The sequence below is a fragment of the Haemaphysalis longicornis genome, unplaced genomic scaffold, assembly GCF_048455015.1.
Source record: "Haemaphysalis longicornis isolate Haplotype H1 unplaced genomic scaffold, Haemaphysalis longicornis Haplotype H1 scaffold_6, whole genome shotgun sequence".
Classification (NCBI taxonomy): domain Eukaryota; kingdom Metazoa; phylum Arthropoda; class Arachnida; order Ixodida; family Ixodidae; genus Haemaphysalis; species Haemaphysalis longicornis.
In genome coordinates this window covers 82,197,545-82,341,723 of record NW_027526407.1, presented here as the reverse complement: position 1 = coordinate 82,341,723, position 144,179 = coordinate 82,197,545, and positions in this window count along the sequence as shown.

Genomic DNA, 144,179 nt, shown 5'->3' with positions numbered 1-144,179 from the left:
ATGTCTCTGTCTCTCTCAATCTTTAGAAACATGAGTTAGACCTCACGCACCAATACGTTGCATCACATTAATATTGTTACGTGGCGGTAGGACAAGGATGAGACGAACGATGCGATAGGGTGAAGTGATCTATTTTCATTATGTGCATAGCGGCCGTGGTGATGGTGGTGGCCGAAAATGGCGCATACCCCCTTAGGGGATTGTCCAACAAGAGTTTTTTGCATTGTAATAAATCATACGATGCAAAATAATGGAGCAGAAGAAAGAATTCAGCCTAATTTCAAGAGAAAGAAAAAAAATAGGAAGAAACAACACAGAGAAGAGTAGGAAAACTAGGGAAAAGTTAGCCTAATAGGAATATTTTTAACACTGCTGACGACCTGTCTCCGTAATAAAGAAGTGGGTGATATTGCACACGTCCCTGTGGCATTGGCCCGGCCTAGTGCCACGAAACGACAAAAGCACCAGTACAGTCAAATGCAGTCCAAGACGTTGCAGGGGAGTCTCGAGAAGCCTTCTCCAAATAGTTAGAAAATCGGCGGCAAAAAACAAAGAAATGTTCTTCGGATCCAATACCTTGGCAAAAGTGGCACAAGGGGGAGGTTGTCAGATTTGCCCGATAGAGGTACTGATTAAGCGGAGGCACGCCACAGTGAAGACAGAGCTCGCGCAAGGTGCGCGCCAGGTAGGCACTTCATCGTCATGTCTATAGTTCTTCAATATAGGCACTGTGAGACATTGCCACCTCCCCTACCAACCCTTGAGTTCTATAACAATATGTATTTTGAGTTGGTTAGCTATCAATAGGCACCAATTTCAAAAGCAGCAGATTAAAAATAATTGCCCTTTCACTCTGTGAAGAAGGATGACCTGCAAAGCTGGACGCAGTCCACGGAGTGAACGAAACAAAATACGTTTATTGTAATTTGTGGTACAGCATACTTCCTAGATAATTATCTGAATGAACCTATGAACGATCCAAGCTTTGTTTTTGGAGATAAACATAGAACTGCCTGTGTCCCTTTCTCCTAGTAAGCATCCTACTGTTTGTGTAAGGCCGGGTTCTGACTGTTGACGCAACTGTCGTAATTAAAGAATGACGTCATTTCACGCCTCAGCCAACCGAACTGCGTGACATGCCATTTTTTATGTCCATAGATGACGATACGGCTTTTTCGTCTGCAGTCGGAACATAGAATGAGACACAAACCCAATCTAGTCTAGCACTAGGGACTTCGGATAGGTCCCATTGGGCCGCTTAACGTCCGCGTTTGAACCACGCACCAGCACAATGGACATGCCATCCATCAGTACGGGCATGAAACCTGTAGCTGCGCCTGCACGTGCCCCTCCTCCCTCCCACTATTCTCCTCTACGAACCTGCGCACGCATGAACCGGCAACCGGTCATGTCCGCATGCTTAGAAGTGACAGACGCCATCGAAAATACCCAGTGAAAGCCCTCTGAAGAAGTGATATTGGCTCACGCTGGCGTTTCAAGCGGAAAAGTTTTAAATGCAGAGCATTTCTTAGCCTCGCCTCTTCCTGCGTCGGACGGCGTCCACAGCTCCGCGTCCGCAGCAGGTGCGCCTCTCCTTCTTCCCTCCTCTCTCTCAACAGCAGCTGGCGCGCGCATGCGTCGTAGTCAGCCCGTTCGCTCCGTCGCGGTCTCGGCGTAACAGGTGCGTGATAGCAGTGCGGTGGGGCGTGGAAGGGCGCGCGCTGCTTGCGCATGCGCGCTCTCCCCCCGTACTGCTCTCCCTCTACTGCGCGCGCTGCAAATATAAAGCGGCTAGCGGTCGCTCGTGCTTCAGTCATGCGTTGCTCCTTCCTTCCTTGGTTGACGCTCGCTCCACCCTAACGCGACTTTACTCTCCTCTCTCTACCCCAAACCAACACCAACGCAACTACGACCCAACTACCCACCCTAACGCGACTTTACGCGGCGTTAACGACCCCCAATGATCTGCATTTACTCGTGTGTCCCTCGCGGGAAGGCGCGGGAATTTTTTTATTCATTCGGGAGGGATTTGCCGCTTCTCGACGAGCTGAACTTGAGGCCGCAATGGCGGCGCCAGCAGCTTTGCGTTGCTTTTGCGCACATTCGCACTACTGGACGTGCCAACGCTTCAATTATTGCTCTTCTTCCTCCAAATGAACGGCATGCATTAGTCCTATAACGATTTACAATTTGGAAGCTCTTGAGCTTTATTCTCGCGTACAAACATGTGACTGCCCGTGTTCCTTCCCCCTTTTCTGCATCTTACTCTGGGTGCAAGATGTCTGTGTAACACATCAACTCATACCCAAAGCACTCGATTAAGGAGGACAGCCGACTTTCATCGGCCATTGAGCCATGTAATTCGCCATATAAATCTCCCACCAGCACGACCGGAATTTCATCGGTAGCGTCCTGGCGCCTAGCTGTGCGCGCGCCCCCCTTTTACTACCCGCAAAGCGTGCACGCATAAACCAGCAAGCGGTGATGGCGCATACTTACGCGTGAAAGACACCGGCGATAATGTCGCTGGGAAGGCCTTCCAAGGTGAAAAAGAAATATGGGCTCAAGCAGGCGTTACAACTGGGGAAGTTTCTCTTCTACCTAGAGGGACTCGCAGCTACTTGGCGACATGAGTTTGAGCATAAACGGCGTCAGGGGGTTTCGATTGTTTTAGGCGGCAGCCCTTTGGCAGCCGTTACCAAGGCTTCGCGGCAGCGGCATTTGCTTATGTCCACGTAACTGAGCGAGCGAAAGCAGCATCAGCAACGAAAGAAATAAAACGAAAAGGTGTGTCTAGCGAAGGGTGAAGTGGAGTACCACACGTGCGGCTACGGCGTGATTACTCGACTGCCTTTCCCTCACATGTCTCATGCGTCGCCACCTAGAAGCGCCCGCCCCCTGACACTCTCCAAACGCTGTTCCACTCTCCGCTGATCCAAACCAAGAGACGTTGGCACGGGAGGCTAAAACACAATTTGCAACATGCTGGCCGGTGGCAGCGGCGCACTGCGAGGTAGCAGCAGAGTAACCCAGGCCGCCGTACGTTCGCTGATCACGCGAACACTCCCTGAGACGCAGCAGAAATGCGCCGTGACCGAAAAGGCTGGCGCTCGTGCTCCGCACAAATTTCATATTAGGGAGTGTAGCAATCGTCGGTGAATTGTGTGCTCCCATCCGTGCTTCTGTTTATTTCTCGCGAACATCTGATAATCGCACTGACGCCGTTAGCTGCCGACTGCGCAACTTGCCAAAGGGGCACGGAGGAGGCGAGGGGAAATAGTTGTGAAAAGAGTGTGAAAGGTGGTGAGGAACCGCCCAGGAGCGGCGCCGGGTAAATCGATGACACCGGGATGAAAACTGGGGGTGGTTAGACATATACTGCTTTGCAGTAAAATAAAATATGTCCTTGTATGTATGTGTCAGAGATGACCGCCGGTCGGCCACACTCAAGTGAAGTAATATTTGCTGATAGCCTTCAACTAATTTTTGTGGCACCTGTATGTCGTTGGCTGAAAACCTTCGCTGGTCATGCACATACACAGAGTAGGATGACTCATTATTTTTGCTCTAATATGCATTCACTTGAAGTAGTTATGAACGCCAATGCCACGAGAATGGCATTGACGATTCCAACGTACAAATAAATGCTAAACAAGTAAATTCAGCAGCATCATCAGGCGAATGCGCTTGTTTGTAACATTTCTTGATGTTGCAGGGCAGAAGAAACCTCAACGGTGAGGCAGATGTTGAAGCCTTGAATGTCAGAAGAAAGAACGCCGGCTCCGGACAGGTTCTTGACGGTATCTTTTGTGCATGTAGCTGTTTTAATGGGCACCATCATCGTGCTCTTTTCATTTCGGCATGTAGCATGACTGGACAAGAAGATGTGACGATATACATGCTACAGCGGTCGGGTTGTAGCATTTTTATTCTTATTTGTTGTGGATTGTACAACCTTAATCGGTAAACAACTGACTAAGCAAGAAAAAGATGTTCCACCTGCTAACATATTGAAAAATTTGAAAAAGTTACCAGTTCACCGTAAATGCTAAATTGTCTTCCAAAAAATGATCCAGGCTGTCACCGGCACTACTGTGAGCACAACAGTGACTGGGATTCATGTTTACAAAAGCCGAATAAAAGTCTCTGTCTTCTGCATAATTTGCTTAGTGCTTTTGTTGCGCTAGTATGTTAAACCAACAACATCTGCAACAATGGTTGCATGCAGCGACGGTTCTTTTTGTAATTTTTATATAATCAAATATTATGAAACATCTACAACTTCTTGCACGTCCTCAGTTTTGTGGCGCAAACCCACATGAAAATGTATTGACCAGACTCATCTTCCATAGAAGCGCCTCATGCGGGCGTTCGATTCCTTATTCAGGATAAAATAGGGTGCTTCAATTGATTCGGTTTGAAGCACCACTTGAAAACGCTTCCTGCAGCAAAAAGGGATGCAGAAAACTTGTTTTAGTAAATATTTCCTTAAATAAAACGTCTCGTCTTGGGATAAAATATAGGTTAACCTCTTCGCATTCATAAACAAGACGAGATAGAAACTATGCAGAGGTATGTTTTGTGTGGTGCCTTTGCTTCCCCAATAGAATGATAAAGAAAATGAAATGTGTTTTATATGGTGGAGTTTCGCATCCATCGAAGATTACTTAGGTAGCTCCAATTATATTTATTACCTTTGCCAAGCTGTTTATTGTTTCGACAACACCAAGAAGGATGCATGCATACACCACTGGCATTCGCGTTTTTATTGTCACACACAGCACTAGAAAGGCTTACCCATTCCAATATTACTAACAGCGTGCAATAGCCAGCAAACACGAATGTTTTGAGGTTTAATTACTTGAAGTTGGTTGTGTGATGACTTGTTAGGACGGAATTTGAAATCATTCTGAGTTTCATTTTGAAATAACTTGTCGAAATGTTTTACAGACCGGTGAGAAATAATTGCTCGCCTTCCCGCCCTGCGAAAGTGCATGCCAAGCAAAGCTACTCTAAACTACTACAAATTGTAATGGACGACGGTATGAAATGTTTCTCGTCATCTGAATGGGCTTGTCGCTTGCGCTCAGCTAGCGTCACTAGATAACGGCACAGAGTATTGGCACTCGGTATTTGTATTGTTCCGTGCCGCCTCCATGATCATTGGTCAGTTTGCATTATGTGGTATTTGTTTCCACTGTGGCGGTTCATGTGTTCCACCATTTTGTGATTTATGCGTTTAATCGGCCAACTCTGGTAGGCTTATCTTGTCCTCCTTGCTCAGCGGCTGCGCGCTATTGACGTCGTTCTGAATGTGGTTCAAACATAGTGCATGAAACAGTCTTTTAGCAGCAGAAGTGTGTGCAAAGATGCCGTTTTGCTGCACCTTCGGTAGTGTTGTTAACAAACAACCCGGTTGAGGTTAACGGTGAGGCAGTAGATGCGGCAACCTCGCAACACTGATTAACCAAAAATATCCGCCATTGCTGACTTGCATGCCTCAGTGGCGGCATTCTTATCTTATCCACCTTATCTACTGACACTATGCCCGGCTTTTCTGGCGGCACATGGCGGGTCCTGCCCAGCCTGACGCATGAGATCTGCGTCTTCTACAAGAACGGCTCTATTTAGTGACACTAGTCTTGCGTACTGTCACTAGATAATATATATATAAATACGGCCACTTAGTCACGCAAATCAGCAACGGTGGCCATATTGGTGTTTATCAGTATTGCGAGACTGCCGCATGTACTCCCTCGACGCTAACTTCGACCAGGTCAAAGCAGCATCTTGAGACACACATCTGCTGCTGAAATGCTGCTACAAGCGTTATCTTTGATTAGAGTTAGGAACAACGTCAGTCTCTCGCGGGTGTATAGCAGGGAGGACAAGTAAGCCTACCAGAGTTGACCGATTCAAACGCATAAATAACAAAATGGCGGTTCCCATGAATTGTCGCAGTGTAAACAAGTGTTACGTGAAACCAACTGAACAAACATTTGGCGGCGGCACGGTATAATAGGAGAAAAGAGTGCCGCTATTTTGTAACCCTCTATAGTGACACTAGTGCTGGTTAGCCTTCAAAGATAATCTGCAAAGAATCTTTGCAAGGAACACGTGGGGGGGATCCCATTTTTCACAGGCGCCGTATCATCCATAATGCTGTTCGGATGCTTGTTTTGAGGTTTCCTTAAGCGAATACTGAGATTTATGCGGCATTCCGGATTAGCCTGATGCATGCGCTCGGCGTCTTGGGCCTTGATGCTTTTGTCCACGGCGATCCTTTCAGCCAATGTCGATGAAACCGTTTCGGGGGTATAGGTAACTTGTAATCGGGGGTAGCTTGTAACTTTCGGGGGTAACTTGTAACTCGGGGGTAGAGGTAACACGTAACTTGTAACCTTAATTCCAATATGTCACCACAAAAATTTTTTCATGTGTTTTTTATGCAAAACGGCAGCGACTATTGTAGAGGGGGACAAGTGAGGACATTCGCCGCAGACAGTCGGGAGACAAAGAACGGCCTTCTCCCCACTTAGGAGAGAGGTTTAGGCAAGTTCAGCGAGATGGCGTTAACAAACAAATGCGGGATATGCAGATGGCTGCTCCCTGAGATGGCCAAACCGCAGAACCGCATTCCAGCGTTATGCACGACGAGTGCCTGCACGTGCAGTAAGAAAGAGAAAGGGCGCGAATGTCTCACAAGCCTCCCCATAAACATCCTGCACCGCGGCCACAAGGGTGTTTCCAGAGGGTCGAGATGGAAGGTGAGAGTCCAAGTAATGTATTACACCACCCCGATCTGCTGCTATGAAAGCATTTTCGTCAGTTATGTTCCCAACCTGACTGACAAATGGGATAGCAACGAAAAAATTAGGCAGTTGACATTCATTGCTGTCAGACATGACGCCTGAAAAAGGAAGCAAACTTAACATTGAAAATATAAAAATCAAAGCCACGTAGTGGAAGAATAAAAAGTAGCCGTTGGAGAAAACCGGCGCTGTTTATTGTGCGACTGCAATTATCATCATTTTGAAAAGATTAGAAACTTTCAAATCAGCTTAGACGAGCCGCGTTTAATGCACCTAAATATTATAGTATGTCATCTTCCTGCTGTCACGCTATATGAACTTGTTTTTTGTAAAGTGCAGAGACGTCAGCATTCGACGTCGACGTCCTGGGAAGTACTCTTTGTACCTGGCGTATCCCGTGCCAGACGCGTACAAACATTTCTGCTCGACCGGGAGGAAATAAAGCTGGGCCACAGCGTTGTCCACAGGCAGGACGAACATCTCAATTCGTCAAGCTTTGAAGAACCAATCACCTAGTGATGGTACACAGCGCTGACAAAACATCGGCGGGCAATACTTACAGGAACGAAAGTTACTCGGCTTTACACAATCCTGAAGGAAGGTCGCTACGCTTTAATATGGCTTATGGTAAAAACTCACCCATTAAAAAAACACACATCGTGAGAGTGGTTGGAGAAACCAATAGTTTTTTTTTGTTTATAATACAAGAACAACGCTTCTTAGAAGTACTCTATAAACACAAACCATACTACATAGTGCAGCCGGAACAATTATCCTGAAATTACCTATATTGTCAGTTGAATAGTGGCTTGCCACCAAGACTGATCATAGTACGAGAGGCTGCGTTTCGAACACGAGGAAATAAAAGCCCGTATTTTAAGAGAGAGATGATTAAAACGCGACGCTATCTGTCATGCAACCTTAGTCCAAGCTTAAAACCCAAATCATTCGACCGCGTGAGAATGGCGCAGTCGAAGAGTCTTTGGATTCATAACGCGAGGTGCCCAGTTTCTATTCCTACCACGGGAGGCATTTTGTTTCTTTTGAGGCTCTTGATATGCCTCACTGCAAACCCATAGTAATTACGTGTCTCCTTCCATTTCTGGGACGTTGGCTTTCCTGCAGTGTGTGTTCGTGGCATCGCACACCATCAGCGAGGCACAGAAACATTTGGTTTATTATTTTCGATATGAATTCCTTCTAACTGTTGTGTCGGCAAATTCCGCCTTTGGTTTAGACTCACCGCCTTCAAAGTCGTCCTTCTTGTATTACAGCGCCAAGCTGGTGAGTGCGGCCGTGTCTCCATTGGATTCTAGACACCATCATACTGTGCAGTGACCTCGTTCATCAATGTCTGGGTTCTTTCGATGGATGGCAAACTGACCTTCATAAATCGTGTCGCGTCTATGAGGTATTCCCACGAAAATCTCAAAAGGTGTCACACCTCCGCATTACTCTCTCGTCGCCACTTATGTAAAAACATCTTATGTGCCATTTTACTTTGTTCACTGATACTGAAGCCGGGGAAGGGTGTATTTGCAGCGTTCTTAGGGTGAGTGTTTGAGAAGAACACGCAGAATGTGTTATTTTGTTGAAAATTGACTAGCGCAGATAAGTGGCAGGAATGCACCCTTGGGCAGCACTAGTTTTTTGTGTACGTGCAGTAGTAGTAACGGGACATGTTAAACCTACAGTTGCCACAGCACTAAATGGTTTATGTTACACTGAACCTCAATAAACGGTGGAATAAACCCAGAAGCAAATGTGGAATGTATATTGCGTGGTTGCGGTAAGCTACATATCATGATTACATAAAGAAACAAACATGACAGTGTAGGATCACCATCAAAGCATTTATGATGACTTGATATTAAAAATTTATTTTTTGTGAAGGGCACACCCAGTTTATTATTGTTTGCGAGATTCTGCTGACTATGAAGCGACCATCGAAACTTTTGCTGTTCCTGGCGAGAATTTTATATTGATCAAGGTGGCCTGCTGACAATTTGAGGCTGACGCCATTTTTTCCTTACCAGGCATTCTGGGGAGTTTAAACACTGAAAAACACTTTTGATCTCGAACATCGGACGTGTCACGGGTATTTCAACTTTGTTGCTCACAAACGACCTCTAAGTTGCCTTTTATTGATTCGGTGACTTACAGGAAAACGTCCCAAATTTGAGCAGCATACAACATATTTATGTATCAGAATAAGCGACGACTGCCCTCAAGATTATCTTTTTTCATCTTTCACTTTCCACTCTGGCATCAAAGGCCAATCAATTTTGACATTTTTGTATTTATTTTAAACAAATACCACTTAAATTATTTGCGCTACAGTTGTAACGCATATCGACAATAGTCTTTGTTTTGCTTATGCGAAAATATTGCATGCGGCGTCCCCAAAACGCCTACAGTAATTTATATTTCTTCAACCCACGTCGTTTTTCCGTTCGTAGTTGTTTGTCTCGACCTTTCCCCTTCTATGTATTCAACTCCATGGGGTCTTTTAAACGCTCATCAAGAGCAGGAAAACTGTTCCCCGATATTCATTTGTATCGAAAGCTTGGTGGTTATTGTCGGTGGTGGTTGTAACAACCCAAGTTGAATTTAGGTAGGACGTTTGTTTGGCATGTGTGGACCGTTGTTGTCTGTGATGAAATATTTTGATATACTTTATTTTTTTATTACACGATGCTGAAATGAATTGAGACGCAGACATGGTGCGCGGTCGATGATAAAGCGAGCTTGCCTCTAATGTCGACACCAGTGTCCATGTTTAGGTAAGGTCGGGAGATATTAGTAGATATTAGGGAGATATTTGGAGCTGACGTCCCACCTTGAGAGCGAGGTCATTTTAGCCCCTAACAAGCACGCTTTGCAAGCCCTATCATGTTTACACAGAAATGTTTCTTAACAGTATTCACAGTCTTCCAAAATTTATGCGTAAACGCACCAAAGCTTCGCGAATTTTCCAGACCGACACAGCAACTTTATCTTTAAACATAGCTTTAAACATAGTTCTTCCGCAATGCATTTCTAATTGCCTTACGGGAAGCAAGTCATAGCAAGTGGAAAATGTTGCCCTCGTTGCTGGCAACGGAACACGACCCGCACCTAAAGTCTAAGCTCACAGTGAGAAGTCATTCAAACTAACGCAAGAAGAAATATAAGCCCCAGCCGAAATATGCTCATCCACACTTAGTAGAACACTAACAAAGAATGGGGGCGGAAGGGCGCGCACATAGGCATAAACAGGAGGTGCTTTAATGCGACCAACCGATGACCCTGAAAATCTCGGAGTAAGTTCTTGACTTGCGCGCCTTCTTTAAGCGCCTTGTTTCTCTCTTGGCACGTTTTAAACAGCCCCACCTCACACTTCTTAGAGGATGCAAGAAGGAAGGCTGAGGGCCATAAAATATCTACCCGCATGGAAGATGCGGAGTGGCCGATTGTCCCGGTTGTTTTGGGTGAATGCGCCGAGACTGGACCACCTAAGGTCTGAGATTATGTAAATGAACGCGCTAAGCAGAGCTGCTCCAGTGACCTTGCGGTCCGGCGGTGCCTTCTACCATTCGCGGAGGAACAGTGCAACAGAAATAGGAAACGCGCTGCTCCACGAGTAAAGGTGGGTGGGGTATGGAAGGTGTTGAGTGAAGGATTATAGATGCTGTCGACACATCCGTAGGGGCGTTTCCTGTTCAGCTCATTAAAAGTAGAACTGAGGAAATTGAATATGCTTACAGTTCACTTCCTTTCCTTCAAGATCCCTCATTCATTTTTTTCTCATGTGTGTACGTATGCTCGTGTATTGGTTTGTCTATCTTTTCACTTCGTTTCATTTTTGTAGCGTAAGCTACACTGGCCAAGGTTGAGCAGTTTCGCATGTTCCGTGAAGGGCCGTTCTGCACAAGCGCGAGGGACATTGGATTGGATTGGTTTGGCTTGGCTTGGCTTGGATGGCATTGGATATGGATTGGATTGGTTTAAAGTGGATTGTGTTGGATAGTGTTGTGTCATAGCCGCGGCAGACGCACTGGCGACGGCGCGTGCCCAGATGTGCGCCTCAATTGCGCAGTTGCCATGTCTGACGCTTCACCGGAGCCGCTTGATAGCCGTTTGGCGTGGCTCGTGAAGACCCGTGCTGAGCATGCGCGAGGAGCGTTGACTGGACAGGACTGGACTGAACTGGACTGGATTAGACTGAATTGGGCTGGACTGGACTGGACTGGACTGGATTGGACTTGATTGCTGAACCTTAGCTCACGCTACGTATATCTTGGCATAGTAGAGCTAAGCCACTACTAATTTTTATTATTCGTTTTATCATTTACCCTTATTATATCCTTTCCAGCCACGTGAAGTAGCAAGGCCAGCATTTTTCAGGTCTGACTTGTTCTCAAAGGCGGTAGTACAAATGAAATTACCAAATAAAAAAATTAACTGCACGTGAATGTTTTTGAACCTTTGCATCATCCGGAGATATCCGTACTAAAATGAGTGTACACAACTACAGCTTATGCGAGAAATGTAACAATTCCGGTGGAAATAAGTTGTGCTAACATACGCTACAGAATATCAAAAATAAATGCAGGTCCGTCCACATAGACCGGATTTTGCAAGTTTTAAAGCCATGAGAAAAACAGCGATAGGTGTGGCAGAAATTAAGAACTTCGAGGGCATCGTTTTTTAATAATTATACCGATCGGAGGCTGTATAAGGCAAGACGGGCTCACGACCGATCTTTCCATGTGTGGTGTTGCAGCGAAATAAATTATCCTTTACACTGGACACACTATTAGGCGTCCTAAATTAAGCCCAAGCTTATTACAAAATCCGCAATAATGGTTAAAATTACCCCAAAATTTTCAGCCGAGGAGCAACGTTCGAGTTCACGGCGATGGTTGAGCATTCAACGGCAAGCACTTACCGAAGTTGCTACGTTGTGGGTATAGCCATGGGGACGCTAACGCCTTTAAAGCATCTAATCCTGCGGCCACCCTTGTCTCATTCCAAACACCCCTTTTCTCCCGTCCCCTACATGTGTGCTTTGCCATTTTTTGTGAAGGTGTTTTCTTGACTGACTCAGCTTCGCAGGGCGTCTTGCATACTCAATATGTGTTTATGGCAATCCGAGTTATATTAATACAATCCCGACCATTGTCGCTGTTACAACTACTTTGATTGCTACAATTACCATCCTTATGGCACTACGTGCGTTAACTGCACTACGGAAGCCTACTGAATAGGCTCAAAAACTATTTTATGCTACGTCACCAGAAGCTATTCTATACCCGTAATTTTTATCGTTCGATTCCTGCGCAGACATTCCTCTTGCAATCAAAAGTAATTACTACGTTTCACTTCTTTGCAAAAATAGTCTGCGTTGTAAAAACGCAAGTTAAAACGCGGGACGATAAAATGCAGCAAGAACAATCGCCGACTCAAGCTAGATCGCGCTTTTCACCTAAAATCGTGGGAAAGCTCAAATATACAAATGCACTCCCGGCCCCAAAGAAAAGTGAAGGAGAACTTATGGAGCCCTGCCACGAACACATAAGCACTATGACTGTTTACACTGATCCCCCCTGGAATATTCACCCTTTCACTTAATTCTCCCGTTTTCGCTCCGCTCTCACCCGTTTCTCGGCTCAATTATAGCGCTAGTAGCGTTCGACTGTTGTGCGTCGTCCGCCTTCCTTGTGATTTGCAACTGCACTTCTCTCAATTCGAACTGCCATGTCTGCTACGTGATTCTGTTCCTTAGCACATAAATCGTTCCAAATCCCATGGCCACGGCCACGATTCTTCTTCCTATGGTTTGTCGTACCTGCAGAATTTCACTGTCAAGATGCTTCGTAATACGCCACCATTCTGACCATTAGGTTGGCCACGAAGGGGCGCTTCTGTTGTGTACCACTCCTTTTTTGTACAAAGGTAGCCTACTGTACATTAGTTGACGAATGCAGCGAGGCCTGTGGTTCTTGAAACTAACATATATTTACTGGTCTCTTAACGCTTCCGTTTCTGCGCCGCTTTCTTGACTGATTCAATGCGTTCTCGTCAACCATAAATGCCATTTGCGAAGGATTTCTCCATACAACATTCACACGTTGTCTCGCTAACTCTTTATATGCGCATTCCACCCAAGAATAGTTTCAGAAGAACATTTTTATGGTAATTTAAACAGAAGTGTTTCTTAAATATAGCTACATATAATATAGGCTTTTATTCACTGCCGCAAAAAATGTTAAACCAGAAGATGAAAAACCTAAGCCTATGTACTGTTTTAACGGGTTCACTTTCGCAAAGACTCTTTGCAACGAGCAGTGGGATGGACACGAGGTATTGACCTCCTGCTTGCTGCTGTTCGTTCAATATATCCGTTAGCAAAATATAGGTACAGCGGGATACAACTTCTGTCGTCTGGGCACCGCGAAAACCGCACCCTACTCGAATGACGGGGTTCCATGGGCAGCGGCCACGATTGTGACAGAGTTGCTTCGACGCTGCTTCCTGGATCCAAGTGTAAAAACGGCTCATCCTCTTGTAGAAGTGGGTGGTGCTCTCTGCTAGACGCCGTTTAGGACAGTAGTGGGCCACCTTCGGGCATTGTGGATTTGTTGAGAGCGAATAAGGAACGGGCTATTAACAGTTCGTACAAGGATTTCTGACCTCCGCTTGCACTTGGTGAGCGAAATAACCACCTGAGTGCTTATAGTCTATGCAACACTAAATACCCGCAAGAGCGTGCCAGGGCTGCTTTCCCCTCTAGAAATAAAGCATATGTGTACTGCTTAGAAAGGCTGCAGCCGATTTGCCATTTCTCTGAGATTGGATTGGAAAAACATTTATTATGCCTGCGGTTGAAGTCCAAGCTATTTCTCTGAGAGAACGAAAATAATTGCAGTTCCCCATGGCAGAAAACACAGCATATATGTAGTGTTGAGAAAGCCCGCATATGATAGGCCAGTCCTCTTAAAGAACGAAAATAAACGTAGTTCACTATGCTGTTCAACACAATTTCTTGCCGTGCCTTACTGATGGGCAGTAATTTTCGCTTTCAGATATTGTTAATAAATAATGTCAAGCAAGCCTGGCCACCGAAAAAATTTTCCCTTAAACATCCGTACCCTCATCCACGCATACGTCGTGAAGAATATCCAACACTTTATCCGGCATAAACAGCCTGTGTATATACTGGTGGCGACTAAATCCAAGAAGCATCGAATACTGGCCGGAATTTTTCTGCTGCCGTGCATGCGAATCTTTCCTACGCTACTAGTATATAAATTCTTGAATAGGAATATTTTTGGTAATAGTGTAATGTCAACCTTTAATAGTTATAGATATGCTAACTTCGTATTAGCAATGAAGTGGTCCGTATAAGGGAACACGATCCTACACGTATACAATCGTGCAGTCACGTTTATTGTCAGTGATCTCTTTGTGTGAACCCGAGCCACACGAATATTCTTTAGCGCTACCTGGACCTCGAGAATTAAAGGCTGCAGTTTGTATCTATACCTAGGTCCAGTGTACAATAAAGTTTGTTTTCTGTATATTTCCGCCCCGCCCCTCTCTCTATCTCTCCTTCTCTCTCGGCAGCTGATAATTCCACGAAAAACTTGCTGTTAAGGTGACTGCAAGAAATTGCTTTGTGACTCGCCAGTAGCAAATCTGTTTTACTCATTATTTAGATTAATTTATGGTAGTTTGCCTTAAGTGCTTTGAATTATGACGCGGCACTTTTTAAAATTACCAAAAGGAGTTATGCATTATCACCATGTTACAGTATGCCCGTCGTCTTCGCGCATTTTTTTTATTTGATTTGATTTGATTTGATTTTTGTTTCTTGGCAAAAACCAAGGGGAGGCTGAGACTAAAGGCGAACGTGGCCTGACAGATGCCTCAGCCACCCAATTTTCTTAGTTATGCTTGCATAAGAAATCAACAACACGATAGATTCACAGGCGTAATAAAGATAAAGAAATATGCCCAAGCAAGCTTAAGGCCTTTTACATTCATTGTTAGCAAAGCTTAATACCTCAATAATTTACGGTTCAATCAGGAAGAAATATAATTCTCCCTCTTCAAGTCGCTTGCTATGCAGTCAGTCATACAGGCGCCTCAAGGTGTGTATACAAGTGGAGAAAAACGCAAAGTCTGCGCTTAGTTTGTTTTAGGATTCATTAAAGTCTACACACCTTGTGCTGTTTCGAGGAGCACCTGAATTAACTGGCTGAAGCGCCTCCTCTCGCTTGGGGCGTGGTTTGAATCCCCGCGGATTTTGCGTAAACGAAAACCGCTCCTTGCTTGGTGAAAGGCGCTTACTTAACCTAGTCACGAGTCCGCCATACTAAGCTGTAGAAATATTTCGCCCCTATGAATCGTAGGCAACGCCTTCGTGAAAACAGGACATGCCCGCGTCGGTGTTTAAGGTCGTTAGCTGCACAATCGCTTCTTAAGCGCTATTTATCTTCTATGACAGGTCAGTACTGAACATCGCACGCCGCATTAGAATGAAAACACTTAATATTTCCGCGATCACAGTTTTGTATCGCCTAACGAGCGGCAACTGCAAATGAACAGCTTCTGTGAAGGCATTGCTCTCGGAGACAACGCCCTCAAGTTCGGGTATGCAAATCGGCCAACGCCTCGGAACGGTTGTGCCTGAACGAACTGTTGTAGCCGTAGAAGCAAGTCGATAGCAGCACCTTTAAGCCTCTGGTAATTCCGCTTGAGCCGTAGGCACATCCACGTAGCGGAACGCGAGGCAGCTAAATGGATGAATACGGCAATAAAAAAGCACGACATCCTGCCGTTTTTTCATGGCAATTAAAAACGCTGTAAGAACAGACGCTGATTAGGCGTCTGTCTGCACCCAGTGGACTGCGAACGAGCCCAGCTAGCTTCAATATTATCACGGGCAGATTTAAAATACATGGAGAGTTGTGGTAAACAGTGATGTAAAAAAATTGTGCAGAATAGTCATCTTGAGGAGCAATTTGAATTCCTGTGTAGTTTCAAAGCCGCGCGTTCAATAACCCTAAAAACTCCGTGTTTTAAACTACACCGTATGCTTCGGTTTCTCGGTGTCTTTAGTACCGCAGCAAGCACTGATTTGTTATTAGCACCAAAACTATCCTTCGTAAGTGGTGTTGCAGTCATTGTGTTTTACGAATGTTCTTCGAGAAAGCAGATTCCACGATTTTAAAGCACCGGGATACGCCATAGAAAAACCCGGACGTAAGGAACCAGTGCTGGTTCCTACCGCTTCTTTTTAATAAAAGTTATGGGATCATGCGAACAAAAGTGGTTGTAGGTCCGGCAGCGCACCTCGTTTTGTTCATTTGCGTACCCAATAGTGCCTCAATGCATCTTGTTCTTGTTCAAGATTGTGCGCCAGATTTTCCTGTTTTCTGCGGCCATTGCGTTTTCCATCTATTGTTGTAGTCCCTTTTCCTCGTCTTGCGCCGTCGGTAATCGGAAAGGTAGCAAACACCTACTTAAAAGCACCCGTGCAGCGAGCCACACACTCACACACACAAAAAAAAAAAAACCCACACGGGGTACTCTGCTGAGCATGCGGGGCACCTTCAGTCATAACGCGTCCTCTTTCTTATTGGGCGTACTCTTGTACATTTCTCCCAGTCGTTCACACTCCCGGTACGGGCACAGACTTTAGAAGCTTCAACATGAACGCCAAATGTTCGGCGTGTAAAGCAAGTTGTACCAAGTTGGTTATCCGAAATATCGCCTCTAAAATATTGGCTAGAGACCGACTGCGATTAAAAGGTACACATGCAACCACATTTAAAAATTTAAGCGACGAGATTGGTATCACAATTTTCAGCTTCATATTTTTTGTGCGCTTCTAAATGCGCTTCGCGGCCAAGCCAATTTACCAGCACTCGGCCGCTATCGATTCTACCGCTAGATCGGCCGCTAGACGATTCTACCATTACGGTGAGATAGATTTAACAACGTGAGGGTTGTCCTTGTCCTTGTGTCATTCGTCCTTGTCCTTGTGTCCGCGCTTGTCCTTGTGTCATTCGTCTTTTGTCTAATTTTGTTGCGCGTTAATTTTTCACTATAGAGATAGATTTACTTGTCATAATTAGGAAGTTCACAGTAAAGTTGGAAATGTTACAAATTTCTCGTTTACTGTCAATAAATTGGCTACTACGGTATAAGTATGGCTACAAAAAAGTTGTTACTCTTTGTGTAGTAGGAACTTTCCCAAAGCAATTGTATTAGGATTGGCCGTTGACACAACCATCACTGGCGGAGTTTGATTTACTCGTCATGATTACTCACCTCACAATTTATGACATCGTACCTTTGTTAAAAATCTTGCTTCACTCTTGTGTCGATACATTCCACTCTGTGGATGTCATTGACCAGCTTCGCTGGTCATCGACCTCGAAGGAGTGGAGTAGCTTGGGAGTTTTCTTGCCTCGGTTTAAATAAAAAAAAACCTATTTCCTTCTTGGTTGAAAATACGCACAGGAAACATCGTGGGAATGAAAATAGAAAGAAAGTGGCATAGGCTCTGCGTTAGCACTACCAGTAACCCGTCAAATGTCATACAACAGTTCGAAAAGCGGAAGAAAAGGCAAGAAAAAAAAGCCACCTAAACGACTCCCAAGTGCGCCATTTTCCCAAATGCCGACGCCAATAACACCTTCAGCGGTGGGTGGTCACGCTTGGAGCCAAAAGCATTGCTAATGGCCATACGCTCTTGTCGCCGTTGCCAACATCAATTTCGTTTGATTTAGATGGAGTCGCTTGACCATGGCCCCGCCTGGCGTCGAGCCACAGCCGTGACTTCTCCCTGTCTGGCTGCGCTGCTGCCTTTGAACCCATTCCTGCAATGCTACAAAAAAGTGGCGAGAAAGCGACCATAATCTCCGCAAACATGATCGCTACAACAAGACGTCAAGACGCTGAAACCGCAAATGAGAAACTTGTGTCCCTGCGATAAACATGTAGATCGATTTCATTGCTTTGCTTTTTTTTTCACAATCAGCAAGTGTGACCTTGGGGAAAGCCTCGTAAGCCGTACAGCCCGTCCGCAAACGGCAAACTCAGAGCTCATGGCGATCCTGCAGGAAGGTAAAGTCGGCCTTGAAGGAGCAAGCTGCATCTTCTAGCAGAAGCAAGGATTGTGTATATTTATATGTTTGGCGTACTGCGTGGTACCATTAGTGTCTATATCCGGATTTACTGTTCCTTTTTATTTTAGAGTGCTTGATATCTGCTCCTATGCAGACTGGGACGTTTCTGAGACAGTTCCGCTGATTTTCAATACAGACCGTTTTACAATGGGTAAAAATTGCCAAAATCATGTTTTAGCGCTCTCGGCTTACTGGTTCACTTTCAGACCATTTTTGACGAAGGCAGCGCAGTAACGTAGGCCAAGATATTCTTTCTTTCTTGAAAACTGAGTGCATTCTTGAGTGTTTTGTATTTTGCTTCAAATAAAGAGAGAGCAAGATCGTCAACTTTATTTAAACAGACAGCCGTAGCCTCAATCGTATTGTTCGCTGGCGCAAATGACGTCTAGTGCCGTCTCAATGTGCTATGCAACGTTTTTTTATTCCTCAAGGCACCCAAACCGGCCCAGCATTGGCAGCCTAACGTGCTAGGCAGTAGTGCATGCGGTTAGCTCTATAGATTGGCGAATCACACTAGTTAACTAGACGTTCGAAAGCTCAGACCGTTTTAGAGCCTCCTTAAGGAATACAAGTTTGCTGAGATGACCGAATATATTCATTGCGTGCGAGGAGCACATATTTTGCTTTAGAGAATAATGAAATTTATGGTGAATACGCTGACGCAAGCGCAATTTATTTTATGAGGAGTTTATTTTGTGTACGAAGCATGAGGTGTCTACTAAGTTTAATGCCAAGGGGTACCGAGTGAGATCGAATCAGATATATTACATATACATACAACGAAATGTTTACGCGTGTTGCATCCATAAGACTAAAGCAGTCATCCCCTTCCTATGCCCTACACGAGAAAAGGCGTGCACGAAATATTACTTAATATATGGCCCTAGTATGCCGAGTGCACAGCGGAAAGTGTTACAGTAGTTATTCCACCTTAGCCCTTCCAAGCCTCCGAAGACGTTCAAGGAGCGCCAGTGTATCTTCCTTGCTACGGTTGATTTCCGACAGATTTTCAGAGCCCGCTAGTTCCTTGAGCGTTAGCGCGCTCGATCAGCTGCTCTCTCACGAGAACATTTGCTCGCAGAGGAGACGCGCATTAAAGTAGTATATATATAGCAAAAAAAGAAAGACACACGTCGAAAAAACAAAAGGTTTAACGTTTCGGCCGAGGGACCGGCCTTCGTCAGAATAACCATTGTGTTATTCTGATTTGTGAATTGTGTTATTCTGACGAAGGCCGAATATATATACTCCGATATATATATATATATATATATATATATATATATATATATATATATATATATATATATATATATATATATATATGGGACGTTTGTAGCGGACTTCATTAGAATCCGAGATATATAACGGAGCAGCATTACAAGGTGTGAGGTCACGGCCTCTCCAACGTATTTTTCCTCAACAACAAAAAGTCATGTACCGAGGATCTGTTACGCACTCTGCGTTTTATTTAGAGAGGCGGGATCAAGAGTTGTTTGGAAGACTTGTTTGAGGTTGTCGAAAAGCTTACAAAAGACTGCTGTACATTGCTTGGTCGTAGCAAACGTGTCGGTTGGGGCAAGGTTGAAGGAATACACCGTTAGATAACATAGTTCCCGCGTTTGGCAGCAGTCGACTATTGGACAGGTACTCAAGTGTTGCCCGCATCTCGTATGGGCAACTCCTGTTCGGTGTGCAAGTGAGGTAACCTATTACGCGACTGTCTAGTTGCCTGCGCGGCGAAGCTGCTAAGTTCAGAGACGTATTTAAAACGGAATGTGCTGCTCGTCGTGCTTGCTTGCATCAACGTCAACGGCGAGGGATGTGCGCACATCTTCATGCGTTTTGCTTCCGACCAAATGAACCATCATCTAATGTTCTGATATGTTTAATTGTTTGGCACCAGCATACTCAGCCGCACTTGAGTATGTCATTTCAATTTTAGCAGCGACCGATGTGATGCCACCATTTCCAGACACCAGCAAAACGTCGTTTTAGGAAATAAACGAAGCTAACAACAACGCGCAAGGTTTGAAGGTAGCGAAGCTGTACGCTACCTTCACGACCATCACGATGGTTTAATTCCATGATTGCAGCTAATTTTGTTCTTCGCTGCCGCAATGACCTTTACTCCCTCATTATTGCCAGAAGTGTGAGGGTACTTCATTTTTTTGAAGTGATAATCATTGGACACCATCTTGGTGGGGCGTAGGCTATGACGTGGATTTCTGGTTCCGAGAAGTTTTGCCACGATTACGGCGAACGCTGGATCTATTTTGGCTAATATTTGCCAGTGTCCCTTAGTGGGTATGCTCGGCATTCTTTCCCAATCTCCGTAACTGGGAATGCTCGGCATTTTCTTTGTATTTTTACTGCGGCCACAAAAAAGTACGATTTGCTAAACAGCTTCGCTGTAAAAATACATTTTCTGCCTATGAGATATTGACATACGAAATAAATTCCCAATATCCGCACCGAGAACTATTCGGACAGGGAGAGCTAGCCTATCTCAAAATACTTTTGGGTGAAATTGATTTGAACTAGTGAGACCCATGACACATCAAAAAAATTTTCTGTTGCTTCTAGGCCGAACAATCTGATTCGGTTATCCTTTGCCAGTCTCCCTTAGTGGGTATGCGCGGCATTTTTGCCCAATCTCTGTAATTTGGAATGCTCGGCATTTTCTTTGTATTTTTACTGCGGCCCCGAAAAATTACGATTTGCTAAACAGCTTCGCTGTTGAAATACATTTTCTCCCTAAGAGATATTGAAATATGAAATAAATTCGCAATTTCCGCACCGCGAACTGTTCGGACAGGGAGAGCTAGCCTATCTCAAAATACCTTTGAGTGAAATCGATTTGAACTAATGAGACCCATGACACATCAAAACTTTTTTCTGTTCCTTCTAGGCCGAACAATCTGGTTCCGTTTAAGCGGTGAGTCACAACACACCGCCAGCTTAGTGAAATTCACGCGGCTACCTGTAACCTACGTCGCACTCAACTTTATTAGCGAGGTTTCCGCGATCCTTGACTACCATCAGAAAGTATGGCAACGAATTATTTGTGACTACTAAGCGCCTTGTAGACGAGGCGAAAGGGTGAAACACAATGGTTGAAAGATCTGTCATCTACACTAGAAGCCTATATTCCTGCCGTCGCGATTTTTTTACAGGAACCAAGCCAACGGCCGAATCGTGTACCGGTCAATAGCCAGAGCATTAGCCGTTGCACCTGCAGGTTAGGAGATAACATTAGACGTGACTCCGCAGTTCCCTTCCTGTGATTACAACACCCGTTGTAAAAGCACGCCTTCCTATGCTGTTCAGCTTCTCTTCTAGAAAACCACACGAAAACAGATACGAAAACAAAAATCGGGTGCCTCCTTGAGCCACTCGATTTGCCAGTTTGGCTAATTACAGCCCAGTCTCATCGGGCGCGTGAGGTTAACAAGGTGACACCATCGACTGCGGTAATGTATGTGCTATCCGGCAATCGCCCTCGAACGAACCTATTTATCCTAACAAAAGTCAGTGACCTCTGCACAAGTGTCGTCTGATTATCCCCTCAAGTTCTTCAACCTCGCTAAGAAGGAACAGGACCGGAGTAGGTTTTGTCTCCCTCGCATGGCTCGTGTGCCGGTGCTCTTAGCAGAGAATAAACTTCGCTCCTTCAACTAGGTGCAAATTCGTTGTGGCCGTAGCATTGGGCGCACAGAAACCTGCGCATAGGCACCATCATCTTCTGTCTACTACTGGCCATTTCGAAAAGTCTGTGTCAAGAGAATGTTATGGAGAGTTTTAAGCGTAGCATTCTTCGCCAACTACCCAAAGAGCCAGTACCGTGGTACATCCCGCATTTACTTGAAAATGCAGACTTGGTGAAACGTCAACCTGTAATTGTTATAACAACATGAATGGATTTATTTCATAGGACAGAATTTCGACAAACCAAGAAACAAGAACAAAAAACAAAAATCAAAAAAGCGACAAGGGGTGAATCGTGTAACGCCCTGCATTTCCACAAAAATCTAGATTTGGCAGACGATCCGCCTGTAATTGCTATAATAGCATAAATGGAGATAATTGGTTGAACAGATTTTTGCGAAATAAAAAAATAAGAATAATAGAAATAATACCGAAAAGTGTCTGCCGTTTAACGCCGTTCATTTCCAGACAAAAGCACATTTGGCGGAACTTCACCTGTCATCGTTATAATACCGTAACCGTAGATAATTAGTCGAAGAGAATTTGGAAAAACGAAAAATCCGAAAATAATACCGAAAAGTGTCGAACCCTGCAACGCCATGCATTTCCACAAATATGCAGATTTGGCGGAAGTTCCGCGTGTAATCGTTTTAATGGCGGAACTAGAGATAGTTGGTCGAACAGAATTTGTATAAACGAATAAATAAGGAACGTAGCAAGAACTTGCGAAAAGTCGGGAACCATGTAAAGCCCTGCTTGTCTACAAAAATGCATATTTGGTGGGAGTCACACCTGTAATCGTTATATAACATAAATTTAAATAGTGGGTTTAAGAAAACTTTAAAAACCAAAAACTAAGAAAAAAAAAACGCGAAAAGTTGCAAACAGTGTAACTCGCTGCATTTCTACAGAAATGCAGATTTGGTGGAAGTTCCACCTGTAATTGATATAATCGCGCAAGTGACTATAATGGGTACAACAGAATTTTGAAAGACCACAAATTAAGAAAAAAAAATAGCCTAAAGTGGCGAACAGTGAAACGCCCTCTATTTTAATTTAAATGCGGATTTGGTGGAAATTCCACCTACAATCGTTTTAATGGCGGAAATGAAGATTATTGGTACAACAGAATTTTCAAAAACTAAAAAAAATTGGCTGTAAGGGGCTCAAACTCTAAACAAGCGGCACATAAATTCTACGCATTAGTGGAGAATTTTTTAAATTTACGCAGATTTTTTTATACCAATTTTTTGCAAAAATCTTTTATTTGACAACATGATGTGCTTGTAGCCCAGTATACCTGTAGCTGAGTTTAAAATTGAGTCACTCATTGTTCGCAGGAAGCACAGGATTACTCCCCGACATTGATTTGTACAGTTAAAGGGACCCCGAAAAGCTTTGTGATGGTGGCAATCAAATGCATTCAGGTGGTAGAACACATAACGGGGGATTTTTGAGCCAAGTGTGAGCCCCATACTTTGTACAGATAATTTGTAAACAATCTTTGAAGATCGCCTTTCTCAGCCGATGAGCGCGACGCCGCAGCGAGCCGACCGCGGGTGACGCAACGGCGATCGCTGCTGACGCAACGGCGAAGGCGCCCCCTGATTCGCCCAATTGATTGATTGTGGGGTTTAACGCGCCGACGCAACGCAGGCGATGAGGCGCGCCGTAGTGGAGGGCTCCGGATTAATTTTGACCACCTGGGGATCTTTATCGTGCGCCGAAATCTCGTACACACGGGCGTTTTTGCTTTTCGCCTCCATCAGAAAAGCGGCCGCCGCGGCCGGGAATTGATTCGCCCAATCGCCGGCAAAGTCGGCCGCCGGCGGCGTCACTGCCATTGGCTTCCGGCTGCTCTTCCTCCTTCCTGCGCGATCCCGAGGCAAAGGCGGCAAAGGCGGGTCCGCAGTGATTGACGCGAGCCTAGGCGGAGGAATGTAGCTAGCTGCTTTGAAGGAGGCAGAGAGGGAGGAGGAGTCGATCGGCAAGTGGGGAGAGGTGCATTTAATTGCTTCTGGCGCAGCTAATACTGAATGTAGATCAATAATTCCAACGGCATTGCATCGCTATATTGGTGGTACGTGACAATACAGGCCTTTTGTAACTTTTACAGAAGGCTTTTCTGGGTCCCTTTAAGCTGCACACTATTCGCAGTTTTTGCTCACAGAATTGCAGTTAAGCTGCCCAGAATATTTGCAGTTAACCATTAGAGTTAAAGTGCCCACATTATTTGCAGTTTTCTACGCTGACATAAAAATGACATTCCTCGCGGTGACAACAAAACACGTAAAGTACGGTGAAAACAAAGCAAACTTCGAGTATTTGTACCCCTTTTTACACAGGTGCTGTTTTGGGTTTCTGACATTAAAAGCACTGCCATATGCTTCCATTTTCGTGCTTGTAATTGCCTGCTTACATTTGTCATTCCCGACCGGTTGCACGCTTGAAGGTGCTAGCGGCTTCATCTACGCGGATAAGCTGCTTTGCGAGTGAATTGAAATTTATCCTAAAAATACACGCCACTTTATTAAGCGCTATTTTTTTAAGTAGATAGCGTCGTCCGAACTTCTACCCGAAGTGGACATTCTTTGAGGTAATTTCTATCATGTTTAACAAATTAGTCGATACACCAAACGTTGTAAGGTCACGCAACACGGTGAATCTCCAAACAGTGTCGTATGCTTCTGCAAGGCCGAAAAACTCAGACGGGCAGTATTTCTCATGAGTGAAAGCATTGTTTGCTTAAAATAGAAACGCTCTGGGCTTATCAGTCCTAAATGTACCATAGGAAAGCCTGTATGAAAGATGTCAGGGATACCAGTATGTCCCAGAAAGCAAACTACACTTCTTTATAGCAATTTGAGCAAAAATTTGAATATGCAGCGGGTCAGGGCCTTCGGCCAATTACTTGTGGGGCAGGGGCATCCTCTCGTGGTTCCAGTATTATATATTGTGGCTGAACTCTTTCGCGACCTCCATGAACAATATGTCTCAATGCACAATACGTTCGATTATAGATGTCGAGGACAGGGTCGAACATGTCTCCATGCAAACACTCAATCATTTGCGGACGAAATTGTTTTCTCACCTGGCGGCAAACCCTTTGTTGTGTTCTAGGAACAGTTCTATCGCCTGTTGCCACATGTAGGTTTTCGCTCGTTCGATTTTTATTACTCCTATGTATTTGTTTGCGTAGTTTGAGATGCTCGACACGCGCTTATAGTGTTCTGCCACAGTGTTTGCCTGACTCTCTAGAGTGCACCCAGTCTTCTGACTTTATTCTAAACGCTGTTAAAATCTGTTTAAGTTACAATATGTTAAGTATTACCTCTAGCGCACGGCATTCGTGCACTTGAAAGCAAGTACAGTTTCATGGTCGGGTCTTCAAGCAGAACACCATGGCCGTTCTTCTGAGCATGTCGTGAGCGTATAAACCCTTTATTCCGCGACGGCCTTTTAAGATTTTACATTGTTCTTTTCTTTGTAATAGGGCTTTCAGACGCTTAGGGAATAACTGTAGTGACCACGCTACAAGCTTCGTCAATGTGGAAATGTTTTGTAGATGTGTTCGAAAGTTGTGGTGTCTGCCTAAATGTTATCTAGCTGCAGCAGTTTTATTACATTCTCTTCCGAACAGAACTCTTAGATAATAGTACTACGTATTAAAGGATGACAAAATAATTGTTACTCAACCCAACGGGTTAAAAATAAAAAAAGGCGAAAAGACAACCCGATGTTGCAGCATGGTTCGTGTGCTGTACTGTAGCACTATCACTCCTTTTTACCAACGGGACAATGTCTGCAGGGCACCGCAAATGCGGCAGTCGGGTAGCAGTTAACTTTTGTTCGTTGCGATTCTGAGGTTTCTTGAGTGCATTCAAGGTGCCCAATGTTGTGAACGGTTTTGAAAGTTGTTTCACTAAAAGGAGAACTTCGAGCTGTGTTAGCTATATTCACTTAGATTTTATATTGACAATATCGTTAACAGTCTAATAAAGGCATTGTTCTCGCCGTGAAAGCTTCAATGTTAGCGACCATCACAAGGGTCTGGCATGACAAAGGCTCCTGCGTAAGTATTGCTGCTTCACCGAGGGAATGAGCACCGAATTCGTGGTCTCTTCTAATCCGAAAGTCATGCTTTATTTTAACTACAGATATGTGTTGAATGTAGACAATACTTGTCAAATGTTTACAGAGATAACACAATACTCTCATTGAATATGTGTTCCCTGCACGGTGTTCTGAATGCTACGCGTGATTCTCTAAAGTCACAATACTGGTATCTTCACTTTGCTTAAAATAAAATATAATTCCTTATCATTAAGCACATAAACAGTGTTAGGTATCTCTGAACATGCAAGCCGCAATTTATGTCGAGTTTAATGCCTTGACGCTACGAGAATAGGCAACATTAATTTCTACCCTCCTAATTACGCATTTTGAATCAACTAATGTCTTTTCGCGCGCATGGTGTTGCAATAGATTGACTCACCCTTTAAAGGAGCCATGAAGAGAAAATGCAAGTTGGTTTTATTGGAAAGATTTCGTGTTTTATAGTGCCCCCAGCGCTTGTCCGGATACAAACGGTGCTTTATTCACTGAGAAATTAAACAATTTAGGTTACAATTTTGATTTTCCCGCTCAATCGTGCGTTTTCGTGGTCCCAAGTGACATCACTGAAACCGACCGCTCTGCAGCCTAGACTACCTTCATTCACGCATCCGCCGTTCAGGGTAGAGACACGTATACGCTGGAGCCGCCATTTTTGGTTGCTCGCTCGCCGCCGAAGCAAGTAATTGTGTCAAAACCGCGCTAAAATTATCGCCGCAACGCGGTTTACTGAAGAAGTTTGAATCATATTGTCTGTTTCGCGTTGCTAGGTCTCGTGGGAAACGAAAAGAATAACGCGCTGAGCCCGTTGGCCCAATTGCGGCGGCACGGGACCGTTCGAAGGTTGTCTCCACCCTGTACAGCGGTGTTGGTTTGTTCCCGCGTTTCTTTACGTTCCGTAACCTAGATGGCGCCACCATACCGTGGCAAGCGTTTGGTTTGTTTTTGCCCGCATTTAAACCTGGCTTGTTTTTGTTCTGGGAGAAAATATTCGTTCCCTGAAACAGTGCTCGCTCGACAAATGGGGTCACGTAAGACACCGTTGCTTGCGTCAATCGGCCAGTGTCGTCTGAGACAACCCCAAGCCCCGTAGTGCTGTGCAGCGAAACCAAGCATGCTGTGCGCAGTACGAACAGCAGAACGCATCAGTACTTCTATGTTTACATGTGCTTTCGTAACTTCCACTGTTTGTCCCATCATTCTTATTGCTTTGTAAAGAATGTGCCCTACATTTAAGAGCAAATCGCTCGTTCGTCTAGTTTGTAAGTTCTACCTAATTTGCGTCTGCTTCTGCCAGCCTCCTCCAATCGCAGAGCTTAGCTCATGTGACGACATAGGTTCTGTTGCGGGAAATGAGCTGGTGTGTCGCATGACCATTCCCGTTTTTCCTAATTATGTAGCTTATTTCAGCGAAGTTTACGTTAAAAGTGGTGTCAGTATGATTCTAACGAGACAATCTTTTGAATGAATCAAACTTGTGTTTTCTTTTCATGTCTCCTTTAAGTTAGTTTGCTTTCTTGAGAGCATTGCACAGCATTGCGCATGCAAGTTGCATCTAGTGTGGCTAAGGTCTGCACCATGCTGCACCATGGTTCTTAACGAGTCGCAACAAAGATAAAGCTACCTTCTTTGAGCGCTTCTGGGGGTTCACCATTGGAGCCCTACAATTGGGGCCCTATGTGTGTGCTTGGAGCTGATGTATGTCTGTAATTGTGTGTCACCACTTCAACGGAAACCCACCCTCATTGTGTGAACCTTATTTAGTATTTAGTGTCACCTTCTTGGCTCAACAACCCCAGTATAACATTCCCCCTTTTTTGCCACCTTCTGTCGCCCCCCTTCGGAATGTTTGTGGCCGCCGAGGCGCCGGCTGGTTCGTTGCTCCATGGTTTGCCTCTTAGATCAACACCCCCAGGAATCGCTTCCCTGCTGTGCGCACATAGGAATCTGGCTGAAGTCATCCGTAAACATCCAACGACCGGCAGACAGCACCCACCAAGGGTGCGTCGCACGCCGAGCATCTCTGTACGATTGCTTTGAAACTCCGAGGAATTCCGTGGATGACCTCGCATGGCGCACGCTAATTACCCTTGGTATGTACCCTTATCCCGACGAGAGCGAGCGCTAATACATCCTTAGTCATTAAGAGTCGGCGGATACTTGGCTAATGAAGACAAGCTCGAGCCTGCTGGTCTCTTCGTAAGACCTCCGTTCTTTGCTGTAAACAACGTGTAGGGACACAAGGAGATTTTGCGCTGAAGTACCGACGTACAGGCACTGTTTTGAAGTGAACTATTGTAAAAATATTTGGCATTTTGAAAGAAGCAAAACGCTTGAATGCAATCGAACGTCGCCGGAATAGAAAACCCGGTGATATCTTCTATGGTGTTGTTCTAACAACTATAATAAAGCCCTATTGGTTTGCTTTTTATACGTGTAGTTTGAGGTTTCCCAAGGCATTAAAAGCTTTCCATTAGAGAAATGTGCACAAGAAAGCTTACCAATATTGTAAAGAAAGCTTTGATCTAAAGGCGCGGAAATAGAAAAAATTGCGGCCAATTTTTTTTTCGAATATGTTGCCTTGAGCAAAAGACCAACTTTTGAAATGTGGGATTTGTTTTCTAAGCAGGATAAGACAGTTGTTCAAGGGCACCTTTATTTCGCCTACTGCAAGTAACGCAAAAAGGAAAAATTATTGCTAGCCCCCAAAACTGAGAGTTTTTATGACTGCAGGCTTCCTTCTTTTCTAACATTGTTAATGCTAAATATAAAACCACCTTTTAAATCTTCTGGTACTTACAAGTATAATTAGGCTTACGACTTTTCTTGAATTTATCTAGAAGGACTGTATAGGGTCAAACATTGTACGTCCATTTATGTGGCGTGCTCGTTCTGGTTCTCAACACACCAGATTTTATTCAATGCTATGTATCAAAAGTGATTTGCTTTATGACTTATTTATATGAGCTGCAATGAAGCGTAGTTTTCACTGTGGCGTTTAGGGGATCTTCTTGTAAAATAAATAGCAATTTTCTGTGTGAAGTGCCTAGCCAAATACTCATGCACATCCGCATTTGTGTGGGACAAAACTTCTTACACATTGATGTTCTGATTCTTTGGCGGAGGAATTTCTTGCCTTACTCATTCATTGTTTTACATTGTTAGTTTTTATCTTCAGGAGCGACCACGGGATTCTTAGTAACGTATTTGATTATGAGGTTTAACGCGACGACGTTACACAGGCGATGGGGTGCGCCGTATAGTGGAGGGCTCCGGATTTGGACTACCTGGGAATCATTACGTGCGCCGAAATCTCAAACACACGGGCACTTTCGTTTTTTGCCTCCATCAGAACAGCGGCAGCCGCGGCCGAGAATCGGGCCCGTGTTGCACAAGTATCGCAGGCTGGGCGAGTTGTCATTACAATCTCCTGAAAAGAGCAACGAACATTATAATGCCTTCGTTTCGCTGCTCCCTTTTTATTCGATACTCCAATTTCTGACGATGCCAGCTTCTTTCATTACATGAGAAACTCACGGTCTCTTCTGGAAATTTCTCTTTTGTGTGGATGTCGACTTTCTCTCTTATTCTGTACGGTTATGGAGACGATCACATCACGCTATCTCGACGGAAGTAAATGTTTTCAGTTCGGATCTGCTTGATAATCTCTTGTATATACAAAATGCCTTTTTTTGCTAGCTGCTTTCATACTCTCCTCAAGAAACGTACCCGTAGCAGCATAAAGCGTTCTTATTGGGTGTACCTTTAATTCGTAGAATTCAAATTCCCAGTATTGTCACATGGCTGTACTGTGGAATGGCTAAACTGCACAGTATTTGCAATAAGGTATACTAGAGCGGTATTAATTCGAGAAAAAATTTTTAAAAATTTGCCACCCTAAAAGTTTCACTTCTTTATGCGCAAAGGGCGACTTTGTCTCTCCCTGAGGACGATTCAAGCGAAAACGACTTTGTTTACAGTATTTTTGAACCTTTTAAAAGAAAAGCTCTTCTGTGGTTGCTCCCATTTTCAGCAGTTTCAACAAAGTCACCTAGGTGTCTCACCTCGTGTTTTCGTTCGCATAAATAGATTTCATTAGGGTAAGCAAAGAAGCCTAAAAAAAATCTAGGGTCACCTCCACTAACGTGAAACCTGGGGAATGGTGATGCGTGCGGTGTATAAGTATTCTTGGCGGCTTGGAGTTTTTGCCAACGGAGATGAAACCGTTGGGGGGTAGAGGTATCCAGCTTTAAAAGTCTTGCGTCTTTGAAGCACGAAGCGTCCTAGGGTGAGGCCCAAAAGACTTTCGCGGTGTTTGTTTGGTACGCCTTACGAAGCGCTCCAGCGCGAGGCGTAAACGAGTGTCCCGGTGTTTTAGTACCGTGACTACACGAGACGATGGTTACGACGACGACGACATGAGACGCCGACAGCCCGAGCCTCTAAGGGGCTTCTCCCCGAAAAAACATTCACTTGGGGCTTGCACTTCTTTTCGTTTCTGCTCTGTTTCGTGAAAGAAAAAAAAAATGCGCCTTCGATCTCGTTGCGCGAGGTGCGTGCAATTTCCATCTGCAATCAATAGGCCTCGGGGAAGGCGTTGCGGTCCACGATTTTTGCGAGCAGTTGCACAGGGTTGCCACGCGTGTAGAAACAAGAGTATTATCGTACCACAAATCAGCATCATTAGCTTTTGCAATAGCCTCAAGTAGTCACGATACGCCGCGCTTTTAGTGCCAAGAACAGTGTTTGCTGCGGCGTGCTCAAACTAATCGCGTCCTCTTTGCCGCCGCTCCCCGCAATTATTCGGCGCCTCGGCGTGGTGCCAGCGCGTGTTTCTCGAAGCTGTGCAAAGTTTGCACTCTGTTTGTTGGTTTTGGGGCCCGAGCATAAATTTACTGATTCACCTGGTACGTTGACGCAAGTACTGAACGGACAGCGCTTACAACGCGCGGGGACTGGACGCGTAAAGGTGCTACCAGATGTGATCCTCATCTTCAGTTGGCGCGAAGTGGACCGATACAAGCATGACTTTCACGGTGCCAGCACCGAACCACGGCCCTTTACATAGACGTGATGATATGCGGGCGCCCATCCAAGTCGTTAATGGCGACGATGTCTATTAATACTGCTAGAGTAAGTTCCGAAGCTGTCCTAAATGAAGACATTTTGTAAAGCATTCGGTGTTCATCAACAAATTTACAAAGAAAATAGTTGCAGTAGCAGTAGTACTAGCGGTAGCACTAGCAGTTTATTTTCCATAATAAAAGAAATCGTTGAACAAGAACGCTGTTGAGTAATTACACAGCCCAAATAATATGCGCTGCACCGGAGAAGGTTCTTTACAGGCTGCCACAGAATGGCAATGCAAGAACAAAGCATTCGCGCTGATGTATCTTATACTTTCACCACATTTTTTTTCACAGTTGACTCTCAATTTTAACGGTTTTGATCCGTAGGCCTTGCTGGCCTATATTCACGGTGCATCTAGACAAGTATTAAATGGGTCATATTTTTTGTGCAAACCTACGGTCACATACAACTAGGCCATTCCACGCTTGTAAAGTAATGTAAAATTTACGAATAGCTCGTGACCTTCATGAATACCTATGTACCGTCAGGCCACTAATTTGCGGGCTACCTTTATATGAGTATTACTGGCTGTGTATGTGGAAGTCCAAGTGTAGAAGTGTAGTTATTGAAAATTGTCAAGTGCGCAATACCTTGTATGGGCGGAAAAATTACTCGCCCTCCTTGTTCAGAGCTTTAACGGTTATCATCATCGTTCATGATGAGGAGGATTACCGGCATTTGACATCTTATAACTGGACAGAGCTTTAAAATATAGCTGCAACCTGTTGACTATGGAAACTATTAATAAAACCCTGGCACCAGTAAACATTTACTACATAAAAATGTATCCTTCTCGTGTGACAAACAACAAACGCTAACCAACTCCGCCATAGTTTCTTGGTTCTAGACGATCACAACTTCTAAAAAGTTGACTTCATAATGGCTCGAGGGTGAGAAGGCATGTTCATACAAAAATTAAACGAAAGGGCGCCAGTATATCTTTAAGATGCTCATAGAACACAACATATCAGCTTTGTAGCTCCATCATTATCAAGAGGGTATAAAATAAAAATACCTGTTGTACATAAACAGACATGACTTGACTTGGATTCGATGCACCCGAAAGAAAGACGGGTGACCCTGAGTGGTTTCTCGCATGATGGCATCGCCATGGCACTCTCGATTAAGTTATGCAACACAGGGCCGCGAGTAAAAGAGTGCTGTGCCACTTTTTCTCTCTTCTACTTTGAGAGGAGCAGGCAGCGAGTCCGTTCTTTAATGACGCCTAGAAAAAGCCCGCGCGAAGAGGGGAGCAGCCTTTACGGACTCGATACTATGCCGGGGAGTTAACGATCCGGGGCGAATCAATGAAAAGGGCACAAGGAAAAACGGTCGCTTTTTAGGTCGAGAAGAGCAATGGGAGTGCCTAGGTTTCTTCGGCTGATATGTAAAAAAAATGTTAACAGGAGAGCCGCATAACTTGGACTCGGCGCGTGTCAGCGCTTAGGGTTCCTCATAATCTTGTATGAATGATAGTAGTAAACATCGCTCGCAGTTCATAGCTGCTGCTGTTCTGGCATTTGTTGGGTCACATTACATTTTAGAAAAAAATTATTTGTTGTGCAATGCAGTAGCTGCTGGCGGTATTTCTTTTTTGAAATTAATTTGCATTTTCGGATGGTATTCGTTATGTAAATTGCAGCCGAGAGCTTTAAGTGGTTACTTGAAGATTTCGTTGGCAGAATATCTATGAGTGGGACAGACAAGGTCTGTCCTCGTTCTTATGCCTTTCTCATTTTAACTAACCCTTTGTTGTCTGTTGTGTTGCTCCTTTCCCGGCCTTCATTTTGCCTTTGCCAAAAATGGTTACCTGTACCACACAAGGTATGACAACATGGAATACATCCCTGGGAGCTCTATTAAACATGCGGGTGAGTGTTGGAGTTTATGTGGGTCATGTGATGATATGAACGCCACCTATCAGTAAGTGTAGACGGCGTAATTGGTTACTCGCACGAACCATTGGAGAAACCATTGGAAAAATTGGGCACAAAGTGCCTGGAAAATATCTAATATTTTCAGTCTTCGCGTTTGTCTGAGAAACTCTTGTCCAGAACCCGCGAAAGTATTTTTTTGTCGGTGGTGTCGCGTTGTGTGTTTTCTGACGACACCGCCTGCCAGATAATGCTCTATTTGGAAGTTTATTTGAGCCCGAGCGTTTTATTTGATTCATTAGTAAAGATGAATGCGTAAATAATTGGGACATTGCGTCTCTCAAAAATCTCTGAATAATAAGCGATGCGATGACTTCCCGCGGAGCCATACAAGCGGGTTTCCTACGCTTTGTAGGCGAGGAAAAAATAGCCCATAAAGTAGCGAACAAACAAATTGACACATCTTCGCACAATATTACTTTGATAGAATAGAATCTAAGCCAGGATTCATTGTGAGAGCAGTTCATTGGGAGAGTAGTTTGTGTACTTACACAAAAGCACCTATGACCAGTGAACCGTCATCATCATCATCGTCGTCGTCGTCGCCACCACCAGTACCGGCCAGCCCACTTACCGTAAGGCCAACCTCCAATTCATTTCACCAGGCTTCTCTCTTGTTTAATTGTCCCGGTGTATTGTGGAGTGGAATTGTTTCCGAAAGCAGGAATTGACCCATCCCCTCTGTATTTGTTGTAGTACTGTTTTTCTAACCCTTCTGTTCATACGTGCACAAACATATGGAATACTGCATCCTGTAATTGAGCTTAAACGTACGGCATTTGGATTTCTTAGCATACCGCTATAACACTTTTTGATTCCGGGAAGCCCAAAAATGTTCGTAGCGCACGGACAGCAATCCGAACAAGCGAAGAACTTTTCTTCAAATTTGGGCCCTGTTTACTTGATAGGAGGGCATGGGTCGGCTTTCACATCAGCGGCCGGCGGCTCTTAAGTGGTCAAAACGACCCGGGCCGATACCACCTTTAAAGTATCCTTCGTGCGAGCGGAGGTGGGTTGCGATTCGCCAATTAGAGCGTCTACTTCTGGCGTTCCTCTGAAGATGCCGGTGATCACGAACCGCAATTGGGTCATGCAAGGTGTTCGCATGCCACACTCGCCTGTTGAGTCGCACCTTCGAGCATGAGCTAACAAGTCAAACTAGGACTTTTTTCCTAGCAACGCTATTATGTAAACCTCGCTCTCTGCCATTGAATTTTTAATGATACTCCCCAATTTGATTATGCTCGCGTTAATGCGTGCTAACTAAGCTTTCTGTTGCCTTGACGGTAAACGCTTCCCGCGTCAGAGACGTGTGGAATGGTTGCTGATCCCTGTCGCAAAGGTTCTGAGTAAGATTCGATTCAATGTACAGCAGGCAATTGGTTTTACTCATTTCCTGCCACACCTCCTTGAAGACACGTGTCCCTTCCCGGTAGCAATAACGTCGGCACTTTCGTTGTGCAGGTCACGTGGAGGTTTTTGGTTCTGCCTTTCAATATCCCAGGCCTGTTGCACTTAATATAGAGAATGTATCACTTCCTTTGAAGTCAATGCAAAGCGTGTCCTAGGAAAAGATGCTCCATTATCTAGTCGGCGTAGTTCGCTCGAGAAGTCTCGGTTCCTGGAATGGTTATGGCGGTTTTGTGTTGTGTCTTACAGGTGTGTGAAATATTTTAGGGAACAAAACTGTTTTCATATTGGTATTTTTTAAATTTTTAAATTTTCCGTGCATAAGGTCGTATGTAAATTCATTTGCATCGGTATTTCTGCATTTTTCTTATACTGTAAATTTCCACACAGCCCTTCACGCGGTTGTTTATTCTTTAGTTTTCGGCGTGCATAACACAACGAATTGCTAGTAATACACCTTTGGAGGTTTGTAATCTGCCCTAAATGTCCAGCCTGATACTTCTCTGCTCGGCAATTTTTTTTTGAAAACGTTAGCAAATTGTCGGTTTGTGCTGGAAAAATGTTGTTCTTTAAAATTGCCCCGTATATGCTTCAACATGCTTTCTCCGTGTTGCTTTTCCTGTAGTACTTTCAACTCTAGGCATTTATGAAAGACCCTCATTGGGGTGTGTCACTACAATGCGCGAGCACGTTGAACAGGATGGCCCATAGTATGGAGTACGTGCACCTCGCATTCGGACTTTTTCAACAACAAAAAGAAGAGAATAAAAAATGCACCCGAAATATTCTTGCATTATGTTTAATTAGGGTAACACTAAAAACGATGGCAATGCTTGAAAATCCGACAAAGCGAACTAATGCGTAAAAATAATTTGCACATATAGACAGCTTGCCCCCCCCCCTTCCCCAACGATAAGGCATTTGTGTATACAGTGAAGGAAATGCGGGTATTGAACATGCATTACCGCACTACACATTTTTACCCATCTACGGTTAGTTACAAAATAAATCGTAAAATCTGTGATGTAACCAGACAGCATGATTAATTCTCCTTTGTGAAAGGAAACGCCATGTAAAAATGTAAACACAGAAATTTCTTACTTTTCTTTGAGCAAGAAAAAACAAAACAGACATTTTTTTTGCTTCCAACGAGGTGGCCTCGTTATCATGGTCGCTGATCTTTCCCAGCTACAGTTGCAAACAAATTTTTTGTCCTAAAGTTTGGGCCCAAGTTCTGGTTTTGATGTTTTCCGACGTCGACAGATACCCGGAGCTTGACGTACAATAGGTACACATTGAAAAAAGTACCGGTTCATGACATTATACCACAAGTGCGCTGTTATGGCTAACGTCGTATATTCAGGCTTATCTCTAGGTAACCGGTTGTCCAACCTGCACCAAAACTCCCTTTATATATCATGTTATCTCGGAGTGCAACAGCAATTGGCCTACAGACGCAACACCAGAGGAAATCTATGAGCTATGAGAGACTGCCTTGCCCACCTCAAGCTTGAAGACCAGCTGTTTCTGGTCAACCTGTCCCTGGAGAAGTCCAGGCTCAGCAGTGACCCAGACTAGTGACGCCACACTACAGCGACAACTCAAGGTGTCTGCTTAAATAAATGTTTATTTATACATTCATTTCGCATTACAAATTGGAGCTGGCGAAGCAATTGGCCCAACTCCGGGCTGCTGTCCGTCCGAATCTGCCCTCCCTCTGCTTCATATCAACCTTAGTAAAAAATACGTTAGGCTTCAAGAAATAGCCTTAATGAATGAGGCCTCAGGCTTGAAGCGGCGAGGACACTGCCAATTTCAAACAGCGACTCCGTGTGAACAGATATGACGGTTAAATTTTCCATTATCACCAAGATTACGATATTCATAAGACTACACAAAACAGGCTTAACAAAACAGGCTTCCCCATTTTCTCCTGAGCCCGGCAGAGATAGGGTAACGTGTTCTTGTAGTGAAAAACCGAAAAGAAACGCTTCTACGGATTCCTCGAGGCAGCTTCCCTCTGGCGGCAGCGAATGGCATCATCCTAGGCCCGACTCCACACGGTCGTAACTACGAACTACATGAAAAACAGAAGAGGGTTAACTGCCGGACAAGGAACTGCTTCGTAGACGAAAACTCGCTTGCCGGCACGTATAGGCGGGCAGCGGTCACTCTCGCCAAGGCATTTCGCCGACAGCCAGGCCGTGCGAGGCGCCCATAACCCGGCAGCCATGCTTGACCCACGTTGAGTGGCCGTCCTCTGGGTTAAGTGAGCGAAAAAAAAAAATAAGCTGCGGAACCAAAGACTACTGAACATAAACAGAAATGGCGAGCTCTTACAGAGAGGTTCGAAGCTCCCCGTCGTTTCCGAGACGACCGAGTAAAAGCGAAGAGTCGAGCCAGACTTTCTGCCTTTTGGGGGCCATTAATCGGCCATGCCTCACAGATGCCGCTGGTGTCCTGGCTGTGTTTTCATCACGGTCGGCTTTCGAGTCTTCTCGCAAGGTCTTGGCTTTCACCAAGCCCTCTCGCAGGAAATAACGACTTCATTGCTTGTGTGCTTGACCTCATGTTCTTGACCTCGTGTTTTTTGGGGTCAAGTGCCACAAAGTTAAAGCAAAGACTCTGATTAAAGCATTGAGCCCGGTACTGTCTTTTGGAGTCTCAGTCCCGATAAATGTCGTCAAAACATTTCGCGCACTACATTTTGCAACTCTAAAAAGATGCGAGAAAAGTTGTAGCGCAAGCGCAAAAAGTCCCAGTCAGGTTTTGTTGACCTCGGTTGCAGCGTTTCTGTATTGTGCGTTGGAGTGTAGGTAATGAATTCTCGCTTCCGTGTGGAATATAAACTATGCACGCGTTACCATTACGAATGTACACCGAGTACCTAGCTTGGTTAACCGAGTGACTCACGTATGGTTGCCCTGCAAGAATTCCAATAGGAGCGCGCTTTGTAAGTGTAAATAATCTAAGATATTCTTTTGCAACACACTTTCAATAAAATAACGGTCTGGTAGACATTTAAACTGTATCGCGATTTGCCTCACGCAGAATTCAGGTAACCAAAACGACGGTGTTTACTTTGGGCAGTCTTTTCTTCGCAACTAAGTTATAGCAGTGTGTGTAGACCTCGCAATCAGCAGTATTCCCCTCAGTTGCTTTCAGAAAACTTGCTGTGTTAATTTAGACGCTTTCGTTGCGTTTTGGACATTTACGATGTGACGTATAGAGCTGAAACCTGGAGCGTTACTAAACAACTTGAAAGCAACGTTATGCCCGCTCAACGGGTACTGGAACGAATAATGTCAGGAGTAACACTCAGAGACAGTAAAGGAGCTACCTGGATCAGAGAACTAACTGAAGTAGAAGATATGCGTGTAATAAAGAAAAAGAAATGATGTAGTGAAGCAAACCGACAACTGGTGGACTACTAGGATAACAGATCGGATTCCAAAAGATGAGTCTAGAAGGAGGGGAAGGCCAGTAATCTGCTGGGGGGGAATGAAATAAGGAAATTCGGGATAAAATGTGAAGGCCAACTCACAACCCGTGCGACTTGCACGGGTTGTAAGGGCCAGTCAACATGCTAATGTGCTTTTTTTTCCGGTCTTTCCTTTAACACCTTGTTCAGTTTACAGAAAATAAACCATTACTATTACAATATGTACCGAAGCAGCAAAGGAAGGAGATATTGGAGGTAAATGGGATACGCCTTCCTTTTGCACAGGGCCATAGTTGACTGATGATGGTGATAGTAATGTTGATGATGATGATGATGAGTGCGTTTTGATCTAATTAGTACCCCCGACTTCATAAGCCTGCCGTTAAGACTGACAATTTTTTGCATCAGCTGGTTTTGTGTTTTCGAAGTGCAACCTCCCAACATCTCCGCGAAATTCATCACTAGGATTTTAAGTATTCACTTATTCTGGAAAACCGCAAAAAGAGACAAATGGCAAATATAATATTTGTGTGCATTAAACAGTTTGATGTAGGCCCAGAAAAAATATATTTCTGTGTTATTGTACAACCGCTACGTTATTTTATCCAAGCCTGGGGCAATGAACTAAAGTTCTCGCAATTCTTTCTCCCTACAGCTTTGCAACTCTGTCAGGGTATAATTGCTTGCGTCAATGCTTCACTTAACCCATATGCATTGTTCTCACTAAATGAAAACCCTTCAGTTCATTCAGCTGTCTGCTCAGAGCCCCACGCAGCCCCTTCTGGCTTCCACGCCAGGCTCAATCACACTTCGTCAATTCTTTGGCATTCAGGCTACGTAGGAGCTGACGTAGAGTGATGTGGGTGAGGTCAGATTCGCACGTTGCCCGCCAGCCGCTAAGCAATACCGCACCATGGTTTACGCTAATCTCGAAGAAATGGTACCAATGTAAATCACGTCTCTGCTGACACCACCTAACAATGGAGCTTTTGAGCAAGGCGGCCGCTGTAGCTCTGTGCCGGGACAATGCGAGCGAGGTATGGAAATAGTGCCCACCGAGTTGCTGAGGCGGATCTACAGATTCCGCTGCTGTACGTTCCAGACTTTAAGCCGAATGTTTAATGAATACGGGACATAACATAGGCAAACCTGTCACAAAGAAGTTCTTACAGACAGAAGTACTTGTGTCGCTTTGATGAATTCGTTCTGCATTTAAGCCCGGCAAAAGCTTACACACTATAAAAAATGTATAACTGAACTGCTACAAGGCTAAACACGTGCGATATTGCAGGGTGTTGTCTAATGACGTGCAGATGACAAACTTCCAAATTCTGCCTACGTGTCCGAATGGCTTAAGAGCGCAGGGGCTCACAAAATCTTTTTATAAAAGAGCATAATAAAGGATTTTTTAAGAACCATTCAGTAAACGGATACATTCGCTCCGAAACAATATCCTACAGCTGTTGCAACTTCCTGCGAAATTAGAATACCACAAAAAAGGAACACTCCAAAACTGAACATCACGCGAAGAAATGCCTTATTTTTGTTAGAAGATCGCATGTATTCCGTGAAAGCCAATAAACAGTACATACAGATTACAGACAATGGTACCTCGAGCCGAGAGGCATGTTACTACGGACCTAAAAAATTTAACTAGGTAGTTCATTTTATTGGACGACAATATTCAACTTAGATCTGGTTAAAAGCAGCGTGTAAAACCCGTTTTGTCAGTAATCGTTACACGCCTGTGGAGAGGTTTCAGTGAAACCACTACAGATATATATGTGTTTCTACGGTTCGTGTGCTACTGTGTCACCTTTTCTTCTTACAAGGCTGAACTTATGTCATGAAAAAGTTCGCAATTGACCTGTGCTGGAGTGCAGGTCGTAAAGATGAAAAGTATTTCAGGCGGTTATTTCTGAAAGAGCCATGGAACCAATAGCGCAATATGTTGACTAATGGCGCCTGACAGTTTAAAACCATATGTACGGTACTACCAATTCGGCAAATTTGTTAAATATATAAGTAGTAGGCTCGCCTTAGTAAGAATTCCCACAATTCAAATAAATTTCGTAATTTTTATCGGCGCCGAATGCTTTCAATGTATTTTAAAGCGGCCTTATTCGAACTACTCCATTGCCTAAATTTGGTTATCGCGTTCTTTTTGCTTGTCCTCGGAAAAAATCTACTCCATTTGTGCTTCTTGCTGCGAATTCGCGTCCTTTTATGAGAAAGCTATCGCAGAAAACGTTCCAATGAACTGGATTCCCTTGCTGGCATCAAAAACTTTGTTTTAATGCGCATTCAAAGACAAAACTCGCATTTATTATGCGATATTTTTTCTATATGTTTCGAGCACTTTATTGTTATGTGCGAATGTTGTGTTAAAAATATATGTGAATGTTTTGTTACAAAAAAAGACGGTATATTGCTTCAAGTCATATTTAGGGGAACTTATGAAAATTCAAATTTCTGATAATTTTAAAGAAACCTTGAGGTCCCTTCTAGTGTACGGCAAGTTTATTGTACCTGTATGCATTTTTCTTCCTATATGCTGTTCTATGAAAAATATTTGACAGAAAGACAGAAATGTGCGCGTAGGAGTGAAGGGGAAGCTTGATTTGAAAGCGATGTCCTTTTATTGCTTCTGAGTGCGCGTGTTCTAAAATTTGAAAGTTTACTCGGCCATAGTTTATCTCTCGGTGTGCATGCATTCATAACTGAGTTCGAAAGCTTTATCGCCGTCACGTACTGGTGTATTTTCAAACAATTTGTCAACTCAAAACACGCTCAATCCGGACATCATATATGCATATTCTTACATGTTTATAAACTTGTCAGGCTAGGTATGAATGTTTTGTGGTGCATGTCAGTTTTCTATAACCACGAAGAAAGCCAACGCCCACTCCACTTTCTTAAGAAACACTAAGAATCAACAGGTGGTATTCATAGAGAAGAAAACACCACCGAACATTAATATTTAACCTAGTCGTACAGTTCGGCAGCCATGCGGGACACAGCATTCCCTCTCTGAAGATGATTATTCATGAATACAGGGCTCAGACCGCAAGATAAAACGGCTGTTTCTGCACGAAAAACTGGGATCGGAATTCTTTTTCAACACACTATTCTGTGCTATTGCTTTTCATTGTCAGGTTTTACGTTATCTAATAAGGAGCGATAACCACCCCCATCACTTAATATCACTTGGTCCTTTTCATCCTTCTCCAACCACACGTTTAAGAGGGGGTGTTTCAGCCATGCACCGCATTTATGATATTTGGGGCTGACAGCCTTCTCCTCAATACCATATGTGCTGTGGCATAAGTGAGGTTCAGCCATTATATGTACAACAAGAAGTTTCTGCGTACCGCGTTGTTTTCAAAAGATGCATTAGTGTGATTGATTACATCACGAAGAAAAATTTTCCAGTGCCCATACAACGCCGAAAACCACTACTATATATGCGATGCATGCAACTACACGCACGCTTGAAATTATCATGTGAAAATTCTGTTCATTCTGTGTACAAGCATGTTCCGCACAATTATATTTCACTCAGAGTGTGGAAATTGCAAAGCGAGTGTGTTTTAATTTCTCATTCGTATAAGACGTAGCGTAAACACTGATCGAGATGTGCATGCTCATAGCAAATGAATTCGTTTAGTCTGCTGGACTATATCGTATGCATAAATGATACCAAATAATTCATCAGACAATACTTTCAAGTCACAAAAATAATGTAATTTGAGGAAGGTAGCATAAGGACTACGTTCTGACACCTATAGTTCCTCAAGAAATATGGTTGTAGTCATTAGATACTGCTTTGTAGTGCCTACTGTGGAACTTATTCCCCAAAGTTAGACGTTTCCCCGGATCATGTAAATACGTCCGTTTCTCCTCATGACATTTGAGTAGTGCCCTTGACACTCTGGACTACGACTGCGCCAACGTATTTTGGAAGTGTGCGTCAACACCACCAGCGTTTCCAAAAACAGCTGTGTTGCCTTTCTTGCAGCCACGCGTATTCTGTATTTGGAGATGAAAGCCAGCCCCTCTCCCATTGATTACAGCCTCCGCGTGCCATGACACTCCGGAATGTGGCCCGTTGCCCCGCTGTGATAAACTACCCTCGCCTGGTCGGCGGCGTCTCTCGGAATGCCACTGCAATCAGGGCGTTCTTTGAAGACTCTGCGTTAACTTACGACGCTAACTGCAGTGTACTTTCTCACTTGTCTGCGATTGTTAAAAAGCCGCATTGCGAGCCGGGCACACCTTTAATATTGGGCTGGTAATCCAGTTATTATGTTCATTAGGGGATCGTACGCTTAATCTGCGTGCCTCGTAGCATCCATGATGAAGCCATAGACGCCGAGCCTTGCCTTCTCTTTCGCTACGCTTCGAACTAGCTGGAAAATATGTTGCCTCGTTGTGATTCAATCAAAGCCCCACAAGGCTTTGACTGCATCCTAGCTAAGAATTGGAGGAAGGCTCATGCGCTGCATATTTTAACCCGGCGTGCCGCACTGAAAATTAGTCTTTTTCTACCTTGCACTATATAAATATAAATAAATAAATAAATAAATATATATATATATATATATATATATATATATATATATATATCAGAAAATGGGAAATGAGGGGCTGCGTGAAATAAAACAGAAAATAAGGGTTGGCAGTCAAGAAAACCTCGGAAAGCAAAGGGGAAGTTGTGGTGAGTCATAGAAAGAGATGAAGAATTTTTTGAGTCGAAAAGGAAGTGGTGAAAAAATGCCCGCCGGGAGGGATCCGAACCCACGACCTCCAGAATACCGGTCTGGTGCGTTAACCACAACGCTACCGGCGGGGCTGTTTCCCCAGCACTTTCTCGTGTATTTATGTTAAGGTATTTTTGTTTCATGCACTTGGGGGCGGTAGCCAGCGCCACTCGGACTACTCGGGATGAAGGGGACCTTCTTTTTAACCCCCGGGCCGTGACTCGAGTGTCTACGACATGTCGAGAGTGGTCGACCGGCGTTGAACCCTCTTAAGCTCACTTTGGCACCAAGACTGCCAGAACAGAGGCCCTCGCTAAGCGTGTAGCGAATCAGAAAATGGGAAATGAGGGGCTCAGTGAAATAAGACAGAAAATAAGGGTTGGCAGTCAAGAAAACCTCGGAAAGCAAAGGGGAGGTTGTGGTGAGTCATAGAAAGAGATGAAGAATTTTTTGAGAATTCTGGAGGTCGTGGGTTCGGATCCCACCCGGCGGGCATTTTTTCACCACTTTCTTTTCGACTCAAAAAATTCTTCATCTCTTTCTATGACTCACCACAACCTCCCCTTTGCTTTCCGAGGTTTTCTTGACTGCCAACCCTTATTTTCTGTCTTATTTCACGGAGCCCCTCATTTCCCATTTTCTGATTCGCTACATGCTTAGCGAGGGCCTCTGTTCTGGCAGTCTTGTTGCCAAAGGGAGCTTAAGACGGTTCAACGCTGGTCGACCACTCTCGACATGTCGTAGACACTCGAGTCACGGCCCGGGGGTTAAAAAGAAGGTCCCCTTCATCCCGAGTAGTCCGAGTGGCGCTGGCTACCACACCCAAGTGCATGAAACAAAAATGCCTTAACATAAATACCCGAGAAAGTGCTGGGGAAACAGCCCCGCCGGTAGCGTAGTGGTTATCGCAACAGAACGGTATACTGGAGGTCGTGGGTTCGGATCCCACCCGGCGGGCAATTTTTCCCCACTTTCTTTTCGACTCAAAAATTCTTCATCTCTTTCTATGACTCACCACAACTTCACCTTTGCTTTCCGAGGTTTTTTTATATATATGTAATACTTTGGAGAAGGGCTGTCTTTAGTAACAAATAGTAAAAAATGGGTATAGCTTGTAACAAAACTCTTTAATGGTCGACGTTTCGATCGGATGCCTGGTTTTGGGAAAGATCGGCATCCGATCGAAACGTCGACCAGTAAACAGTTTTGTTAGAAGCTATACCCATTTTTTACAATATACACACATATATATATATATATATATATATATATATATATATATATATATATATATATATATATATATATATATATATATATATATATAGCGAATCAGAATGGTAAATCAGGGGCTCGTTGATAATAACACATCAAGAAAACATCAGAAAGCAAAGGGGAGGATACGGCAGGACATTGAAACAGATAAACAGAAAACTTTCTTTCTGTCCAAATGTTTTATCTGTTTCAATGACCTACCATGTCCTCCCCTTTGCTTTCCGAGGTTTTCTTGACTGCCAACCCTTATTTCTGTCTTATATATATATATATATATATATATAATATGTACACACAACACACAACACGTCCGCTGAGCAGCACGAAATTACACTGTACAGCGCATATGACCATTTCTGCTGTGATTGGAGCGCGTAATCTTGTGTACAGATAACAATAAGCACCAATCGACGAGTGTGTGTGACTTGGTATACAAAACTCAGAAAAAAAAACCAAAGGTAAAAAAAAGCAACACCGGCCTGCCCCAACACCCCCCCCCCCCAAAAAAAAAAAAACGACAGAGCAAGCAGGATGCGGATGATTTGGAATTACTCAGAGGCGAGTCATGCAACCTCCTTAGCCAGTAAACTCAACGACGGCATCCTTCGCAAGCGCCAACTAAGCGAATAATTTCAGCTGCATCAATGAATGACCTAGCGAGCTGGTTTTGTGCTTTGTTAGGATCATAGTCTCATTAAAGCGATGCGTACATTTGCATCTCGGGCAATGTTCACTGAGCTTCTTTCCTATTTTAAAAGCAGATTAGTATGCCCGCTGGGCTACATTTAACGGGTCGATATTATGGTTAAACTGTACAATCTCAGCTGGACCGAAAACAAAGTTTACAGCGCTTTCCAAATAGGGAAACTATTTCTCATTAAATGTTGAGGTCGCATCAATACGCATTGCAACCTAGTGCTGCACCACTGCGATAGTTAGTGCGGCGGCAGTGAATGGCCCACGGGTTTTCTCTCCTCACATTGACTACTGATCAACTACGTCCACAGACTTTAATTAGGCAGTAAAATAGTTGATTACGTGGTTAAGAATAAAGAATGCAACAAAAATAAGGCTTCCAGGAGCTCACTTCCGTGTATCTTAAATGGAAGCAGGCGCCATGATGAATTCACATACCCAAGCTTCCGATTCGCAACTACGTTGGGTCTTTTCGTTGCACTCAGAGATTATGGCAATGAATTAACATTCTTCGCGTGACCATGCAGTGACCATTTGAGGCATTGTTACCTAAGGCTGCAATCAAAGCCGTGTAGACATGTAAGGGAACGTGAGCGGATAGGAGAGTCTAAATTTATGGATAGGGAAGTGTCACGCTCGACACGTTCATGTAAAGAATGCTTATTAGAATGTTAAAGTGATTGCGCGTCGTAGGCTGTGTCGGAAGCAATTTTATTGCACCTGTTAAACAAGTAGTTGACGTGCAAATTCTGCATTTATATGTTCCCGCCTTTTTCTTTAACTAATATTGAGGCGGAGTCAGTGGTGGCTCTAATTCTTTTAAGCGCTATGTCGCCGTTCGGAACCATCGGCTGCCATTAGGGTCCTTTCTGCGTGTGGTGTAACCTGTACGGGCTATTTGCGGGGCAATTTGGCAGTACTCACTTCCGCGAGATTCTAGGATAGAGTTGGTTTTGGAGCCGTTGAAAGCTGTGTGTGCCACTTATAGCATATATCATGTGCATCCGTCTGCTCAGTCCACGTGCTTCTTGCAATAACCATGCCCTACTTCACTCATGCACTTCATGAGTAGAACCAAATTTAGGCGTCCTTACGTGACGAATCGGAAGTTAGGTTTATTTCTGTCCCGAACAGCTGGATGCTTTTAGTTCCAATATTTCTGCGAAGCTCATGATGCAGCAAGATTGCCGTCTTTTGCGGTGGCTTGCAGTAGAGCGCCTTGGTATTCAGTGGTTAGAAAGGTAGCATTCGTTATTGGTTTCTGGTAATCGGATCGAGGAAGGTTGGAATGGTCAGTGTAGTAATGAAAGGCTTAGTGCTTCGACAGTCGAGCAAAGGATCTTTGCTTTAACAAGCCTCAAGAAAATCTGCCATATCAAGCAAGGGAGTGACTTTGTACGCGACAAACTACGGGAAGCCGCAGACACACTAAACTTTACGGGCCCTAAACTCGACACGAACGAAATTGTCGCAGGATATTAGATAGACGTCGAAACCGCCGTCTCAATAGGTAACAACGGTGGGAAACCAAAAGACGAAACTTCAGTTCCGCAATCTGAAGAGTTGCCGAACTCTCATTTTCTTAACATATTTACTGCAGCACGCCAATCTTCGTTCCACGGAAAGGTGTAGGTGTCGGTCGAAAATCGGCAGAAGTTATCAATTTCCACGCACAATGCCTCGCCTGGGAAGGATTCGCAGTACGAATACGGTGGGCGTCGGATCCACGCAGAGGCTACGACGTTCGCCTGGCCGGAAATTTATGACACGCTTTCCGGGGCTAGGAAGCGGTAGTGTGAGGGCAGCAACCTCGGAATTGGCCACGGTTCGAGCGCATACGAAGGCTGGCCAACATTCCTTTCTCCAGTGTCTGGCCCCACGCATTCCGGGGAGCAGACGTCGACTGTACCAAAATCACGTTGCGAATCGGTGTAATCAGCGAGGGCTGGTGCAAGAATACTGTGCGGAAGCCGTTTGAGGGGCAATTTGAGCCCTCAACAGCGAGATGGACATAATCAACATCTTGTTAGGCTCGCTCAAGCCATATATTAAGCAAAAAAAAACGTAAACAATGCTGCAACTTGTGGAGCGGGCCCGGGGAAAGACGGGCAGAACCAACAATACACGCTGCCCTTCACGAGAGAGAGGGAGAAGGGGGAGAGAGAGAAGGTGCATCTTTGAGGTGGCGGCACCCCACAACAAGATGTGCGCAACAATAGCAAGGGAGGACGCGGCGAATACACGCTGCCCCTCACGAGAGAGAGAAAGAGAGGGAGGGAGAGAGAGAAAGCGAGAGAGAAGGTGCATCTTTCAGATGGCGGCACCCCACAACAAGATGTGCGCCACAATAGCAAGGGAGGAAGCGGCGAAAGAAAAAAAAAACGCCCTTACGCCATCGCCAGGTGGTGCACTGCCTACCGCTTTCGAGGAGGCTGCCTCTTCTTTCTGTGTGTTGGACGGCACGTGCCATGACACGTGCCGCCTGGAGTTCGGCTGGCAGAACATATTGCTGGAAGTAGCTGCAAGCCCTAGAAAAATGGTCTTACCTTGACGGGTTTGGAAAACGGCAGACAGGGGAGTGTGGAACCTGGCAAGCTTGGCTGTCCAAAAAGAAGAGAAGCGTTCTTGAATTTCCGCATTTCTGCACGCTAAATAGAATTGAATGCAAGTTCGACACACCTATTGCCCGAAATATACCAGAGTTATGACACCCCTATTTAATGTTATAGCTTCAGTTGCGTGAAAAACAACCAACATCAAAATACCCTAATGTCAGATCAGCGGATGTTTTCTTTATCTTGTAATAAGATCACTTGATTTTAAAGCATGGAACTGCTCAGAAAGCAGTTTCGTAGAACCGGAAAACCTTGCACGTTTCCAGAACCACCAAATATTTCGAATTGGAAAAGCATAGTTAAAAGCCTTTTGTACGGGATTACAGGTATTTTATTCTCCGACGAGGTGGCAGAGTGTGCTAGTGCTGCTTTTCGAACCGGTTTAGGCATGAATAGCAATTTTGTTCTAGGTTGCAATGTAAGGGGCTCTACAAGCGTCAGCTTGGTATATCTAGTTCTTTTTGGAATAAAAACTCTGGGGACATTTGTAGAAACAAATAAAAGTCTCCTTGTGGAGACTCCTCTGGGGACAGGTTCGGCCCGGGTGGCTGTGCTTTTTTAGGGCGATAATTTCGTACGCCGCCCATACACCTGCGGACAGCCTTACTGAATAGCCCGTAACTTATGATGCAAGCCACGGCACTGGCTCACATGTAGTATAGACAGTATTTTAGCCTTTAGAGGGCGGGTCATCTGGGTGTGCTCGGAAGATGCGAATGTTATGACTCGCCTAATTGTTAATATTTCTCAGAACAAATCTGCGCATTACTGTCGTTTGAGGGCCTGCTTCACTGAAAAACTGGCGGAGCTTGTAATAGTGGTGCAAGGCTGGAGAAACAGCAGAGCTGGCGGCACCGCTCCGTCTTCGTCGGAGACCCGGCTATTGCACCTCACATGGGTTTCCTAACTTGCATCTGCAAGTTCCTAATGACTGGCAGGCCTCTATCCTTTTGTCTCCAGGCCTTCACAGCTTTCCCAAAGTTGGCTGCATTAGCACGTGCTAGAACCTTCGGCAACTGGCTTCGCGAACTCGGCGTCTGTAGCGCGAACTTGGTTTCTCTACTCAATGCTTTAGGTACGAACGCACGTGAACTAGCGCGGAGAGCAGCACCCTAGAGATCACGCCGCGAACACTAGGCAGAGAGCATGGGTTCAAACCCGCGGCAACTGCCTTCTTGTACTCGGTGGCTCTAGCGCAAACTCGGTGTCTGAGCTCCCAACAGCACGCGAGATATCACGCCAAAACACCTGGGCATAGAGTTCTCGTAGGCCCAGCTGTCCGACGCCGGCCGCTTCTCGCGAGGCGCACGGTCATGTGCGCTCGGTATTTTTTCTTGTAACTGCGATGGCGGAACTAAAAGCTTAAACAGCTATGCTGCTAAAAAGAGCAACAAATTGGATTCCCGACACGCATGCATCTGAAGCTTACTAGAGTGTATGCATCTTCACCTGACAAAACCTACAACAATAAAACTGCTGCATGAACGCCAGCAACAAATGCGAGACGCACCGAACTGCCTACAGAGGAACTGTAAAGGTCGCCTATAGATGTAACGGGAATCATCTTTGTTAGGGCTTCATCTATCAGGGTAACGCATTAACGTTTTGTGGACAAAGCAACGTGATGTAGCCTATAGATTCAACTGACGAAAAACCTTGCTGGTATATCGTGCCTGCCGTGGCATTACCAGCAGAACAACATTGCGTGTTTGAAGATTTCTCGCCTTGTTGCGTGTTCATTTGTTATCTCTGACTGCCATTAACCATCCCTGCTAACCGGCAGCAGTCCCCGCCTTCGTTTTTCATTTCTCGGCTAAGAACACAACAACCTCGATCCAACTAGTACCTCAAACGGTGGTAGTTGTGTGTGTGCGACTTTATTTATTACAATTTTTGTGCCTAAAAGAATAGTTATCTCTGCCTTTAAAGAAGAGCGCTTGTTCAGGTACCAACCCTGTTATATGAATGAGTGTCTAATTCATAGTATGTAGCGGTTCGAGCGATAGAGGCATTGCCAAATATCTCCAGGCACGCTCCCCTCGGAAGTAACTTTGTGGAACAATCGACCATATCTTATGCCCATCTCCATTACTAACTAGGGTATTTCTTGTAATTTAATACGTAAATGTTATTCTGCTGTTTAATAATACGCCAAGAAACACACGTTACATGAGACATTGATCTTATTTTCTTACGCATTTCGCACGTATTTTGTACGTGTTGATACATATAGTCGCGAAGTCAAAGACGACGCAGTTGTCTTCAAGGAAAACACGTTTATTGAAGCGAACTTGTGCTCCCCTAACAACTCAAAGAATACACAGGACGTGAAGCAGCAGTCAACAGAGTGACGTGGGCAGGCCAGCGTCGGCGATTAAAATGCCGCGGCATCTGCTCTGCAGGCTTATATCTTTCGGTATGAGATAGCCCGTGCGGCATAAAAATAAAGAATGGAAGACGCGCTTCGCTTGGGACACAGATAACGGAGCCGAGCGTGGCTGGGCAGTAAACAAACAATAAATAAACAAACCCATACATGGTTCGCGGCAATACCTTAGTTGTTATCGACTTAGTTGTTATCGCTGCATTGTTATCGGCTTCAATGCAGCGTTTCAAGTTTATTGTAGTGACGGCCAAAGTCCCAAGTATTTGCAGGTACCTTCTGTATCTATGCAAAGTAAGTTTTACTCTCTTCTAGCTTCTTAAGAAGGAATTGTTAAGAGTTTCCAGGGTACCAAATTTTATGCACATACGAAAAAGAACCCTCTTCCTTGGGTGTGAATTTCATATAATGGCGGTAGAAACGTGTCATTACGATTTTCAGCATGTATGCAAACCGCACAGTCCTCTACCTGAATTGTGGGTGAAAAGCTATTAGAGGGCGAACTTCCTCACATCGTTGTTCACACTGAGGAGAAAATATAACGAAGACGCATAAATGCACTTCTTACTGGCTTCCGAAAAATACGTCTTGAGAAAAAAAGATAGGCTAAGACGTTTTCTTCCTCGCGTGGAAGACCTTTGATATTTATCTCGATTAGTCCAAAGTAGCAGTAGGCTTGAAGAAGCAGCTTAAAAAATAAGCGTGTATTTGAAGCGCTTTTCTGCTTCTATAAGCAAGCGCTAGGATACGTAAAACATTAGTGACTGCTAGCGGAACAAGCTGATAGCAATAATCAACGAAGCGCTAATCAGCGCAGCAGCTTCAAGCGAACGCGAAATCTGGCGTTTCAAGCATATTTCTCGAATATTTGCTCATCCATCCTAAACAGCTTCCTAGGAGTAAAGATTACTCATTAAGCCAGTCATCTGCCACAACATCGTGACATAAGCCTGTTTCGAAAGGAAGAGATTTGCCTTTAGAAGCACGGAAGGTGTACGAAAGCGGCTTAGAAACCGGGACGTGGTTAAAGAGCATGAGATGCGAGGTAAATGCTTAGTCGTTGAATGTATGAAAATGCATCAGGCAGTACCTGGTTTCTTAATTAATAGATAATTATCTGGACGAGAGTTTTGGGAGATTAAGTTTTAGCTGGAAGTTTCTATTGCGAAAGCAATAATTACCCTGGTTGTCTAAAGCCTGCCGTCTTGAACAGGCAATAGAAAAGAAAACCATTGACCGAGGACAGCCAAATGGAAGGCGGGTTAAAGAATGAAAAAAGAAAAATCACATCAAACCTTTAAATTTGAATTCTTACAACGGATGGAGCAATCACAAAAAACTGCTTTCTTAAGCAGCTTGACTAGGTGGCTGGCTCGGTACTGGCAGCAGTGATGGAAATAGTTCGAACAGCGTCCGCATTGACGCCACATTGCTCGGTGAACCTCCGCAAACGAGGTTGAGTAACTTCTTTGAAAAGAAAATTTGGCGAACTATAGACGCGTATGAGTCGCAACCAACCACACAGCAGACGTGCTCAGTAAAACCGAAGCTACAACATAAGTGAAGATGTCACATCAAAACTCAGCCAATTACTACAGCAATCCAACCACTGGAATCACCTCAAGTACACGGCTTCAATGTTCATTATGCACTGCGCTCTACGGCAATCTCTTATTCAAATAGGCTTTTTGTTGAGCGCGACAGCTCAGCACGGCGGCCTGTAAGCCTTGCTTTCCGTAGTCTGTGTAGACCAATAAGAAGCAAGAGGTCATAACAAACACTGTTATCATAACTAATCACAGCGCGAAAGACGAGACAGCTAGAAGAATAACAACATGACAAGGCTTGTCCGGTTGTTATTATTCTGTGTCTCGTCCGTCGCGCTGTGATTAGTTATGAACACCAACCAACTCGCCTGACTTGTCACAGCCAAACTTGTCTCTTGTCACAGCAAAAAAAACGATGGCGGGCTTGAGGGCACAATTCTTTCTCCGTGTACGCTGCAACACTCACCAAAAAAGGCACTTCACATCAGCTATCAACAAAACAACGGTCGATGGTCTCAGGCTACTTGCAAGCGAATACGGTTGATTTAAGAAGGTAAGGTATAAAACACATTTATCGTTTTCTCATGCTTTCGCTGGTGACCCTGACGTGTGTTCACCACGAATAACGTCTTTGCTGCCTGGGAGGGGTTTAACGCTTCGTAATAATTGATATGGCCATTTTTTGTAGAATCCTTAGCGGTAATCGGGTGTAGGGAAGCAGCGGTCTACTATATCCTATAAAAGGGACTGAACATCTCTAATCAAAAGCTCCATAGAAACACGAGCTTTGCTACTTCCTTTTGAAACCAGTATAAACGAGAATCAAGAACTTGCGAAGAACCAATAAGAGGCCACGCTGTACCGCTGGGCCACGAAACGAGGAAGGAGAGGTAGTACCTAGAGCAGTTCAGAGTGACTTCATGAGAGCAACATGACTCCTTATTTCTTGCCATGCACTTTTTTTTGAAACGGCATATTTTCATCTTCTCTGGTTCAAAGCTGCCAATATGCGAGTCGAAGCTTTAGGCCGGCCGTTTATTTCCTGTTTCTAATTATGTTGGTTGCAAAGCACACGATTTGCCGCCTACCCCTCTCCAGTGTTTTCTGCTGTGGAGGACTGCAACATTTTTTACTCATGAAAGCGCAAGAGGTGAACGTCTGTGTTTTGACTGATGGTTTGTTTTCTCTCGAATCCAGTTGGCTTCATACAGTCACTGACGTCGTTACATTCCAATCATTCGAAAGGAGTGTTCGAACATTTAGCCGATTGTGAACACCTATTTTTAGTTACCGCAATAGAAGCGTAAAATAAGAGTAAATTCTCCGTAAATTTCTTTTTTCGTCCATAATTGTTACTCCATTACTTCGTTCACGACAGCGCAAACAGACGTACTTATAAGCCACCTTCATGGTTTTCTCCTTCCGTCAGCGATATATACGGAAAGTGCTGATGGAGCGATCACAGGGCAAGGAAGGCACGCCCTTACAAAAAAGCAACGTTTCGTGCGCAGCAGGCTCCAGTCTGTCAGTGCTCCTTGGAATATTTCAGCAAGAGATGAAAAGATGACGCGTCTTGTCGTGAATGGCATATAGCTGCTTAGCGCAGCGCTCTATCACCCGGTGATGGCTTCATGGCAGCCCAAGGGATCAACTGTATCCGCATCGTCTCCTAACTAATAAGCTTACGCGAAAGAAGTGATGGATCTTCACCTGTGCCACGCCTTGCAAACGAGAACAACTTTGTGCACGCAACTTCTTGAGTAAGTAGGGTGCATCCTTGACAAGGCTGCCACGGCTGCGCTCCCACGTTTCTATCTATTGCAAGCATTGTGAAGAAGTATGCTCACGCAGTCGTGGCAGCAATGGGGAGAAACGAATCTTGCAACTTGCTGGAAAGTGCATCTGCGGAAGTCTATCGATGATGGAGACTTGTTTAAGACGGCCTATTTTTATACAGGAGGTGATATATTTGAACGTTCGCGGCTAAAAATAGCGTGAAGCGGCCGAAGTGTTCTGACCGACTGGCAGCACAACACTCGACCCGATTACGAAACCAAGAGAGGTAGCTTGTATAGGCATGGCGCTTCACCTTCACCTTTCCCCTTCTGTATGTGACAGATTGACGTCGGCGGATGGTATTTCCGGAGGCTAGGCGCTAAGTGGTATTCTCGCTTCTGGCGGTGCTGTCTTTATATCTTGCAGTTGCATGCAAAAATACGGGGCGCACGCTTGAAACGTGAAGAGAAATGTGGTGTTACACAAATGTCCGAATACCACGTTCGGAAACGCCGGTGCTACGTGAGCGAGATGGGACTCCATACTGAGCGCTTTCAATTCGGCTTTCTATTTTTTGACCAGCTAATATGCTTCCCACGTGGTCATTTTAAGCGACTCTATTTTGGGCCGACATTCTCAACCTTGTCAACTCGGTGAGCGCATTGGCACTTGAGCGTGTAGTTTCTGCGTGCTTTAGTCAAGGCGTTAAGTATTTATTGGACGTAATTATTTCATGAATGTTATTGCCGCAGGGTTTTTCAGACATGTGTCGAGGTGATCTTAAAATATTACTGAACTTTTGAGGGGCACGAATGTGGCAATGTAAAACCGCCATTAAACACAATATAGGCTGCGTCCATCGTTCAGAGTAACTCTGGAAGCATAAATATGCCATACCAGAGAACAAAGCGCGTCGGAGATGTATTGTCGGAAGGAATTGGCAACGCCTCTTCGAAAAATTGCATGTCGGAGGGTAAAAAAAAGCGTGTCCACATCTTTAATGTTTTTATTGGAGAAGAAAGAACGCTGAAACCTCATCCATCACGCTCTGCATGCCTGTTCCTAGTAGAATTATAAATAAGCGTCGATTCTTGAACATTTACTCTGTTGTTTAATGGGACAGGCAGCCGAATTTTGTCGATTATGTTCTCTATCGCAAATTAAAACCAGTGTTTTATATAGCCCGGAAACCACAAAAAAAATCATAAACAAATTAGCGGGAATAATTATATATTGGCCCCAAACTTTCTCAAATCGGAAGGGTGGGGGTTCGTAGTAAAGAAACTTGACCCTGCAATATGTGCCCCGGTCAAGTCACCTGCAAGCCTAGCAGTTACTGTGACTGCTGAAACGTTTATTCACTTACTGAAAACCTTTGAACTCAAATATTTGTATAAGTTTAATTTCTGTATATGTATTCTTAAAATTACTTTGAAAATTTTTTAGACACGCCGCCGGCCGCCGCTGGGTTGCTCTCAGTGTGGGTAACTATGCCTCCATACCCAGAATCAACGGCAGCGTTCAGTAAACAGATTCAGTGAAGCAGCTTTGACGATTCTCCCTGAGTCAGGAGCGTTTCCTGTGCCGAAATATTCGATTTCAGATTCCAAATACGCCAACGGCAGCCTAAAAAATAAACAGGACGCGCCCGGGGAAAATCGAACTGCCGACCTCCACAACGTGAAGCCAGATTCTACCTATCAGCCATCCCAACAGATGGCGCCTTCGTACAAAAAAAGACAAGTGATTAAAAAAACACACATAAAGGAATAAGAAAGCCTGTGATTCACACTTTTCTTTAGCTGGCGGCAAGTTTTTAAATATCGCTTTTCTTTTGCATACAGACAAAAGTAGGTTGCTGCGTAACTGTGTGGTATGGTTGCCAGCATGATTTTTGGGAGGACACGTACGGCACGTACATGTAAACATTTCCATTTAAAAAGTTCTAGGGCGTTATCGTTAAAACAGTTTCTCGTTAAAGTGCTTTAGGATATGCCATTTCGTTTGGTATAGAAAACATATCCTCGACAAAAAATGGTTGTCTGTCCCTTCAAAGAAAGCCACTGGGATTCACTCATTGTGGCAAAGAAGTTATCATTTTCTGAGCTCAACTTGGAATCCATGCAGGTGACTGAGATGCGCTTGAAATGGAGATGTAAAATAACAAGAAGAGATTAAGAGAGATAGGGGAAAATTCAGCAAAATTTTTGACCAGTTTTAGAATACAATAAAGAGTTTATGAAATACTAAATAAAATGAGTCTGTAAACAACAACAAACTGGCAGGAAAAATGATGTAACATATCAAGATGATAACAAGACATTTCTTGAAACCTAGTCATCCTTCGCAGCGAATGATAGTCATTATTTTTACCTTGTCTTGGCTGGCGTGTGATTGGCTAAGGGGCTCCAAACGTGGATACGCCGTCAAGCTAGCACTGATATTTCCTTGTGGCTGCCTTCAAACATTCAAACAATCGGTGCAATTTAAATGCAGGTTTCCAACCCTATCCACGTTCGTCATAACCATCATCATCAATATTATACTCTAAGTAATTTGTGGAGCGATGTGGATTGTACATTTATTCTACATGTCTGCGAGCCTGGGTGGTCGCATGTCATCACAGCAACCCACTTCGGCCCGGGCCTTACGCATTTACGCTAAATGTAACGAGCCGCACCCACTGTACCGAGTCCACGGCCCATGCGACACGGGAGATAATGTTAGGAGCTCGGTTATCGTGATGATAGTTGCGCTGATAGCAGACGATGTTTAAGCCACTACAGTAATTATATTTTTGTTCCAATGCTTATTTCTTTTTGTATTGAACATCTGACAATCAAAACTTGATAGGACACTGAAACGAAACGCCACTAATAGTCACCTGACCAGGCCCCTAGCGCCTGACCGCACAAGCGACAGGAAAAGAGGCGACCACAAATGTCTCAACGCTCACAAATGAATAGAAATATACGTACACACTTTTTCCGTAATAAAAACAGTAAAAATATTACCTAATACCAAGATACATAACCGAACAGAGATAAACAATTTTCTCCGTAACAAAATAATTGATAGTAATATAAAATAAAAATAAAAAACTTTCTGTAGAATGAAAACGTTGTTGCAAAATAAATAAAAATAGCGCGAACATATGCACAAAATAACACGAAAATGCAAAAAAATGTTACACTTCACTTATAAAATACGTTTTTGTTTTCCGTCTAAAAATGGCTTTCGAGGAATTGTGTTCAGCTCATACAGTGCAAGACGACAATTCAGGAGATCAGGGATTTTCCGTTGAAGTGTTTGTGTGCCATAATTCGTTCTTGTGAGTATTTTTACGAAGTCATATGCCTGAAATTAGAGGCTACTTTTGTGTTCTTGTAATTAAAAGTAGAAAACACTGAGTCAGCTTAGAATTCCGCAAGAATCGTTTCGGCCTGTCGTTGATTATGCAAGGGCTAAACATCAATTATGTAATCTTGTGAAATGTAGGCAACGGTTTTGGCATATTTTTAGAGATTACGGATGAACCGCAGGCCCTTCTCTTGCATGCGATTCAAGCCTTCCATGAAGGATTTTGGCGAAGCCCCCCAAAGAAGTAAACAATAATGTAACCCTGAGTGTAGACAGGTAAAATAAATTTGCCTTTTTATTCTGGTCGGGAACAGGGCTTAACGTTTACTCAACATGTCAATGTGTTGCGCAATATTACTGTTTATAGAACTAGTCTGACATCCCCAACAATAGTTTTCATGAAATACTACGCGTACAAACTTGTGTTTGGAAACTCGTTGCGAAGGTCTAGATTTAAAGCTATGTATATTACAAAGAGTAGCAGCTCTGTTATTAGAGCGGAAAAATAAACACTTCGTTTAATTATTGTTCAGCTCGAAGTTGATTTGGAACTAAGCCACCGTGATTGGCTGTGGAGCCATAAATTTCTGAAGAAAACAACAGATGATATGTTGCGTGTTGAAAAGAAAATATTTGCGTCATCTGCGTGCAGCCCCACATCCGGTGTTTGAGAGATATAAGCTATATCATTGATGTACAAAAGAAATAATATTGGTCCTAATATTGACTCCTGTGGGACACCAAATTTTATATGTTCAGTATCTGAAAACACATTATGACGAATCACAAAATGCTTACCATTAGATAAATATCTTCCTAGTGATTTGAGTGAAATACTTCTTATACCGTAATATGCTAACTTAACAGACATTAGGTTATGTTTTATGAAATTGAACTCGTTACTGATGTCAAGAAAATACCAGTAGTGCTGTTTCTTGAAGCGCTCTCAAAGTTCTCTAATATTTAAAAGGCTTCTCCGCTGATTTCTTTTTCTGAAATTCATTCTTATTAGCTCATATGAATGGCATTAAGTGACTTGTCATAGGCGAATTAATAAGTTTTTCACTGTTCTTTAGAAAAGTTAGAGTACAGATAACGGCGTGTTTTTACTAATGTACTCAACGGACCAGACTTCTAGAAGAAAGAGACTCTCGCTGCTTTCATTTTATTCGGGAAAATTACAGTGAATAATATGGGGTTAGTAATGCGACAAACTACATCAGCCATATAGTTCATTACTGCTTTTATCAATGCAGCCTTAATACCATCAGATCAACAGGAACCATTGGAATTGAAACGATTACAGGTAATATAAAATGAATTGTAGTGCCCTGTTTCTGTGCACACCCAGTGGGGCGCTCTCCATTTCTTTAGTTCTCGGGATTACAAAGCGATGATGCGCGATCATTTCGGCGCTGTTTCTATATCAGTGCCACTAACATCGCGAGTGGCACAGCCAGGTGGGAGCGAAAGAAGTGCATCATGGCATGAACGTAGTAACAGCAGATTCCTGAATGGAGGCAAAGTCGACACCGCTGGATAGCGTAATAGCGGAAGCGGTAAGTACACAATAGAATAAGACAACTTACGAGGCGATAAATGTCTTAGACCCGGAAGACGCACGCCAATAAAAACAGTCTCCGAGTGCTCGATGGCTCATACAACTTCGTGACACACTTGCTACCATTGTAGCGTAACCTTCCGACCCACCTGTTTGACTTTAACAGCTGGAAAACGAGCCTGTATCAGAGAGGTATTTACAGCGACGTATACTTGTTGATGTTGTATGGGGGTGCCTGCAGCTGTGCACAATATTCTAAAGCAACAAACCATACGCAAATGATGATTTTTCGATATTCTCTTCTAAAACCCGGTGATAAAAATTTGTATTGGGAATCAAGAATTTCACAATAAATCACTCGATCAATGAATCATTTTATATGCGAAGCATCTCATGCTCGGGGCTGTGTCACTCCCTCCCTCGTTGTTGTCCGCCGTCCGCACTCTACTGCGCAAGCGCCTCTCTTCAGCCCCGTCAGCGTTTGGGCTGACGTCAGCGCAGTCCACAATAAGAGGAAATAGTTAGGCGGGGGCCGGTTTCGATCCCACGACTCACTGGCCGCAACGGGAGGTATGTGGCGCTCTTCCCACTGCGCTACAAACCGAGACGGGAGCATGTGCTACGAACACGCCTTATGTCCTTCACTCATTCAAACTACGTCAAGAAGCTGCAGATACAACGAACGCAGTCGAAGCTGAACGTCAACGGAAACGACGAACTGAAAACTAATGGGAACTTCAGTCGACCCCACGACTGCTTCGCATAATACTCAGGGTTCGCCTACGGGAAAATGTAGTTTTTTTATTATAGTGCCCAGAAACAACCAGACGTTCTTGGTACTGGCGCACTTGTGACAGTATAAATGGTCGCAACCAAAAAACAGGCAATGAAACGAGAAACAAAAAACACACACACCCGCGAGAAAAATTGGTGTAACAGAATGAAGTTGACGAACATGACAAAGTAGCTGAAGCAAAGCTCTGAAAACTACAAATTTAAATACAGCACGGGGGAGTTAATACACTGTACTCTGACAATATATAAACTGTTAAAAGCTATAGCTAACAATCAGGTCACAACGAGGGAAACAAGACTAGGTATACGCACAAAGAAAACATAGAAACAATAGGCTTACACGCCAACCGTAACATAACCCTGGCAACATAGTGCTTGTCAATAAAAGCTACGTACCACTACAAGAAAGTGCGTATGGTTTTTTGAGCTAAGCATTTCCTTACAAAATGCTGGAAAGGGACAATAGAATACGTTCACTCATCTGTGAGCATGCTGCATAGGATTTGAATGCATCCCTGGGGCATCTTGTTAACGGTGCAGGCGGGAACATGGAGCGGCCTGAACGTCTTTGTGTTGCCTGTCGCGGTAATTAAACAAGCCCTCATGAGCTGCGAAACGACAGCATGGTGTGCTCGAAGTATTCACGTGAACTTTGTATTTTTCGTAATTCGTGAATAAATGTTGGCGAAAATTTTCGGGTGCAATACTGGCACAGTTAAAACATTTATACGGAAAGCGTTGGTTTACTTGGTGAGTCAGCCGTCCACCATCGTGGCGAAAATGTTTCACACAAAGTGCGTGACATATCAAAGAAAACTAATAGCATAATGCTCAGATTGTGACCAAAGTGTTCAACGCTACTTCTTAAACAACGTCAACAAGGTGAAAAAAATCTGTACATTTTAGCCACGGTGGTAATCGTACCCTGGATTTCCGAAAACGAAACCTTGCATTCCCGGCACCGGCCCAGCCCGGTTAAGTTAAGCTGAATAACGGGGACTGATAAAAAGGTGTGCCTTTTGGCTGAGAGCTCGGCAAGGTTTGCACAGCAGGTTTTTCTCTCACCCCGTCATATCTTCTAAGGTACATGAAATAAACCTATTCTCTTCTATTCTACTTGTTAGAGAATTGTACTCAGGCGTACATGAGTAATTTGGGCATGTTAAACTGAATTAGCAATGTAGCGGGTAGCAAAGTAAGTTTCTGCCTAATGAACTCTACACCTGGCGGTGAGAACGCGGTTACGGGCCGTGTCATGATAGAGGAGAGAAGAAAACAGGCAGAGGAAGTGGATGATGAAGATATCCAGAAACGCATCTATAAGTTGGGCGCGAATGCTTCTGTCTTCACTGCATCCAAAGGGCTGCTTTTTTTTACCTCGTCCCATTATTAACAGTACCTAATACAAGATCCAAAAAACCGCGTATCTGGGCAATGTCTCTGGGAGTTAAATCACTTTTCCACGACACATGTAAATAATGTGCCAGTACCAAACATGCCGAAGAAGAATTCCCTTTCAAATTGATACATTTTTTAATTTATTTATTTAGTAATACTGCTAACCCCAATGAAAGGGGTTGTAGCAGAGTGGTTAATACAACGATACATTTGTACACATTTGGATGACAAAACATCAAAACAACATCACAGTACTTCCGTGCAAACAATACAGCGATTTCTCGAGCTCAGCCTCGAGATTGAACTAAAGTGCATTTATCACACAACGTGAGAAACATGGATCCGAAGCAAGATATCAGTTTTTTTTCAGGAATGTATGTACGCACAGACATCTACTAACCAATAGGATAAAATTGAAGCAGTGATACACTTTGACAGCAGCAATTTCAACTTTCAAGATGAATCTGGAATCTGTCAATGTCATTTTTTGTAACTACGTGTGCGTTTAGGTCATTCCAGTCTATTACGGTCCGAGGGATAAAGGAGTACTTAAATACATTGTTTCGGTTCTTAAAGGTACTAACTGAACGGATGCCGTTGCCTTGTTGCGTACCCTGAGGAAAACTCAACATAGTCCGATGTTCTGCTGTGGAGCCTCCTTTTCACCAGTTTAAACATGAAAAGCAATCGACAAATACAATTTCGCGCTGAAATTTGTTTTAAGCTTGCTCTGGCAACTAACTGAGAAACCGATGTTATTCCATAGCTGTTGAAGATGAACCTTACTGCCTTATTTTGTATCCGTTCTACTTTGCGAAGATTAACAACAGTGTAAGGATCCCAGATGATATTTGCATAGTCCAGAATTGGAAGAATAAGGGTTTTATATGCCAGGAGCTTAGTGTCACTTGAAGCATTACGTAATGATCGTTTTAAATAATAAAGTGTCGACATTGCTTTGCTGGATATGGTATCAATATGTTTGTCCCAATGGAGGTCATCGGATATGATAAGACCGAGGTATTTGAAATCTTTGACCCGTGTTAATGTATTACCATCGGCGGTGTAGTTAAAAAGAAGAGGGTGTTTTTTGTTAGTGAGAGACATAATAGCACATTTATTATAATTTACGGACATCTGCCACGTATTGCACCATTGCATTATTTTACCTAGGTCGGTGTTTAGTTTTAGTTGGTCGCTGGGGGACTTAATTTCGGAGTATATTTTCGGGGGACTTAATTTCGGAGTATACATGAAGCAAAGAGGAAGTCAGCTGAACCGAAGAGAAGCCGGCCACGAATGACAGCGCCTCTAGTATATCACGGCCTGTTTGGCGCAATCTACTGCACTCGCGGCAGGCCAGCATGATATGCACAATTGTCAGTGAAGCCCGCCAGGCTCAGTGTGACTGAATTCAGACCCAACGACGCCAATTGTCAACAAGACCGGGTGGTCCACTAGAGCACTTCGATATTATGTCGTGTCTCCCCTCAAAATTGCACCAGTCATCGATAGAACCTCCGTAAACGGGGACTCACCGCTTTTCGTAGTGATTGATTTTTTGTTTTATTCACAATTTGCATTTTAAGGAACACTGCTCTGACGCGGTAGAAACATGGCGGCCATACTCAACTGACCTTATTTGAACTAACATTATCGGTCTTGGTCCATGTCTTTGTTTCTTCGGTGCCAGTACAAATACCAATCTGGCCGTTTAAAAATCTCATGAAGAGTAGTGATCATCTATTCCTAGGCTGTGTTGATGCGATAAAACCCGTATGCTTAAATTTACGAAAGAGCACGGGATGCGACATTTAGATCATGTTACAGCGATCAGGCGTGTTCTTTGAAATAACTAATTATAAAGATGCAAGTTTCAGATTGTCCGATATTAGGGTAGTTGTCCGAGTGAAGTGAAGTGTTATAGGGGCGAAGTTGGCTTCGAAAAACATAAATATATGCTCGGTTGCCTCTTGTGCTTTCTTCCCACGCTTTCTTCCGCCAACACTTAGTTGCCTGTAAAGTGCATAAGAATCCTTTCAGCCTAGGGTGCAAAGAGATAACGTTAAGATATTACGAGTTCCAAATTAGAGATACCGCGAGATTATTATGCTGTAAATGTTTTTTGAGCAGGCAATTGCAAAATAATTCCGGAAACTCATTAGCGGTATGATTAAACGTGTGTGAGGTGAGTTTAGTTTCTCCTTTCTTGAGAACATACCTCTGGATAAATGCAAGGATGGCCGCGCTGATCTGTATATTTACATATGTTTACCCAGACATTTTACCGACGTTTACCTAGCGCTGGTACTGAAATTTCCGCCTTTTTATTAATCCCAAAACTGGGTTGTTACATCGTCGCGCATAACGGCCAATTGCCGCAGCCGTTCTTTCTTCTACAATCCAAATACTTCGAAGTGTGGAATGGTAGTGCAATACACAGAATCCTTATTTGCTGTATTTTTGATATAGGACAATAATATGAACTAAACAAGGAATAAGCACCCACTGTAATATACAGTTCCCCAATTGGTGATTTGACATCAGCATATTTCTGGCTTAGAAACGCATCGTTACCTTTTGCTCCCCTTTAAACAGAATATTATAGCTTTTAGCAAAGAAAGCAACACTGTCTGCCGGTGGCAACGCGTTGACAGAGGCATACATCTCGAGTGTTTTGAGGGGCGTGGAGATTTAATCTTTTTGGTATTTTTATACCTTCACTCTTTTTAAATCCATTACATTTTTAAATATAGCGCGTCTCACTAGGATGCCTTCAAGAATATTTCGTCATTTCAATTATGAAGCTGCTTATATTATCTTATTTTTGGTATCTTAGTATACACCAGCATAACGAACAATGTAGAATTACATATGTTACAGAGCTAGTTACTTGTTCGTTGAGCATGCGATTATCTGCAGAGTGCGGCAAAGCAACTTTGAGCGCAGAGCTTGAAATTCGAGGTTTCCGTTGCACTTCCGTCGCGGTTGATTGCCACCATGTTGCTTGATTAAATTTTGCAGTTGTTAAACCTTGGAGCCCGCCGCACCAATTCCTTATTCCTTGTGGCAAAAAATATGTACCTAAAAATAGGCACAGTCAGATAGCTTCTTCGAAAGGCTTGTGTCCTCGCTGTGTACGCAGGTCATACGAAAAGAAGGGAAACATTTTTTCGGACGTTTTTTTTATGTCTGCAGCTGCCATACCTGCTAGTCACTTGGGACTGAATGTGCTGCGTGCCTTACCATAATTATATTTGAAAACGGGGTCTATTTGTACACTGCGTTAGTTACACGCATGTTGTCCTGTAGAAAACTTTGCAGTCCAAACCAATTCATTACGACTTTTGCATTCACCTTTTTGATACATTAACGCAACAGTTGTATGGCCCAACTGCACACCACATCGTGCTCCTTCGTGTGGGCACGCCGAAGTCGCAACATACAGGAGCTGGGGAATTTCCCGTGAGCATTTGACCGCAGAGGTCATTGCTATTGCCAAAACCCATTTATTGGGCGTGTGAAAATTTTGGTTAGTTATAATTAAATCGAAGGCAAGTTCGCATTCGCGAATCGGCAGTGAGATTTTGATGGCTTTCATTGCTAGCTTTCATTCATAGCTTTCGTTGTCACTGGCCAATCCAGCTTAACGCGTGGGACGATATGGTAATAAGAAGCGTGAAGGTATAGTTGCCTGAACGATTATCTTAACGAGGGATCCACACTTTTCCACAAACGTGAAAAAGAAATAACGTTTGAAATTGTAGTCTGCTTGCTTATATTCATGAAGAAGTCTGCTTGCTTATATTCATGAAGATAGGGTATAAAACACGTTCAAAACGTTTAGAACAGGGCTATCCACCATACGGCGCTGTCTATAATCCCTGCTTTCTCGAAGTGGTTACAAAAGAGATTTTGTTGAGTAAAAACAACATTTTTGAGCGCAAGAATATTTGAAACTGTCAACAGGGGTTTCAACGAAGCAGGGCCACTCAATCGGCACTAGTGGCAATAGTTGCTTTTCATGAACCAATGTATAAAAACATCGAAAAACGAGACGCTTACGCCAATTTGTATAGTTATAGGCCATTCGAAAGCATTCGACCACCTGTATATACTGCCCCCACTGTTGCAAAGACATCGCGTCCACGCTTTTTCTATCCCTCAATCTTAGCGTTGCGAGCAAGAACAGTGCGTTGATGTCAAAGGATGTTTCTCTTGCAAGAGAATAATATGGTATCGAAAGCCTCAAGGAAGCGTTTTAGAGCCGCTGTTGTTTATTATATGCACCAATGACATTAAAAAACAACATTCAAGGGCCCTTTCTTGCTTAATTCGGGTGGCACCAGCTTGTTTATTTCAGGGCAAGAAGCAAAAACATTGTGGCCAAAGAGTGGAAGGCAAGTCGACAGGTCGTGCTCTGACAGGTGGAGCATTACTCCAGTAAAACAACTGCTATTTAGTTAGGAGCAAAAAAAAACTTTACCATTCCTTCCTAAATAATGTTAACAGAAGCGTGACAGGTTTTTCACATCTAAACTGCGTAAAGGTGCGTGAAAATCTTTGCTAAAAGTGCTCCCTGCCTTCACTGAAAGCGCGTCCTATCGAGCGTCAATCCTTCAAAGGCCCATATCACAAAGAACGAACCCATGTGATGATTTTTTGTGCACTAAGTAAACGCTACCACAAACAGTATAAATGTATACCGACACGTCGTTTATGAGGTAAAGCAATACCATTGTACTCCTTCGACATGACTGGCCCTATACACCAGCCATGCTCATTCTCGTTTTGTGATTTTACTTTTGTTTTTGCTGACTTTACTTAGTGTTTAAGGTTTCACCCCTCATATATGACTATTGTTTTGGCGCTCTTTGCCCCAGTTGGCCTTGCGCCATAAACATCCAACCATCATCATCATCATCCTTCGACATGATCCCTGTGTTTATTGTCTTATCTAGACGCGTTCTTTTTTCGCGATTTTTAAGTAACCCTTTTAAACCAACAGAAGCCCTCTTTCACGAACGCGCCGTGTGTCCCGAGATCTTATCCGAGCTTTTTGGTCGACCAGCCGGTCTATAGGGAAATGCATTAGTTTTCTGACTGATGCCATCGGTCCCACATAGAAAGCTTTCGCTTTAAAACAAGCACAATCTGATGCACACTGTGTGAGATGAGCCCGTGGCGATAGCTTGGAAACATAGATACCTGGTGTATCCTTTCGCTCTGATTTGACGTGTAGGTGTCCGAATCGAACCGTGCATTGAAGCGCTGACGTCAGCTGTCGGCGCGCTATAGCCGGGCCGTCAATATTCCCGATGAAAAAGGTCATATCGATATTTGTCATGCCATATTCGACACACACATAAACACTGTTCTCTTCTTTTGGGCGGCTACTATTTTTGACTGTGTTGAGCAAGCCTTTTTGTTACAAAATAGGGTTCTATATGATATCGCCAAAGTACCATACGTGCACTCAACTCAGACATTTTTCTCTTGTTATAAAATCGTGTGCGTCAAAGATGTTTGTGAAATTCCGCCCTGTATTAGATTTTTAGAGATTTAGAGCGTTTTTAAAATTTACGTGGGTGTTGGGAACACGATGGAGTGGTTCACGCGACCGAAGCTATGGTGGTTGGCTAGACTTCTGTAGAGGATCTTTCTATTTTTACTGTGAATAAGATGCACTATAACTTCTCTGCTTAAAATATGAAAAATTCTAACCATACATTTAGTGACTACACCTAAAAATGGATAATTTGGTTCTTTTATGAAACGTCTTGGTCATTTCAATTTTTTAAGTGTAATAATTGGATCCTTGCATTATTTCTCTTTTCTGCACCATTTCACTTCCTGTGCCGCTATTGTAGAAATGTCTTGATTTTTCTTGCAATTTATGCCCTATTTTGTTAGTTCATCTGTGTCAGTAAAATTACTTGTTTGCTGCTTCTCCTACTGGGCATTTTTATACGGCAAAAACAAGACAAGTATTGCTGCTACTGGTAGCACAAGCCTTGGCCTTTAGACACCTAATATGGCTCTTTCGGTCTCTTTTTGCCTTCGTGACCTCAGCCTGGTCTTTAAAATGAAATATTGATTTAGTGATGGATTTATTGATTCATTGATTTCATTTTTATGGGCTTTAATAAACTCTGTCAAGAAAACTTCCTACTTGCTGTAGTAATTGAGCACACATTATTATTGTACAAAGAGCACAGATGAGATCATTTTTTTTCTTACCTAAACCCCAAACCCCCTGACACCAAAGCTTGGTCCACCATTCAATATGCAATCACAATTTTGTGTCTTCTGAAATAAAACAATTGCAGGAATCTCTGCGATTCAGCGATTCAGCGCCAGTTTTAGTATCGCTGTTTAAAATACCACCTTTTTCTATTTACAGTGAAATATCGATATACCGAATCACGCAGGACCGTTCAAAATCATTTGTTATTGTGATATGTCGTTGTAATGCAAAACTTACGACTACATCCTACTGCTCATACCAAGGAGTTAAAATGACGTACTTGAAAGTACATGCGTGTACAGAGAAGCAAATTCTTAAAACAAAACGTTGCACTCACTTCAAAGCAGCTTTATTTGAAGAAATCAGTTATTTCCTTCTGGCGACTGCAGCGCGCACGACGTGTTCCACACTGCGCAATACCTCATCGGGTACATCATCTCAACGAGTGATGAAAGTGTGGAATTTGTTCATGTGCAGTAAAGCATCAATTTTTGACACTATTTTATCTTCTTTGTTGTGTGATTCACAGACGTCTTCACTCGCGTAGAAACAATGACTGCTGCCGCTTCTTCTTGGCTGTGTCGCTAGCGGAATTCATCGTTAGATCTCGCTCAAACTTCGCAGTAAGACCACTCGCAACAAAGAAATCCCTGCCCGCACACGTGAGTAGAGTGAGAAACAGCCGACCTCGGCCCGTGGTTTGGTTGTTTTTCACCTTACCGGAGGGAAAAGGGGCAAAGCCGGCTAGGCTGGCTAGGCTAATGCACGTTAAACTACAGCTTTGGCATGGCGCTAGCAATTTGCACTCAACATGGGGATGGTGATATCTACTCCACTTGGGGGAACACATCCAGTAACGGCGGTTCCTGTTTCACGTGAGAGTAGGCGCTGTTACTTTACCCGAATTCGTAATACTGATGTTCCTCGACTTTAAGTGACAAAATAACTTACATGCGTTATTCTTAAATATGCGCTATACTGTACTTCGTAGTAATGAAGTATTCTTGCATTGAAGATATAGAAAATATGGCGGACATTTCGGAAATGTTCGTAAATCTGAGATATTCATTAGCTTGGGGTTGGCAGTAACGAGATTTTACTTTAAATGGTTACTCCTGAACGAGAGAACGTCTGGGACGAAGTGGCATATTTAGCAAGGAAACCGATCTGTCGAAGACAACTGGGCGGAGCCAGATGGTGTTTGCTGCTGTGTGTAGAGAAAGAACAAAGCAAATCTACTCACCTTCCCAAAAGGGTAGCAGTGGAGTAAATGCCACGACAGCTCCTAAACTCAATAAAAATAAGAAAGTTGAAATAGTATCAGTGACGTAAATGTGAGCGGTAACCCTCAAAGTAGCCGAATGCGAAAATGTATTATCGTTTTAATCATAGTGTAAATATTTACCATCCACTTTAGGGTCAATGAATGCATGTAGAGCTTAGCTTGCGTCGTTTTCACTACTGCGCAGCGAGACGAGCGCGGTGCGGATCATCCATACTGGTCGAAGAACTCGGTGCGTCCATTTACCGACGCTATTCCGAAGCGATACAGGTGGTAGAGGTGATACACTGCGCAAGTACAAACAAATAAGGCATTTCAACCGTTACCTGGCTATATATGTGCTGACATCTTGTCTATGCTGTCATCCCATGTTCATCTCATGCAGCTAGCCGGCATTTCACTGGTACAAACCTCAGCTGCTGTGTCCAGTGGTTGCTATATCCGAATCCTTAATGTTACAATATCGGACACCTGCGCTTTTTAGTTAAAGAAAGCGCATTCGTTAACCTTTTTATTCGATTCATGCGGAGTGTGGCCAATACAATTCAAGATTTAAACACTGGTGAAAGTTTGTATGTTGATGTCGTAGAACTACCTACGTCTGAAATCGGTGAGCCACTTTGTTAGATTGGATTTGTGCCTACACAAACAGACAAGACACGGCTAGGCGACCACATTATTGGGCTCCGAGATTAAGGGAGCTCCAACCAAAGCATACCCGATGAGGGTATGCCACCTGGTCATCGAGTAAGACAGGAGGTTACAGAGTAACCCACAACCGACGAGTGGAGATGAGTCGAAGCTGGACTGAGCGTGCTGGTTAGGGAGGGCCAGGGTAAGTGGGCTTGTTGCCACTCGTGAAATTCGCAATTTATCATGTGATGTCTACTTACCATGGCGACGTCAGGCACATATTTCAAAATATTCTTAAAGAGTTTACTGCACGTCCTAATACTTCGGTTTGTAATTTATCAACAGTTAATATGCTTGGTGGCCTTGTTCATAATCCTTGTGAAGGCCTTGCGGCTCAGGCCTTGTTCATGCAGTCATTCATTTTTTTCTTACTTGATAGTTATTTATTTGAATTTCAGGACCAAAGGGATATTTTGGCTGCAGAACAGTATACGTAAAAAAGTAATGGTTAACCCTGTGATTTCTGTACGCTGTAGTAGAGAATTCTGGAGCATTCAGCAAAACCCCAAAACCCGCAAAGCGCCGTATTTTAGGTGGCAATGGTGCGGGGCATTCGAATAATTTTGCGGTGAAAAGCAGGACATTTTAGTTTTATGGTGAATTCGCAATCAGATTGCCACATAGATGGAACAATAAATACTCACTATGTAAGCGTTACGTTATGGCATTCGGACTGGGGTGGTTTCTTTTCAGAGAAGCTGCATACCTTAAGCAGCATCTCCGAAACCATCCCATAGATGCGTGAGGCCAAACACTTGGAAAAGAAGGACATGCGGTTACGTACAAGAACAGTGGAGCAAAAGCAGGTGACAAAACTGTCGCTTGCGCGTGTAGATGTTTTTAAATACATTACGCATGCACGTGTGCCAGGTGTTTTTATTCCCAAAGCATTGGTGGGTACTTTTCAAAGAATCATGTATCTGGAGATGGAGCAGCATCAAACTCTTCCTAATTGTGTGTCTATATTTTCGTCTTCCTCAGGAAGAACGCAATCAGAGTCGCCGTTTGTTTTTAATGTCATTGAGGTTAGATGAAATGGAGAGTCCTTCACCTTGACTGGGAACCGTAAGCTTCTGCGAAATCGTAGCGCAACAAAACGCCACTCTACCATATTGAAAAAGTATAACTGCCTCCTTACTGAACTTATCCACCACTCTGCAACGTTTTCAGTCTTCATTGCTATAAAATGCTGCGGCAATTTATACTTTTAGGATTTTAAGTGGGCATATAACTACACGTAACGTATTAGAAGCGGGTGGGTGTATTGAAAGTACATTTAAAAGGCGTACCTCACCCAAAGTTGGCATCGTCATCGGTTTTCCTTACACATTGCACTTCAAGGAAGGTTTATTCTGATACCCTTGGCCCATCTCGTCCCCTTGATGGTGTGTCTAGAATGTCGTGGGTGCTTCGGTACTTTTAGCTGGAGAAAGATGACGACCGAAAGCGGGACGCGGCAAACAGTGAACCCTTTCGATGGAAGGAGGCCAAGTCAACTTTTGCCGTGATCTTGAGGGCACTGCCGATGCGGGTGTTTTGTGAAGTACGCTGACGTGCACCTAACCATGTCGCCAATAAAACGGGTCCGCTTAGTAGGCGCAGACACGCCCGCTAACCCAACCCAGTTGGCGAAAGCGAGGCACTACTTTTATTTAAAGACGAGCTCTGTTTGAGGAGCTTGACGTGCCAATTTAGTGCGCGGTACGTAGCAATTTAGTGCGCGGTGCGTTATGAAGACGGCTTAGGTTCCTGTGCCTCCAACTGCCAGGGTCAGGGTTCCCAGCGACGAGGAAGGGTTCTTCAGGCGAAAAAGCGTTCACAGTGACAAGTTACTGTCAACAATAAACCGAGTAAATGGCACAAAATATCAGCAACGGAAATAATTCTGAAAGATTTTAATTGCAAGTAAACTTATCTTACTTGAAATTACCTTCACGCCATGTTTGAATGTTCTAAGCATCAACAATCCCGGTGTTTTGCAGTTTGTTTTGGATGTAGCTGACGCTAAAATAAGCTAGAAATCCTAAGCATATTTTAAGGCTCGGCCTTGTTTTCGCGAGCAACATCCTAATGACAGGCCGCTTGTGTCAAAACATTTTTAAGTTCGTTCGGACGCGAAAGTTCTAATTGAGCTTGGCTAAACTAAAGGGGCCCGGCAGTGGAGCTTTTAAGCAACGTCTGTTTCTCTTTGTGCCTGAGACCACTGCGAAAGGTGAGGTATTTGTACCAGAAAACGCCGCTGGTTTATTTGCTATTCACCCGAAATTCAGTTTGGGCATGCAGTTGCAGCAGCAATATCATTTCACAAAAGCCTGTCGGAAGTGTGTTTGTGAAGTCTTGGCGACAGGGGCAAAGAAGGCCCATAGGCCAAGAGGATGGAGGGAATGTAGTGGTAGTGGGAAGCTGAAAGGGAGAATGAAGCAAATTAAACCATAAGCCCGAATTTGTCACTGTCATACGTGCACTTCTATGAAGACCCCACTGCATCTGTCGATACGATCGGCTGTACCCTAGGTCTTCTTTTATTTGTGTTAAGATTTTTTTATTTAGCTAGCTTTGTTGCTTTACTTCAAATGGATACAGTTATCAGTGGCTCTATTACGGCGCCACATGGGCACACAAATTACGCGGATGTACAATATGGCCCATAAAGGGCAAAATCTGGAGACACAGTTTTAATGTTGCCTGATGTGCACAGAAACGTAATATCGGGTAACGACATTTTTGAGGTTTTTAGATTTGTGAAAACTTAAGAACAAAACGGGAGTAAAAAGGATAGACTTGCTAGTGGTTGGAAGTTTTTGTTCGGATGTTTTTCCCGCAGCTAGTGAAAGCTTTCATACTTTACTTCAAAAAAAGCCAGTTATTAGTAGTAATATTATGGCGCCATATGGGCACAAAAATACCCTAATTTAGAATATGGTCTAGGAAGGAAGGAAAAAAGGGAAACAAGTAATATCTGTCTATGGTATTTTGTTGCAACACCGTCACAGTGAATGCACTCAGGACTGGATTCGCTCATGACTATGTCCTGAAAGCTTTTCATATTTGCAAAAACTTGAACAAAACGCCGTAGGACCTTTGAAAGGACATCCTAATGGGAATCAAGGTCATTTTCAAACAATGTTTTATAGGCAAATGCGTATCTAATATTTTCTTTTCTAAAAATTTGTGTTTAGATCAAGAAGGAGGCCATCGACTAAATGAGTTTTGTTTCAAGTGTGATTTTTTGTTCTTGCAAATCACACCAATTCAAAAACAGATATTTGGTGGGCAACAACACCTACACATTACAGGGATTTAACCCCAACTTAACGCCGTATTGCTTGGATGTAAACACAGGTGACCGTTGCACAACTGAATCACCGACCTGTTCTAGTTGGGGCTCTCATCCAAGACGACAAAAATTTTGACTGCCGTAAGTAAAGAAAATTTGTAACAACATTTTTATACTCGTACAATATTTCTCGTATCTGTATAACAATAATCGCTATCACAGCTTTCTAGAAACGGAAAAATACATGAGATGAAATTGCTACTTAGCCCCATTCAGAGCCAGTTAAAGACGCAGTTTCATCTGCACAAGAAAATCGGCAAGGAAGCAGACTGTCAGGAAGGTTTTAGCATCGCTGAGCCGGTACGTAATTACAAGACTTTGGCGCGCGCTTCTCAAAGGATGGAGGTATTTTGTTCTCCAGGGGGTCGGGCAAAAATTCAGTTCTTGGCTTTAATTTAGGGGCACAAAAAACTCATTTAGCTTCTCGAGGAGCTCTTTTTTTTCAGAACCTACACATAGCCATTTCGTTGCAGTGCAAATGACTGTCGACGCAGTTGCCGTTTCTGTTATTGGTTCCTATTTCCTTTTATTATTTTACTGGTTCGCCGAATCAGGAACGTTCAGAACGATTGTTGCCTTACCGGCTAACGTAGTTTTCTGGAACAACCCAATGTCATATACCGCACACCAAATGGATGTTATTCTTCCAGATCAAATTTGATACAAAATAGAACACGAAAGAAATACTTTTTTTGCTGATTGCGTAGTAAAGGATGGGCATTTTCTTGTCCGTTACTGGTCTAATTTAAAAAGCACTCTTGACAGCTCCGTGTCATTAGCATTGTGAAAAAAAAACTTTTTTGGGGATGGAGCTGCTTTTTTGGGGTAAATACGTTTACGCGCACACGTTGATCGCTAAAGTAAAGTATGAACGACTCATATCAGATAAACAAAAAGAGTATCGTGACTTCATTATTCCCCAAAACAAACTCTCCTCTGCCGAAAGGAATGTTTTCCTATGAACATAAAACTCATTTTGTCGTTGGGAACAACACTCCTTCGTTCGTACCCTGGTCTGTATAGCCTGTACGTGTACCTCCGTTTAGCTGACCTTCGTAGATGTGTTTCTGTGGGAGTCACTAAGGCCTGAGAAAACGCCAACGTAAATCCTTGCCCGGGAGTAGTATTACGTGCTTTTTCCTGTCTTACAGCACACTCGCCTGCAGCTCTCGCCCCGCTGTGTTTGTTCTTCGGCTGTCGGACTTGACCCAAATCTTCTGCGGAGGCGTTGCATAACACTTGACGCCGGAGCTGCCATCGCTCCCCCGCCTTGAAGCCCTGGCCGTCTTGCCGACCGCTTTCCCACCGTCGTCCAGAAGCGTTGACTTGTGTGTCTGTGTTGCTGAGCGCCGGGAAATTGCGTTTTAAAAGGACCCTTAAGCACTCAATCACAATGATGCGTGTACAAGAAATCTTCCAGTCTTGCATAGCCTCAAATTCCTGATTTCGCGCAGAATTTGGAGAAACATGACCGAGGCAGTTTTATATCAGTTTATAAAACAAGAAAGGCCAAATAAATAATTTGAATACGTCACGCGCTAGAGTAAAATACCTTACGCTTCACAGTGTGCAGTAAATTTCAGGGTTTACTTTGTGCTCGCAATGTCTTGGCTTTCGGAAGCGTAAAGAAATCCGTTTGCAGGCCACTTTACTGTTAATACTTACCATCGTTATGAAGCTGTTGGATGCCTAGAGTTGCGTTTGTTCCGCCACTCATGTCTTCTACTAAATTATTCAAATGAAATAATTCTGTAATGCTAACAGGCTCGTTATGCCGTTAAGCCTTTTGAAATTCCTACACGACAGTATACCGGTGTTTCCATTGCCAGAAGAAACGTTATTTTACCAGATGCCTAGCTTTTAGTTACGGCCTATAGTCGTTAGTATGCTTAAATCTAGTCGCTAAGCAACTCATAGCAGAAAATATTTCTCAACGTTGGCCTGGCAAAAAAAAAGCCTGTGACTGCAATTCATTGCACAAGAAATTTTGCGTCGGCGGTAAATAAGACAGACTGGTCTTAGGAATTGAGGACCGTCTGACGAGAGTTAGCCACACGCTTTTACATGTGTCAATCCCACTGTCCTCATACTGCGGAACCCCGCACTTCACAACTCGTGTTTGCTTTCTCATCAGAGGTAATGCATTGACATTGCCTTTATTCTTCCAGCGATATGTCACTAGGAAGTCTCCCAGAAACGTTTATGCAACTCCTCCACTCTTGCGCGCGATTACTCAAAATCAGTCATTCCAACATATGATTAGTGGCCAGAGTAATGTGAAAAAAGAATTGTGCAGTAGTTTATGAAGGCATTGTTATTCCACCTCTCACAATGTTGACTGAGCCCGCAAATGGTTTCATGGGCTACCATTGCGCTCGGTAGGGAACTATCCCCGGTAGCCGTGCGATTGTGCTTGTGTGGTAGAGTAGAGTTTGCAAATTGTGTTTTATCTTCCATCCACCCTCCTCGCCATTTTGCCATCCAACCGGTCTATGGGTAACTGCATTAGCTTTTCTAACAGGACGCCATCGGTCCTACTAAGAAAGCGTTCGCTTTAAAAGCTTATCGCGAAATACATAGGAATACCGTTGCACGCGTGAAGCATATTCACCTTACAACAGTTCACAAAACGCTAAACATGTTGGTAGCCAATAACGAAACACCGTCCGAGTAATTCCACTGTGAGCGCTCTTCAACAAGAATAGAAATATGTAGAAGAGTTTGGTGCTGCGCCTGTTGGTACATACTTTGAAGCACGGTGAAACCCAGCCTTAAAGACCTTAAAGACGCGTACACTCTCTCATCGTGTACGCGTCTTTAAGGTTGGGCTTCACCGTTCTTCATAGAAATATGTGAAGGTTAGCCACTATCGGCGCACACCCGCCAATTTTCCTTGGCCTATTCCGACTAGCCCACTGCCCCTTACGACATAATAGCCTCGACGCTTGAGAAGTACCTCTCCGGTTTGAAGGGTACACGGACGTCGCTCCACTTCGCCTAACTACTGCTAGTGTGTCGCGAAGCCCCAATAGACATCTCACACCACGTATCACTGACATCACAACAGCAATATCTTTGGTAAATTAGGCGATCAGTGTAGAGCGCCACCCCTGGCACTGTACCCGGTAACCAAAAGGGTCAAGCGCAGATTATGCCCCAGCTTAGTTCTATAAACAAAGATAAAGAGCCATTGAAGAGATTACGGCATTTATCGCCTTTTTTTATCAAAACATGGGCGTTAATTTCCCCGCCCCCACATTTGCATTTGGTAACCGTTTCTAAATGTTTTGATACCCAAGCAAACAATTTTCACTAATAATAAATCACTTGCTAGTTTGCTCTCGTGCTATCCACGTCGCTCATTTGTATTCCTTTAAAAAAAGTGTGTCCTGAGTAACCTCAAGCGCATTTTACGAACACGCTACTTCTTCGCTGCCGCTGTTTTTTTTTTGAAGGGATAATCATTGGACGTTACTTTGGAGGGGCGTACGATATGACGTGTCCTTATCGTTACAAACAAGTGTTGGCGGAATTACAACTAAAGCTGGAGTTTTTCTGGTTCCGAGCAAGTGTTGGCCCGATTAAGGCGATCGCTGGAGTTTTTTTTTTTTCAAATCTTGGCAAATCTTCTTAAGTGAGTATGCTTGGCTTGACAAACGTGTGGTGGGGACGCTGGACGCTCGCAGCGAGGCACGCACCGAGGAGCGCTTGGCATTTTCTTGGTTTTTTAACTTCAGGGTAGTCGCAGCCAGGCCTGCGCTCACGTGCGGTAGCTCGGCAATTTCTTGGTATGTTTAACTGCGGAGACAAAACAACAGATTTGCTAAACAGCTTCGCTGTTAAAAATACCAAGAAAAACTACCGGCGGCGCATGAGACTACTCCTTATAAGGAGTGCCCGGCGCCAGCTAGCTCGACCTCTGAGAACACCCATTCGAGCGTTTGGGACATTACCTTTCGCGTGCTGTGTTCCTCTCACGTTTACGCGCCTTTGGGCCCCAAAAACAAAGCACAGAAAAGCCCGCGCTAGAGACCCAGACTCGCGAAGCCGGTTGCCGTGGGTTTTAGCGCTGGCTAACGGGGTCCTTTTGGGGAGAGATGTGAAAGCTTACGCACAAAACGATACGGGATATCCAGCCAGGTGGTCCGCATCACAGCGTTCAAGAAGGACCGCTTGAATGTACGAAGCGTGATATTTAGGCGATTTACGACGCCAAATAAATTGGACTAGACACGTGCGTGTTCGCACGGATAGCACGCATGTCATTTTTTGTTTGCGCAGTATCCTTGCGCAGATGCCCTTCTTCACTCAAAGTTAATGCCCGGCCACTTCATTCGCCGAAGTTCAAAACCATGCCACTTCGACTGGTCCTTCCGCAACACTGTGGTGAAGGCGACCTACGGGGATTTCGTGGGACGGAAAGCAGATAGGAGAATATTGCCTAAGACAGCTACCACCTGTAAAAGAAAAAAAGAAGCATTTTGTGCTTTATATGTTTTTTTGCCTGCCCTAAGCAGCGCTAGTATAAAACCAAGAGCATAAAACGTAGGTATATTAGTCCTTTTTGGTAAGATGACACGCCATTACCCCGCTACAAAAAGGAAACCAAGAGCAATCATCTTCATCATTATCTTAGGGCGTAAACCAAAAGTAGGTGTCAAAAGATCCAGACTTCTTATATAATGAGTTAAGCAGATGAGGAGAACCGACCAGCGGTGCGGGATTTTTCTCTTCCGCTGATGTTTTTACCTGGCAAAGGTGGGTCTTTGTAAAATATAAATTATTGATTTTGAATATATATTCTGTGGAATTGTATTACCAAAAAAAAAAGACTGGCGCCACACCCAATTCACCATTGAAGCATAAACGTTGGAAGACCATGTTTCAAGTGTTGATAATTTTGGCTGACAACGTAAGAGGAGTATTAGATTGGGTGGAAAAAATAAAGCTGCCTTAGTATCAATGAGGTATTTTCATTTGATCTCTCAACAAAAAATTGGTCATTTCTTTCACCGGCATCTTATTTGAAAACATTTGTCCACCATCGGCTCCTGAGAGCCTACTGTCATCATTTGAAGACTTGTTATAGACAAATAGGAATCTACTGGGATTGAAAACAACCTTATTGTTCTTGCATGTATTGAGTTCTGTCTTCCGCCAGTGTATTCGTAGATACGCTATCGTGAAGACGTACCGCTGTTCGTTTACGGAAGTGCGCGGGCCTACCTCCCTGGCTAAAATGGCACTCATCCTTTTTAGTTTATATAGATAATTGAAATGTCGGTGGTTATTAGACATATCGTTTGCTTTTCGGAAATTTCTATCCACCAAATGTCATTGAGTAATACAGATGTAGTAGCGAAGACATGCTTCACTGTTCCCGTTTTCTCGTTTATTTTTATTGTTGCATCCAAAGATCGCCCCAAATAAACATTATCCCGAAATTTTTAGCTCGGCCCAACTTTTAGGCATGATAGGGTTTTCAGTGTTGTGCAACTCTACAAACGCCTTGTTTAGTACAGGTCATCTGTGTTGCTAGCGCGACGTAAGAAATGACCAACTGACCGCGCGTACAACCTTACCAGAATCAGCAGCCGATGCCTCAACCGCCACCCACCAAGACGCTGTCACCATATCGATATACTAACAAGGACATGTTGAAATTATTTGCGAGGATTCGCAAATCCATCAGCATCCAAAACCCTTCGGGCCGGGGAAGGGCTACCCGAGATGTACACCATCTGGGCGTCTGGTCAAAAATCCCTCAACGGTAATGAGCTGGTTCACGCTGCAGCCCGCGCGTACATATACCGGGGAATTACCCGAGATTGACAATCAACGTTCGCGGCCAACAACCGGGTCTTCAATGCACAGATATCCTAGTACACCACAGGCATAGCAGAGAACAATTTCCGCCACCTCATCCTGAGCTATACACTAGCGTAACCACCGCTCTCAAACGGTGTCGGACAAATTCCTATCCACACAGCTCCCTCCTCCATAGTACGTACCCTAATGAATATCCCTTACTTTGAAAATTTCGTCTCGCGCCGGGATCCATGTACAACCAGGTATTGGAGCACCAAAAAATACATGACCTTGAAGTCATTTCTCTTCACTCATAGGAGCAGCGGGTGGTTCGCGTGGCCGTCCCGGACTTCAGATCCCATCCAAACTTGGTCAAATGTTCATAAACGGTAATTAGCAGTTAGGATATTTTCGACAGGTATTCCCTCACCAGGCTACTATGCTCACGAATAAATATTTATTCTCTCTCTCTTTTGTTGAGGGCATTCAATACCCATTCGAAACATTTGCGTGGAAATAAAGAACAAGCACGGGCTTCAAAACAGTGTTGAAAGTTTAGGGTACTGCATAAATGACACGCCTTCTCCGACATTAGGGTAGAGGGCACGATTCTTTGTTACAATAGCAGTGACTTTAAGTTTTAATGAGGTATTTGTGCACTTGATGCCTTTAAAGAGGCTAGCCCTAAACTAACCACGCTGCCGTACACCTATGACACACCACAGTTGTTTGTGTATCATTTTAACAGTGCAAGAGTCTCGTTTCAGGCTGGCGCGGAGAAAAAAGATATTTGTATTTTTATGACATCTATATTGAGCATTTTTAGCGTGTACATTTTCGGCATGCCCAGGCTAAGCTAAATCACTAAACCTGGCACAATGCTTGTTCTACCAATACAAATTGAACGTGACAAGATGTACCTAGAGGAGGCTTGCAAAATGCGCTATTGAAGTCTATGAGATGTACCTAGAATATTCACATCTTGCCTTCTGGGTCGGCAGGCTCGCGTAAACGAGTGATTTATATTTCCGGCTCTCACTATCATCATCATTAGCCGCCTGGTTGAGTCCTCTGCAGGACAAAGGCTTTTCCCAAGGATCTCGAGCGCTTCTATCTAGAACTAGCTGAGTCCACCCTGTCTCCCCAAGTTTTCGTAGCTCGTCCAGTGATCATTCAGTATGCAGCGCTATAGGGAGTTAATTAGGGGTATCTGACCGGTGATCTAGAACAATTTTTTTGCTACAGGCGTGTATTTGGCGTTCAGAAGCCTGAAAAAGGTTTACAGGCTTAGGCGGACAGTAATACCGCGTAAGGTCTCCCATTGTACCCATATAGCTTCGTCGTCATTGGCCTCTTTTGTCTTGGAGCGGCTTACGTCGGTGAAGCCAGTGGGCTGTTTTGCTAATACCCACCCGTAAACAAGCGGCTGAGTGTTTTCAAAAGGTAAGGCAGCGCTTTGAAGCTGGCGCAAAGCCGTGCCTTACCGGCGCGATACTTTCTCTGATGGCGAAGCCGCGTAGTTTATGACTGGATCGGCTAGCTGTGGGCCACGAGCAACTTTCATTAGAAGCGAAGCGTGCCCGACCCCGTTTTCACTCACAATAGGGCTTGAGTCGGCCGCCACCGCTCATTCTTTATCGCAGGCGAGGATCGCAAAGAGCTCTAACAACCCAACGCTTTGTTCATCTTTGGTTTCCCTATTTGCTATTTGAAAAAAAGGTAGCGTGGCGCATTCAACGCTCAGCTCTGCTGTCTCTCCGCACAGGCCCAAATGCATGCAGGCGTTCCATATTGCAATAGTTTTCCTCGTGCCATCAATTACCCCGAGTAACGTTGTACCCGCTTGCTGTGAGACATTGCAAATGTGCAAATTCTGCGCCCTGCGTTTTACAAATTGAACCATCACTGCATTTTGACTTCACCACAACGCTCTGAAACAGCAGATCACCTTGACTAAATGTGCGAATTCAGAAAATGACGATGGCAATTATGCAATTTGAAAAAAAGAATCTACGCAAGGACAACAGCTCAAATGTGCGTCTAGTGCTGTTGTCCTAGCAAAGTTTATACTTTTTACACTACTCCAATGCTGGGTCTCGTCATTCAGCAAAACTATTGCGTTTGTCTCGCTGATTGGTTCGTCTGGGTGTTGTGGGGAAGCCTACTTGCGGCAATTTCTCAGAGTGCACTCGTACGGCACGTTTATGGCGTTATTATTTGTCGCTGTAACTCAAAGGCATCCCCACATACATTAAACTCTCATAAAAGTTTTAAGACGCAAATTGCTGGGGAACATAACACAAGCCATTAATTTTTTTATGAGGCGTCAAGTAACTACCTAGCCAAACACGTTTCATTCTTTATTGCCTGCTCCATTAATGGGTAAATTACGCCTGCTCGGGATGAGTCCTCTTCACCTCTTAATCAACACATCCTAACAGTTGTTATCTGGTATACTCAGCAAAATGAGGTCAAATTGGCGACTTCCAAAGATAAAGTAGCTTGCAAGCCCTTCCTTTCGGGCGGTGGTCGAAGGTCAACCTCATTCACGTCTCCACGGTCGATCATAGCGTTTCTTTTGTCCTGCGGCCAAGCGCGATATATGAAAGAGTCCCGATGGGGACGAAGACGTGACCGTGGGCACATTCTCAGCGGGCACTGTATCAGAACGTGGCCTACGTCACGGGCGCCAATAGAGCGACGAAGGATTCTTACGTTGTGTCGACTGACAAATCGCGTTTCGACCTGAGCACAGCCCAATTATTTATGGGAAAGCTTTAGGTGTCTTACGTGAAAAGTGACCGTGGTCGTAGTCACCGGCGGAGGCCAGACGAATGGCCCATAATGGCCACCACTGCAAAGAAAGAACACAATTTGGTTCGTGTGGGATTTGAACCCGAGTCTGCAGCCAAGGGTGCTGATGACTGTGCTAATCTGTCGGCGTGCCAGAACAGAACAAGTCTTAACTTGATGCGTTTCCTGTGACAGGTGAGCACAACGGTACGTGAGTATAAAAGGTGGACGCGTGCTTCTCGCTTGTTGAAGTTGCCCCGCCATTTGTGGCCAGTCTTGCTGTCGACGTAATTCGCGTCATAATAAGAAGGGAAAAAAAAACGAAGAAGGAGGCTTAAGCATGATGTAGTAGTAATACTTTTTTGATAATCGCTTGACTTTCGCTTTCAGAGTGGGTAAGCACACTTAAGTTCCAGGGGAATTTTCCGGGCATAGCGTATTCTTCTGTCTTGTTTGGGTGCAAGAGATTTACACCAAAAAGTCGCAAACCATCGCTCTAAAGGGAACCTGCAGCACTTTTTTCATTTTTTTTACATCCTAAATGCTTGCAAAATGTGGTCACCCAACACACCCAGTACTTGGATTAGTGGTCGTTAACTACCTTAGATAAAAATTACTTGTCTTTGTCCATCAGATAACTTGCAAACTCGCGCAAAAGATGTTTCTGTTTTTCCCGGTCCTGACTTTCTTCGACAGCTCGAATTACATCACTAAGACCATGGAACTGCTATGGCCGGTCTTCCTTCAGTTCCAGCAATGGACGCTTTTCGATAGCAAATTAAAAAAAGCCACAAAAACACAGAAGAAATGGGGGGGCGTATCTGGTGCGACGAGCACATCACGCAGCGCCATTCGGTGCTGGCGATCACTGTAGCTTTCGCAGTACTTGCAGACGCGGAGGAAAGAGTGAAAACGTTATGGAAAGTGTTGTAGCATCCTTTAAAGTTGAGCCTTTTTTTAAAACGAAAACATCAGCAGCGTCTTACTTCGAGTGTGGTCAGAAGAATCATTCCATGCACGTGCACTGCCTTTATGTGTTTTAGTTGCGCGTATAAGGTATGTAGCCGCCGTACCCTGGAAGTAAACATGTTTCCTCACGTGCAGCAGTGCGACACTGCGAACGGATAGCGATAGCGAGGGGGACTAAATCTGCGCCTGCATCACATGATTTGAAGCGCCTGTAAAAGGCGGTCCTTTTTCTGCGGTGCCCACAATATGAACGTTGTCTTAAACATTACGCATCACAGGTTCCTAATGAACACTATAACGTGGAACCTACCGCACGCAACACGTTCCTTCCAATCCCTACGATGTCGACTGAAAAGGCTCCCATGAATGTCGTCCTGCCACTCTCGGAAACCTCGCATTGGTTCTCCTATAGGCTTCCGGCCATGGTAGTGAAGAATCCACCCACCACGGAAGGGTCGTTTCCTCCAATTTTTCGCGCTTTGGGAGGTGTTGATTGCGCCATTACGTTACCACTGTTGATTGAAACGATTCTGTTCCAATTTCCCGCACGAAGTGGAACGCAAAGTGTTGTAATATATCCTTTCAAATTTTCAACGTATTTCCTAAATATCGGTTGCATAAAGGCGCTATGAAACCAAAGAGGTGCACAATGCACACGGCCCGTTCTGTGTCACAACACAGATAACTAGTCTAGAAGAAAGAAATGCTTGAATGGCCTAATGTGAAAACCGCAGGTTTGGGTCTTTTCCTCGGGTTAAATTTCAAAGGAAAATTGTGTATCGTTGATGCATGGAATTCGCAACGGCTTTTCGATGGCTTCGCAGCTTTGGGTCCCTTGGAACGTGTTCGCGCTTTTACGAATGTGGGTTGAAAAATCGGTCCGGATTGCAGCAGAAAGGGCTTGAGTGCCAGTCTATCACACGCTGAAAAGGCAAGGTCGCTGTTCGAAGCGACAAGCTGTTCGCACAGAAGAAAACAAAGTTGCAACGGGGAACCAAAAGGGCGGTGCATCCGCGACACCTTCCTCCCTTCACCTTCAGACTAATGAACTAATGCAACGCCACGCAGACGCTACGTTCGGAAATCTGCAGCGACGGCAGGCAGACTACAATTCAGCCCGCTTATAGCGAAAACATCGGGAAACGAAAATCAGTTCGTTATACTCATTTTTCGCTATATCTGGACATAAAGTGTATGTACACAATTGGTAACAGGAAACAAAGAATTGTTCATTATAGCCGAGACTACGTTAAAACAGTGTTCGCTATAAGTGGGCTATGCTATATTACCAAAAAAGAGGGAACGTTTATAGTGAAGAGGCAGAACCGCAATTTCTAATGCGAATGAATAAATGGCTCACTCACTGGAAAAGCCGGCCAGGATCTCTTCGTTGGCGTCAGTAAGCATTACGCAGCATGGTGCGTTCCGAGAGGTGGCTGTCCACATCAATACAAAGCTAAAGAAGGAAGTTTCTTGCCTTGCCATCTCAGCCATAATTTACATCTAAGTTTAACGAAATAGGCTACAAATACAGTTGTAATGAAACGTACTTATATTTACCAGTCAACGCTTCAATAGTTTTCCAGGATGGTAACTCCTCTTTCTTACTTTTGCCACAGCATTATCATACGTGCTGCGTCGGGTACTTTGTAAAGCATGTTTTGTGACCAATGATGGTAATCGCTGGTAAACCGCGGGAAAAGGAATGAAGTTCTACGGGCACGTACCACCGAAAGCTGAAAACCAATGACGGTGATCAAGATTGTTTAGCAGAGACATGATGGCTTTGCATAGTTGCCGCGCTAGCAATCGTCGTCATGTGCATCGAAGAGGTCGTCGTCTTCTTCGTGGTGAGTGGTAGATGCTGCGAACTTCAACATGATAGCCAACGCCCCAAAAACGTACTCAGGAACTGTGAAGCACAGTCTCGGCGCCTTTAAAAACAAAACATCAAAATTAAAATACCGAATGCGTGAGGATTAGTCTTACGATTGGGCGTTGTCCATAGGTATGCTGACTGGAAATATGCTACGCATCCCTAACTAAAATGTCTTTATGCGGTCTATATTTTAATAACACGCGTGTGTGCTCTACTGAAACACGTGGTTATTGTGAATGGACGGCTTATTCGGAGAAATTGAGCGCCGAGGCGACGCCCTCTAGTTTGGATATGCAAATAAGGCAGCACTCGTGAGTGGCGTTGTCTGAAAGAATGAATGTGGGCGTGGTGTCAAGGCAATACGACCGCTTCGAAGTCCTTGATGATCCCATTGAGCCGTCAACACGCCCGCAGATCGCGATTGTCGTGGGATAGGCACTGATTAAGATTCTCTTTTCTCCCAGTGCTTCAAACCAACTAGTTTCCATTTTTTCTGCGGCGATGGAACTGACGGAGCCCGATCGAACGCCCACAGTTCTCCATACAAAAGCCAGTGAGTTCAATCTTCGCTGGTGCTTTGTGCGGCTAACGTTTTCGCGTTTGAAATGTAGAGCGAAATATGTAGACTGTGTGTCCTCCATACAAAAGCCAGTGAGTTCAATCTTCGCTGGCGCTTTGTGCAGCTAAAGTTTTCGCGTTTGAAATGTAGAGCGAAATATGTAGACTGTGTGTCACAAAGCCCACAGTCTCAGCTTAATTTGCAATTTGGTCGTTGTTTGTCACGTGGGCCTCAAACTCTTTCCAGTTTTTTAACAACCCCTTCTTTTTTCAACGTGGATTTTCAAAAAAAAAAAAATTCAGAAAAGCTTGCACTCACGCTCAAGACTTGCACGGCGAAGCTGTTGTAGGTGAGCATGCCCGGACACATATTTAAGTTTAAGTATCATTGTTTATTTGCATAGCTTTCGGGCTAGCAATCGTCGTCATGTGCATCGAAGAGGTCGTCGTCTTCTTCGCGGCGACTGGTGGTTGCAAAGTCGTCCTCAGCATTGTAGACTTCCAGCAGCTGATCTTGCAAAGCTGGCACTAAGTCGAGCAAGGTTTGGATCATAGTGAAGCTGCAGGATTTCCTTACACATGAGCCCTGAAGGGCGCATCACCTCGCATATGTACAAGTTTGAAATGGTCTATTTACACGTTGCGTCGTTGGTTTCTTTGTACCAGTAGTGACTGTACTAGTAGTAGTTACTAGTCACCATCATATACATCAAAATCGTCGTGTTCCTCATTCCAAGCATTACATGCGTGGTAGGGCTTGACGACGAAGCTGGAGCTTCTCTTCGTTTTTTTTTTTGCTAAAGCCTCGGCACGTACCGCTGGCGCTGGGCAGTCGCAGCGAGGAACGCGTTCACGAGTGATCCGCATTTTCTTGGTATTTTTTCCTGCAACCCCGAACTTACGGCTTGTCGAACAGCTCCGCCTGTAGAACTATCGAAAGACGACCATCTAAGGGGAGAGAACGCCGTATAAAGAGGTCACAGGTAAAGTTCAGTTTGGCTAATGAGTATCGTTTTGGCGGCGTACTGTGTGAAGAATATGCATAATGCTGTGCTATAACCTAATGAGCCTAGAAAGGAGTTATGGTGGGAAACGTTTATGGGATAATTCTGTAAAAACTAACCAGGCTGGTGCTACGTTCGTCCTGCAGACAACATCTACATCCCAATAACTGTCGGGCCTCAGAGCATATGAGAATTATGAGTTTTAATGAAGCAAAATATTTCAAGGCACCCATACCTTGTACTTTATTAAGTGGTCGTTGGGGAACTCATGCAAGCTGCAGTGCGACCCCACATCGTAATTTATAGTGCAGTTTAAATATTTCGCAAAACTAAATAACTTTGAGGCTCCGTGAAACAGTCTTCACAGCTTTCCTGTGAAGCTGGCAAATTTGTGGTAATATTGCTTTCGCAAAAAAAGGCAGTTTAAAGAGAATATGGCTATATGCCAAGCATATTTTTCACTCTTCTTGAAAATATGGTACAGAATTTTCAAAGAAGAAGGAAAGCAGTAAACTTACTCAACAAGTTGTCATTGCCTTTTTATAGGAGCGGGCTGTTGAAAGCGATAGTGACAAAGAACATCGTCGAAACGTTTTGCGGGAAAGAAGGAACACGCTGTAACTACGACCGTTGCATAGCTTGGACCTGCTTCCTGTGTTCACTGAAACAAAATATTTTCTTAAATGCTAACATTGAGTAAGGGCGCCTCACCATACAACATATCGTACGCAGGGGGAAACACTATTGAAAGAACCAGTCGACACAACGAGCAAACAAAGCAGAAGATTAGGCCCGATTTGGTTCGTTGCGCTTCAGCTTGCCGCATTATTTTTCAGTCCCATTGGATCAAACAGGTGCGATCGGAGGCTTATTCTTTCCAACCATACGACGGCTACCTGAACGCGCCGGGGGGAGGTAAATGAATCGACAGTGGCGCGCGTTACAGCTAAGAGGTGTATCGGGTCTCCGCTCCACCCGGGCGAATGAAGCTACCCGCGTACTCGTAAAGCGGTCAACGCTCCGTTCCAAACTCACCGGCGGCAGTTCAGAAGCGTAATGAATATAGTGTTTCTGGGGCCCACCTTACTCCGACCCTTGATGAACTACAGCGTTCGCTCAGACGGCTCGGGTACAGGTTCCTGGACACTTCGGAAAAGTGGAGGCGCGCTTAAGTGTGTCACCACGAATAAAAAAATAAACAGACTCTTGGAAAGAACTTTCGTCATTAACATATGGAGGTTGGGTCATCGTGCTCCCTGCGCTTTGTTCCTCTCTCATCCTACTTTCAGCTTCTTGAGGGTTCTGTCTTGCTGGTTTCGTGTGACTCAGATCAGGTTTGGTTATCGCTAAGGGTTGCGTAATTTTACCAAAAAGATGAAACCTTGATAAAAAGGGTCATTCGCTCGAAGGCAGGTCATAAACCTCATGGTTTACCTAGGAACCAGTGCTTACCTAGGAACGAGGTTTACCTAGGAACCAGTTTCTTCACACATGCGAGGTAACTCGACAGCAGGTATTTTTTTATTCAGGGTTATCTTGTTCCTACAGCTGGGGTAAGTTTCCGGAGACTTGGACATACCTGTCTTTTTCCTACATGGTATACGCAGCCGTAGAAATTGTGCTACAACTACGACATACTAAACCTTTGCCTTTTTGTTATTGCCTGTGGTGCATGTGTAAATGGTTGGCAGTCTGTATATCCCGCTTCAGGAAAACACGAAGGTGACGACTCTTGATATTATCGACCGCCCTTATCAAAGATTATTCCTGCTGAAATAATTTTTTTTAAATCGCCACACTTTGCGAATATTGATAACCTAATTAGAGAGCCTTACCCACGCTCTGCACATCTTTTCACGCTTTAAAGGGGCGTGACACGCCTGTTTTAGTCGTTAGTATAAACGCTCATCTGCTTGTGTATGACCAAATTGATCTGATGTCGCGACTTTCCTTGTATTCGAATGAGATGGCAGCTGCGCCATCTCTTTCAGTTTATCACACAAAAAACAATGCAGTAACTTTTTCCTGTAGCATATCTACCAAATATTCTATTCTCATATCTACAAAAAGGCTTCACATTACACCACCGTACCTGCGCTGTCTCGATCTTCTATAAATAACATATAATAGAACATCTTTTCACTTGCAGCTTTCAGGCTCATTGCTGCTTTTCAAGTGTAATTACTCTGTAGTTATTCACTGTCGTGCACACAGTTTTTTTTTTCACAGCTAATACTGGAGGCAAAAACGTTTTTCCGCATGTTCAAATTTAACACGTAGCTCTGCCACGTTCTACGGCATTTAAACCACCAGCTTTAAATCCATGGCAAGCAAAATTTTGACAACGAATTAAGCAAAGTTTATTGAGTCGTCCTGAAACTTTTTTACAACGTTCATATACTTGTTACTCAATCCAAGATGTCAATTTTCTGCAATAGTTGAACGTTCGGAATTTTGGGTGACACAGCTGGGGATTCAAGTGCGTTAAAGGGACACTGAAGTGATATGTAAACATTGCGGGATTACTAGCGCAAATTGTAGTCCGGAGTCCCCAGGCCATGTTTCGACCACTCTAGGCGCGTTTACGCGATTTTATTTAGTAGAAAAACTAATTCGAAAACGCTGTCCTCCTCTCTTTACGCTCGCCCATTTTCTGTGGCGTTTTCGTGTGACGTCAGGAGGGGATGAGCTGGCAATTGGCTGCGCCACGGCTGCGCTACTGCACGGCTCCCCGGCCGACAGAGTCAGTCGGCCCAGCGTTTCGTCCGCCGGCCGCCGGCGGGTCGTCGCAATCAAGGAGGTTAAAAAAGAAATGCTTGGTCGCAATTCGTTCGCTTAGTTGAAACGAAGCCAGGACACGTTTGTGAATGGAAGAATGTGCCTTTCTTTACTTGGTTTGTTTGTACACTGTATCTAGCTCCAAGTCAAGGTCGCTTCACACAAGCGCTGCACATGCGACGCTTCGCTGACTGGTACGCCAGTAGGAAAATATAAGGCCTCTTCAAGGCGGGAGAAGAGTCAGCGAAGTCAATATAGGTACTAAGCAAATAAAATCAACTGATATGTTTACCGTACAGCGTAAAACTAGGGCGCGGGAAGCACTTTTTTGCGCTGGGCGAACAAGCACAGCGGTCAGCAGCACTACGCATCTGCGAACGCTTTTCGGTCTACGAAATGCAATTGCTAGACGTGAGCTACTGTGGAAACTCGGGCGATACTTACTGCACGATCGCAGTACAACAAATAGTCACCTAAGCGGCTTGAAATGCCAAAACTAAATAAAAGTGTAAACCGGTTGTACAATATATACCCTATATTAGCAAGGCATTCGCGTCCCGCTCCGTGGCCGAGCGGTCAGGGGCGCTAGGAATTCACCGCAAATGTTTTGCGAGTCATGAGTTCGAATCCCCGCGGGTACGTGCTTTTTTTTTGTAAGTTAACTTTTTTCTTTTCCGCCGATGTTTTCTATATTGAGTTCACCTTTTTTTGGGCCGCAACGTTCATGGCTACACGAACTAGTTCACAAAACGCGCGCAGGCTGGCACTGGCGCGCTAGCGAGTTCTCGTTGGCGTGCTGTTGCCATAAGCACCGACTGCTTGCAGGCAGTGGGCACAGGCCAGAATGAACAGACCCTTGGCCTGGTGCGAACACGCTTTTTACGATACAGGCATGAGGGAGGCAAGCTCCAAATATGGGGGAAAAGCGCATGACATTTGGGCGTCTGCGGGTACGCGGAGGGCGTTCATGCACTGCGTAGGTCTCGGCTAGTGAATGCTACGACTACAAGCCGTCCTGGGAGGCTTATCTTGTGCATTTTACAGCCGACAACATGGCAGAAGCGCGGTACGATGATTACTGAGATATTGAGAATGCCCATCCAACAAAGCCATTGGTTATGTTTTACAGAACCGAAACCGAAACCGAAACTTGTGTGATTGCTAACCTTGGGCATCGTCCAATCACGCCGCCCCTCCTCCCAACGTCACAGCCTTAGTTGGTGCGGCCGCCGCAAACCGCGCATGGTAGTTTTTCTTCTTTCGCGCTTTGTAAAATAATTACCGATTTGTCAACCGGATAAACGATGAAAAGTGTGCTAATTTGAGCCAGTCTACGCAGTGCAAGCAAAAACGGGAGCTTGACAAATTCACTTCAGTGTCCCTTTAAATTCTGCAAACGGTGGTATGAAACCTAAAGAGTTAGCCGGCTTTTTCCGGATATAATATTGTCGTTGAACGAAAGTTCCCTTGCTCCAGCTTTCCGATGTTCAAGTAAATATACTTCTTACGTTCGGAGCGCCAATTGGTGTGGTTCTCGCAACAAAGTAACATGCCTAAAAACAGTCCAAAGCAAACACCCTCCGCCGACGCTGTGTAGTGCAAGGGATCCAGAACAGTCGGAGTAATGAACTCCTGCAAAAACTTAGAAATACTCGGAGCATTACGCCACTATCATTTATCAAAATAGGGCGTTAATAACTGCTATTTTACGGAGGTCGCTTCAACGTTAAGCCCATACCGGTGGTTCAATAATGTGTTATGGTCGAGAAGCTTTTTTAAAAGCTTCCGAAGTGGACATGGCGCTCGAAAACTGACGCCGACGGCCGCCATCTTGCCTTGATCAGAAAACACATTTTTTCCTATACATAGCAGCCACACCGTATTCGTCGCTTTCTTCCAGCTCCCCGCTGCATGACTAGCAATTTTGCACGCTTGCACGAGTTGATTTATGACTTAGTTCGCCATGAATATTGTCTAGGCTACAAAGGTGTACAAATCATCAATGGTGTGCTCATGTGTCGCATTCGGTGGCGCTAATCGTTTGAACAGGACGGCGGTGATCATCTTTCTTCTGTTTGTACCGAAGTGCTCCGTTCGTTTTGTGCCTCGCGGGTATTAGCTAGGGCGTTATAAGTGTACACTTTACCGCTATTTGTGCAGGCGCGTACCGGTAGAGCACATCAACAGAAAATTCGTCGTGGCACCGGCCGCCATTTACATCTTTACGCAATTGTTTACACAGATATTCAAATGTTTTCACACGTACTTGCGGTAGTCCTAGTAGTCGTTTGACTGCTGAAAAACGTATTTGTGCCACTATTTGGCACTAATTTAAATGTAGAGTTAGGAGCAGGAGCATAGCCGGGGGGAGCGGGCGATTCGGCGTCATAACACCCCCCAAAAGTTTCTGAGGGGTACAATCCCCCTCTGTCCCCTTCCTATTTCGGCCATTTTATTCGTCCACGCTGTTCAAATTCCTCATAGGTATATCAATATGCAAAACAAATTAGGCAGATTAGATCAGAAAATGAAAATGGAATGATGTTTAAGCGCAGGCTATCTTTCCTTCAAGGTTTTTATTTTGTTAGCGGCGTATAACAGCCCCGAGAAATATTTCTGGCTGCCCTGCTGTGCATACTGTTTGCTCAGTTAGTAGCCAGCAGTGTTGCGGAATGGGCGTCCCCATTCCAATCCAATTCCATTCCGGGGAATTAGAAATTGCCTAAATTCCATTCCTTTCAATTCCTCGGAATGCCGGAACATCGCCAATTCCCACTCCGGGAATTGCCGGGCAGTTCAATTCCATTCCTCCAATTCCTCAACGTTTTATCGGGTGATTATCAAGTTACCAATGAACCCACTATTAAGCTGATGTTATTACACGCTTTAAGAACTGCTAAAATACGCAAACATGTAACCAAGGTCTAGGGGTAGTGGCTTAGTGACATATCTCGTTCAGGGCAATCACCCTACTAATTCCAGGTAGTTATTACAGTATTTGCATGGTCAGCACGTCTTTACGAGTTGTGATGTTTTAATATTGTTTAAGTGGGAATGTGTTAATGCTAACGTGACGACATGTTCTATTTTTGTGCTGACAAAAGTATGGTTGAAGAAAACATTATATTCCTTAAGCAGTTAACACGCGTAAGGAGCGCTCGTGAGCATGGTTAGAACTATAATTATGTTAACGAGGAACAGAACCTCCGGATCTGGTGGTATCAGTTGGAAGAATTACCGCTCGAGCACCTTCTCCTGCCTTTGCACCAAATACGGATCACGGGCCGCACAGGTCGTCAGCACTCACGCATGTCAAGCGCGCCTTGAAAGCACGGATAACTTCAGAACTTCCTGTGTTTGCGTGTGCGCAGGCATGCAATGTCGCCCTTGCCGAAAAGCTTAGTTAGGTGCGTCAGGTATCATCCACTGCGCACGAGCGAAAGTTCAGGCTGTGCTTAGAGTATGCGCGACCTTTGTATGGGTGTCTCGATGAGAACCAATGCGTAGGGAGAATTCTTTTTTCTCTCGTTAGTGTATACTGAGATAGTGCATTGGTTCGTATACTAATCTGCGTCTTGCTTTTTTGTCTTTTAGAAATTGGGAGATTGTTCACACTTTAGCACCACGCAACCTTTGGCTCTAGCTAACTGAAGAAGAACTTAGAATGCGTTGCGTCCTTGGACTCAGCAAAACTGAGTCCAAGGCCTGCGTAACTAATTGTATAACTGAAGCCTGTATAACTAATTTGACGAGTTGCATCCAGTGGAGTAGTAATGAAGGTCCCCCAAGTGTCCTCTGGTCTACGCGATCAACTGAAAGAAAAGATGTAAAGAAAAATGATAACGATAATAATAGAAGGACACGTTCAGCAGCCGGTCAGTCAAGTGTTGTGGAAATCCCTACTCCAGAAACAAAGTGCGTAGGTGTCCTCGTTGATATATTGTAGGGTTTAACGTGCCGACGCAATGCAGGCAATGAGGCGCGCCGTAGTGGAGTCTCCGGATTAATTTTGACCACATTAGGCCGAAATCTCGTACACACGGGCGTTTTTGCTTTTCGCCTCCATCAGGAAAGCGGCCGCCGCGGCCGGGAACCGAACCGCTACCTCGTGCTCAGCAGCGCAATTAGGTCTCCTCGTGAATTTTATATGCTGCAATAAAGGTCTCAAGCTGCCGCGAAAGGTCGAAAAAAAGTTTATTTTGGTTTCATTGATCAAAATTACGTAACAAAATGGTGTGAGCCAAATGGGCGCTTCGCCGTTCAGTTCTGAAAACACGAAGTGTAAATGACGGCTTCTTCAACGATCAGTTATAAAAACAAAAAAAGTAAACTAATACAGGTGCCTTCTGCCTGTGTGTTGCGCTTGACAAACGAGCTGCTTAAAAGAGCTGTTTGAGAGCCGGTTTCGCTTCGCTGTCTGTCATTAAAAGAGATGCCGTGGAAAACACGCGTTCCACGCATGCAGCTGACGTCACATTTGCAACGAAAACGGCCCTTGCGAGTCGGGAAAGCAAGGGAAAGTGGCTAGCGTTCGCTTTCCGTTAGGTCGGAACCGTTTAGGAACAAAGCTTGAAGCGTGCAGCTTGCAGGCGCAGGCGTGACCGCAGTTCCTATCACATGGGCTCTCCTGTTTCGGGTGGATTCTCGAACCAATATTTTAGGCCTTCGTAGACGCTGGTTCAGGCAAAGGCGTCCGAGTGTCTAGATAGGAGGGCCAGTATTGCAAAATGTCCTGGGGGAGGAGGGGGGAGCGCGAAGGGAGATGGGGCGTAAGCTGATATGCGAAATTTCGCAGTGAACACAAGCACCGCTCCAGCGTCCCGATGACGGCGAGGTGGGATGCGATGACCGACTGTTCCGGACGCAAAAAACAAAAGTGAAGCGTGGGGAGACAGCTCGCAACCGGGGCGAAGGCGCCGCCAAGGCAAAAAATCACAAGGCGAAGTTGGTGGGAGAGATAGGGAGGGAGGCCACCGCGATAGTTCCCCACGACGGATACCAACGGCTTAGAGCAGCGTTTATTAGGCGGAGAATCGCGACGAACTTCGTAACAGCGCTGTATTTTAGTATATAATTGTAGTAGAATCGCTGCTTATAAATATACCGTGCTTGTAATCAGCCAATCGATTTTAACAGTACCGAGTTATTGTTATATTCAAGGCTCCGGCTTACTAATGTTTGAACTTGGGCTGGTGGGATCTTTTGCGTATTTTTGCATATTTTGACAAAAAACAGCGCGTAGAAGGAAAAGCGCGCTTTATTTTGTGAAAAATACATGTAATTCCATTCCCATTCCATTCCGGGCAAAAGGCGCTTAATTCCATTCCCATTCCACTCCTTCAAGTATTGTCGCCATTCCATTCCCATTCCATTCCGGGGTCGCGAAAATGTGGAATGATTCCGGATTCATTCCAATTCCGGACTGGTAACTCCGCAACACTGGTAGCCAGCATAAACCAAAGCAGTCCAGTCGAATATTTCATGTGCGCCGAACCCTATGCGCGTATTTGCAAGGTTTTTATTAGCGCTTAACGGTGAAGGCGACGATAGCCGAGCCATTTCGGTTACCTTTGTACAAGTCTTTAATGCAATGTTCTCCTACTCTCTTCGTCCACGTGGTTTGCTTATCTACAGCAGGGTACTCACGTGCAAACGCACGTGGTTTTTGAGGTTGTGAACGCAATTAGTAACCACCAGCACGCAGTTTTCTTATCAATAGCAGGCTACTCGCGTGTGAACGTGCGTGGCTAACGATGTGGAGAATGTAATTGAACAACGTCCTGAAGGAACTACCATCCCTTCCTTAAGAAAGTTGATAGACGCGTGAAAGGCTAAATCGCATCCAATCGATAGTCAAACCTTTAAAGTCCCAAGTGGCAAGCGAAGAAAGAAAACACGCGAGATTTCTCGCGTACTACGTAAAGGCATCTACGAACGATCAAAATGTACACCGATACGTGGTTTTTGAAATAACGGTGTAATATTGCACTCCTTTTTTAGTTCGAAGCGTGCGCTGTTCTATGATGAACCGTTCCTTTTTGGCGATTTTCAAGTGACTGTTTTGACACAATGGAAGCCTGGTTTCAAGAACCGGTTGTCCAGATACCTTATGCGTCCAGAGACCTTATGGCCGTTAAGAGTCCTTAAGGTCCTTAAGAGACCTTAAGGTCCAGAGAACTTATGTGTCCAGAGACCTTATTAGAGCTTCTTGGTCGATCGCGGTCTATAGGGAAATGCATTAGTTTTTGACAGCATATTGTCGGTTCCTCTAAGAAACCTTTGGCTTTAAAGGGGTCCTAAAATACCTTCCGCCGATGCATGGATGTACATGCAACCGAATAAGACAATGTATTAGCAATCTCCTCCCGCAAGAATTTTGTTAAAGCGATGAGTATTAGCTGAGAAATCGTGAATCAAAAACCGCCCATTATCGTCGCGCCGCGTTTCCTCCTCTTTTCAACTGTTGACGGCGCGCGAGCACTCCCTCCCATGATGCTGCGCTAGTCAGCGGTGACGTACTTCCGCATTACGCTCCTCCGACTGCCGTCTGCTACGGGCAAGTTTTGTTGACACCATGAATTCCACACTGCGCTCAAGGATGGATAAGCGAACAAAAAATCTGGCCGCATGTGTGCGGTGGCCTGGCCTCGCCCTTTCGCGGTGTGCGTTGCTGCAGTGCAGCACGTGACTTTTAATCGGCGGCGAACTCGCAGCCGCTGGGGAGGATCTTGCGCTCGGTCCCATAGAGTTTCATTTGTATGAAACTCTATGCTCGGTCCCTTTCATGCACCGCGCACTGTTTATCCAAAAAGCGCCGTATCAGATGTGGCCCCGCTGGTGCCGGGTCTTATTTTGCGGTGGTGGTAATTCCTGCCGGCGCCATGTGAAAAAGACATTTTAAACCGATCCAGAACCCGTGCTCGAAACGCTTCAATCATGTGACCAGTTCAGCTTGGGGCGACGCGTGGTGGAGAGCGGCAACGTTGGCAAAACATGCTCCGGCGCGGCTCTGAGCTTTCTAGCGCTGGAGCGAGCGCCTTTCTTTGACGATCTCAAACATGATCTCAAACATCGGTTGCCTTGGCAACAAGGTACAAACCGCCCCAGAAGTCAGTTACGGTTGCGTGATTCCGGTTCAGCTCGGGGCCCCACCTCGCGACATGTGGGCACTGCAGGCGTACCACTCACTCTCATTAGGAAGTGTGAGATGCGTTTGGCATTACAGGAGGCGATGGTGTGTGTGTTGTGGACGCCTTTGTTTCGCGATGAAATGCGACGTTGTGCTTCTGCAGGTGGATAGTGCTTCCCATGGTCTGGATTATCTTTCTCGAGCGATGTACGACTCAACCTCGCATGGGGTATGTGCAGTGTGCGTGGCTAAAAGCCATCTCGGCTTGCGCGCCAGAGTTAAGTGACTTGCTGTTCGTCCCCACAAACCGCGCGCAAGGTGAGGGCCGAATTTACGACGGGCAGGAGGAGGCAACCCATCGTCTGGCAATCGCGGTTCAGACTTGCAACGCATGTTGCGACGTTGTGTTCGTTCGAAACGCATCTCTGGATTGTTTTGAAGTGGAAAAAATGTATCCGTCAAACCCGGGCATTCGGCTCAGGGCGTTCTCTGCGATTGCACGAAAGAAGTGCTACGGGGCTTCAACGCTTTCTTTATGAAACGCACTCCGGTAAGAGAATATCCATGTCGTGTTATGGACGTGTTGCATTCAATGCGAATGGTTAAGCGTTTGTTTACACTTGTTTCGTTTGTCGTAAAATGTTCAAGCACTCCGACACTCCCCTGGCAGATCAGCCGGCGAGTCGACGCTGAGCAGACGACTCATCTCTTTGCCGGAAGTGCGTGAAAAAGCCGCCCAATAGCAGGATGTCTAGCTCATGACGAACATCTGGGAATCGATGATGTAGACATGTGAAGATGGCGCCGTCCAAAAACACGAAGGAAAGGGTGAGAAAAAAGGGACAAACTTTGCAACAAAAGTGTGACCTTTCCGCTGCGCGTAAAAGAGTAATACTTGGCCCAGATGACCTTGACGACCCAATCTAACGATTGCGCTACTTCATTTAGTGTGCTCAAAATGCCTTTCAGGGCCCCTTTAAAAATGAAAAAGAAGAAACAGCGCGAGTGAACAGGTACATGACATGAAGATGTCAAACGCAAGACATATCGCGCTTTTGCACCTATGCGTAACACAAGCACGTTTGCCCATGTCACAGGTTCTGCAGAAATGAAACGCTTCGTTTTGTTAAGCGAGATAACTGGAAGACGAGAGACGGCGATCAACTGTGTTCAATCCACTTTTGAAATGAATTTCCCTAAATTTCAATCATGTTTTCGGTGAAGTGTACCGAGGATATTGCCTGTGTAGACTCAACAAATTATCTCCTTCAACGACCTTTAATGTATGCGTTATACCATTTTTACAATAACAGGATAAGGTACAAAAGGCAGATTAAAGCTGAAGAAGGAAATTGTAAAGTCTGCTCCGCATAATAGCTCAGCGTGCTACTTAATTTGCCCTTGTCCATGTACAATCAGTGGGGGTGTTTTATAAGCTAGAAAACTTGCATGTCCAAAACATATAGGCACTGCCATATGCTCATTACTTGCAGCACTGCTTAAAAACAATTCTACTCACTACAGTACTGTTTCGTCAGAGCTTGCTTCGGTGTGAGAATTGCGTAACTAAGAATAATCCTTACCTCCTGCACTGCTGCTGCAAGAAGCAAGCGTCAACTTATATGGCTGTAACATTGGCGACCCCCACATTTCAGCACGAAATGGTGGGCATCAGTAGCCGTGTTCAGAGACATCTCGTGCTGCGGTTTGAAACTTGACGTAATGCTAATGCTTAAGGGGCGGCAAATTGTCTTAGAGGCACTAGTTTAACATTTATTGAAATGAATGCAGGATTGGTGTGTTTACTACAAAACTAGGTGATTTCCCGTGGTGACGGCTCTCTTCACCAGACAAACAAACGATGCGAATTCGCTGCTCGAATTCCATTAATAGGTCCGGCGTAAGGCAAAATTGAGGCTGCCGCCAAACAGCCTCATCCACAAAGGCAACTTAGCTATTGTTTTGTTCAATGTAAACCTCAAGAAACATGAAATCACTTCAGCCTCGTTGCCGGATCAGTTCCCTTTCTTTGCCACGGCAATACGGCCACCAACGGGTTTCTCCGGCTTCTATTTATTTATTTATTCACGTTACCTTACAGGTTCCTGTAGGAACATTGAGTAAGGGGGGCGAGAAAAGCAAAAACACAAAATATAACAGAAGCAAACAGAGTACAAAACATTACAATGTGGTAATATAACATAACTTAAAGAGGAAGGGCATGGAAAAACATAATGTAGTTACAGTGATGGTGTCTAATACAAAGGTGTAGAACACGACAGGTACTCAAACAAATAAATGGTGCCAAAAACATGAGCACTAGGTACAAAATCAGTACACATATACAGATATGTACAGATATACAGAGCTACATTTTTATGGTAAGTAATGCCGGTATACTTGGTATACTTCGTCTCCATGCAGTACCGGCTATGGGAGACCTCCACTCCAGAAATTTTATAAGTCTAGTTGGTTACGGAACGCTATTTTTCGTTTCGTTTTTCTTGCACTTCCAATGTGCAGCTAAGCTCATTGAGTTCTTGTATAACAAGGCATAAATCGGAAGTGGCCGTGAGAATATTGTAGAAGTTTCTAAAGTGTAACAAATGTGTAAAAGGTCGCAAAAGACTTTATTTCTCCAAAGAAAAGAAAAAGATAATCCGGTTCATTAAACCGCGGCATAGGCGTTGCAGGGGGTTGCAGAAAGTTCGATGGACAGATGGGATCAAGAAGTTTGTGGGGATAAATTGGTCGCAGTTAGCACAGGACCGGGGTAATTGAAGAATAATGGGAGATGCCTTTGCCCTGTGGGCGCAGATAGGCTGGTGATGATGATTATGATGATGTGACCCAGAACTTGATTTCTTGTTATCTTCTTTAGAAAGCAGTGTTATTGTCGTTATTAAGCCATAAAGTGGCAAGGCTTGTTAACCTACCGAAAATGAATTCTGCAACCGGCTCGTCCAGTTCCAATCTTTTGCGGTGTTGTAACTTTGCATTTCCGCAAGATCTTTCGCAAGTGTCATGTTTCTGAAGCTCCCTCACGTCTTTGCTGGTGTCGGAAAAAGCGAATTCAACCAAGTTGGCCGTCTTCTTAATCTTCAAAGGATCAACTCCTACGGATAATGACAATAGCTATTTGGAGCTCAAACGTAAACCCGCAAATACTCACTGTGCCATTTAAACAACCTCGCAATTAAAAAATGCACCACATGGGTGACACTTGGTTTACACGTGGGTGACACTTTGGCTTACAAAATTATTTAGGTGACACTATTCGCCATCTGCTTTCTAAGTGCTACTGATAAATGGATTGTGTGTGCGTGTGACGTATAACTTTAACAAAACGACTTCCAGCCGAGAAAAACAACTCGTTTATATCGCTCAGATTCAGGATCAGAGCGAAGCACTTCCTTTTCAAGGACAGCTGAGTTGTTATTGGTTTTGGCAGGCGGGACCTGCACACGCGCTCTCCCCCCAAGAGGGTCTTATTGCTCGTTCGGTGTCTGTAGCACGTATTATTCTGTGTCCTAGAGTCGGAGTGAGTGCCGATCGACCCCCGTGAGAGCCAAATTTAGCAAGCCCGTCTGCTTTCAGTGCTCGACTTGTACAGCCCACTCATAGACAGCAGAAACCGTTTTTTCTGGGGAATATTCTCATCTATTTCCCACCAGAATATCAACAAGGGTTTCTTAAATACACCACATGAGCAAAGTATCTTTTCACAGGATATGTTCGCCGCGTGAGAGTGAAAGCTCGAAAAGCGTGTGAGACTTTGCAGAGTTTCTATTGCGTGCACGCGCGTGCGCTCTCTGTTAAAAAAAAGCTTTCGATTAGTCCTGCTCACTGGACAATTTCGATATTTTTGAGCATCTTTAAGGAACCTCTGTAAAACAGTTCTGCGCCGATGACTTCCGCTGGAGTAGTAATAATTTGATTGAAATCAGCAAACACTTCATGCCAAACCACTGTGTAGTGTTAATAGGCGAATGTCAAGTTCAAGTTATGGTGAATGGAGTCAAAGTTACCTGTCTTCTGTTTTCTAAGCAAAACGTTAACGTTCCTAGCTAGGTATTCTTACCCCTTGTAGTTCACATTTCGCCACAACTACACTTTGTAGAGAAATTTAGAACAGGTCTTTTACAGACCAAATCTGTATATAATGTTTGCCTTAACCTATTTGTTGTTCGTGTTTTCGGCTCAAGTGGTTGTCCGGCAGAACTCATAATAGGTGGCGGTCACTTCTAGACCACGGACTAAAAAATTGGCCGCGTATCTGCTCCTTTCGTTGCAAATGTCGTCAAAAGACGATAGTCTTTGTAGACATTTGCCAAGGAAATGCCCTGCTTTGCTTTCCCGCTCACCTCTCATGCTGTTCCTGTACCGTCGCGCTCATTCCAAGGTAAATACACTAAAGGTTTGCGCAAGGCGATTTGAATTTAGGCGTTCCACTGCTAAAGGCCGGGTTCCTCGATGCCAGCGCTGCAGTACAGCGGAGACGCGCGTGAATCGAGGCGGCCGACTCCAAGGTTTATAGAGCCGCGTGGCCGGGTCCACGTGCGTTACAAGCAGAACGTAGAACCTAGCTAGTGTAACCTTTCGTTGCTGTTGCCGCGTCATTTTTGATACGCCGCCAGGAGGCGGGGGTTTTCTGCAGTAGATGTAGAATATCATTTGCTATCGAAAAACCTAGCATGCATAAATTTTTTAATAAAGGGACACTGTAAATATCCCTTGTGTGCTAATTTCCTGTCTGATATTCACGTAAAGCCTTGTTCCTGTTCAACAAAAATGACAAGTATGAACATATAAACCTGGCTTAGACGTTTACATTGGGCAGTGAGTATATAGGACTATTGCGCAGTAAGAATTTTACTTTGGCCGGGTGGCTGAATCGAGTCACAGACAGACAGACGGACAGACAGACATACATACAGACAGACATACAGACAGACCACAATTTTTGGGTTTAAGTAGCCCAAGAACGACTATCGTCTTTAAAGGACATATTCCTTTCACAAGCAAAGTATAACCCGGTTTACTGCTGTCTTCATTACTATAGTGCCATTGCTAGAAATCTAAAATAAATGCTACGCTTCCAGCAAAGGAGTAACGGTGCTTGGGAAGCGAATAAGCACAAAAATGTATGACTGATCGACTCATCAATTAGCTTTTCCGTGACTCATGTTGCATTCATTTCAGCCAAGTAGCACTACCCAAAAACTTCACTTTATTTGGGCATTACAACGTGCGTTTTATAAGTAAAAAAAACGAATACTCTTGTGGATTTTGTGGGCTATAGCCATATTTTTAGTAACAGAGGATACAAGGTATCTTCGTGAGAAAATGAAACTTGCTCGAGTGACAGCTATACATAAAGGAGGCCCAACGAACAATTTAAATAACTATCGACCGATTTCAGTGCTCTCAGTGTTTGCAAAAATCGCAGAACGTATTATAAACAAAAGGCTAACAGCGTTCTTGTCTTTAAACAATATTTTAATAGCTGAGCAATTTGGTTTTCAAAAGAAAAAATCCACTGAGGTGGCACTTCTGGGAATCAAAGAGCAAATTCTAGAAAACATTGAGAAGAAAGTACTCACACTAGGCATATTTCTTGATTTAAGAAAAGCATTTGATAGCGTTCAACATGATGTGCTTTTACGGAAAATTTCGTATTATGGAGTCAGAGGCGTCGCATGGTCGCTCATTAAAAGTTACTTAACGTCCAGGTCCCAGTATACAGAAATAAATGGCATTAAATCCGGCACTAAGTACATTCAGTATGGGGTACCCCAAGGATCGATTCTCGGTCCAGTTCTGTTTCTCTTGTATATCAACGACATTTCAAATCTTCAGGGCACAGAAAAACTTTTATTGTATGCAGACGACACAAACGTGTTCTTCTCTGGTATGCATATTCAAGACCTCTATAAAAAAGCGAATCATTGGTTGGTAAATTTAGGTGTTTGGCTAAGATCAAATGGGTTAGAATTAAATGTAGATAAAACAAAATACCTCGTATTCAGACCAAAAGGGACACAAATTCCTACAAACCTGATGTTAAATTTTAATAACAAAAGCATCTTACAGTCTGAGACAATTTGTTTCCTTGGTGTAACATTTCATGAACACCTTTCGTGGACACCACACATAACTTCCCTTAGAAAAAACCTTTGTCGAGCTGTGGGTGTATTAAACCGGCTGAGATACTACCTGCCTACGAGTGCAAAACGTCAAGTTTATTACGCGCTTTTTCATTCGCGATTAAATTATTGCTCTTTAGTGTGGTCCACCACAACGCAAACAAACCTAAATAACCTTACAATAATTCAAAAACGAGCCATACGTGCAATTGCAAACCTAAAGTATTCCGCAAGCTGCGCAGCATACTTTAACAAACATGAAATACTACCAGTACGGCAACTTTACACCCAAAAATTATCCCTGGAAGTACTCCGCCAGTATAATACTAATGAAACATTGTTTGAGTTAAACTATCATGTACATAGAAGTCCGTATGAACTGAGAACGTGCTTGATAGAACAATGCCGTTCCCGGACAGGCTATGGGGATCAAAGGTTAAAATTGCAGATTCCTGACCTCCTCAACCAGTACCCTGATATTCTTGACATCATTCGATATCGTAGCCCAAACAAGGTATCTAAAGTTATGAAAGAAAAATTGTTGAGGCAAATAAAAATTACCGCTGACAGCAGTTGTTAGCGCTCTAACTTTGTCACTTTCCAGTGCCTGAAGGATGTGTGCATTGTGATTGCTTTGTTTTTTGTTTTGTTGGTTCCAATATCAATTGTATGTTCATATTTTGTTCTGGTATGATTACGCCAGTGCGCACCTTTTATTTTATTTTGGCGAACGGATGTAACTCGCTTTTTGTAATTTTGTTTTGTTTGTTTATTTTTGTTATCTTCTTCCTCAAATTGTTGTTCCTTGTGATCCCGCTGCTCCTCTGATTGTTACGGGTGGCAGGGCCCCGTCAGGCAGTTTTGTTTGCCTTTTGCCATGCCATCCAAGGCAGTTTTGAAAATTGTCTAAAATAAACGGATACAACAACAACAACATATTTCAGGACCCAGAGCCTTTCAAAGAAGTTATAAAAATTTTATGCAATCAGGCAAAATTTACTGAGGAGTTATGTTTCGTGTTTCTCCACCCACGAACCCTCAGCTCAGAAAGCCAATACTGCGTATCTTCATCCCACGCGCAGGGAAGGTTTCCCTTTTTCGTTTCTTTGTAGCACGCTAGTGTGCTTCATATTGGATTGACTTTCAAAAGTGTCATCAGTGTAACTTTTAGTATGTATTTTAAAACAGGACAGAGTTCGAACCATTGTTTGGCAACAGTGGATACTTAGCGAACGCGCTCTTTTGCGTTTCCTTTGACATTTTCTATGGAGCATTAGCCCTGTCCATTAAATTTGAAAGGGGATCATTTTTCCCAAATGTTGTCCCAAAAGCCGATGTTTCAGATTACCTGGGAACCACCGATCGCCTTTTCCTGTTTAAAAGTAGCCACCAAGGCCGAATGACGCCTAGTCGCCGTGGGTGGTGGAAACTCATTTCAGCGGACCCTGTCGCTGCGCAAACTCTATACATATTAGGTTTCCCCATCGGGTATCTTTGTAACTTCGGTATCCGCTCTCTTCATAGAACATTGCAGGGATACTGCTAAACAAATGTTGCCCTTTTCCACAGCCAGGAGCCATATTGGCAAGCTCATGTCCTCTGGTATAACTACCTGCCTGTGTACACTTTCTTTTGTTGTTGGCTTCCAGAGCTACATATCAACAGAAACACGTCAGCAAAGGCCAGGAAAGCCACTCCCTATTGTGAGCCGTGATGGAATCTGTAAGCAATGTTACTGCTGTTGAAATAGAACCCGAGCCGTTTCCTTTATCAACAATGTCACTGTTTGAAAAGTGTACTTGCTGAGTTGTGGTGCTTGCGAAAACAGTCATTCCTGTAACATTTTACTGCGCAGCTTTTCTATTTAAAGAAGCTGTTTGCAACAGATAATATTTTACTCAAAGCAGTTATTTAGCCCTAGAACGCTGGGTCCACAAACTATACATGAAACTAATAGCCCCGCGTTTGACAGACCCTTGAAAACTAACCTCCTGGATTGTTAGCTTACACAGCTACAAACGTCAAATGCTTGCAGTTCCAGTATTAAGCTAAGTATTTCAGCTGTGAAATTAAAGCCCGATTTTAGGGAGTGGTAAACCTACCTTTTTTGGCTGCACAAGCACATTTTGCTAAATGTAATCTTGTAGCGATTAGGCGAAAGATCCCTTTGGCTGCAGCCTCCCTGGGAGTTATACTAACACTATACCGCTATGTAAATGCCAGTGCGCAAATGTTCCCACCTAGCAACTACCGAAGCAATATGAACAAAAATAAGAACTGATGTCGTCATAAACCACATAAAATATATCCAGTATCTTAAACTTTTGGATTCTTTGCGGGCTATGCTTTGAAGGATATCCTGTTGATGAGCGACAATTTCAAGTGTTCGACCATGAGGTGGGTAGCACAAGTGCGCAGATGTGCATTCGTGAATATGTAAACGACACTATATTGCTCTACAATTTATTTAGGGCACGGTTTTGTGAGTTTTTTTTAGTGTTTCATACCGTTCGTTTGCATGCATATACCAATGATCTTTATAACTACGCCGTACTGCAGGACAAACACGTGCGCTTCATGTCCGGTGAATTACAGTTTTGGTTTCGTAGTAATATTTACTGGAGTGAGGGCGTGCTGAATGGTTTTCTTCGTGATTTGGATCCTTGTTTTATGTTGTAACCAGTGTTTGAACGTAAAATTATGCAGTTTTTTCTCTCGGTGTTTCATTGTAATCCACCGTTTTTGAAGGCTGGCGATAGCAGTTAGTAGTGGTTTTGGGGAATCCTCTGTGCTTAGCATAGACACCTACCTTATTTCAAAATCAATATGTAAAGCTCAATATTTAGTATTTTTAAAATACAAGAGGCAACATGAACACTAACCGCTGTCACATGTCAACCCCACCCCGTATTTAGGTGAACTTCGATTTTCTGTAGAAATTACAAATTCATATGTCCTCTCTCTCCAACAACTATGACAGGTTGGATCTGGCTTGCTGGTCGCATATTTGCTGCGGAAGATATGCTCAGTTATTTTTAAAATTACCGCAACCTGAAAACATTTTGCTATCCCGCGCCCTACACGCGCATTTCTTAGTGTTTGTATTCCTTACAAATAGTTTCCTTTTATTTTATTTTAAAATATCTAATGGCCTGTCTTCTAAAGCGATTCCCCTTTATATATTAGCTCTCTTTATTGCCTAGTTTTATTCATTAAACGTTTTAAGTCGACGTTTTCTGGTTCGCACTGATGGCAGTGGCAGAGCAACACTGACCTTGAACTTATTCGATCAATTTGTACAACCCCTTTTCCAAAAAAGGTTGCGGCGATGGCACCATTCCTATATAATAAAAAAGTTCAGTGCAAATATATGACCACACGAAGCCGACTCAATGAAAATCACTTTGGGAAGATTCCGTGAAGCAAGAAACGAGAAACGTGTTATGACGAGACGAAGATTGGGAGTTGATAATACCAATGAGGGGGAATGGCGGTCATTGCATCAACCCTTTCAGCCCTGTGGGCTGATATTGAGGACACCACGAAAAGTGTTTCTCGATCATCGAGAACAAAACCTGAACCGCTAGTTTTCTGGGAAATAGTTCTTCAATGGTGTCTCTTGCGATAAACATCACCATTCTTTGTTTTTTCAACAGCTGAACTTTAAAAAAGGGGTAACGTTTTCGGTAAGACCTCAATGACATCATCGCGACCAGAAGGACCGAAGTGTTAGTTTAACTAGTTCTGGAAATCAATAGATATTTGTTCTTCCGTGTTCATTTTTTTTTTCATTGATTCAGTGCTTTCTAATATTTAGAGAAAGAAGTAAAAAACCATTTTTTAACTTTAATGTCCATTTTTAAACTGATGACCTAATTAGATGTCAAGCCCGCAAATCGGGAAATATTTCAACCACAAGCTCAACTATTTGCTTTTAAGCACATCTGGTCCAAACGTTAAGGAAAACATAAAAAAAAATATTTTCGCTCTGAATAAAAATTTGGGCTGAACGCGTTGATGATGATGAGATTAAAAGGTTTGATTAGGAGCAATGACACCTTTTCGTGAGACAGTGAAAGTCACGCAGGTGTCTAGTCAACATAGCTCCCTTAATTGAAGTATCTGAATACAGCGCCTGTTTCTCCTTTTTCGATTGTTTGCTTCATTTCGAGCCCAGATATTAAAACACTTTTGTAACGCTGGCGTTTCAATATGTGGTGTTTCACTTTCAATGGGTGTTTGAATTTCAACATGACAAGGTGTCCCGGAAAGTGAGGCGTAAGCATATCTTCACTGGAAGAGAAATTTAAAAAAGGCCGCCGGAAAAGCCTTAACGTAGGAAAAATCACGGAAGTATTCACCGTGTGCAATTGATGCAAGCAAAAGCGCTCGGAAGGGTTTATTCTGTAAATAATTTAAACATCACCAGGACACATGGGAGATGAATCTTTACCAAAAGATGTCGACCTTAAATTTGTTACAACTTCAGGAACATTATCGCGGCAGAAAAATCTACTAGGGTTGTGCTCGTTTCCTCGTGCACGAATGACTCCAGCTTAGCAGAATATCTAAGCTTCTAGCAGAGTGTGCTTCAAAAACGCAGCTGGATGGGTGTGGTTTACATGTCGGGTGTAAAATTGTCTTACACTACTGTGAAGCCTGATTCATGCAGCAACCCTTTGAACATCTGAATACGACGGATAACATGTACTCGACTCTCTGTGGAAAGCCGCGTCTTTATCACAAAGTTATGTTGTCATTCGATATATGCGAGAACTACTTTTTACGAGCCATCGCATGTTACATCTCCGTCATGTGTAAGCTTCACTTCAAACTACCGCAACAGAAGTGCAGGTTCTATGTGGAAGGCAAGGAGACAATGAGGAAAGTTCCCAGGAGATAGTGAGCAGAAATAGCAGTTATTGGGGCGTTATCACTATAAACGCGGTTGACATTTTCGAATTTTATTGAAGCCAGCAAAGATGTGACGTGTTTCGTGCCAATTTTTCCCGGGTCCTCGCATTTGCGCTACATTGTGTGCAAACCGCACACCTTAATATAAGCGGCCTGCTCATACTTCAGTGCCTTTTCCTCACTATCAGCGTTGAATAAATTCAATGTTCATTAATAAATTGATGTATTTCTGCTAGGGATTAGGTTAAAACGCCTCCAGACCTATCTTTTTGATATCGTATCGCCTACTCTCGCCGCTGAATGCTCTACAGCTACTCGGCAAGTCACTGACTATGCTGTGATAAGCTAAAGAAATTGGGCTCGTTTTTGCCTCACGAAGCGGTAAATTTGTGTGTGCTATACCATTCAGTGAATGCGGAGTGACCGCGAAAAAGGCGCAATGTCACCGCACAAGAACATGGTTGTTGGCAGTTCTCTTGTTCCGGAAGGCTCCAGCAGTAAACGTTTACGACGTAGGTAACAGCACCATCTTCACATTCGCGATGAGAGAGAACGCAACAGGACGATGCGTCGTCTTCTACTCCTTACCGTGGGCGTTCGGTGATGAACAACAGGTCACTCGCTGCTGAAACGATGCTGACCGACCCCTGGACGAAAGCCGCTCAAGGCCTTTCTTGTTCGATGCATGGGGGTCAAACGGCTGCTCCGAATGAGGGGCGTTCCCCGGAAACACATGGAGGTCACCAGACGGTGGCTGGCACCTATGTCTGGCTCTGTACGGCGTTATTTTTGTGTCTTAATGGCCGACTGCATCCCACGCAGCGTAGGGCATACGCTCCTTTTCAAGCACGTCTTGGCATATAGAGAAAGCCCGAAAGCCAGCCTGGTGAAAATGCCGTTCAGTCAGAAAGTAACCTCGACCGAGAGAGATGAAGCAGGCGTTTGGGAGTCTATTTTCGGTTTGAAAAAAAAAAACATTTGCAGTACAGCTCCAGTACGCTACGATAAAGTGTGTTCACGAGAAGTTTAAGAAAATTTGTCTTGGTCCAGGACGAATTTTAAATGCAGAGCATTTCTTTAACTCACAACGTCACCCGTCCGTTGGCGATCGGCGTCCGCAGCCAGCCAGCACGTGCGCCCCTCCCCCGCTCCTCCTCGCTCTCAACAACAGGTGCGGGCGCGCATGCCCGTGCTCCGGCGCTGAAAGAGGCGTTGGAGCAGCAGGTGCTACCTCCTCTCCCTCTACTGCAGGCGCTACGAATATACTCGTTGCCCGAGCGAAGGATCCGCGGCCCGACGTTGACGTTTGGCCGCGGCTTCTCGTGCACGAAGTTCGGCGTCGGCAGCGCGCTTCAGACGCTTGCGTTCGGCGTCGCCAGCGCGCCGTCTCGCCGCCTTGTCTTCTGCCGCCGTCGATGAAGAGGACGGCACGATGTCTTGAACTGGTACTGCAACGCTGACGTTGGCTCGCGTCGCGGTACTGGTTGAAGGTGTTGCTTCCATCGCTTATGAACTTCGACGATGGCGCACTGCCCTCCCGAGAGGGATAATAAGAAAGAAAAGTAAAGAAAGAAAAGAATAATAATAAAGATCCAACCGATTGCCCCGCAGAGAGGTGAGGTGCAAACGATGGCAATAAATAACACGTTACGTACTTACGTCTCTCGTCTCTCTCTCTCTCTCGTCTCGCAACCCAACTACCCAACCCCTACGACAACTACAACTACCAGCGCCAACTACCACAACCTACGCCACGTGACCACCCCCAATGCTCTGCATTTACTCGTGTCCCTCGCACGGGGGCATGCGACGGAGGTTTTTTTTTAAATGCAGAGCATTTATTTAACCCACGATGTCACCCGGCGTTTGCGTGCCTCGACGTCCGCAACAGCCGTTCCAGGTGCGCCCTCTCCCCCACTCCTCCTCTCCCGCATCACGCTACCCTCCTCGCTCTCAACAACAGGTCCGCACCCGTCCGTCTACACTATATAAAAAAATAATACTTACCGGCGCCTGGTTTCGATCCCACGACCCTGTGGGCGGAACGCAAGGTAGATGGTGCTCTACCCACTGCGCCACAAAGCCGACACAGAATGGAAGGCTACAAACGCGCCTTATATCCTTGACTCATTCAAACTACGCCAAGCAGCTGCTGATACAACGCATTCACTATTACCAAGTCCCCAAACACTAAACGTTAACGCAATACACTCACCCAATGCGACGCATTAACTCGAGTCCCCCTCGCGGGGAGATGGGCCCTTTTTTCTTCAACTGCAAAATTTCTGCGGGAGGTGTTCGGCTTTCCTTTGTAGCCGTACGACTGCATTGAGGTGGGTGTCAAACTTTCTTTTGCATATTTAAATACTGCACCTCAACCTGGTAGATACCAGGAGTAACTACTCCAGAAACACATCTATCCACGTGGTGACATTTCAAAATGTAGTAGGATAAAAGGTAGCTAGTTCGCACTAAACGAAGTGTAGGCGGAGTTATTTTGGATTGCTTCTTTTCAACAATTCCGGGTTGCGTCGAGCTAGGAAATCAAGTTATATGTTTGGCTGGGTGCGCAATTTACGGTTCGGTATCTCAGTAGGTACAATACACGAACCTTAGAAACAGCATCATGGAAATAAACATCTTTTGCTTTCCAATGAATCTATCTGACCAAAATCATATACCACCGCACACACACGCACACACACACGCGTGCACGCACACGTACACGCACGCACGAACACATACAGACGTATGCACACCAAAGGCCGGGATGTACGCCTTCCCGGCAAACTCGACGAAGGGACTTGATCATCGCAGCTTTAATATAGATGATGATGAATTCGGGGGAAAGAAAAAAGCTTCGGTTGTTTGATGCGACTGGAAGAGCCTGCGGCAAAAATACGCATAAACAGGGGACCATTACAGAGATCGGCTATTACATTGCCCCTGTATCAGTCGCATTTCTAAAACGTTTAGACACCACTGTCAGAAAGCACAGATAAGGCTGACACTCCGCTATCCTTTTTACTTGACACAAAGTAATCCAACAAAATGGCATGTGATGAAACGTATTCGATGAAACGGCGTTCTATCAGGCAATTATGAATAGAACGGCTTTTCATGAAACGGCTTCTACGAAACGGCGTTCAATAATATTTCCGGGACTAACTATAAATCTGCTAAATATATCTGACGCGACAAAGTTCTCATTTTTATTTCTTTTGTTTCGGATCAATAAAACGTTGGCTCCAGCCCAACGTTTCCGATCACCATAGCGCTTCAAGGGTTGCGACCGCGTGGAATCATCTTGACGACCCTATGGTCACTTTTCGCTTACATCCTTTGTACCTTGCTAAAAGAACCGTTTTAGAAAACTAAGTGCGCGTCCGCCAAACTTCACTCCGAAAGAAGTTTTTTTTTCGCTGTAGCTGCCGCTCGTGAACCAACTGCACGAACGGCAGCCCAGACCTGATAGAATAAATTGCCTTGAGTTAAAGACATTGCACAGGAGAACACCCCTTCAATTCGTAGATGAATGCTTCCAACGTTTGGACTAGTTGATAAAGTTTATTTTTTTGCCAACAGACAACCAACACGCATAGGTGGCTGAGAGGCTAAGGCGTTGTGCTGGTGAGTACAAGGACGCGGATTCGAATTCCGGCCGCGGCGGCCGCTTTTCTGATGGAGGCGAAAAGCAAAAAATGCCCGTGTGTACGACATTTCTGTGCACGCCAAAGAACCCCAGGTTGTCATATTAATCCGGATTCCTCCACTACGGGGCGCCTCATAGCCTGCGTTGCTTCGGCGGGTTAAACCGCACAATCAATCAGCTATGTGACAACCAGGTAGTTTGAGGGTGTTTCCGGTTACGGGGATTTATGGCTTGAATCGGTAAGAATGTTGTTGGGCGTAATTCGGAGAAAGTGGCAAGTTTATCTTTCATGACTGATTGTGCACAAGTCGTGTCTCCGTGCGACACCTGCGTCATTGATAAGATGTGGCGACGTCTAAAAAATAGATGCAGTGCTTTATTCTTGCCTACATCATTCAAATAATTGAATGTAATTCTCACGAATATACCTGCCTTGCGTTCTGTCACAAACGGCAAGCTATCATAATACTGAGGGCAATGAATTTACAAAAGAAGAAAACAACAATCTATAAAAGAAGAAAAGCAAGAAGTATGGCGTACGAAATAGGTATTTATCGGTTTTGATTTTACCTTTTATTTCATTACAAATATTTATCAATACTAACACTAAGACAACTAAGCTGTCGTACATTTTGTATTGTTTTCTGAATTAGTGCTTCCGAGTAGTCGCTTCCCCTCTGAGCGTGCACAACAACGCGGCACCGGACGCCGGTAAACATCCGACTTGGAGCAGCAGCCTCCTAGGACACTTCATGCAGAGCACTGCTGATTATGCAGCCTTCAGCAGTAAGGCTACGGCAATGGTCGACTTAGAATGCGCTCATTAAGTAAGCCCCTTTCCATCGCACCGAGGGTGAATGGGAATCAAATGCATACGCCGGGGCCTTTAGTCCAGATTGGACCCCGTTTGATGAAAGAGGCCCCAACTTTCTTTCTTTTGGTTCGTCCGGTACGAGTTTCTTGATGAAAACTCGGGCAGAAAAAAAGCATAATTAGCAGCCCATAGCGATTTTGTAAACTTTTTATGTGTTAGAACCCGAGAGAGAGAGAGAGAGAGAGAGAGAGAGAGAGAGAGAGAGAGAGAGAGAGAGAGAGAGAGAGACTAAACATATTTATTGAACAAAGCCGCTTTGGAAATAAAAGGGGGGGATGTAGGAAGCGCAGAACTCAGTCTCTGAAGGCATAATATGAGAATTTTGTTATTTTGATACCAGTAATATTTGGATGACAAGCAATATGGCAAGCTCCCATTTCATATTGTACGAGTCTTTGGCCATCACGCTAAGGATCTTCCTACTATAAGGTCGAAGAAAAGAGCACTTTAATAGCAACTTTTGTGGGGCTTTGCATAAAAATTGTAGTTTTCTCGGATTTAATGTATTTTATCAAATGCAAGGATTGCATCAGTGGAGGCAACATTATTAACAATGGTAGAAATATCAACTTATTTACTGTACGGTGCTTTTTGCAAGACACGTATTTTTTGTCAAACTTTGCGCATATCTAGGTTTTAAGGAGATGCGCGATAAAGTGAACTTCCGTAGCACTTGCCAGAATAAGTGTACATTTATGGACAGAGGTGATTCTTCAATCACTCTATAGTTAATCACCGTTATGTTGGATTTACAGAAGCAACGGGTATTTTGCACTTCACCCAATAAAAACTTTCGAATCATTTGGTAAGAGTCTCTAATGTATAAGGTTTGTAGAAAAAAGGCTTTAAAAGATATTTCGGGGTGGGAGCTTTCTTCTAGGCTCTCGAACTCTACTGGAGGTCCGTTTGAGGGATTATTCGCGCAAGTACCAAAGAAAATTACAAAAATAAAATATTGAACCCACCTGCCAAAAAATTATGGAAATATATTACTTAATATTTATTATTGTTAGATGGCGGCAGGACACCGAAAATATACCATGGAAGTTCTGAGCGATGTAGTTAAACTATGTAAACGATTTCAATGATGAGAAAACCCGCCCAGCTGGCTCTACCCCCTTTCTTCTCTGGTAGGTTGGGCCAGAACGCTCTTCTTCTATTCACACATCCCCTTCGTCAAAAGCGGCTGTCCCGGGCGGGGCCTTAGTAAATGTACAGATAAGATAACGACGGTTGATGTGTGGGAAGGTGGACAAGCCCTCACATCCACGGGTGAGGATGGTGGTGGTGAGCACGGCCCCCGAACAGCTGAGTCCGCCGACGCAGTGGAGTAGTGTCCAAAAGCGTCGAAGGTACGCCGGAAATCTTGGCGAAGAAACGGCGTCGTCTTCTGTTCATGTTACGGTTGGTCACGTCGGTTGGTCTCTACAGGCTATAGGCTGGGGACACGGGGCTGGAGAATGGTGCGTCCATGGCTTACCGGGGCGGGAGCGGGCCGATGCGATCAAAGGTCCTTTGAACAATGTTCCGTATAGCCGAGATCAGGCGAAGCTGGGACGACGATCGGGGTGCAACCTACACCAAACACGTTACGTGGGGGCGCGACACAGGAAAAGAACCATGGAAGATAAGAGCGATGTGTTTATACTATGCACACGATGACGGCCATGAGAGATCACCCCACCCAGCTTGCTCTTCGTTCGCTCTTTCTTCGGACGATTGTCCCGCAGCTTGCTTCTTTGTCTTCTCGGGACCATATGACTCATAAACAGGCACATGTATAGGTACCTTCAAGCATCGTAGAACTTTAACGCCGTCATAATAATCGTAGTAAAAGGGAAAAAAAAGTCAAAGTGGAGAAGGCGCCAGCCCGGAAAGCAATACAATACGTTTTTTATATCAATAAGATTTTAATTCAGTTTCCTGAGGAATCTAAGGGGAGTAGAGTATGCTGGCTAAAAACTACAACACAAGAAAAGCAAACATTTGAGATAAAATAGTGATTTATAATGGAAGCGAAAGCCTCAATGCCGCTTCTTCGCTAAAGCAGTGCATGCTTACCCCTTCCCTCGGGTACAAGAGCGCGTTGTCAGCTTTTCATGTACGAATCCGCTGCTTATCAACAACAAATTATTTAGGAATACTGTACTGAAAAAAGGGTAGTGTTCCTCGTACATGTTCACCGTTCATTTTGTTCAGTGATGATGAAGATTTATTACACCTCTGTCGTTTACGGGTGGTGAACACAAAATACAAGTTTTGTTTGTAGAAAGACGGCTTTGTGTCTATAACAATGATGAAAACTTTATCTCAAAACTCAAACAAATATTCGCGATATTAAAGAAAACAAATGATGCAGCAGCGACTCCCCAGCCCCTTTCAGGCGATTTTTTATGACGTCACAGAATCTTGTATGTGTGATTGGTGGCTGCCAACCAAAGCCGCCGTCAACAAAAAGGGGACCTCTAATTCACTTTGATCGCAACACTTGAATGTTTACGTGCATATAACGCGCTGATAACTGTTTTTGTGCGGCCCCATAACACGCCACTTCCGCCCATACTACGTCAGGGTAGCTTGAACGCAATTCTTTTGAATATACATCTTGTTCTCTCGATTAAAAACGTCTTCGTGGCTGGTGTGGAAGTGAACGAGTTGACAAACGCAAGTTGTTTTCCACATTGAAAAAAGTTGTATTTGATCTTCAAGACACCTATAAACAGCACACGCACGTCCGTTTTGTCCATTATTTGCAGAACCCTAACGTCCATCGAAGCTTATTCGCACTCATGAGACCGTTTAGAAGAGCTTCACGTTCGTCATTACACGCACGAATGAAAAGGGGTCGGTCCGGCAGACTTACTTGGCGCTTAGTGAGGGCGACGTGGAGCTCTCGATTAAATTATGCAACAGCGGGTCACGACCAAAAAGGCGCTGTGCCACTTTTTCGCCTACCGGAGCAGCGAGGCAGCGAGTGCGTTCTTTAATGACGCTGCGGGTATACAACTGGTGCAGGAAGGGGAACGCCGCCGTCTTCGTTCTCGATATGGTGATAGTGGGGCTAGGCATTAACCATCCGGGGCGAACCTCAGAAATGGCAGAAGGAAAGCGGTTGTTTCGCACGCGAGAAAGAACGCGCTTAGATTGTTTGGATTCCATGCGACCTCAAAAAAAAGGTTATCTCGACAAAGGGGCAAGTTGAGAAGTTATAAAGTTGCGCCTGTGTCTACTGATGAAAATGGAGTTTATGGGCTTGAATGCAAAAGTGGATTTTAGGAACCGGAGCTAGTATACAAGGCTCGTCGTAGTTGATTGTTACAATTTAATTCACACCACCCGACTTCACGTGTGCTGAAACCCAGCTTAACGATTCAGCCTATAACGTGTAGAGAAAGGTCAAAACGTGGTCTTTGTAGTGTCACGCCTCCTTAAGAAAAGCAACCCCTGAGGGCTGGATTACACCAGGAGACCTCGTGCTGAACGGGTTAGGAACTGAGCAACGACGCAGAAAGTTTTAGTGCTTGAAGAAATACCGTCTTTGCAGCTGGTGTAGTCAGTGTTTCATGCCGTTCATATGGGCAGCTACTCTTTTTGCTGTGTCCTGCTTTCGTCTTTTTTTTGTACCGCTCTTCACAGCATAATGTCGCCTTTTCTTTAGAGCCCCACGTATACATAAGGCTCGGAATGTTGCTGCTACATTCGAAGGAATTTATACACCTCTCTTTGCGGTTTTAGTCCCATTCTTTCGTAGCCATTTATTCCTATATATCCAAGCTTCTCACACGAGCCCCCACAACATTCTAATTAGACATGTTGGTTTGAGAAACTAATTAGGCATTTCAATCTTAAAATCTATCAGAACTCTTTTAGCTGAGTCTAACAAAACCGTCTGCAAATACCTAGAAATCATTCGCTTGTCGGTCTGATGTAGTAATGCTTCACAGCTCCCCCCAAGAAACCAAGGGCATTATTATCGCGAGCTCACCGTCAATCAGGTATCGTCCTTTTATGTAACAGTTGTTGACAATACAAATCAACCTGTTACTATAAAACAAGTTTGGAAAAGTTGTCGTACAAACATCAACCAACAACACTGTCCGGTTTGTCCGTGTAGTTATCTTCTTGCCTCCTGAAGCTTGTGTAGGCAAGAAACTGATGATACAGTAGCCCGTCACGTAGCCGTTCTCTATGTGGCCACGTTGCTATTTTCCCCAAGGTTGCTTCATCTCAACATTGGCAACGCCTGGACTCGGAAGTATAAGCCCTATCAAACTTGTACATACATTTTTCTCGACATCCAAAATTTTGGCTAACCAGTCAACATTGCGTTTGTAGCTATGTAGTGCCTTGCATACATGAGACTCTTCATTTCAGGACCTTTCGTACCTTTACCTCACGTCTTTTTTACTTCAATTTATGCATAACGGTCCGCTAAATTGGTTGTACGCGTAATCATTACTGTCATGTTATTACCACCAGAGTAACATAACGAACCGTGAACAGCACATAACGATAACTGCGTGATGCCTCGCTTTTGAGATTGGGAACTCAGCCAATGCTCAGAGGCTCTGATTGGAGAGCCCGCTAATATATTCGTTTCGTGAACCAGTGAATGGGTGAAGGGATACGCAGCGTACGTGCCGTTCTGCGGGCAGTGGAGATAATAGGCGAGTGTAGGCAGTAATACGTTAATTAGGAAGCCTCCTTTCGGCTACCACGTCCCCTGGGAAGAAGCCGGCAGACGGCCAAGGGCCCCAAAAATAGGGCACGTTCGCTTACCATGCCCACTCGCACCTATCCCCCGCGAGTGACAGGCCAACTGAATATACGCTTCTCCGCATATCTTTTCGCTCCACCGACCGACAGTTCCTAACTGATACGGTGCGACTAGATCTGATGTCAGCAAACCGCGCTAACAGCGTATCACAACTTTCCTCACGACCTTGACGCAGTTGCGTGCCTGTCTATCGTGGAGGGGGTGAATTCGGTTCGACTTCGTTGCACGCCAAAGGGTTAAGCACTCTTACGGTGCCTCTCCCGTCGGCGCATGCGATAAACGTTGATTTTGCGCATGGTGGGTGACTTGCTCCGTTCCCTCGTCGTTTAATGCCACCCGCATTAAAGAAACGGGCACTCCCGCACTGCCACCTCCGTTGCAGTTGCCACTTTCTTTCATGCCGCATTTGCAAGCAACAGCTGTAAGTGGGAAGATGCTTCTTTTTTGCCTGGCCTATTCATTTAAAGAGATGACGATGCACTTCAGAGGTAAATCGTTACAGTTACTCAATTCACCCAAGTGGTAGGGCCTGCACACACTCATGTAATTTGATTGATTGATTGATTGATTGATCGATTGATTGGTTTATTTATTTTTTATTTATTTTTATTTATTTATTTCTTTATTTATTTATTCATTCATTCATTCATACATTCATACATTGATTGATTGATTGATTGATTGATTGATTGATTGATTGATTGATTGATTGATTGATTGATTGATTGATTGATTGATTGATTGATTGATTGATTGATTGATTGATTGATTGATTGATTGATTGATTGATTGATTGATTCTAGTGTTTAAAGCGCCGACGCAACGCAGGCGACGAGGCGCGTCGTAGTGGAATGCTCCGGATTAATTTTGACCGCCTGGGATTCTTTAACGAGTGCCGAAACCTCGTACACACTGGTGTTTCTTCTTTTCGCCTCGATCAGAAAAGCGGCCACCGCGGCCGAGAATGAAATCTAATTCCTCGTGCTTAGCAGCACAACTCAGATAATTTTCCCCAACTGTTATTCGAACGTATTAATATAGTATATCTTCCCTCTGGATAAGGTTATTTTAAACTCAAGATGAGGGTAAAGTAAGGTATGAAACCAAGGGTTTGGCAGAAGCCCAATAAAATTGACAGTTGGGCTAGTTGGTTTTGATTCATCGTAAGTAGCGCTTGAAACGGGACACAGAAGAGAAGACACCCACGACGGCGCTAACTCGCAACTGATTTTATTAGGCGTAAACACAAATATATACTCAGACAGAAAGAACACGTGCCCAGTTAAACCCCGAAAAAGCAGTTATATAAACACAACGGTCACAGGATTACGATTCGAAAAAACACACAAGATTACACTACACATAGTCAACCACCAACCAGCAAAACATCTAAGTTAATGCATTTGACAAGAACAGAAATTCCTTTTCATGAAGTGCCACCGACGCGTGGCTGACACACTTATCATCATGCTTTCTTATATAAAAAGCTTCGATTATCTCGCGTGTCAATTGGTGCTTGTGTCGCCACAACACGCTGGTGTTTTCAAAAAGTGGACAGCATTGCGCCTGGGTCTTATCTTTGTGGGTTGCGCAATGTCGAGTGATATGTGCATGAGGGTTGTTTTTGAGCGAACTCCAGTGTTCCATCAGATGAACATTGATGCATCTGCCTGATTGGCCGATATAAACGTTGTCACATGATAATGGCAATGAGTACACGATTCCTGTCTTGCACGGGACAAAAGGTGAAGCATGCTTAATGTTGCAATATCTGTCAGACTTCTGACCGGACAACCTTCTTTCCACGATTAGGAAGTCGCAAGACATCTTGTATCGTGTCATATTCTGAGTTTCAGTAACCCATTGGTTGTTCTGAACCAACATTTGTACTACGTACAGAACTTCCAATTGATCTCCTAGAGAAAAGAATGAACAGATGTAAGCATTTCTTTTGACATGCCTGATTACCAGTGTAACGTTGTTGAATTAACCGCGAAATGCCCTTCCTCTCTGCAGGCTTGACTAAGCTGGAAATGCGAACGGTAAACGGGAAATGGGTACGTTCATTTTGAATGTAAAACCGGTGGCTTTAAACTACAACAGCTAGCTTATCTTAATTACCTCTAGGGGAATAGCTGGCGAGTTACGGGTCATATTTACACAACCCCAAGGATGAGCTTTATTGAATTGACCTTCACTGCTCGTTTCGGTGGCCTCTTCGCATCCAGCACGGCTGTGCCTTACTCTCTCGCGATAAGATACGGTGACATATAAACTTCATTCGCTTCTTCAAACACACGCCGCTTGAAAGATCAGTAATGCGCCGCTTAAATAACCGATAATGCCAGTCCCACAAGAAGACGCTCACAAAAGGCCTTACCGTATTCTTTTTTTTGTTGCTGTTCAAACCAATTTCGGCGAGGAGTTGATGCTTGGCCCCTTCTTGGGCTCACGTTTCTTTGGGGATGAGCGGTTTGTCTATAAGGTGCTAATATCGGGACAAGAGAAAAAAAATTAGAGAAGCAATATTACACTTCCCAGTCCAGGCTTTTCTATTAGAAGGATGTCCTCGTATAGTAGCCACGCACTGACTTATACTGACTTCCTTTTTGTATAAATGTACAATACCGTAAACGTAAGGAGCAGGCAGCGACAGTATTCGTCATGAAGTCAAGCTCTTCCTTATGCATCCGCATCCAAATACATCTCTCTCCCTCTTACCATCTCTCCCGTGCCTCTTTCCCTCCCTCTCTCTCCCTCCCCCTCTCCCCCTCTCTCTCTACATCCCCCTTTCTCTCCATTTTGTGTGCGTTTTATGCATATCCACATGCTAAGTCCTTTTCTGTTGATGAGCGAATCGGTAGGTTTCTGTGTAAAGGTAGGGTGCAGGGGCATTGTTCCGTCATATTAAACAAAGGCAACCCTTATACTACTTTTGGTTTTACCCAATAGCGTACAACGACTTACTAAATCTTTCATCTGCAGTAAGATTAGCGAACCCGCGTTAAGTGTGGTTCACTGACGAAACCCACCGTTTGTTTTTTATACCGTCGACAGTTCTTTCTTCAAAACTACCCCAAAACGGGCAAACAGTGCAGTATTTTTATCATACGATGAATGGCATCTAGTCACAGGCTCAACAACAGTTGAAGGAAAGAAAAAACTTTATTCTTGGATATGTTCTGTCAATACCCTGCCATAGTCACTGTCCGAAGCAATGACTTGACAGCGAACCGGTCGTAACTCCGGACCACGGGTTAAATACAAGCGGGTTGTTGACTCCCGACAAACCAGCTCGTAAACAAATTTGACTGAAAGGCCTCTGTTCATTACCATTGCGGTTGTCTTCGGTAGCGGTTCTCGGTTTAGCGATGCAGCCACTTTCATGGGTCATGTGAAGTGGCCGTAAGAGGGCATCAATGTTTGATTCACGGCGTATACCAGGGATTTCGAAAGAAAAAAAGGTGAAGGCAAAGAGGTCGTGCCCAACAGGGGGACAAACCTCCTGAACTTCTTGGAAAAACAAGACTGAACCGACAGCTCTAAAGTGACATAATAAAGCCTGCCTTGCTGTACAGTGTCGAACACACGTGTTGTACGGTTTGGACTCTGCTGTGTGCGGCTCAAGTGTTTCGTGCCTAGGCGCATTCCTGCCTACAAGTCATGAATGCTGATATGGTGGCCTCCTTCTTTTCCTACACACTCCTGGCTCTTCTGCCCTATTCCTTGCTTTCTATGTACATTGCACTCCCCCGCATTGCATTGTATACAGGTGTACCCCGTGACTGAATACTGTAACATACGAAGTGCCCCCTTTTGTTCCAATTTCCTTCGGAATCCATAAACAGCAACAACCAAAGAAACGCTGAGGACATGTTGTGCTGAGAGATCTCGGTAAACCTTTCAGGCACGTCAGTTATTTATATTTGTGTGTACTGTATCGTCTGTGGAGGTAATTCATCGCACGTTGAAAACGGAAAAATTGTCCAGGAAAACAAAGTTACATGAAAAAATGTTCCCGGAAAAGTGGGTAAGGAAAAAATGGTCCTAAAAATGGTACCATGCTCAGGTCGACGCGTTTTCTTTCAAGTTAGCAAGATCTGGACTTTTTGCGGCTTTTATTTTTTACCTTCGCGTCTTAGCAAAACGGTTGAGAAAGAGATAGGACGCTCTATGATTCATATATGGGCCAGAAATGGACGATTCTGGAAGCTAAAATCTTACAAAGCAAATTGTGTAGGCAGACAGACAGACAGACGAATGAGCGGGCGGCTTTATGGATGGATGGACGGGCGGATGTATGTACAGATGGAAGGAGGGATGGATGTATTGGTGGTAGGAATGAGCATCAATAAAAACATTTAGTCGAGTTAATCGGCACGCAATTATCAAATAATTGATTGGGTTATAGGCTCGTGTTATCGCGCTATTGGGCAATCCACACAAAATCATTGAATTCGCAAATGTTCCCGCATGTTAAAACGATATCGCGTGGGGGGGAGTTGGGGGGCTAAACAGACCTTCGCGTGGTACACACGTGGCAGTAACGCAACCTTAAGTGTCGCTATTTCGCGATGGAGCGAGGTCGGCGCCTCTACTGTTCGAATACATGCGATTGCGGTTCTAGCCATGGTATTATAAGAGCAGGTTGTTGAGAAATGCGAGGCGATGCTCTCAGACATGCTTACACGAAGTTTTTGGAGACTTGATATCTGGTCTAGTCGCTTCACGTAAGTTCACCTCATGAACTGGTTAAATAAAGTTCACCATATTCCCGTAGGGGTACCCATTACTTTTCAGTTCGATCGCGGCGTTGGGGGAGAAGAATGAGGGGAGCGGAGCGCGCGCGCGCGTCAGTTATACCACGCAGCTACAGTGGCGCCCCAAGCGAAGTATGCAGCGGCTACCATCGCGTCTCTAATACTAAGCTGCTTCGCATAATCGCGCGCGGAGCCGCAGGTGTTGCCATTCGTTGCGCAATCCCGGAGAGGAGCTTCGGAAAGGAGAGAAGGAATGCCGGAGAGGAGAGGAGTGTCGGAGAGGAGAGGAGGAATGCCTCGCATACTACTCCGGGTTCCCCTACGGGATGATGACGACGGTGGTTGAACGCGAAGCTATCTCGTGATGGATTCTTTGGTTGGCCAATCCCTTGTGGGATCCTGCCACAGTCATCATCAGCGGTGCCTGGCCAGGCATGCGCAGTGGGGGTGTGGTACTCAGGGTTCCCCCACGGGAAGATGACGACGGTGGTTGAACGCGAATCTAACTCGTGATGGATTGTTTGGTTGGTTAATCCCTGGGGGCATCCTGCCACAATTATCATCAGCGGTGCCTGGCCAGGCATGCGCAGTGGGGGTGTAGATGCCGCACAACGGCGCCCACACAACGGCGGAGGGAACAGCCTCGGCCATATTATGCTTTGCAAGTAAACATTTATTCGTGAACAATGCATTATTCGAATATTCGCTGCGGAAATTGATCACTCCCCACCCTTAGAGAGGGGTAGCATGGACAGTATGCTGAACAACAGGCACCTGAGACTCCAAGTACGAGAGTTTAAAATATACCATATAGAGGCAATACGAACTTGGCTGTAGGTTAGTTGTTCATACCCTGTGTTCTGCTAAAACGACACAATCTGTACGGATCAGCAAGGAGGCGTACCCGGTCCTCTCTAAGAACGCATTTTGTGCTACCAATTTTTCCGGGAACAATTTTCCTACCTTGGCTTTGGGACAGTTTTTTCCGGCACCATTTTCCCCGGGACCATTTTTAGCTACACCCACTGCACCTGCTTCGTAGACGCTGGGTAGTCCTAATTGCGGATATGTTTATCATCTAAAATTAATCGGTAATTTCCGGTAGGAACATCTTTACCAAGTCGTAGCATTCAGCGTTCGTATGCGAGTTTACAGGTGGTGTAAGTATTCAGACCTCTCCCTCCATAAGGCTGAAATTGAAGAAACCTAGTTCAGCACTTGCCGCTGCAGCATGCTCCGACAATAGGATCCAACGACAAGGAAGAAAAACATCACAAATTTTGCTTTTGCTGCTCGGACATTTATTCGCCGTGTATTGAGAAGTGAAAATCTATTGTTATTTTTCTCATTTTTTGCGCAAAACTACAAACTCGCGCTTATAGCTAATAGCGCAGGACAATGAACAGTTATTATTAAGACAGAAAAACTCTGCTCGGACATCATCGATTACGCAATAGAAGAGCGCCCCTCTTGACAAGAAAGTCGAAACAACTTGTGGACTTCCTTTCTCAGAATGACTTCCCACCACGACATTTTGTAAGAAGGTATCCTTATTCAAGCAAGGTTCTCCTTCAATTTTGCAGAGCTATTCCCCAGCACCCCTTTGTTCTAATCGTTTTCCAGGCAACCAATCGCTTCCCAGGAAGTAAGGCGCGGTAATAGCAGAATGACATTCTCTACGTTAAATAAGGCCGGCCGTTCTTCCTCAAATGAGGCTGATACAAAGTTACCTCATCTTCTGTCGTAGCAGTTCGAGCCTTCATTAATGAAATCTCGAATTTGTACTGTAACCAAAGCTTCACAGAGCCAATTCTGTTGCATTCTATATTAAACCGGCACCGAACAATAATGTGATGCTCTAGGTGACGATGCCGACAAAAAAGTGTAAATGGCGGCAACATTCTATACGGCACAACGTTTCTTGTCTCGTGCCGTATGCTGCCTTGGGTCAAATTACTTAGACAGACCTACTAAATTTCACGAAATTCAAAGCACACCTCTTTTATCCCACACATTGGCTTTAACAGTTTACGTCACATTTTTCTAAATGTAGGTAGATAAATTAGAAGGAACTGAGAGCTTTAGTAGGTTGTTTGTTTCGATCTCGATAGAATCGTCAATACAAGCCCTCTGCATTAAAATGAAAAATTCCAAAGTCGATACAAGACGCTTCTATAATTGCATAATATACGGAGTGCTCAGTAATTGCCATTTCATTTTGGAAATTAAACCTGCTGTAAGAAGAGGAATTCCGTTTTCTCAAGCGTTCTGAGTCGTTTCATAAGACGGTGTTTCCCATCGTGAGAAACACGCGCGAACACTCCATGTTATACTTCTTTTTCTTCAACTGCTGCAATCAGTGCAAAACAAAGAACTAAAGCTTCTTTTTAAAGGATCCCTTAGGACCATGTAAGTTTCGGTAGCATCATCAGTAACATCCCTTGAATCCTCCTTGCGTTATTAGCGGTCACAATAAAGGAAGCAGCAATGCAGTCTCAAGCTCATGATCACCGCTTCTCATCATAGAACCCGGAAACCAGAGAGGCTCTCATGTACAGTTCACTAGGTGAGCGAACTAGGCGCACCGTAATGATAGAATAGCAGATATGTTCCGAAGTTGACGGGCACAAACGAACATGCAAAAGCTAAACCACTTCGCGTCTTCTGCGACGATGTATGGCAAGATGAATGAAGCGGAGTTTAGCGTTGCGAAACACTGCGGCGCTACACGCGGGCATACCCTGGTGATGTGTTTGGCTCGCTGGGTACATCATACGCGAGAAGTAATGGCCGTGGCCGGGAAGATAGACCTCGGATAAGCGAGAGAATAATATCAGAGACCGCGGAACTCGCGGGGAGTTCTCTTGCTTTGGCCGTGAACTTCCAGCTCACTTTTCAGATCAAAATGTCCTTAAACAAACCAAGTCGTTGTTTTACCTGTCGTAAATTTATGGCTATCAGAAAGCTGATATACTCGTCGCCCCTCTTTCCCGTGTTTGCTCAATGACACAGCGCTAATTGTATATGCTGACCCTGTTTCTGCCAGGGCGGTTGCTAAATCATGCAACTTTGCATATGCGCTCCGTGAAAAAGTCGTTTCACTGTGAAACAATTTGTTCGTGCTCGCTTCTATAGATGCACATTTTGAGGCTCCGCAAACAATGTTTACCTGGTATTATATTGCTTTAAATTTTAAACCTTTAAGTCGCATATTTTAACGTTGACATCAGGGCTTTTACTTGATACAAGGCAGTTGAATAAACACTAAAGACACTCGCCTGTAAGTAGGAGCTACACAGCCTTTCAAACCTTACTAAAAAAGAGATAGTTAATCACTTCGACATTGTATTTTGTTACAGGAGACTACCAAGCTTATATGGTATCTTCAGTATTTGAACGACAAAATGATGCGGAATAACAGTTGCCAAACAGCGTCTTTCTATTAATCAATCAAGAAACTGCTAAGCAATTATTTAAGGCTGACTGCCGTTCACGAACATTTAAAATTGGTTTCCTTTCCTGTCAGTCCTAATATACGCGTAATTGCAATGCCCTCTTTAAAGTATGGGAAGAAAGTTTAAAGTGTGGGAAGAAAAGCACCCCGCAGAACAGAGCCGAGATGACAGGCACGAAGCTTCCACGACGGAATATACAACTTCAACAGATCGAAACGTCATTCGATGTTCTTCAGTCGTGCACCCGGCTTAGACATAGATAAGATAAATGTCGGCGCTACGTTTCGTTTAAGTATCCAGGTGCAACCGGTCCGTCTGTCTCCATCAGAAGCAATGAACCGTGTCATTACTAAGATCATCGCGCGGTATCATAGAGTCAAAACTTGGGAACAACTGTAGCAAAAAGAAACTGAGTGGCTCCACCAGCGCCTTTCGGAAACAATAAAACATTTGGGTGTAATTACATCAAAAGGGGGGAGACCACGGAATATTTCAAGCAATTCAGGAGATATGCTTCACGAAAATAGCGGGTGAAAATAGCGAAAATCGGGAGTACCTTCCACCTTTCACCCAATCTCGAAATGATTTTGCTTTTCACGTTTATTTCTTACGCACTTGTCGGAAGAAACCTAATTACTCGAAAAACCTTATTACAGCTATTCTCACAGCAAAATTTTCAAAGAACCGATTTTGCCGAAATTCCGCAAGAAGAAGTAGTGGAATTTTAACAGCTTATTCGCCAGAGTAGGGGGACACGCCGCCTTTCATACTGATGCGTTTGAAAATATCCTATCGTCTTTCATTTCGACTGCGGCGAGCGTGTCTTTTTATCGCTTATTGACCCGCCGCGGTGGCTCAGTGGGTAAGGCCTTGACTGCTGAGCACAAGGACGCGAGTTCGATTCCAGTCCGCGGTAGCCGCTTTTCTGATGGACGCTAAAAGCAAGAACTCCCATGTGTTCTAGATTTTCGTCACACGTTACATATCCGCAGGTGGTAAAAAAATCCGGAGTCAAAACTTGGCGTTGATTCCGCACCTCTACTACGGCGCACCTCATCACCTGTGAAGCGTGGGCGCGTTAACCACAATCAATCAATCAATCAATCAATCAATCAATCAATCAATCAATCAATCAATCAATCAATCAATCAATCAATCAATCAATCAATCAACCAATCAATCAATCAATCAATCAATCAATCAATCAATCAATCAATCAATCAATCAATCAATCAACCATGCTCTGATTGCTAGTTTGCCAAAGAAGCAATTGGTTTTAATATGGCAATGCCCCCTGGATCCGCTGCAGTGGATCAGTGGCTAATGCATTGTGTTTGTGAGCCCAAAAACGCGGGTTCGGTTCCCGGCCGCGCCTGCCGCTCTTCTGATCGAAGCGAAAAGCGAAACACCCGCGTGTTCGACATTTCGGCGCATCTTAAAGATACCCAGGTGGTCAAAATTAATCCGGATTCGTCCACTACGGCACGCCTCATTACCTGTTTATCGGTGGTGCATTAAACCTCCTATTAAATCAGCCGATTGATTGATCCTTTTCACTGTGAAACGGTGTAGTTGATTAGAGTTTTATTAGCGTTGCTGAGGACATCTATTATTGTGCGGCTCAAGATAAGTTTCGATGGCTTAGCTAGCATGGTCGTTCTAAGAAACCACTCACATATCCGATATCGATGGAAAACTAAACTTCCATACAAACTTATGATGCGGACGTCAAGGTTTCGTCAATTTTTTTTTCAATTTTTTTGTTTTCCTTCAACCCCATAACTAAGACATATGGCCTTGGCCAAACGGCCTTTATAAGCCCATCGGCCTACTTTTACCCCATCAGTTTAATGTCTAACAGCCCTAGCGCAAAACCGAATGGCCTACGAAGCAACGTCGAATTCCTTGTACGTCAAACTGCGGATACCGTTTCATAACGTGAGGCTTCAAATAATCAGTTAGGCCTAACCTACAGCTGGCTATACACCGACGTTGTGTACTTTTACACCACCAGCGGTTCAGTACATCGGTCTTAGAAACTGTGACACCAGTGCAAAAGTTTGTTACATCCACAAAATCCAGGAGGGAGGCCACAATTCCTTTCGCACTCAAACTCTGCTGGGGTTCAGGTAAGACAATTTCAGGTATGCGCATGTAAGGCAGTATCAGCATGCATGAACTATATACCCCCAAAAGCTATGCAGCTACTCAGCATCCCTTGTGCAGTTGTGAGCTGTGTTCCGTAAATGCAGGCCTTCACTTTTCTTAATAACGTGGTACGCCGCCCTCTGTATGCAGAGGCGCCGTTCAAAAGTAACTGGAACACGGCCTCGTAAATTAACAGGAATTTATTCTTCTGGAAACTGTCTAGATGCATTGCTGTGTGTATAAAGGTGTCCGCCCCAAAAAAAGCTTCCTGTAATTGCAATTACTCAGATGAAACCTGTACGAATTATATCTACAGTGAGGCTCGCATGAACTTAGTTACCGGCTGTTCATTACAAAAATTTATCGTAGAATCACACAGTGAACGAACTCAATAAATGTGATTGTAAATTGATTTCCCGCATTAAACATTTTTCATTCGTATGAGTTCTACATACACTTTTTCTCTTTTGTTCAAGTTTTAGAAAGTAGGTTTTTAAGAAAAAGAACAAATTGAATAATTGTGCGGAAATAGAAGTTGTCTGCGAACGCATTTTACTTCCAGCAACATCAGTTGGAGAAATGCAGTTAAGCAGCGGTACCCCGATATTGTAAGACACTGCCGCATGTTATGCATCGTTCTACAGCAAATAACTGCCATGTTCCCAAGGTCATAGCGGCCTGTTCTGGGCCGCAGCAACTAAGAGACGCACGCGCGACCTCCAAGGGCTTCCGGGAAATAAACAAAACCAACTACGCTTGCCCGTGAACTTTCCTTTCAGCAGCACTCGCGCAGGAGCTGATTAACGAGCTTTAGTTGCCAATGCCTGTAATTAACCTCTATCGCCAACGACGCGAGCCCGAGAGGGCTGTACGAGGCGAATGTAGTTCATAGTATGGCACTTACCTAACCCATGCATACCCGTGGCAGCTGCCATAAAGCTTAAAAACGGCCAGGCATGCCCTATTTGTCTCTTGTTTCAAAGCGACTGGCAATCTCTCGGGTAATGCAAACAAACTTCCCGCTTCTTGCCGAGGCCATGCCAGGCACTCTCCTCATGAGTGCCGGGGATAATTTCCTGGATGGAGTACCGCTACACCCGAGCAGCAGTTGTTATTAATCGTCTCCTTAGCTGTGTTTGCGGTTCGCGAGTGCCCAGCACGCGCCTGGCTTCCGCATGTTGCAAGTTCGTTAGTGGCGGACCGTTGTGCGCAGGTTTCATTTGTCTCGCGGATACGGCGCCGGGCTAGAGAGGTCGCGCCCGGCACGGCGAGAGGGGCGCAACCTATCCGCGGAGCTAGCGCGATGGCAATTCGTTTCAACTGCGCGGTGTGAGCACCAGGCGCCTGGGACGGGCTTCCTGGTTCCGGCACGCTGGACGTCGCCGGCGTTTCCTGCATATTTTAGCCAACGCCTTACGCTGCTATTGCTGATGCCTTTTTAGCGTTCAAGACGCAGTTGCAGCACTGTGGTAGGGAATGTCAGCAACCGACGCAATATTGAAAAATAGAGAGGAGTCCCATATAATGAAAATTGCTACCACGGAACTCCTGTTTAAACAGAACACAGTCCACAAGGTGGTTCTGCAGTTATGCTATGCAACAAAGGCAGAAATGCTTCCAACTCGTTCGCACCTCTCCAAACACACAGAAACATCCCCCTCGAGAGGGGCACGATCAAATGCAGACCATTTCCGGGGGCACACGACGTTAAGTAGTTTGCGTTACGTTAATGTTGTTGCACTTATGGCAACTGCTGACGAGAGAGCGCTCGTCAGCAGTAATGTGAATGAGTCAACGATATAAGGCGCGTCCGTAGCGTCACATTCTGTGTCGGCTTTGTGGCGCAGTCGGTACAGCACCAGACTCATTGCGTTCCGCCCGAAGGGTCGAGGGATCGAAACCTGGCGCCGGATGGTGTTTTTTTTTATATAGTAGGGACAACGACGGTGCGGACTACGGACGCCAACGCGGGTGACATCGTGAGTTACTGAAATGCTCTGCATTTAAAAATTAGTTCAAAAGTAGCAGTACCTTTGCGACGTTCGGATAAGTGGAACAGCTGACTTCAAAGGTAGCGAAATTAAAAAGGGCATTTTGGTGACATCAAGGTGCTTCAACAATAGTGCGGCATGTAGCAATATAAACAGTTTTGTGTTGAACGTGGTTTATTTTGGGCTGGCTTTGCGGAGGTCGTATTCGAGGTTGCCTCTGGTGAGCCGTCTCAGTGAGGTTGTGATGGCGCCACTGGCATACCAACGCAATGCACTTACGCTGCAGGCAAACCCCAATGATAAATTATTTCTTAGTAGTTCCACAACCAAAACTGCCCATGCTGCAATGTATAGCGTCCGAAAAGGCATTCTGACCAGGGTCATTCATGAAAAGAACAATCTCGAAGATACCCCCGCCGGTTTGGCTTCAAGTAGGAAGACACTGTGGTCTTGTAACCATGAGCGACTATGCCGCTGCTGATGCAGCTGATGAGGACCTTGTCTAATTAGCAATAAATAAGCAGTGCTTGAAATTTCTCCCATGATATTCTTAGTGCTGGTACATTATCACTCTTGAATGCCGGGAGAGTATACAAAGTAAAAAAAAGTGAACAGCGTGGCCATAACGTGGCATACCCAGGTAGCACAGAAAACGTGGCCAGCCTTTGGCTTATCTTTGGCCGATGCTTGGCCTGTTTGGCCATTGGAAAAGTTTGGGCTGCCAGAGAACTTAGGTACTTCGGCATGCATTTGGTCGCGGAATACTTGTTGTTTGTTTGGCCAGCCGAGGTCCGAAGACGAACGACAAAAATCTGGCCGTGGAATACTTGTTGTTTGTTTGGCCAGCCGAGGTCCGAAGACGAACGACACAAATCTGGCCGCGGAATACTTGTTGTTTGTTTGGCCAGCCGAGGTCCGAAGACGAACGACACAAATCTGGCCGCGGAGTACTTGTTGTTTGTTTGACCAGCCGAGGTCCGAAGACGAACGACAAAAATCTGGCCACGGAATACTCGTTTTCTCTGCGGCCACCCATCTAGAAAAGATCTCCGGCCAGAGAATTGCACGTGTGTACGTGACCACCTCTAGAAGGAGGGGTCGCGGTGGCCGGGAAACACAATGGTGCGGGGGAACGAGCCGCTTATCCGCGGGGACTATGTGGCATGCAGTAGCATGGTATGTAGCTTCGCGAGTGCCAGGCGGTGGCAGTGACCTCTTCAGCGAATACCCCTTTCTTTGAGTCAGCTAATGATGGCCAAAGATCTCTCCTTTAGTTAATAAGCTCTGATAAAGCAGGTACGGGTACTGACATCAGACTTGCTTTAACTGAAATATTAGTGTGTAGGATGCTAACTTAAATTTTAAATATTTTTCGCGCCGAAGCTTGCTTAAACAAAACGTTACCCCTAAATGCTACATTTTCACCAATACGAGGATATTAAGTTAGCGCCGCAAAGGCGACGTAAGGGCATTCTTTTAAAAAAATGAAAAAAAAAAACGGCAGCTGTTGCAACGGATCTAACTAGCATTCGTGTTGTGTTTGGAAGCACCGCACCGCTCTGGTTACTTTAGGCGTGATACCCATGAATAAAAGCAAAAACAGGCAATGAGCATGTAGACCAGTCATTTCATTTTCATTCTCCCAGCCTACCACGCACAAGCATACAGCTAAGTGCCCGTGAGACACGTGGCGCTACTGATTCACATCAGCCTTTCATTTGAGACATGTGCTGTGTTAATAAATGTTATTAAAGGGGCACTGACACAAAAATTTTGCATCTTGTTTTTTTTGTTGCGATAAGTAGCTAGTGACCTACTTATAACCTGTAGAAACCTCATTTGCTTCAGCGTGCGACGGTTGTTTAATTAGAGGCATTTTCAATGCGGCCAGTCGCAGTTTCGGTTTCAGCGAGTGCCGCGAAACGATGGATTTTGTGGATTTTGTGTGAACAAAGCTGACCACGTGACCGTCGGAGGGATATCACAGAGCAGAGACGCCGTAGCACTGTCGAATCCGCATCGACGGCAGTTTCTGCGAATGCCCCCACGTACTGATCTCGTGAGGCGCTTAATTAAAAAGCGACCGTGGATGTGACGCAGGCGCTGCGAGTGCAAATGCTACCGCGGCTAAAGAACGACGCGCGACGCTCGAGACGGTGAGTGGCAAGACGCGCGCTGGGAGCAGCCGGCCGGTCTGCCTACAGGTCCGCCTACAGATGTGTTCGGCTTAGCACTGCGGCGGATATTCGAGTGCCGCTCTCGTAAGCGGTGCAGATGACAATTTTTAATGCAACCCGCCATCGCATCGTTAACTCCTTTCTCATGTAAGCCACCATGGTCGGGACTTGGGGGCAATTTCGTGCAGCGGTAACAAGCTATCACTCGAGCTACCTGTGCCGGCCTGGGCCACTGCGCGGCCGTGGCCGCCGCCTGCACAGCGACCGTGCGGCTAGCTCAGTGGTCTTTTCGTGCCCCGGGCGCGTTTTCGCATCCAATGGTAATAAACAGTAATAGAAACAGAGTGCCTGGAATCGCTGTAGAACTTTCGTCGCGGCCAGCTGCCCGATGAGCTGACGAAATTACGGCGCCTCCGCCGCTAACGATCGGGTCGTTCGTTCTCGAGAGCAGAAGCTCCGCCCTCCGGCCCTCCGATTGGAGCGGCGAGCCGGGCGAGCCGGCGCAAAACGCCGGCAGTGCGGAAGCGGCAAACACAAACTCGTGACGTGTTTGCATGTTGTTTATTTACACAATAACCTCGGGATGTCGATTGCGCGTGGTCCTCTGCTGGCTGGTCGGTTGCGTTTCGCACACTTTAAAATTGATTTTAAATATGTTCTAGGCAGTATCCGCCGCTGATATTTTGCAGATGATGTATATGCGTTCCCACCAATCTATCTACGAAGTTATCTCGCTTTCAAAATTTTGTGTCAGTGCCCCTTTAAATTTGCGGCGTAATAACAACATACCCCTTAGCCCTGCTATGCATGACTGCATACTTCGCTGTGCCAAAATGTCTTGCGACCCAGCTGCTTCACCGAAAACACGTTTCGTCACTGGTGAGTGGAACATCCTTGACGTTTCATTTCGGTTATATTTCCTATATAATTGAGTACCTGGACAAAAAAAAAGAACCCTTCGGGTATTCGAAATAAGTATTTTACTATAGCTGCATGCCATGCTAATGTTTTACGCTCTAATGTATATTTGTATGAACCACGAACGCTCTGAAACGACGTGAGTTATTCATAAAAAAAGGTGGGAACCACGGAAGTTGCGAAACACTATATTTCTGGCATCCATGCAATAAGAACTGTCCTGACATGCACAAAGGATAATACATGCGTTACGAGGTTGCACGTAGGTTGTTGAACACAAGCTATACATACGATTGTGAATACCCTCATACTACGAAAGCACCTGCTGGGAGCGTCCTGAATTCGGAAATAATGTATTCCGTGGTTGTGATAAAACGCGTATGCGTGTTATAACATGGAGATTTAAAGGAACATTACGCGGTGTTTCCCTGCAACGTCATAGCATGCTTTCAATTATCGCTTTAATAATCTTGTGCATGTCGTTACCACAAACATATTGTCACCCAGGCAACGTGTATCACGGCTTTTTTTTTCAAAGTAGTGAATGTAGCCCATTTGAACTGTTCCTTCACGATTTTGACTGCCGCCATTTTTACGCAGCCGAGGTGATCAATCTGTCTCCAAAATGAATTATTACAGCAGCATTACGAATAGTTACATCCTTACAATTTCCTTGTGAGGATATCAGTTGGCCAAGTACTTGAATAGTATATTTTATATCGCCAGTAACAAGCCATCTATATAGTGAACGACACATCAATGGAGGTTACGGGTGACACTGCTCAAGGAGGATCCGGCATGAGGTCGCCTCTCGCCTAAACAAAAATGTTTGCCCCCTACGCCGCCGTCACTCCCATCCCGTTTCTCCCACATGCGCTCTACTCTTTCACCGGTCGCTTCCAATCTGTTCACGAACATTTCCGGCCTAGCGGACATTTGTGGTTTCTAAAACGCTTTTCAGCTACTTCTATAGATTGTTTCTCCCTCGAAAGATAGAAATGATTAGCATCGCTTCTGTGCGGGACGATATGCTTGTTTTAAAACTTGAGGCAGGAAGTAAAAGTCTACTGTCTCCCGCCGCGTGGCTCAGTGGCCAAGGCGTTCGCTGCTGAGCACGAGGTCGCGGGTTCGATTCCCGGCCGTGGCGGCCACTTTTCTAATGGGGGCAAAAAGCAAAAACACCCGTGTGTACGAGATTGCACGTCAAAGATCCCCAGGTGGTCAAAATTAATCCGGAGTCCTCCACTACGGCGGGCCTCATCGCCTGCGTTGCGTCTGCGCGTTAAACCCTACAATCAATCAATCGAAGGTCTAGTGTCGGCTCAAACGTCGAGCTGAATGTAACTGAGGGAAGAGGAGGGGTAGGAGAGGGGGGATAAGGGGATAGGTGCATTTTGAAGTTTGAAGTTTATTGAAGGGTAAGCATACATATAAAGGAATAGATAAGCGGAGTACATGAGGAGGTTCCAGAGTACGAACTGTCGGGGGGACCTCCTAACACACTGTGGATAAGATAATGCATAATATGCAGCAGACAATGGCCGTTATGACAAAGTTTTAAATACAATGTGTAGCGTTAACGCTGCACGCTGCAATGTGTAACGGGAACTTTTTATCCATATAAATATCATTAGGCATTCCACTCTGTGGAGGTGGATTGTCAGTGACACTTTTTAGCTCTAGACATAGGGGTGACAGAATTCAGGGGAAAGGTATGACAAAAATTTATTTATTTTACTTGCTCGGCAATCTTTCCACTGAGCAAAGAAAATAAACGTCGGCATGCGGACGTCCATCCCTGTTTTTCTGATGGGGAAAAAAAGAAAACCTCTAGCTGTGTTCGCCACTCATTTTACGACGCAGCGGTGAGTCGCAGTTCCAACTCTAACTGAAACCCCTTGTTTACGATGCGGCTGGTGGTCTAATAAAATTCGGAATTTTCCTCATAGGCTACCCCCCCCCCCTCCACTCCTGTAACTGAAGGCAGCCACACGCCCGTTTCGCGCGCTCTATATAAATACAAAACTTGTGACCCTTACGTACAAACAGGAGCCACGCCATGAGTGTTTGAGATATCACCTATTCTAATTTTGCTGGCTTTAGCCTTCCCCCTCTCCCTCCAGCCACTTTTTTTTACTTTCCGGTTTTGTTATTTTTTTGTAAGTTGCTGCTTCGCGTACTGCACCCGCCTGTTTGCAATGTTGCACCTTTCACATTGCTTTTAATTGTTACAGCTAAACTTCCTTAATCCGCGCGTGAAACGTCTGAAAGCTCTTATTAACAAAAATGTCACTGCCTAAAGTATGCGAAAACATCTTTAAAAATTGTTTTTGGTTAGGTGGCTAAACAACCCTAATATATCTGTTGTAATTACATATAGGCGTACTGACCACTTAAGCAACGGCCTCATGCTAGAAAGAAGCCAATATTTAACTTCAATCTCGTTTTAAAATAGCTGACAAACTCAAGGTAGCGCATAAAAAATTTACGTTTCTCTTCAACTTGTGAAGTTCACTTGACATCTTTTAATGAGGTCATTAGTTATTCAAGCAGCGACTGCGCTCAGCAGTGGGGTGAGGTTTTGCAAGAACGGGTGAAACCAAAATAGATCTAACAAATGTACGTTGACGTACTATCGGCGTCAAATGAAACGCGAAACCAAAAATATGAACCTGAACCCACAAATAGCGCAATTTCTTTCTATGCAAGCTAAAATGAAGCCTGCATTAGTTACAAAAACAACATTTGGAAAAGTGGATTTCCAAACATACCAACAGCAAGCCAATATATGAACTCTGCGAACAGTATTTTTCAGTTTTGCACGTTCTGGGTTCATATTTTTGTGTTCGCGTTTCATTTGACGCCGATATTACTGTATTAGTCTATGACATAAAGTTGCTCAAGAGTTTCGAGAAATTCTATGGTGTATGACTATGGGATCTCCTACAGTTATTTATTTTGTAAAGCACCTCAGCAGCAACAAAAAACAAACTGAAACCGAAACTGAACATTAGCCACAGCCAGCAGCAAGACGACAGTAGCTGAAGCCAAAGCAAAGCCAGTAAGCAATGGCCGGCAAAAAAGTTGGGCGGCTAGGCACGTTGGGGTAATTTTCGATCGCTTCCACGCGTAATTTCAGTTTATTTAACTTGTTCGATGCTTTTCAATCTAAACTACCGTTCTCAACTTTAGAGCAGCATCCGTCACGTGTATTATACGCAGCAGGAAGCCAGGACTCGCCTATTTCTACCGTACTATGTGCTCGGTCTTTGTTTGAGGGGACGATTGTGTGTGTGTACTGGAATTTCGGTGCAACGAGGGACATCAACGAAGCGGCGTCCTGCGATTCGTCGTGAGTGCCCTCTAGGGCAGTGCATGGTGACGGTGTTTGAAGGTATGTTGGTCTTCCTTTACTCAATTTCATGTATTTGCAAGCGTGTTTAGCCCTGTTGTGCTATGCATGTATTGACAGGGGTGTAGGAAAAAATGGTCCCGAAGCCAAGGCAGGAAAAAAGTGTGGGCGGGGCTGGCCGTACCTTTCGTACGAAATTTCAAGGCATATCAACAGAAAATTTCGCCTTCACATTCTCAGAGTCGTGCAAAAACGCCCGTGTGTACGAGATTTCGGCGCACGTTAAAGATCCCCAGGTGGTCAAAATTAATCCGGAGCCCTCCACTACGGCGCGCCTCATCGCCTGCGTTGCGTCGGCGCGTTAAACCCTACAATCAATCAATCAATTCTCAGAGTCGTAAGCACCCCCTGCAATTTTTTGCGTTTTTCTTTCTTAACTTTTTCGTACACTCTTTGTTGCTGTTTGTTGCTCCAGAATGCTTTTTTTCCTTTGTTCGTTCATACTTCGGCGTTAAATATTGTATGTTTGAACTGTACTTACATTTACATTTCGGTGCACGCACATGTTGGTGCAGGATGTCTCGGTGTGGCAGTTTCGGTGCACGGGATGTTTTTTGTCGGATGACATGACATTACGTTCGAGGGTTGGGTTTGGGCCACACTGCGCGGAAACTAATGCTAAATAGAGGCGCAACATCAGCATTTAAATCCCCATTTCGATAGTAGATGTGAAAAATTAACGTTGCTAATTTACTTCCGTTCCACCTTTTTATTTTAACATTCATGTGAAGAACCCTAATAAGTGTTACCGAAGCGCAGTGCTTTCACTTCATCAAACGCTGCGAGACGTTGCTGCCTCTAGGTCATTCCTATATCTCCTGCCTCCCCCCCTACCCACAGCAAAACTGCCGCGAGAGAAAGAAAGGAAACAAGGTAGCTTAAGCGCGTGTGCATTTACTCATCCTTACTTTCTGTATTAATGTCGTCTTCGTTGCGTTCGGTGTAATTCTATTTATAAGCTTATCAACAAACGTGTTTACAGGGGCATCGTTAAAGGTTTGGTGTTGCAGGGGGGGGGGGGGGAGGGGGGGGGGGCTGAGCATCGCGGGTACCAGCCCCCTTGGTAGAGAGAGGGGGGGTGTCACTAGTGCTTCTCCAAAGTACTTAAACACGACTGTCGCGGCCCTCGCCAAACCAGCCTATTCAAAATTTTCCCCTCTTACAATGGAAGAAATGGAGGAATGTCTGGCCTGTCCGTGGCGTGCGAAACTTGAAGAGGTAATTGCGGAAGGGTCGACCGAAAGCAAAGAAAGAGCTATCCTGGAGAGGGGCGCCTTCGGTGGGACCGCGACGCGCAGAAGAGCGCGGCCAGCAAGCTTGTTCCTCCATGGAGGCGACAGGCGCCAACGATCCTGGTCATTGTGTCCCCAGCGGCTTTTCGGGTGGCTTTTCGTTGTGCACTAGAGAGGTTGTGAGCTCATGCTGAATGTATCGCTTTTCTTGCATCAATGCGGTGACGCTTCGGAGACCGCGACCTCCTCTATGCCTGCAAGATTTTCACCGGAAAGTGAACATACCTAATATGACTGAAAACGAAATCTGGGGATGATTAAAACTTAAAGGGGGGGGGGGGGGAGGGTCCTTTGGTAGCTATGGCATAAGGAATGCACGGGATGGTTCGGAGGAAGGTAGCCTGCATGGTTTACTGTCAGGGCATGAGACTGGGGCGGACTTAAAGCGGAATTCTGCGAATTTTTTTTTTGAAACTGACTCGGTGAAACTGTCTCGGTGGTTTTGAAAGCGATGACTAACATTGGTGAAATGTAAGGTGCATTTGCTTCCTGTATTTTTTTTTCTTGGTGAGGGATCGTTGCTGCCATCTTGAATTTTGGTGTTTCGGGATAGTGCTCCCTCCCAACTTTGCCGTTGATCTCGAGTTGCGTGCAGGAGAACAGTTGCTCCAACGTTTACGGTAGCGATTGCGGGCTTCGCATGCTTTCAAAACTGCTCAGAATGCATGTGCTCACGACATTGTCTGGTTGAGTGACTCTTCACCATAAGTGAAGCACACATTTACGCACACACGCCCGCCTCAATCTGCACTGCCATTATAGCGCATGTTTGCCCACACTCCCCACCGAACTTGAATCAGTGCTTCCTGCCGATAATATGCGTTCAACGATAGCTACAACAGATAGACCCAGCCGTTGTTGTACATATTTTAACACTTTTAGGGAGTACTGTGGTGAGCCCGTCCCCTGGGAAGCTTTTCTAAGCCATAAACACCATTCGAGCAGCACCTAGTTGCACTTAGTGGTACTCTACATTATAGTTAAAATGTTATATAGGTATGGCGGTGAGTGCTCATTCGCAGCACCGCAACTGTCGCAGCAACAAAAACTAACGTGCACGCGTGATTAAAAAAAAACAAGCTCTGTTGTGTGGCGGCCATTTTTTTTTCAAAACAACGTGCACGCGTCATTAAAAGAAAAACATCTGTGCTGTGGCGGCCACTTTTCGGGAAATTCGAGATACCATTCGTACAATGGTGATGGGGTTGAAATTCAAGGGTCCCCGCGCACAGTCAGAGAAAGTAGGAAGGTCTGCTTATTGCTTTGATTTCATTTGTTTGTTTCATAATTATTTCATTTTTCATTTCCAGGACCAGCAAAGCCAGACCAAGAATCCGACAAGGGAATTGGGGCAGCCATTATGAAGAATTCATGGGAAAACATTGCAAGGAAAGACGAAGACACAGACAGAAAGGCAATATAAATAAGCACGACGCTGGACGATGCTGATTATGAAGAAATTGATAAATATACTCTGCGAATGCCATCCAAGTGCTCTGAAAGACAACAAAAGGAAATTGCATGCATTGCGTAAGGACAAATAAAGACATAAAACTGACTGGTTTGTGTTTCATTTACATAACACCTGTGTGCCATTAACACGGCCAAGGTTAACGGCCTGCCCCAGGGCATGCATGGCAGCAGCCTTGGGCGGGCTTCCTCTGGCCTGCATAGAATAACCAGAATCTGGCCAATGGAAGGCCATACATTATTGGCCAATGGTAGGCCATACATGCTTGGCAAATGGTAGGCCATACATGCCTGGCCAATAGTAGGCCATACGTCTTTGGCCAATAGTAGGCCATACTTCTTTGGCCAATTGTAGGCCATACGTATTCGGCCAATGGTCGGTGACCCAATGGTATCAGCGGCCAAAGCAGATTGGCCAATGAATGACAGCCAAGCTCCAGCCTTACACGGCCAAGGACCATTTTGGATTAAGTGCCGAACACTTTGGCCGAAGATTGGCCGGGGGGAAAAGGGCTGGCCAATGTTCTTTGGGCAAAGATTGGCCGCACATGCTCGTGCTGCCTGGGTATAGTGAAAAGGAATCAGTAAGGCTCAACGGCCCAAATGAGATTGACTAGTACCGACCATTGTCGAAGCCGCACGCCCTACGAACCCTCGAAAGAAATATTTGATTATTTTAAAATCATGAAGGGTTTCAGAAGAATCCTTACCAATGTGCTACAGCGAATACATTCGACGTGTTTAACAGACTGCTCAGTACTAGACTAAGACCTAAGCCAAGATGAAACGCTAATATTTTATTAAAATTTGTTTTCTTTGCTCCGATAACTATGATGGTTGTTCTATCTGGAGACAGGGTTAAGAAAAAGGAACTCAAAAATAAGGAATAGACGCCACAGCGGGTAAGGTTAGGTGCAACGGCATTCGGGGCGTCAATTCATTCCGGCTTGTGGTCAGTCCTCTTTTTACAAGGTTGCAAGACAAACTCATTCCGACTAACCAAAATACCCGCTCTAAGTTACGAATCGGGACTTCAGCGAATACAACAAAGGGGCAGCATCAATGTGCTTCATTTCACTAGGTCAACTATGGTAGTTGTGTACCATAACTAATTTTCCAAAAGTGCGCTTAATCAAAAGAACATTCGTTACCAAAAGATACATACACGAAATCCCCCCATTTCTGTCGCAATGTTTGTAACGTGTTAAAACCAGAAATAAAGACGTAAAAATATCATGTAAAACAAACAGGAAAAGCGCATGCTAGCTTTGTTTTCTCTTACACCTACGTAATTCGCTCAGTCGGCAGTGCAATCCAGCCGTAGTGTAACGCAAAGAATGTGGCTTCTGGCTCAATAATTTATGACCACAGTCTGCATTCATTGCAGCAGCGGTTCAAAAGGACTCCTTGCCCACTTCTTGTCTTTCCCGCCAGTCCAGTCGCACTTCATCATTTACGCCGAATTTGCGCTTCGTCGGACATGACGCCACGGCATGTGGGTCAGCTGCGATTGACCCGTCGTCCGCTGGCCGTAAAACAACGGGAGGCTATGGTCTACACGCGGATCCCAGACAAATGGCAAAGTAGTAAATCATGTCTGCGCTGACACGAGAAAGCAGAGAAGGCCCCAAGAGCGAACCAGTGAGGGAAAGAGGAGGAAAATGCTTCCGCTGTGCGTTGGCATAATATAGGCGAAAATGACGATGGCGCTCGAAGAGCTGTTCGGAGACCAATATTTGATTATAGTGTAATGATTGCAAGTCCGTGGCCCGGAACATTTGGGGTTTGTTCGAAATTGCACGGGCTGAACCACCACACATGTTTTGTATCTGCCACTATCCTTAGTGGGTTCCGAGTACTCGAAGAGCTGCTGAGCTTTGGCAGCCAGGGAGATTAAAAGAGATATACTCGTGATTGAATTGCAGAACCGCTTAAAGAAAGGCGTTGTCGGAAAAGTTAGTAGAAACATAGGTGCGAATGAAAGACATAGACGAGAAAGGCAACACTGCCAGTTTGCTGTGAGATAAAAGAGTTATACTCGTGATTGAATGGCAGAACCGTTTCAACAGAGCCGTTGTCGGAAAAGTTAGTAGAAATATAGGTGCGAATGAAAGACATAGAAGAGAAAGGCAACACTGCATGTTTTCTGTGGTTGTTGTTGTTGAACTTTTATTGACAAATAGGGAGGCTGTGGAGCATGCGGGAAAGATGGTAGACGCGAGAGTATGTTGAGTTAATATTATTAGGGGCTGAACATTCGACCTTGGAAAGGGTTTATTGGACACCTCTGCCAATCTGTAGGTGGAGCGTACGTCTGGAAAAGCTGAGCGGGTCGCAGCGAAGTACGTTGCGCGCGTAAGAGCACTTTTTATTGCGATTTATTCTATAGCCACTACAGACCGGTCATCGAGAGAGGAAGACTCAATAAGGTTGTCGGGATCAGAGTTATGGGGCGCAAAGTTGCTATATTTCTAAAGAAAGGATAAAACATGGCACAAACTAGAGGTGGACGAAGAAGACAGGGTGAAAGAGATACAGGCGCCAGTATCTGTCTCACCCTGTCACCTTCGTCCACGTCTAGTTTGTGCCATGTTTTATCCTTTCTTTAAGTATGTATCAACTAGCACCGCAAGAAGTTTTGTTAAATGCTATGTCCCGTAAATATAGGTGAGTACCAAGTCAGATCGCGGAAATATTCTGGGGTGAGTACTTTGAGAAATGAGCATTTAGTGTCATCGCGTGGCTTGTGGGTTATTTGTTTTGCTGCCGTTTGTGTCCTCACCTTTTTGTAAGATCGGTAGTCATGCCCCCTAATTACTGTTTCTAGTGTAAGTACACGGTGTGCTACCTTCATGGTTAGAGACCAAGGTGACTCACATTTCTTCTACGATTCCTGCATGCGAAAGCGTGTGTTCAACAGTTATTTGTAAACAAACTACGTCGTAACTTCATGTGCCTCGTCTTGAACGTAAAATATCAGTTTTTAGAATACGATGGGAACCCAAGAGCCACTAAGCGTTGCGAGGTGACCCTGCACTTTTTGTGCGTGATGAATTGGTTTTCCTGACACTAGAAAACTTCCAAGGATTGTTTTGCTTAATAACACAAAAATGGAGCACACTTTCTTACAGAATGCCGGTTCAGTGAGAGCAGGTTCTCAAGCCACAGGCTCTTCTTTCGGCCTGAACGAAATAGCGTCCTTAAAGCCGAGAGTGTCCTGAAGCTCGTCGCTCTCTAGTTCTTCACACGGGAAGTAGTACCACTTATACCTTTCAGTCAATACGCAAGAAATTCCACAAAGAGACTATTAGTCTTTCGCCGATTATAAACACAATGTCTCAAACAATCACTTTTATTTGTAAACTCTCGACCATGCCACAGACACTCCTGTTTCAAAAATAAGTTTAACAGAGCATCAACACCCCTAGCCCCAATGCTCGCGCTGCTATAAAGGCATCCTTGTTAACAAGTTACTGATTTGAACTCAGCAGGGCCCGTCCCATCGCTTGGCAATATTTATAATCACCATCATCATTACTTCTCTTCTCATATCCGCTTCCGATTTTACACCCTGCCTAAGGTTTACGGCTGGTACTTTGCTGGAACTGGGGTATTTTACTCATCTCTACTATTACTTTTTTTAACATTGAAACTGTTTGCCAAATCGCATTTTTTTCTGTCCGACGGTAAAAATACCAAGAAATTGCCTGGCGCGCGTACGTGAGCGTTGGCCTCACGGCGACCACTCCGCAGTTAACAAAACCGTAAAAATGAGCCAAAAAACACTACACTGGGCAATTGCGAAGCAGAAGGGCAGGTGAACACTTTGATGCTTGAAAATTTCACAGATTCTCGGCTGCCTCTTTTACATTAAGGAGGCAGTCACCACTTTTTCCTCTCACAAACGAACGACGGAAAGCCTCATCCTCGCCTTCTTGAAAACTGGGGAACAGACGGGCGACATTCCACCGGTAATGAGTTTTGAACGGACTGCCGCACTACGCGTCGTCCTCTCGCTCCTTAGTCTTCATTGGCATTGGCAGGTTCTGTGCACTTGACTTGAGATATGATGCCGTCATCTGCCAGAACATCACAACATACACCATTGTACTCGCGTGGTCATCGACGTAGTTCACGAAGATTGGGTCTTCGAAGCCTTCGCCGTTTGGGGTTTTCACTAATGTTACCCTATTTTGCCTTCTCCGTTATCCAGTCTCATGTGTAGGCCGAATATGCGTGTCTCTGCCGTGTGGCTGGCGCCACGGCTTCGGTAGGGTGCCGCGTATTTCGAATTATCCACCGCGGAACCTACTCGGATTTGTATAATTGGGCTTGTGTTTCCTTGTAAATAGACATCAGCGGCAACTCGGCCTGAACAAATCGTACAGTTGGAATTAACGAGCATTTACTGTATTTCGAAATGTCTTGCACAAATTTGAGCCATATTTAATACCAATTATATAAAATTTCCCTTTCAAACCTTTGTGAAGAGAAAGTTCTAGAAATGGTGGAATCATTCTCTTGGCATTTGTAATAGTAAGCCTCAGTTGCACATGCCAGTTGTTTAACTTGCTTACGTGACAATAAAAAAAAATTCTGAAATCTTTTATCCAGATCTTATCCGTTTACACTGTTGTTGAAGAAAAATTTTGAACATTATTATTTTAACAAACAAACTATTACAAGCGAAGCCAGTTCCACAATAAAAACAGGGCGTAGGATGTACTCAGGAAGAGTTTGAAAAACACGTTTAACACAGTTTCCGTTTATGTGCTCTCTTTGAGGGCGAATTTCTAACATTTCTGAAATTGCCGGAACTAACATGGGTAAATATAAGCAGCTAACGCAGTTGCACCACTCAAACTGCGTAGGATGTACTTTGAGAATTCGGAAAGCATGTTGGAGCCATATTATGTTGATCTATACCTATAAAGAGAAGTGCCCGACTGACTGACTGACTGACTCATCAACGCCCAGCCAAAACTGTTAGACCTAGAGACTTGAAATTTCACGAGCTTATTGGCGTCATTGAATAGGTGCTCACTAAGGCGGGTTTTTCAGATATTGCCTTCCTAACAGAAGAAAAGGGCGGAATTGTGTTTTCGCGAATTCGCGATTTTCTCGGTCACCCATTCACATATCAAAGCGCTTTTTGCTGATATAAGTAGCCCTTAAGAATACCTAAAAAGTAGTTTTTGGATTTCACCCTAACCTACACCAGCGAGGTGATTCCGCATTCCGGAACTAAAACGGTGTTCCTAAAGATTCAGTAATCCAACTGATTTTTACTAGAATATGTTACTCATACAAACACACAGAACCGTTTTGAAGGATGTCGCTCTGCGACGCCGCTAAAAGGGTGAAATTGTTTTTTACAAATGACACGGCTGATGAGCCAAAAAGGCCTGACAGGTTATGTACACGTCTAGCCAAACTGCTCTTTCAAACGGCTACACATTGCAAGGGTACATTCTGATTAGGGTGTTGGAGGTCAACATTTCTTAAATTTTTAAAAATTCCACCATGGAGAGAGTGAAAAGCGGTAAAATAGTTTTTCAGATATTAATTTTTTTACCGCCCGCCATCTGAGATATCGAACTGATTTTTGTTGGGATAGGCAACTTACTCACGTATCTCAACAATGTTATACAAGACTTTTCAATGACACCCTCCCAATAGAGGCAAGCGGGATTTCGGGAAAACACTGTGTTTTTACACTTTCGTAAATAACCACCCAGCCAGATGATATCTCCCATTCGTTTTTTCTTTAGAATGCTTCCCATTTAATTGTCCAAAAACCACTTTCAGGATTTTGTCCTAACATGCGGATAAGAAGGCCAGCGAGATTTTTTAATCTGCATTCTTTTGGACGTAAAGTTCAGTTGAGGTTTCCCGCGTTCGCTTAGCAGTCGCCATCTGTTGACACTTTCAGCAACTATGCGACTCCCGTAGGAGCAGGTGTCATATATCATAAATGTAAAAGAGAAGATGTACCAGTAAAAAGCGAGAGGTTAGCCCTCGGCATCTGCTGGGACTTCCTGCAACCTCGCGCCTCCCGTAGGGAGCCCATGTTACTTATGATAAAACTGTACCGATGAGCATAATTCATATCTTCTGAGATAGCACTTCCTACGAGGAAGAATACCCCTCACCCAGCCGGCCTCCATCATGTGTTCCAAGCGCAGTCTCCTTCGGAATTCAAGTTGTGGTGGCAACCTGGCAATCTTCTTCATATCTTATTAAGAGTGCAAGCAAACCAAGCTCCTCCTTCTTCCGTCCACTTTTCCAAACCTTGAGCTGTGGGAGAACCTGGTGACTAACAGCGATCTGGATGCCCAGACTATACTTCCTCCAGAGCGAAGGCTGCCCACTCATCACATGGCTTTCTGAAATTGGGAACCACTCCCACTTCGCCGACTCAATAAAACCTTTTTCACTCACTGACTCGTTCGCTAAAAAGCGCCATCTTGGTGCAGTTTGTTTAGCGAGAGTGGGAGTAAAACACGAGCACCAGTCGTTTCACATTACCACGTCGCGCCTTCAGTGCGAGCCCATGTACTGACAGCAGGCAGGCACTCCCGAGTGTTTACCACTTCCCAATGAAGTAGCCTGATATGGCGACTAACAAATGCCAATTGCTGTCCTTTATATAATGGCCCACCCGGGCACCGCCGGGTACTACCGCTAGTATAACATATTTAGGAGGTCAGGAAAAAAAGCGCAAAGTTTATTAACACTCCATCTTATTCAAACTGACTGACTTGTACAAACTCCGAAATTGCAACTCTTCAACTGCGCTCTGAAATACCGCCCCCGCATAGTAGTAATATGCCACTCTGCGGCATTCGTGATACTGGAGAGCGTTATAAACTATATGTGCAACCAACAGTGAGGCTGGCTGTATTGTCATCAGTGAGAATCGTTAGTAATTAGAGACTATCCGCAGTCCTGCCCACTTTCAGCGTATGTATACCGTATAAACCGGATTATAGGTCTACCCGGTATATAGGTCGACCCCCTACCTTGAGGTGGGAAAAGTTGACAAAATAAATAATTCGGCACAGAAGCGCACTTACAATGTCTATATTTATTTTCGACACCCGTCCGTCACTGCCACTCACTATGCCTGCCAAAGTCTCTCGTCCGAGCTCTCAGAGTCGTCCGAGGATGACTGCTTCGCACTGTCATCTTCCATGCCATCAGGCGCGTTCCTGATGGAGCACTTCCTGAACGTTCGTGGAACCATGTCGTCGGGCAGCGACTGCCCAGAGAAGGACACCCAGCTTGACACGGTCGCAACCGGCCCGTATAGGTCTTTTTGTTGTCGCCGGCTAGCCACTCATTGTACAGTTCGCGGAGCCGGTCCGCGCATGGCCTCCGGAGCGATCGTGAGCAAAGTTCCCGGACGAAGTCCGCCACTTTGTTCTCCAACTCGGGGTGCACCGCTTGACGTCCACGGAACGATCGGTTTCGGGGGTTGCACGCGCACAGCTTAGCTTTCTGGCTCCGCCAGTACCGCACACTTTTCTCCGAAACGCCTAACTGGCGTTGCGCCGCCATATTTCCATTCTGCTCGGTGACTCAATCGCCGTCAGCTTAAATGCCTCGGTGAACTGGCGTCGACTGCCGCCACTCATCTCGGAACAGAGACATACAGAAATGTACGCACGCACGCACAATAGATGAGTAAAAGACGAAAAACTAGAGAAAAGCCAAATCAAATAAAGGCTTGATAGTGCGAGAGAGCAGTCCGACACGAACGGCGATGGCGACGAACTACGCTTGCACATTGTTGCCAGACAACGATTTACATTCTGCCAA